This window comes from Xenopus laevis, chromosome 1S, assembly GCF_017654675.1.
Source record: "Xenopus laevis strain J_2021 chromosome 1S, Xenopus_laevis_v10.1, whole genome shotgun sequence".
Classification (NCBI taxonomy): Eukaryota; Metazoa; Chordata; class Amphibia; order Anura; family Pipidae; genus Xenopus; species Xenopus laevis.
The window spans coordinates 84,068,544-84,212,722 of NC_054372.1; the positions used below are offsets into that span (position 1 = coordinate 84,068,544).

At 39.1% G+C, this 144,179-nt stretch overlaps 5 protein-coding genes across 6 annotated transcripts; 1 reads left to right on the forward strand and 4 right to left on the reverse strand.

Annotated features, from left to right (window-relative positions):
- Nucleotides 1–13,979: 13,979 nt before the first annotated feature.
- mpnd.S (MPN domain containing S homeolog) lies at nucleotides 13,980–50,665 on the reverse strand. Of its 2 annotated transcripts, none has more exons than XM_041579847.1 (13): nucleotides 50,341–50,665; nucleotides 37,582–37,811; nucleotides 36,975–37,205; nucleotides 36,744–36,879; nucleotides 27,926–27,998; nucleotides 27,490–27,586; nucleotides 27,161–27,233; nucleotides 26,962–27,038; nucleotides 26,612–26,780; nucleotides 26,437–26,507; nucleotides 26,258–26,347; nucleotides 20,593–20,685; nucleotides 13,980–16,462 (listed from the first exon to the last, which is right to left on the reverse strand). In XM_041579847.1, the coding sequence occupies exons 2-13, from the start codon at nucleotides 37,789–37,791 to the stop codon at nucleotides 16,376–16,378; spliced, it is 1,407 nt and encodes a 468-aa protein (XP_041435781.1). In that variant the 5' UTR covers nucleotides 37,792–37,811; nucleotides 50,341–50,665; the 3' UTR covers nucleotides 13,980–16,375. The 2 variants fall into 2 exon arrangements, with proteins under 2 accessions (XP_041435781.1, XP_018099025.1); XM_018243536.2 differs by having other exon boundaries at nucleotides 36,744–36,882.
- Nucleotides 50,666–62,756: 12,091 nt separating this feature from the next.
- LOC108706811 (signal-transducing adaptor protein 2) lies at nucleotides 62,757–81,391 on the forward strand. Its single transcript, XM_018243537.2, has 12 exons — nucleotides 62,757–62,904; nucleotides 64,387–64,458; nucleotides 65,164–65,277; nucleotides 71,652–71,708; nucleotides 71,972–72,090; nucleotides 72,414–72,545; nucleotides 75,166–75,235; nucleotides 76,568–76,670; nucleotides 76,849–76,911; nucleotides 77,025–77,141; nucleotides 77,416–77,457; nucleotides 79,850–81,391. The coding sequence occupies exons 1-12, from the start codon at nucleotides 62,830–62,832 to the stop codon at nucleotides 79,903–79,905; spliced, it is 1,020 nt and encodes a 339-aa protein (XP_018099026.1). The 5' UTR covers nucleotides 62,757–62,829; the 3' UTR covers nucleotides 79,906–81,391.
- On the reverse strand, nucleotides 81,111–88,714 carry fsd1.S (fibronectin type III and SPRY domain containing 1 S homeolog). The gene is made up of 8 exons (XM_041578241.1): nucleotides 88,699–88,714; nucleotides 88,313–88,411; nucleotides 86,384–86,543; nucleotides 84,486–84,688; nucleotides 83,847–84,006; nucleotides 82,177–82,256; nucleotides 81,824–82,075; nucleotides 81,111–81,187 (listed from the first exon to the last, which is right to left on the reverse strand). The coding sequence occupies exons 1-8, from the start codon at nucleotides 88,712–88,714 to the stop codon at nucleotides 81,111–81,113; spliced, it is 1,047 nt and encodes a 348-aa protein (XP_041434175.1).
- Nucleotides 88,715–88,804: 90 nt separating this feature from the next.
- Nucleotides 88,805–89,440, reverse strand: LOC121398838 (fibronectin type III and SPRY domain-containing protein 1-like). Its single transcript, XM_041578252.1, has 2 exons — nucleotides 89,326–89,440; nucleotides 88,805–89,083 (listed from the first exon to the last, which is right to left on the reverse strand). The coding sequence occupies exons 1-2, from the start codon at nucleotides 89,438–89,440 to the stop codon at nucleotides 88,827–88,829; spliced, it is 372 nt and encodes a 123-aa protein (XP_041434186.1). The 3' UTR covers nucleotides 88,805–88,826.
- A 21,449-nt stretch (nucleotides 89,441–110,889) lies between these two features.
- Nucleotides 110,890–112,068, reverse strand: LOC121398557 (SH2 domain-containing adapter protein F-like). Its single transcript, XM_041577592.1, has 3 exons — nucleotides 111,845–112,068; nucleotides 111,513–111,626; nucleotides 110,890–111,403 (listed from the first exon to the last, which is right to left on the reverse strand). The coding sequence occupies exons 1-3, from the start codon at nucleotides 112,018–112,020 to the stop codon at nucleotides 111,217–111,219; spliced, it is 477 nt and encodes a 158-aa protein (XP_041433526.1). The 5' UTR covers nucleotides 112,021–112,068; the 3' UTR covers nucleotides 110,890–111,216.
- Nucleotides 112,069–144,179: the final 32,111 nt, after the last annotated feature.

Sequence of the window (144,179 nt, forward strand, 5' to 3'; positions counted from 1 at the left end):
ATATGCAATCAAGCAGTAGAGGGTCTTACATTCACATATGAATTGCATGACTCTGAAATACCTTTTTTGGATGTATCCTTTCGAGCCATATGTGAATGTATTCAAACTACTATGTTCCGTAAACCTATCACCAGAAACACACTATTGCATGCCACAAGCAGTCATCCCCTATCATGTACAGACAGATTTATTGAAAGGGGTTATGAGACTGCAGTCATCAAGGAGGCTTTTGATCGGGCAGTGGGGTTAGATAGGGATAGTCTTCTGGAACCTAAGAAACAGAACATAAATAGAGAGGATAACAGGTACAGCCCGAGTGGTGGGAGGAGAGATAGATCTGTACATAAAGTGAATAGAAGGGCAGGACAGACAGACTCAAAGATAAGGTTTTGTACTACATATTCTAACCAGATGTTAAACGCATTATACAGAAACACTGGGCAGTTTTATTACAAGACCCCCTTCTGGCTGGGATTATAGATGAAACTTCCTCCTTTGTGTTCCGTAAAGGTAAGAATATAGCTTCCTGGGTCTCTATGAGTCTGTATCGATCGACTAACGATACACAGAATAAGACTTGGCTTAAATATAAGGGAACATATAAATGTGGGCGAAGGAGGTGTAAAGCTTGTAATGTAATTAAAGTCTCGAAGGAGTTTACCAGTACAAATACGAAAAGGAAGTATAAGATTTCACAATATTTCAATTGCATGTCTAAAGGGGTAGTTTATTTGGCAACATGCAGGTGTGGGACCCAATACGTTGGCCAGACAACACGTCCTGTTGGTGTTAGGATTTTGGAACACCTTTCAGCTTTAGAAAGGGGATGAGAAATCCGCCCTAGCCAAACATGCCAAATTGACACATACTGTACAGATATGGTACATTTCCAATTTCAAGTGATTGATAAACCACGTGTTGATATTAGGAAGAGATTTATCATTTGAAAACCATAGAGGATTTTGGGGGCATGAATCTGGAATGGGAATTATCATGCTATTTTTGAGTTTTATGTTATGTTATAATATTTTGTATGCTTTATCCCCATTTTTTCTCTTTCTTTTTCCTTTTCTTTCTCTTATTTTTCCCCCCCCTTTGATACATTTTCCCTGGTGTTATGATGTGGGGCCCGTTACTACTAAATTTTCTATTTATTTCACCCCCCTGATGCAATGTATTATAATACAGCCATTGCTTTACAGCAAATTGGGTGTTCATTTAAATTATTGTTCTTTGGTGCCTTGTGGGTTAAATGTTTTTAGGGGTGGGGTTTGTTTGTGATTTAAACCGGTGTGTAGATGGATCTTATGTGCTTTTGAGAAAGTGGCTGGATAGCCACGAAACGCGTTAAGCCTATGGTTCCTATCATGATGTGCCGATTTTAATGTATCAATAAATTTTGGTATTTTTATCAATACTTTTGACTTCATTCCTGTGGTGCTCCGCGTTTCTATATACAAACTCTGCCTGTTCTGACCCTGGCCTGTCTGACCTTGCTTGAACTCCACCAGTACCGACCACTGCCTGTATGACCCTGCTTGAACTCTTATGGATGTTAACCATATGCAGTCGCACACCCTGGCCCTCCAGGAAAAACTGGATCCCTGGTGCTCAGCAACTAGGGTATCGGCATCGACAATACAGAGCAAGAAAGTTCACTGGCACTAAAATAAATTTAAAGCAAGGGTTTCACCCTACCAGCTTTACCTGTGTGCCAGTGAACTTTCTTGCCCTGCTTGAACTCTGCCTGTACCCACCCGGCCTGCCTGACCATGCTTATTGTCTACTCCTTGAACTGTTGCTGCCTTCTGTCCAACCATGTTAACATACATTCCCCTTTGCCAGTTCAGAACATCTACTTGGCTCCTCTCAAGTTTAAGACCTGGCGGCATCTAAAGAGCTGAGGGCTCCTCCCGTTGTCAAAGGCCGCTGCTACACGCAGAAGATTGAGCCGTGACCAGGGAGCCTAACACTTGTTATGAATTTTGGGAGCCATACGTGACGCCCACCCTTACGCATTTCATATCCTCCGCTACTTAGTCATAGGTGTATATGTCAGTATCCCATTCATCACTAAAATGAAGGTAGTCAAAACCTCCTCATGAACAACATATCTTTTTAACTATACTTTTCTAGGGTCCTAGTATTAAAGCTTGTAACCTGTATACATAACCTATATGAAATACATGTAAAAACACATAACATGCATTATAATATTAGTAAAAAATATGAGATATATGAATTTTAGGGCATCAACTATGAAAAGGTGTATTCTTTCCTATCTCTAAGAGATAGCAAAAAATAGGAGGGACTACTTTGATTACCTGAGATTACAGTGGGATGCAGTGTTTTCTTTTAAAATATTTCTTTGAATATCTGCACAAAATTTCAATTAAGCAAAATTGTAAAATTTTTATAGCAATTAATGTTCTAATGCTTTCCTACCAGAGGGATGAGCTTATGTTATTGCCATCAGCAGCGCAAGGCCAGGCACCCTAGGCAACTTGGCCAGTTGCAAGACCAAATAGATGCGTGCAAATATGCGTGTGCACCCAAACAGTCCCACACAGCTGGAGAGAGAGGACTGGATAAGAAGCAGAGATGGTACGTACCTACTCTGCCTACCCCTAGTTCTGGCTCTGACCATCAGTATTGATCAGACATAGTATTATATTGTATTCACAAATAAAAAGTAACAAAACTAAATCAACAAATAAACCAGAAAAATAAAGATTACAAAATAGTATATGTCTACTTCTCTGTGTCTTCATTTCTCCAAGTTACATGTTTTCTCCTTAGAAGAACGTTTATATTTGTGTTCCATATTTAGCCTATTTTTGGGATTCAACCCATCAAGTCTGTTTATACAGCTTAAAGGAGAAGGAAAGGTTAAAACGAAGTAAGCCTTATCAGAAAGGTCCACCGAAATATACCAGTAAACTCTTAAAGTAGTGCTGCTCTGAGTCCTCTGTCAAAAGAAACACTTAATTTCTTTCTTTCTGTTGTGTACATATGGGCTTCTGTATCAGACTTCCAGCCTTCAGCTTAAACCTCCTTGCCCTCAGCGTGAGCATGCTCAGTTTGCTCCTCTTCCCCCCTCCCTTCTCTGCTATAATCTGAGCTCAGAGCTATAAGTGAGCAGGGAGAGACTCAGGCAGGAAGTGATGTCACACCAAGCTAATATTGCAGCTGCTATTCTAAACAAACAGAGCTTCTAGAGCTTTTTACTCAGGTATGGTATAACATTCTACAGAATAAATATAGCATTCTAGCTTGCAATTGTCTATTGGCAATAAAATGCCTCCTTTGCTTTCCTTCTCCTTTAAAGGATTCTGTCATGATTTTTATGTAGTATAGTTTTAAATTCTAAATTACACTGTTTACACTGCAAATAATTCATTCTACAGCGTAAAATTGAATTCCTAACCCAACAAGTGTTTTTTTTTTTTTTAGGTGTAATATTTGTGTGTAGGCAGCCATTTCAGATAATTTTGCCTTGTCGTGTGCTTTCAGAAAGAGCCAGTGCTGTACTATGGCAGGCTTTCAGGCAGGCTATTGTTTCTCCTACTCAATGTAACTGAAGGTGTCGCAGTGGGACATGGATTTTTACTATTGATTGCTGTTATTTTATCTAACAGGGAGCGGTCATCAGGTGACATTCCCATTGTTCTGATGATGGGCTGCTGGGGTGGGATTTGGATGGAATGTCCGCATCAGACACAAAATTTGCACTAGCATTTTAAGGCAGACAAAGTGGCCCCCATCATTTAATGACAAAAGCATTGCTGGCTCTCAGCATTTAATGGCACATTGTGGTGCCAGCTTTTCATGACAGACACCCTCTACCCCACCAAGAACACTGCTCAGTAATTGCTCCGCTAATGACTTGTTACATTAGAAGGTATAAAAAAATCTACACTGTTATTATTATTAAACTTTAAATATTGTTTATAAATATCAGAACAGTTTGATTTAACATGATTTATTTAATATAATGTTTCTTCAGAGTATTCCCTCAATCAGTCAATAATAACAGCATCTTCTGCTTCACTGGCAGTCTCGGCTGCAGATTCCTTAGACAGGTTAGTTCGTGCTTTTGAAAATGGAGAATTCCTATCATACTTACCGTAATTCTCTTTTCCTGGAGTTCCTCCATGGCAGCAACTAATGGGTTAATTCCCCTATCCCGAGAATGGACAGGCTTAACAAGCAATAATTACAATCCTTTAAGAACCCACCCCAGCCTCCTGTGCGTTGTCTTTGTTTAAAGTCCTAAGGGTGGGAGCGCGTGCTGCCATGGAGGAACTCCAGGAAAAGAGAATTACGGTAAGTATGATAGGAATTCTCCATTTTCCTGGGTTCCCCATGGCAGCAACTAATGGGAAATAAAAAGCTATGGGGGGGAATAAACACATAACACCATCTGCATTATAAAAGTTTACTATTGAGTATCTAAACCAAGAACAGTTGAGGCAAAGAGAACAGCATCTTCAGTATTAACTTCCAACTTGTAATATCTCAGGAAGGTTCTGGCTGAACGCCAACTGGCTGTCTTACAGATGATGTCAGTAGGAACCTTCTTCTCTGCTGCCCAGGATGTAGACACTGCCCTCACTGAATGCGCTGTGATACCCACAGGAATTTCCAGCTTCTGCTCAACATAGGCTCTCTTAATTACTGAAACTAGCCATCTGGCTAGTGTAGCTTTTGTAGCCGCATGACCCTTCCTTATGCCGGCTGGAATCACAAAGAGATTGTCTGATTTCCTCCAAACAGCAGATCTATCCAAATATATCTTCAAGCTTCTTACTGGATCTAGAAGGTGGATAGAATCTGATTCATTGCCTTCAATATTTGAAAAAGCTGGTAAAACAACCTCTCTCTTGAGATGAAACTGAGAAACCACCTTAGGAAGTACTGAAGGAAGTGGTCTCAAAATAGCTCTTTCTATATCACAAATTGTGAAGGGAGGATTAGCTGCCAAGGCAAATAGATCTGACACCCTGCTAGCCGAGGCCAGAGCCACAAGGAAAACCGTCTTGAGAGTTACAAAATAGTCCGAGACTTGTTCTAAAGGTTCAAATGGAGCCTTTGCTAGCCCCTGCAACACTAAAGGCAGACTCCAAGGGGCGGACAACTTCCTATTTGGAGGTCTTAACTTTAAAACAGCCTTGAGGAATTGAATTATTAATTCATTCTTAGCCCAATGAGTATTTGTAAGGGCTGTAAGAGCAGAAATCTGCACTTTTAGTGCACTTAAGCTCAACCCTTTTTCAAATCCAGTCTGAAGAAAAGATAATATGCTGGTGACTGATGGGGAAAATGGATCCATAGATTCCTTTGCAGAGAATTGAATAAATTTCTCCCAGATACGATGATACGTAGTATTAGTAGAGGATTTCCTGGATTTTAAGAGCATAGAGACCACAGGCGGAGAAATTCCCTCTTTCAATAGTCTTGACCGTTCAATTTCCACGCCATTAAATTCAGGCTCTGAGGGTCTGGATGCAGAATGGCTCCTTGTCTTAACAGACCTATCTGAACTGGGAGTTTCAGGGGAGGACGCATTGCTAAACTTAGAAGGAGAGGAAACCATGGTCTCCTCGGCCAATATGGAATGATGGCAATAACCTTGACCTTCTCCTGACAAACCTTCTTCAATACTGCCTGTATTAAAGGAATTGGTGGAAAGACATAACCCAACTTGAAATCCCATGGTATCGATAGAGCATCCGAACCCATCGCTCTGTGGTGAGGTTTCCAGGAGTAAAAGTGGGGAACCTTGGCATTCCATGGAGAAGCCATGATGTCCACCCCTGGTTTTCCCAGTTTTGAAGTTATCCAACAAAATACTTCCTGGTCCAGTTCCCACTCGTGACGATCCGCAAATCTTCTGCTGAGCCAATCTGCTTGATAATTCTGAACTCCTGGAAGATAGACTGCTGTCAAACTCCTGACATGAGTCTCTGCCCACTGCATGATCAATGCGGTCTCCTCTAATAACTGTTGACTCCTGGTTCCTCCTTGCTTTCTTACATAGGCTACTGCCGTAGAATTGTCTATCCTCAGTTTCACATCCTTGTCCTGCAGGTGATCTTGGAAGGTCAGAAGAGCATTCCTCGCTGCTCTCAGTTCCAGAATATTGGACGAGCTTTCTATCCTGCCCGAGTTCCATCTGCCTTGTATATTGAATTGTAGATAATGCGCACCCCATCCTACCGTGCTTGCATCCGTGGTCAGCAGGCTCCAAACTGGCTCCTTGATGGGTAAACCTATCTCGAGATTGTCTGTCACGAGCCACCACTCTAACTCTTCCTTGAGTCTCCTTGGAATCCTGATCCTTTGGCTCATCGAGCAACGGTTCCAACACTGTAGGAAGTGAAACTGAATGGCTCTGGTATGCCATCGACCCCATTTCACCATCTGAAAGGTTGATGACAGAAGACCTAAAAGGCGAAGCCACTGCCTTGCTGACAAACACCCCTGTGCAAGGGCTTCCTCCACTGTTAGTTGAATCTTCACTAATTTCTCCTTGGGAAGAGAAACTAGATCTCTCTGCGTGCCAGACAGCCAAGCGTAGCCAGTGGAACCAAGAAGGACCAGCAAACATATCTGACACCTTTAGCGTCCTTTTAAACCCTTCTTTGGCGCCAGAAAACCGGAAAACTGGAAGTGACGTCACTTCCTCCTCCTGGAACGCATAGGAGCGCATTTGGAACGCAAACCGCAATATACTACTCCACTTTACCTCTAATGTCTCCCCCATACTGTCGATTGAAGGTGAGGGGTGGGGGGACCCTCTGACAGGCAGAGCGCCAAGCGGTTACCTTTGCAGAGGCTTCACATGTGTGGAAAAGGGCCAACCATGACCCAGGTGAGAGCAAAGAAAAAAAGCCTATCCAAACCAGCGGACAGAAAAAAAAAAGAAAACGCACAGGAGGCTGGGGTGGGTTCTTAAAGGATTGTAATTATTGCTTGTTAAGCCTGTCCATTCTCGGGATAGGGGAATTAACCCATTAGTTGCTGCCATGGGGAACCCAGGAAAAAGTGTTGTTTGCTTGTTTTCTGTGGACACTTATTTGCTTCTTGCTAAATTGAAGTTTAGTTTTTTTAATTTTAGCAGCAGTAGGTGGTTCCTTGCTAGAGACAGCTGAAGGTTTACTAACAGCAGCAGTGGATAGTTCACTGCTAAAGCCAACTGAAGGTTTACTTACTGCACTAATGGATGGGTCTTTGCTAGTGATGGGCGATTTTGCGACATTTCACTTTGACGAAAAATGTGTGATTTTCCAGCGCAATGGTGAAAAATTTGTGAGCCGGCGTCTAGTTTTTGCGACATTTTTTTTGACACGCCTGAATTTTCGCGGCCATTTTGCGAATTTATTTGCAGATGGCGAATCGCACAAATTCGCAGCAAATTTGGGCCTGCCAAATAAATTCACCTATCACTAGTCATTGCTGGATACAGTTGAAGTAACCCTAACAGCAGCAGAGTATGGCTCTCTGCTAGATGTGGATTCTCCAATAGCTGCAGTCACTCCTTCACTGCTAGGCTCAGCTATGCATTCCCTTCTAGCAGCCAATGGATCTGATCTAGATGAAGAGGAAGTCTGTCAACGACTGGACAAACTTTTGCACTTTTTAGCAGACGAGGGGAAGGCTGCCACTGGGGACACTTTGTCTGGGAGAACAGATTAATTTTGGAAGCAAGAATCGCACATAGTGTATTTCTTACAATGGTTGCTTCCTTGTAGACATTTGGTCCAGGCTGTTGGGCTATAGAATTCTTCACCAAGGAACTTCGTCAATTATTATTTTCCTGTGCAAATAACCTCTCACATATAGCATTGCTATGAGGAATATGACTGTACTAAGGCTGGCCAGTCACAGGATCTTGGATAAGGTATAATTTCTGCCATAATTCATCTATTTTCTCATTCTGAAATGCTGGAAGATCACTGGTTTGGTATTTCCTACATTCTTTGATCGACTATGTATGGAAATCTTGATATTAGAGTCTGCAGTTCCTCTATGGTAGAGGACAATTGTGTGAGATTTTGAAGAACCTGGTCCTCCAAAGGCATTGTCTTTTTCATGTAGTCAAGAGCGTTGCAAAAAAAAATTACAGCTTCAGTGACAAATGATTTCAACCTGGAAGTGTTAATCGGATTCTCTCTCCTTTCATAATTCCTGGTTTCAGAACCAAGCATAATTTCATTTACTGGTAGATGTAGTGCTGTATCATGGTAACTGATGTCAGTTATGCCCTCTGCCCCAGCAATTACTGATGGTTTCACAAATATCATTAGTAGCTCCCTATATAATGTCAGCATTGCTGGATGCACCATGTACCATCGGAGCTTCTTGTTGCAGAAGTACATTAAATGTATTGAATACCGGAAATACAGAGTGTAAAAATAAAATGTATAACTTGTAAATGGGATCTTGTATTGTCTGTAGAATCCTTATCTCTCTTGCAGTGAGATAAACCCCTTTTTCTTCCTCAAGTCTGCTGATGAAATATGATTTAACACCCATGTTTCAAAATGACATGTAATCCTGAAAAGTAGCCACTCTTTTTGCACTCTTTAGGAAATGGTAATACACGTCAGTAATAAAGTTTTCTACATTTACCAAAAGCATTTTTGCTGCATATTCAGCCATCAAATGAACTAAATAACATGCGCAGCCAACAGCATATACTTTTTGTGCAGACATTTGGCTTGCCATTATCCTTAAAAGAACACTGATGTGTTTGTCTTGCATATTAGCAGTATTATCCGCTTAATATGTCACACACATGTTCCAATCCACATGATGTTTTTTTAAGCATAGCATTAACAGCCTAAAATAGATTCTGGGCTTTGTTAGATGCACAAGCTACCATATCCAAAAAGTCTGTTGCCAGGGCTGGATTTTCCTCGTCAGCACCCTGAGGCCACTCGGTCCTAGCGCCCGATGACTACATCTCACGCACGCCCCCATGAGCGGTGAATTCCTGATACGGCTGGGCAGCATGTCGTCCCTAAATTTTTGCTGCCCTAGGCCCAGACATTGTTGGTTTCGGCACAAACCCAGACTTGTCTGTTACTATAAGCCCAGTGTCTGGATGTTCATAAGTAACCAGCACTGGAAAATATTTTTCAAACTCTTAAGAGCTTGTATCTAGTGAGAGGCCAAAATATTTATTCTTACTAGAAATTACACCCCTCACATTGGCTAATGCTTCAGGTGCAATTGTACCTTGAATTATGCATGTTGTTTTTGTGGCTGAACGTGCATATTTTTCAGCAATTATAGAGTCTGGGAATATTTTCTTAAATAACTGACTGACGTTATCACTACTGGCTAACAAAATATTGTGTTCAACCAAAAAACCAGCAACTCTCCCGCTTTTGTTAGTTTCTATAGCTCTAGGGTCAGAGAACTTTGATGTTAATCCTTTGGACTCTGTTACAGCTTTTGCAGAGCTAATATCAGTGGCAAAATGTCTAACTACGTCATTGTAGCCATTGTGGCCTACTGAAAATTCAGCCCTACAAAGCTCACAGAAAGCATATGAAGAGCCCTGTCTTGACTTCTGCAGAAATGTGTGCTCTTTTATCTTTAAACAGACAGAGAGCCTTTTATCTTTTCTTTTTTTTTGGGTGGCCCAGAGTAATCACCCATTTCTGTCAGTAAGTGTTTAGTAGTTACTGTAAAAGCTATCACTGAGGGGTGAAAGAAAAACAATACCAGCCATTATAGTCACTGCTAAATAAACACTAAGTGGAACCATTTAAACTGGAAAATATAACCCCAACCTGGTAAAATATGTTTCTCTCTAATATATCTGGGGTGGGAAAGCCAAGTTAGATATCTATGCTCTATGTCAGTTGTGCTGACAAACTTCTGCATAACATAGTGTTACCGTGTGAAACGCCATATTCAAGGCTAAGAATATATGACATTTTTATTGAGCCTAGGCAGGCTGGGTACTTTAATTTTATTTGGGCACCATGTCTGGCCACAGTTCTATAGTGAACAGCCCAACTAATATTATATATAGGGGCCATCGTTACAAAATGCATATAAAAAAAGTATACTTTGATCCAGGTTCAGGTTATAGCAAACCTGATGCTGATACAAACAGTGTCCTGTTTAAAGCAATGTAAACTTCTGCTGAAAGGAAAGATGGCATGCACCCTTACATAACTACACATTTCCTGCAGGACAGACAACAACACAGACATTTATCATTTTGAAACAACTTTATTTAACATGTTAAACATTCCTGCAACAATAAACTCACCAGACTCTGACAAATTATGTCTTTTTCAAGATGGCCAAAAATGCTCCAAATCAGTCACTGTTTAAAGACATATAAAACCACATTATTTATTTACGAGTTTCTTGTTCTTACAACCATAAAGTACAAAACTGACTACCATGTATACAGAAGATAACTAAAATAATCTACAATCTACTCGCGGTAGCGAGTTATGCTAATATACAGTGAAATCACACAATGAGCTGTACTGTGTAAAGGAAACAATATAGCACCCAATATCCATATGTATAAATACAAATACATATAAATTACAGAAGGAATTATTCATACCCTCGTACTGTACTGTTTAAGGGAATCAATATGGCACTTCTTCCCATATGTATTAATACAAATATACAGAAAATATATTATGGGCATACAATAAGCAATATCAGGGGTAGGCTACCGGCGGCTCTGGAGGCTCATATGACTCTTCATCCTACTTGCTGCGGCTCAGTCTTGCGGCTTTGCCTGTCACGTTATCTATACAGCCCTCACACCTGCTGGCGGCTTTTTGAGTGTGCGACCGCGGTAAACTAACGGTCAGCTTACCGCAGTCGGACACTCAGGAAGCCGCCAGCAGGTGTGACGGCTGTATAGACGTCCCAGGAGTGACAGGCAAGACCGAGCTGCAGCAAGATGATTCATCCTGGTCCTAACCACGGTTGCACACTCAAGACAAGAGAGAAGCCTCCAGAGTCCAGCTGCAGCAGGTTCGAGGGCTATAGACTTGGATGTAATGCATATTTTAATGACGTCTATAGCCCTTGCCTGCTGGCACTTGGCACTCTCTCAGTTTCCCTCCCTGAGAGAGTTCAAAGAAAAGAACCATCACATCATAAATTGTGATTATTTACGCTGTGCAATTATGGCAATGCAAGCTGCATTTGGAAAAAGATTCAGCCAGTTCAGAAAGGGAAAAAAACACTCTGTCCTTCCCTGTCACACCGATGGACATCAACCCATCCCTGCTGAACATATCCGCATTCAGGGGGATAAGTCAGCCCCGATCTTGAAATTGAACTGCCCGACATAGCTGATAAAGACTTATGGGTGTCCAAGTCCAAAAGCCTGACAGCGGATCTCGAAGAAATTGCCCGTCAGAAGGCCACTCTCGCTAAAGAGCACAAATGGAATGGTATTGAAATCCTTCCCAAACCCGATAAACTTGTTTTTGAAACATGGAGTGCCAATTCCCAACACGTATATGAACATGAAAAAGTATGCATTTGGAGTCCTGTCCATCTTTGTCTCAACATACTTATGCAAGGAAGTGTTCTCGAACATGAAGTTCATAAAGTCCAAATATCGCTCCAGCCTCACAAATGAGAGCCTACACTCCAGTGTGAAGATCAAAGTCATATCTTACAGCCCCGACAGAGGGAAGATCATGGAGCTTCAGAAATAGAAGTCATATTAAACAGATGAGAACACTAGCATTTAATAGGGCTATTCAGTGTTTAATTAATTTCAAAGTAGACCTACACTTGCACACTGCACTTCTGTTACTTCTGTTTGTTGTATTCTGTTGTTGTAACAGTTAAAATTAAAAAAAGGTTAAAACTTTTAAAAGTTTATAAGCGGTGTTATGTTTTGCGGCTCCAGACTATTTTTCTTTAGTGGAAGAGGGGGCAAAATGGCTCTTTTGATAGTAAAGGTTGCTGACCCCTAAGCTATACCCTCATACTGTACTGTCTATGGGAAATCAATATGGCACCTCCCTCCTCCCATATGTATAAATACAAATATATATGAACCAGATGAACCAGAACTGGCACTTTATAATCAACACATTTTGGACTGCCCCGTTATTGCTGCTGTAGGGTATAATCTCTGGTTGAAATTGCTCTACCCCCCCCACTCCCACCCCGACCCCCACAACTTTACAAACATAAGATATGTAAAGTCAGCTTGCCCCTATTAAAGCAAAATGCAGTCATATTATATGTGTGTGCCAGTTATTGCCTTGTGGAAATTATTATTAATGTTTGAAGGGGAAGGCAGAACTGTTGCTGCTGCTGAGATAAAATTTAAGATTTCCCCTGCTGTATACTGATTCATGTGTCATGTACTGGACACTCACCCAGCAGCAGGGTTAGCAGAACTGCAGAATAGCTATAGCAGCAGATGAGATGTTGCTGAGCAGCAGAACCCAGAAGCAGAACAGCTTACACCACGCAGCAAGTCGAAGAAAACTCTCAACAGAACCACAGATGTGTGTTCAGGTTCAGCTTCTCCTCTTCTGGAACTTGGAATCATGACATCATAGTCTCTTCTCGCGAGACAATGCGAACTTTCGGAAATCGCAGCAGAAAACAACAGGAAGAGCAAAACATGCGAGGGACAGTTAAGTTGCAGCAGGACATTAATTTCACTTTCTGGGACAGCGGGATGGGCTGTTGAAAGCAGGACTGTCCTGAGAAAAGTGTAACAATTGGGGGGTATACAGAATGTGATAAGAGGAAGCAAAAGTTTTTTCCATGAAACTGATATTGTTGGTTTTGCTGCAAAAAGATAAACTGGATCAATTTTCTTTGGTATCTATTTGGGACCTGGATTGGTTTGCTGAGTAACACCTGGGAGGTGTATTTTGGAAGTCTGATCCCCATGATTGTACCGTGCAGCTTCTCTACATTGCCACCAGCTATGCAGGAATGACCCTCTCTCTCTCCACATTTTCTAAAACAAAGCAGGCTATGATTGGGGTAATACTAGTGCAATTTTGTAGGAACCATATACCATGCACATACTACCTTATATAAAGTTTATTGTGCTAAAATGTTAATGAGTTCTTAGCTGATTTGTGTCCACATCACTTGATCTGTTGTAGTTTTCAATTCCCACTGCATAATATAAGTCGGTAGAGAGGGGGTTGCTGAATTTAATATAAGCAATGAATTTTTACGCCTGAACTACATGGAAATTTAAGGCACAAGAATTCCCATGTAGTCATTGACTGTGTATCATTACATCTTTTCAGTAATGTTTTTAGATAATGGTGGACCCTCCAGACAGAGATTCAAGCTTATGGTACATGTTTGAGGCCCACCTGAGGGATTGCCCATCCTTTAATTGTATTAATATTGGTACAATAGCTATCATCAGGCAAGTTTGAAAATCCTATTGGACAAAGATTACATGTGTGTTGAAATGGTCCTCCGCAGACGGATCTCTGCAGGCCTTTTTTATGATCTGATCTTTGGCTCCTAGGCCAACGTTTGGATCATCATGGTTTGGCCAAGCACATGAGTGGTTGGGCAGAGATCCACTCCTTTTGTGACTTTGCCAAATGAGCTAATCTCAGCATGTAAGGCCAATATCTTCAGTCTCCTACACAATAATGTAATCACTTTATAAAATGCTTCTATATAACAAATGAAGCATGAGAGACTTTCTGCAGTTCACTAAGCAATTTTCCATTTACATTAAAGCTAATATCACAAGGGGCTGTGGACCATTCTCTGTTATATATTGCGTTGGTTATGATTTTGTGCTAAAACCCACTCAGACCCACACAGACCAACTTTGTACAAACCCACATGGGAGCTGTTGAGAGCAGATCTGCTTTTTTACTTTGTGCACAAAGCGTGTGTCACATTAGCCCTATCATCCTTTTGATGTTTTTGTTCTACGTTTCTTTTCACCGTATAAAATGCACACGTAAACCACGAACGGCATGCATCAGTTTTTTATTTTTGCAAATCAAACAATTAAAAAAAATGCAAAAAAAAAACTGATTTGGAACTGTGCATTACAAATAAGATGGTACTCAGCAGAACACTGAATAAATCAAATGAGTTGTTATCTTTTTAAAAAAAACGCACAATAACTAACTAATGGAAAACCATTTACATTAATCTTGTGTGTTTGGACACTTGAATGTTTTATTTTGTATTTCTTATCAACTTCAAACACATTTTCCAGTTTCACTCTATTATCATATGGTCAATATGTAAAGACTGTACCAACATGGGATCTACATAGGGCAAGTTATTAATTAGTTTCAATGCAAATGTTTGCTATATCCCTTTTCCAATATAGTCAGGGCCGTATTTATATATAGGGCACCCCTAGGTCGAGACCACTTGTCGCCCCCCCCTTTTCACGTTCCGCCACCCCCTTCATATGCATCCACAAACTCTTATCTCACTAGGGTCCAGAGCATAGTGATTGGTGCACAGGAGATTTGAAGAGCTATATCCACATGTCCTCAGTGCTTCTGAACCCATTGTGATGTGACTGGGTGAAACGTCGCCTCTAAAATTCTACCGCCCTAGGCCCGGGCCTTTGTGTTCTTTCCACAAATCTGGGCCTGAATATAGTAACCTTAAGATGGCCATAGACGCACAGATTCGATCGTATGAATCCTCGATTCGTACAATTTTCAGATCGTGTGTGGAGTGTCCCGAAATTTACCTTGCCATGCCGATTGGTCTTTCAGACGATCGGAGAGGTTAGAAAATTTTTGTCTGCTGCCGATCATACCTCTGCATGCATTGCAGATTGGACGATTTTCAGTGGGAGACTGTCACCAACTTGGTCGGACATAAACTTTTGTACGATTGCTGTAGGATGAGAACATCGGCTGATCTGTTCTTTTACTGCTTTATTTGGTCTGAATGGTTAGTGGCAGGTTGGGAGATGAGGACGTACGTTCGTTCGTTCGTCCGATATTGAGGTAAAATCTTTGCGTCTATGGCCAGCTTTATGCTTTTAAAATAACTATTGGCACCTATTGCTTATCTTCAGGTTATTTGGCAAAAACCCTCAATACAGACAGCCCACTATCAAGGTCAATGCAATGTGCTAATGAGGAAATTGAGCAAATGAGGTGGAGCATGAAAACTAAAAAGGGAAAAGGGGAGTGACTGGTAAAAATATTAGCCCTGTACTAGCCTTGTAATTAACTACAGAGCCTGTCTGAAAACAGTTAAAATATGGCAGGTAAGGCATAAAAATCAAGTGGATATAGTTCAAGAAATAGCAATCCCAATGGTGTAGTATTCGTTATTTTGCAGGACAGATTTAATCTGTATACAGAGCTACTCACAAAGTTTCCGTGTGATCAGCGCGTTATGTATACATAGAAAAAGTCCTGCGCTTGCTTCTGGATATACCTAAGGGAATAAGCTCATATAGTGCAATATTGCAGCTAAAATTGGAAATAGTGGCTTTAGTCCGCACTTACCCCTCAGTAGCGGATTAAGTGTGCCTCACAAGGTCTTGAAGTTAATCGACGAGTGGATTGTTGCAGCGTCTTCCGTCTTGGGTTTGAGCCGTAGCAGGATGGTGCCAGTTGTTTCTCCTCAGTGCCTGGCTTGTGGAGCGCTTTCAGTTGTGGGAAAGACCTTGTAGGGGATGTCAGCAGCAACAGAAAGCATTGGATTGGATTTACATAGGTTAGATTAGTAGCCCAACGCGTTTTGTATAAAATATATATGTGAGTAGCTCTGTATACAGATTAAATCTGTCCTGCAAAATTAACGATACTACACCATTGGGATTGCTTTGTTTCTTGTAGGTTAAGGAAGGAATCTCTGCCTTACAAACGCACCAACACCCCATTTACTTTTAAACTTTATACAAGGACCAGTGGATCCAGTAATTAGAGGTTCTGCTGAATTGACTAATTAAAAAACAAAGCGCGTCTTCTCCCTCCTCTATTATAGGTCAAGAAATGTCATACATCATATTCTTATCAATGTATGTAATTAAAGTTACAGGCAATTAAATATAGAAAATGTCTTAATATAGCAAATAATAGATCATAAAAAGGTAGAATGCTTGGTTACAATTGCTACAATAATGAGGGAATCCCTCAATATTTTAACCTAGACTTTTTATCAAAAGAAATGTTGAAGGTCCCCTTATACAATTGTAATCAAGTTATTGTATGGTTAAAATATTGTGTATATAAAAACACGTTTTGAATTCTATAAACTGATAGATGTATGATTTATTAAGAGTATATATATATCATGTTTAAGCTTCAACTGTGTGCAAGTTGGATTTCCCTTCCTGTACTGAAAGGATCACATGTATTACAAACTTCAGTGTTGAGGCCTCTTAGCCTACATGTTTGAGAAAGGTGTATACTTGGTCTAGAACTGGCCCAAATCCATGGTCCTTTGGTGTTCGGCTAGACAAGGAACCCTGGAAGAGATTTCAATACAAACAAGCATAAATTAGGGACAAAAACAACAAATTGACTAAATTAATTGCTATGACTGCATGTATGTATACATCAAATGTTTTGAAGGGTGAAAAAATAGGATGGATAACATGACTAAAGGACTTTTATTTAACATGATGTGTCATTCTAGGAATTTGGAGGTGAAGTGCATTCTCCTATGCAAGCTGCAAAAATTTGAACATTTAGACATATGTACAAATATCTTTAATCACCAAGGAAACTATGAGTTTGTAAGTTAAAGTAGAACCTTTTAACAAGATTTTTTTTTTTTTTTGAGCCAAACATTTCTTTGAAATTTTTGCTTGCCTCCCTCCTCTTTCAAATCCTCACATGGCAGTACATACTGTACTCAACCTATTCATACAAGAAGGCAGGACAATCATATTTCCTAATCAGTATAAGACTGTCTACTCACAGCTGATATTCATTTGTCATAGCAGGAAACTATACTAATTATCCTTTTTTAGAACATGGAAGAAGGGGACATTACTGATATTAGGAGTGAAATTTCTATTTTATACCTTGCATGCTAATACAAACTGATGATATATAGTGTACCCCATTTAACATGTAGGCCTGTGAAAATATAAACCTAATGACAAAGCAAGAAGGTGAATGTACATGTTTGTCAGAGATGGTGACTCTCATTCAACAAAACATGTTAACATTAGCCAAGTGCCAAGACAGGCTCTTGCAAGCAACAAGACATGAAACATTTTATTTAAGTATACATACTAGGGATGCACCGAATCAACTATTTTGGATTCGGGCAAACCCCCGAACCCTTCATGAAAGATTTGCCCGAATACCGAACCAAATCCAAATTTGCATATGCAAATTAGGGGTGGGAAGGGGAAACATTTTTTACTTTGTTGTTTTGTGAAAAAAAGTCACGCAATTTCCCTCCCCATCCCTAAATAGCATATGCAATTTGCAATGCAAATTAGGATTAGTCTGAATCCTGCTGAAAAAGGCCGAATCCTGGCCGAATCTCAAATCGAATCCTGGATTCGGTGCATCCCTAATACATACATGCACACACCAAATGTAATGTTAGACAAAACAATTCTAAAATCAGTACCTGCCAAATAAGATTCTATCCTGCTATTAAGCCCTGTTGTAAGCACCTGTCTAAGCTTTTTTAAAACATCTTGATGTGTAGTAGTAACATTTTTTTTGTCCATTTGCAAATGGCTTTGCAACCTTGTAAAATATATAGTGAATAAAGTACCCCCTCTTGTAAAATATAAGGATATTATAAGTTACCGAGGAGTTTCATGACCATATAAAAACACGAGGCCGAAGGCCGAGTGTTTTTATACAGGTCATGGAACTCCGAGGTAACTTCTAATATCCTTATATTTTGCAACTGGGGGTACTTTATTTATTATAATACACAAGTTTTAGTTAGTCATGTGACAGAAATGACATCAGAACTCACCGTTTATAACTGATGACATCAGTACTCACCGTTTATAAGGATATAATTTACAGGATATTCATGGCTTTTGTGTATTATAATAGAATTAATAATATAGGTGTTAAGTGTGCTGTTACTCAAGCTAGGAACCTCTAGGTTTCTGGTTGCTCTCCCTAACCACTAGGTCAGGAGAGCAGCTGGCAAGTTGTCTAAAGTTGTCAAATTTCTCACTTGGCTTTCCATCTCAATCCAGGAGCCTAATTGATCAGCCCATCCGAGCTTACTCTGCACTTCTCCCATATCAGTTCCTTGCCTGAGCAGCACAGAAGAATGCAAGCTGCCTTTTCATATTTCTGCTATGGGACACTTTGCAAGTCAGATTCAAGCTCAAGATTTATATAAAAAAACTAAAAAACAAAGATAGAGTAATCATTATCTACTATTATAGCAGTTTGGGAGGGGAATTAAGTATTAAAGAATGTTGGTGTTACTGGTCCTTTAATATAGTTCTCACTTGAATACTGTGGCTTGCCCCTAGCTTTTCCTTGTTCTCGCCCTTCTTTGCTTTAGTTCTGGTCCTGTTCCTGCTCCAGTCTTGTTCCTGCCTCTTCACCTCTTCCTATCAGTTTCAGGCTCTTTGCTCCCACTTATGACTTTTAGTCCTGCCTTGGTTTGGTTCTGGCCCACTACAGTCAGTACATCTTGCTCCCAACACTCCTTTGTCCTAATGACTCACAACCCATCAGATCCCTGCATTGCAGATTTCCACTTAATTCCCTAGTAATAGTTGCATTTGACTCCTAATGAGAATAATAGACCTAGCCATCAAACATGATCCCATTATCATGAATAAAATACTATGTGGCATAAAATGGGTGCTAGCTGAATAAAAAAGCAAAATATTAAATATTTTAAGAAACAAGGCACAGACCCAGTAAAAAATAGCACTTATGTACTACAGAAATGACACTCAAGGCAATTATTACAATTAATTTGTAAATATAAGTTCTGCTATATAACCTGTCTTCGATTTGGCAAAATTCATCCACCTGTGTATGGCCAGCTTCACTCTAAAAGACTACCGTTAATTGAAAAACAAATACAGAAACCGTGCTCTGAATTGATGAAGTTATATTTATCAGTTTCTTCAGTGATCCCCAACCAGTAGCTCGTGAGCAACATGTTGCTCCCCAACTCCTTGGATGTTGCTCTCAGCTGCCTCAAAGCAGGTGATTATTTTTGAATTCCGCGCTTGAAGGAAAGTTTTGGTTGTATAAAAACCAGATGTACTGCCAACCAGAGCGTCTTGTAGGCTGCCAGTCCTCATAGGGGCTACCAATAACCAATCACAGCCCTTATTTGGCACCACCCAGGAACATTTTTCATGCTTGTGTTGCCCCCCAACTCTTTTTACATCTGAATGTTGCTCACGGGTGGAAAAGGTTGGGGATCCCTGAGTTTCTTTATCATTTAGCTGGCCATAGCTTTGACTAAAGCTTCAAAAAGGCATTAAGTGGGGGTGTGCAAAAGGATTGTTTCTTGGCAATTCTAGGAAATATCTAGGTGGCCCATTTGCTAGTTCATACAATGTTATCACTAGATTTCTGTAGCTAAACCAATTGCTTTACAAGTCCAAGAGGATTGATTATTTACAGTACATATTCTCACAAAGTGCTCGTTTCTGAAGTAGAAAACAAAGTACACAGAAAAGTCAGTGATCTAATTTTCAGACAGACTGATTCCCATACAGTAATAATGTATGTTTTTTTCAAGCAGCACTAAATAATATTATGTGCCTTTGCCAATATGAAAGACATACAAAACCATTTTGCTAAAGAAAGTAAAGACAGTCTGTGTATGAAAGGGAGTGTAAATGTGTAATTATTTTAGCCAGAATATTTTAGCTTATCATTACAGAATCCAAATTGTTCAAAGCGATTGTCTAGCAATAAGGGGTGCACATATGGGATTTTTTTCAAATTAATTGTCATGGTCTTCAGATCTTTCTTCTTGCCCATAAAACTCTTATGAGCTTGTGGGTGTGTATAGAACTCTTTTGGCTGTCCAACAAATTCAAGCAAAATTATATGATACAATAATAACCTTAGTTGGTTAAAGTATTGACATTTGGATTTTAAGTTCTTTTTAACAAACACCCATACTACCACTCTTTTCCTATTGAACCTGTAGCTCTGAAACAAAGTATAGTCTTGTCACTGCTCAGCTGTGTAACTCATTCAGCCATGTTTCAGCATTACCAATTACATTATAATTCTCATCCAATGGCACTGGCAACAACTGGTGAGCATCAGCACAATCTTTCTTTTATGGTGGGGGGGTATTTATGAGAGGTGATGGTTTTTTACCTGTCTATGGGTGGAAAGTTCTTATTTTATTTGACCTGCCCTTCTCCCATCCACTTCAACATCCTCTGTGTTCTCCAGAAGTAAGGAAATCACACCTCACAAATCTGAAAACATTCTCCAGAGCATTATAGCTTCTTAAAAAGTTATTTTTATTTTAAACAGCTGACATTTTGGAACAGCTGTGTGTCCCTTTCTCAAAGTATACAGCAATGCTTTAAGAAGCTTTAGTGCCATGCAGAATCAAGTTGGTATTCTTAGTTTCTATCATCTTTACAAGCAAGGGTGTAAGATAAATATGATCTACCTTTAATTTGTCCAGATAGGTCTTGTCTTCTTTCCATATTTCCTGGAATGGTATTAGATCTGGAGACCCTTTATAGAATTCTACCAACATCATCTGGATGGCAGCAGTTACAAGGGGAAACATGTGTTAATTACATAATTGAGTTATTATACAAAGGAAGTGGTATATGACGCATGGATTTACATCTAAAAAATGATACATTTTTACATAAAGCAACTTGAGACAGAGAAGCCCATAAACACTCATCCTTAAGGGCAAGTCAACCCCAAAATAAAAATGTGTCTAATAAAAGAAAACGTATTTCTAAGCAATACACATTTATTAAAAATAAATAGCAAAACAAGGTCCTCAACCCCCCGAAAAATATTTCCTCTAAAGTTACTGCTCAGAATTAGGTTTTCTTTTATCATGCCCTTGTAGATTTATTTTTTGGGGTTGACATTCCCTTTAATTTCTTCATTTATTCAAGCATGCATTCAGATCTTTCCCATCATATCTGGTAAAATAAAAAAGGGGGGTAAGAAATGTAATAACCAATGTGCAACTAAGGCTTAAAATAGTAACTGTATATATACTGTAGTATATATATATATATATATATATTTAGTCCAAAAATAAAAGGAAGCACTCACGGCATAAAGGTTGTTAGAAGTCCTGAATCATATAAACATCTACGCGTTTCGGTACCTCAAGGGACCCTCATCAAGATGTGAATGTTTCAAATGCCAGATGAACCTAAATACCCCCCACCCACATCAGACCCTCCCTACGATCTACTGCACATGCGCCAAACGTCATGAAAAGAAATCAGAAAACTTCGTGACTTTTGGCGCATGCGCAGTAGATCCGTACCGGCGAAATGCTCCTACTGCGCATGTGCCAAAACGCCGGTCAAAGCAGGAAGAAGACCGCGTGGAAGAAGATGGTGCCTGTGAACTCCGTGGACTGGACCTACGCAGAAGGGTAAGTAACAAATTAGGGGCATTTGCCCAGCGGGACGGGTAGGCCAGGGGGGAGGAGGGAGGGTGGGCAACACATGAGAGGGGGGAGGGTTTTTGCGCCGATTAGGTTTCCTTCTGCTTTAAAGCTGCCAACTGGTCAATCCCTCTCACCTTCTCAAAATGCTACAGAATGGACATTGATGCTTTTCAGGAAGCAGGCTTCTTATAATATGCATTATGAAGAGGGGAGCAGGAGTTTTATAATGTTGTTAATTCTCACTCTTTCTATCAGGCAGGAGACAGATTTAACTCCATATGTACTGCTGTATGGATTTGAGACAAAACAAATTATGGTAAGTCAAATTTCATCTGTCCCTATAGGAGGATGAATAACTTCTTGTGGGCCAGATGAGTGAAGTCATTGGTATATTTATTCCTAATGATAATTTTGTAAGTCGTGGAAATATTAGGTTAGTTACATTTTAATACTTTGATTAGATCTCCATTAATATATGTATCACCTATTATAACGGAACATAATAGAACATTTTTAACACAAAACAAAACCAGAGAAGTGCATTTCTGTACTAAAGATATGCCAACGTTCTCCTGAAAATGGCAACATACCAAAATATACCTAAATAGGGCTGCGTAGAGTAAATGGTTTCCAAAGTTCAAGACTTAAAAGGGTTTGTACTAACATTTCATACATTTTAACATGTATTTTTCATTTATATTTCATATGTCTTTTTTAAAGGTTAGTGTTGTCATGTGTATATTTGTTTTAAAGATTCTGGCTATTATCTTACATTCAATGTGCATAATGTGTGCAACATTTATTTTTCAATCCTTAATGCAGTAAATGTATTGTTTTTCCCATGTGTACCATGCAAATATTGGGTAGACAGGATAAATACATTGCAGCCTCATGCTTTTATATGGTCACTCCTCAGTGATTTCTAATATTATTATTATTATTATTATTATTAACATGTATTTATAAAGCGCCAACATATTGCGTAGCACTGTAATGTAAATGTGATTATACAACTAAATCACATGAATTCTATACATAGAACATATGGAGTTACATACATCACAATCAATACAGGTACAAAAGGTGAGGAAGGCCCTATGCAAAAGAGCATACACTCTAAAGGGAAGGGAGTAATACACAAGGTGTGGGAGTGGGCAAGATCGAATTAAGTGGGTGAGAAATGTGGTACTGTATGCGGTGTTGCGTTTGGTAGTTAAGCAGAGTGAGAGTAGGCTTCTCGAAAGAAGTGTGTTTTAAGAGATTTCTTGAAAGCAGAAAGGTTGGGAGAAAGTCGAACAGACCGTGGGAGAGAGTTCCAGAGGAGGGGTGCAGCCCTTGCAAAGTCTTGAATGCGAGCATGTGAGGAAGTAATGAGAGGAGAGTTGAGTAGCAGGTCAGTAGAGGAGCATAGTAAGTGGTTGGGTGAGTATATAGAGATGAGTTCAGAGATGTAGGGTGGGGCAGAGTTATGAAGTGCCTTGAAAGCCAGTGTCATTCATTTGAATTTGATTCTGAAAGGTAACGGAAGCCAGTGCAGGGATTGACAGAATGGCAAGGCCGAGGAGCGGTTGCTGAGGTATATGAGCCTCGCAGCAGTGTTCATTATGGAGAGGTGACAGTCTCTGGAGGGGAAGGCCAATTAAAAGAGAGTTACAGTAGTCTAGACGCGATATGATGAGAGAGTGAATAAGAATTTTGGCAGCATCTCGGGTGATAAATGATCGTATTTTGGATATGTTCCTTAGGTGGAAGTGACATGATATAATAAGTGACTGGATATGAGGAGTGAATGACAGGGCAGAATCTAGGATAATCCCAAGGCACTGGGCCTGGGGAGAGGGGGTGATAGTGGAATCGTTAACTATGATGGATACTACCGGGATGTTACTGGTGTTAGTTGGAGAAAAGAGAACCATTTCAGTTTTAGAGAGGTTTAATTAAAGGTATCGTTGCGACATCCAGGGAGAGATAGCGGACAGGCAGGAGGAGATGTGAGTTAGGAGTTCTGGGTTGAGATCAGGAGATGAGAGATAGATCTGAGTATCGTCAGCATAGAGGTGGTAGTGGAAACCATACGAGTTGATTAATTTGCCAAGGGCGGAAGTATAAAGGGAGAATAGTAATGGTCCCAGGACAGAGCCTTGAGGAACTCCAACAGAAAGAGGTAGGGGAGAAGATGATACTCCATTGTAGGAGACACTGAAGGAACGATTGGTGATGTAAAAAGAGAACCAGGACAGGGCTGTGTCACGAAGGCCAATCGAATGGAGGGACTGGAGGAGGAGAGGGTGATCTATGCGGTGTCAAATGCGGCTGAGAGATCAAGCAGTATTAGTAGTGAGAAATGATTGTTGGCTTTTGCGGTTAAAAGGTCATCAGTTAGTCGAGTCAGGGCAGTTTCTGTGGAGTGTTGTGGCTTAAAACCAGATTGTAGGGGGTCCAGCAGGTTATTGTCAGAGAGGAATGAGGTTAGTCGGTTGTAGACTAGGCGCTCAAGTAGTTTAGAGATGAAAGGTAGCAGAGAGATAGGTCGGAGGTTGTCAAGATTGGAGGGATCAAGAGAGGGTTTTTTCAGAATGGGGGTGACAAGAGCATGTTTTAGTAGAGAAGGAAACAGTCCAGTTGAGAGCGAAAGATTAAATAGGTGAGTTAAGGCTTTGATTAGACAAGGATTGGTATTGCGGAGAAGTTTTGAGGGAATTGGATCAAGCGGGCAGGTGGTAAGGTGAGAAGAGGCCAAAAGCTTTGAGACTTCCTCATCAGTGACAGGGGTGAAGGAGCACAGGAGAGACTCGGGAGTGTGGAGGGAGGGTGGTGGAAGTCTAGAGGGAGGGTGGTGGAAGTCTAGGGGGGTTGAGTAGTGTAATGTCCCTTCTGATAGTGTCAATTTTGTTTTTGAAGTGCTCAGCAATATCTTGAGCAGAGACAGATGTGCATGGAGGGGGTGGAGAAGGGGAAAGGAGAGTGTTAAAGGTGGAGAAAAGTTGTGCTGGTTTTTTAGAAAGGGAGTTAATGAGTGAAGTAAAGTATGTTTGTTTGGCTTGGAAGAGGCTGGTGTTATAGGAGCGCAGGGCAGATTTGTAGCTCCAAAAGTCTGGTTCTGAACGGGATTTGCGCACGTGAGTGTCTTTGGAGCACTTTTGTATGAACAGTATGCCAAAGTTGAAGTGGTTTGGGTCTAAAACATTTAGTTTTTATAGGAGCAACCTCATTTAGGGCAGTGGGGAGAGTACTATAGTAGACAGAGGTAGCCGTATTAGGACATGAGATGGCTGAGATATTAGAGTGAAGAGAGTAAAAGGAAGAAGAGAGATGTGACACGTCTATAGCTTGCAAGTCACAGTAAGTACATGTTTGGGGAACAGCAGGGGGTGAGGAGTTAGTGAGAGTTGAAATGTGAGCATATTGTGATCAGAGAGGGGAAATGGTGAGTTAGTAAAATTGGTGGTTGAACAGAGTCTGGTAAATATGAGATCCAGAGCATTACCATTGGAGTGAGAGGGGGAGTCTGAGCACAAAGATAAGCCTAGTGTGGAGGTTAGTGAAAGAAGTTTAGAGACAGAAGAGTTGTTAATGTTGTTAACAGGTATATTAAAGTCACCTAATATGATGGATGGGATGTTAGATGAAAGAAAGTAAGGAAGCCAGGCAGCAAAGTTGTCCAGAAATTGTGCAGTTGGTCATGGTGGTCAATGCAGAGTGAAACAGAAGAAAAGAGCCTAATGCAGTGAGCCTCAAATGAGGAGAATGATAGAGAGGGAACAGGTGGATAAACTTTAAAAGTACAGCGGGGAGAGAGAAGCAAACCTACCCCACCTCCAGGTCTGTTACCAGGTCTGGGAGTATGAGTAAGGTGTAGGCCCCATAGGACAGGGCAGCAAGTGAGGCAGTGTCGGTAGGAGAAAGCCAGGCAGGGGCAATCCTGGCCTCTCTGCCGCCTGAGGCAGCAGCAGTTGCTGCTGCCCCCTCCCCCGGAAATTCGCTCTTAAAGTACCAGGAACAGCATTTTTGCTGCCCCTGGTGCCTAGTGCGGCCCTGCCGCCTGAGGCGACAGCCTCAACTCGCCTCATTGGCGAAGCACCCCTGAAGCCAGGTTTCAGTAAGTGCGAGTAGGTTAAAGGAATTTGCAATGAAATGGTCGTGTATAGCGGTGAGCTTGTTGCAGACAGATCTGGCATTCCAGAGAGCACAGGAAAGATTAATTGGGTTTTTGGGTATAGGAGTAAGAGTTCTGTACTGTTTGAATTTGCTCCGGAGAGAAGGAGCTCGTGGCCGTGATATAACTGGGATAGGGTAAGGGCCAGGGTTTGGGCAAATGTCCCCAGCTGCCAGCAATAGAAAGGAAAGATAGACTAAGTGAGAGCGGGATTTGTAAGTTCTTAGTTTGTATGGAAAAGATAAGTGGAATAGCTAAACAGAGTACTTTATAAACGTCAAACAGATCTCTATAAATATCTCTATAAATTACAGAAGGGGTGCCTTATGCAACAGGCTTAAATGATAAAACCATAACATTGATTTCAGAAGATTACACTGTTAAATTTGGTGTTGCCGCCTCACTAGCAATGTTACTAATAGAGAAGATAGGTAGGAAGTCTGGCAACCCTGGCAATACGCTAGAAAAAATAATGTGACAAAGAAGGAGACATCTTTAAAATGTGCACATGCGTATAAAAATATTTCTTACCATCTGATGCAAGATGTCATTGGTCAAGAAACTGTCCTGTGTATATGTAACTTCAACATCCATTGGGATACCATAATCATTTGGGCGATGCTATAAATTTTGAGAGAGTGATGGAAAAGCACTACATATTATATTTCACTCCTTTCCAACCAAAAATGACCCCTTTATAAACATCTTACCTCTGCAGGAGGCATGACCCAGAAGGGACATATAGAGGATTCTGCTTCTTCATTCAATTGGAAGTAAGGCCCTGAAACAAGAAATAGTAAATATGTGTGCAAATAAAATACCATAGCACAGTCATAGCACAGATTTTATTATTACAGTGTGGGGAGATTGTAAAATATAACTCACCACAGATCACCCCAATACAGGGCTGGAAACTGTTCTCTGTGCCCTGCAATTTGAGCTGATAATCCATCTGTGTCTCTATGTCCTGCAGGGATGGCAGTGATGGACTCTGGGGATGACTGTGATACCAGCCAACCAGGGAGAGACCCCTTAGGAACAAGCTCTGGTATATCTGGTGGTAAAAATGTGTGGTCTGAAAGAAGGAAAACTTGAAAAAGGAAGCCTGGAGTAAAGTAGGCAGTAGAACTATTTTATTTGTAATTCAATTTTAGCAGTTTAATATGCTATATTATTGCATTTTAAACTTCTAGAGTTCATTTCCTTTCTCATTTCACCTTCAACCCAAGAATTACCTCCTCCTCAATGGCAGCAGCAGATTCCGTGTCTCTCAATCGTGCACGACATGGGAATGCCCGGAGCACACTCAGCACTATTAACAGATCATAAAATTATATCTTGCAAAACCAAATACTTAAAATAGGTACAAATGATGATAACAAATTTAATAGAGCTCCATTCTTACAAATTACAATTAAATCATGTAACTCTTACACTGGCTGTTTGTGTCCCAGCGTCCCCCGAGATATCCTACTACCTCACTGCGTGTTAGGTGACTATGAAAGTCCTACAGGAAGAAGTAAAAGCAAACTCAGACTGAAACTCAATGTGGATGATTGAAAAATTCAACTTTCCCATTACAGAGAAATCATTGTATCTATGCTTGTTTGAGTAGGGCCCTATTTACCTCTTGTATCGGTTATTGTTTAGATTTGTATGCAATTCTGTATGTTCATTATATTTATCTGTGTATTCTACAGCACTGCAGAATACATTGACATGTTATAAATATTCGTTCATTATAACAATAATAATATACTAACCAGCAACAGCAGAGCATTACTTGAGACAGACACATGAAATGGCTGAAATTTGTTCAGTGTCATAAAGGAAGTCAATTCAACCAAGGTGTGAGGATCCCTAAAACAACCACAAACAATAGAGGTAGGTAATTGTTATGTCTTGGTAGCCGAGTATGAATAGAGTATAACAGTGCTTTATTAGCAAGTTCATGCAGCCATTACACTTCAACAGTAGCTTCACTCTAACACCCCAAGCTGTATAGAAAGTACTGTGCATGCACAACACAACTCATGTGCACAGTGACACCTACAGGCCATTGTATAAACACCACAGTAATGTCAAGCTATGTCAAGACTGGCATGCCTGTGTATTACAAGATTACTCAATATTGGGCCAGCAACAGTTCCACTGAATATTAATCATTGGTCCTACATTTGTTAGTTAGTTGTTGTTTACCTTGCAGAATCCCTACTTCCCAGTGTGGAGTATTTCACAGGAACTCTGATTTCCTCCTGTCCACATCGGTGAGCTGTGAAAGTAAATTAGGGATTAAATTATAAGAACAAAGTCATACATATTTTACAGTGGCGTAACTACCGAGGAAGCAGACCCCGCAGCCGCTGGGGGGCCCGGGAGTACAGGGGGCCCGGACGGGGCCTGCTTCCTCAGTAGTATGCGGATACCCGCATACCTCCGTCTCAACCGTCAGATTTACAGCTTTACAGCTCAACCCTCTGTCCCTTATAGGCCGACATCCTGAGCAGCTTGGGGGAAAAAAAAGAGTTTCTAAACTCCACGTCACTCTGGGGGCGGAACCTGCAGAGTGTACAGTGCAGCTGCTTCAATCTGACTGTTCGAGCTGAAACCTGGGGGGCGGGGTGGATTTAGGGAGCAGGTCGGATCGGATGCTATGCAGCCAGGCAAGCTTTACTATGTGTGTCAATTACAGTCTGAGTGTGTGTGTGTTTCTCTGTTTGTGTGTGTGTTTGTTTCTGTGTGTGTGAGTGATTGGTACATTTGCTGCTGTGTGTGTGTGATGCCAGCTGTGCCCACACTCATGCCCCTTTTCCCACTCTATTTACACAGTGCCCAGACAATAAACTCACTCTGTTTTACCATCGGCCTGACATTAAAGTTCCAGGAGCAGGTTCTTTTCTCTCCCCACTAGCCCTGGGCCAAGGTTGTAGCTCTCCGGGTGTTGGTGCTGGGAGTTGTAGTTCAATAACATGTGGAGGGAAGCAAGCCAGACAGGCAGGACAGATGGTCGTTCCCTGCAGATTCCCCCCTCCTCCCCCTTCTACCAGACTATCAGCATAGAAAGAATGTAGGGCGGTAAGGATACAAATCACATTTATTGCACTGCCTTGTGGTCCTTTAACCCCTTTCCTTGCCTTAATGTGCAAATTTGCAATTGTGCCATCTGAGGGTATTTATACATGGAATTGCCATTGTACCATCCTTCTATGAGTTCTGGGGGTATTATACATGAAATTCTCCCACTATTATATATGTGCAGAGGGGGCCCTGAAATTTTTTTTGCAGGGGGGCCCTGGCATCCGAAGTTACGCCACTGATATTTTATAATACATCATCATGCAGCAAAATCCTCTGCTGGAGTAACTACTGTAGTTAATTTCTTGTTACTCATGTACATTGTATCTATATCTTATTCCTATAACTCAAATGTAGCAGTGTTGTCACGTGTAAGGGTCAGGCCTTGGTAGCTACTGGTAAGCATGCTATTGATAAGCAATCATTAATTTCCATTATATTAATACTAATTCAAACTACATCTGTGATTAAAATGATTAGTAACTATTGTCAGCAAATCACATCTTGTGATAAGCACATGATAATAAAAAGACAACTTGCTAATATATAACAATAAAAAGCATAGTTAGCTAAAACTGGAAAGGCTGTGATAAAGTTAACCTAGAGATTGATGATTATGACATACATAATTGTATTTAATTCGCTATTAATGCAATAATATGTAATAATATGACAAATCATAGTGATAAAGCAATTTATAGCCAGTAAAATGATAAAGGAGAAAATGATATGATAATGTTGTTTATTCTGCGCTTGATATAATAATAAACGTCATTCTCTTCTATATAACTTTTAACTGTATTTTGTTACAGATATTTGAACCACATCATTTGAGCCACATTGTTTCTAACATTCTAGGCTATCAAACATTTATTAAATTATGAAGACTAAAAAAAGCAAATGCAGAGAAAACAAAACCAGATTTGTTTTAAAATGTGTAAACAAGGTATCTTGTGTAACAGCAAGTATGAAAAATGTGGGGAGTCAAGCAGATATTATAGTATCCCTTTAAAGGGCAGCCACAATACAAAGAAAGCACTTCAGGGCTAACTAATGTAATACGATTTTGGGCTACTTAGACCAACGGGGTTAACAACCAGCTAGTATACTAGAGCATGGGTTACATTTGACTCTAACACTTGAGACTGGGCCTTCGCAAAGTGGAAGAAATGGAAAAGTGGGGTAGTGCAACTACAACTCCCACAGGCTACTGTGCAGAAACTGAATAAAGAAAAGGGTGGCAGGAGGCAAATCAAATAGAACAGCGTAGTTTATTTGTCAGAGACAATTGATCTACAGGGTTACTTACATTGCATACAAACATTTGCAGAATATATTCACAGGCTAAGACAGTACATAGGGTTGCCACCCGGCCAGTATTTTACCTGCCTAGGTGGTAAAACACCTGCCAAGGTTAGGGCTGGTATTACAAATTTACCGGCAATGTAGTTACCGGTAATTTGTAATACCCTTAAAAAAAGCCCTTGGCCCACCCCCAATTCGCTCATGAATTTACCCTTTTTCAGGCTTCTGGCCATTGCGCTTGTTGCCCCGCCCCTTTTTTTTGCATCACTGTGCATGGCTCCACCTCCTTTTGAATCACAGGATCGCCCCTTTTGTTCCCGCCCACCCCACCATCCGGTAATTTTTTTTTAGAAAAGGTGGCAACCCTAACAGTACATCAGAGCCAACTGTATATGAATCCCCTGAGGATGTAGTCAAGGCAGTACAGATTACCTCCAGGCAGAAATACCTCACATGTGGTCTGAAGCCCATTCAGTGGAGTGGTCAGGGAGGAGAACCTAAAGCCTGACACCCTATCCGTTGTGGTCCCTTCACTGTAGGCAAATTTTACAGCCTAGGAAAGCTACTCCCTGCTACACCTGCTTGTTGGAGCACAAAGCTGCTCTTTTTATCTTCTCTCACTACCTTACTTTCCTAGAGAGTCTATAACAGATAGTAACCCTGTCACTAACTAGTCTCATCCACAGGGTCCCTGCTCCCCGATTTCTCTCTCTCTAGAGGTACTGGTTCCTCTAGGGCAACTTGGCTTTACTGGGCCTTGGTATACCTTGGCTCACTGAAAACATCCAGCAACCAGAAGCCAGAGGAAAATCCACCCCTTCTTACTCACTATACCAGGGGTAGACAACCCGCGGCTCTTCATCCTGCTTGCTGCGGCTCAGTCTTGTGGCTTTGCCTGTCATGTTGTCTATACAGCACTCTCACTTGATGGAGGCTTCTTGAGTGTGCGATCGTGGTAAAAAAAAAAATCACAAATATTTCTTGATTTTTGCATTCAGAGTTTAGTAAATAACCCCCTTGTTGTTCATGCCCCGTGGCTGTTATGTATTGGAAGGATATGTTCCAGATGACAAGATGTTTTCAATAAACCTATCACTCTTGATATCCACTTTGCATTACTAGCCCTCCCCACTAAAGAGCTAACTAAGACTCAAAATAAACTTTTAGCTGTGGCAAGAATTAATTTGGCTAAGTAATAGCTACAAACTTCTATCACCACCCATGGAGTAGTTGAAAGAATTAATATGACACAACATCTTTATTGAGACATGGGTTTCTGACCCCAATACACTTGGCAACGTTTCAGACCGCCATCGGTCTTTTATCAAGCTTGATAAAAGACCGATGGCGGTCTGAAACGTTGCCAAGTGTATTGGGGTCAGAAACCCATGTCTCAATAAAGGCATTTTAAACAAAGCGATCTATGGCTGGTGCTGTCGATATCTGCAAATTGTGAGTAAACGGACACATGGTGGAAACCGTTGGACCTGCATCAGATCCTAAGAATTGGGAGGCATAGGTGCTGACTGAGAAATCTAATTGACAACATCTTTATTGGCAGATAAAGTAAATAAACATATGGAAATCTGAACACCCTAGAAGATATATTTTAAATCGAATTGACAACCGTCAAAATATCTGGATTCATATGAGAAAGTATTGGCAGAAATTTTTTTTTCTTTTACCTCCCATGCTAACATTTCTCACCCCCTTGATTGTCTAGTAGTGCTTAAAAATGATACAACATTTTATGTTTGTTTTCTTTTTTGGCTGGAAAATAAATAAAATAGATTATAAAAAGTAAAGTTTGGAAAAATCAAATTACAGAAGTTGGAGATATATCAAGAGAACTATCGAGAGCTAGGTCTTGTTTTTACTATCTAGGAAGAATGGCAGGACACCAAGGGCTGTGGTCTCATTAATTACCTTCCCTAATACTCAAGAGAGAGCTATTTAACCAATAAAACCATAAACTCAAGGTACCTTGGAAACAAAGGTAGAAAAAATGAAAACGTAAGGTTTGGACAATATTCACTACATAAGGCTGCTAAATAATTTTTAGAATAAAACACAAGCATCTACAGGACCTCTGTTTTTTACCTCAGCGCTTGATAATTATATCAAGTTTGTATAAAAACCATACCAATAATAGCATGCGCGCTTCGCTTTCTGACCAAGACCACTCGCCCTTTGAGACCATTTGATTTCTGAAAGATGCCACCTCATGAACTTAAAGGACCAGTAACATAAATTTTTTTTTTTAAAAAAAATTAGTTTCTACTTAACGAAAAAAAAAACACCATGGCAGTTTTAACTTTCAATTCGCAAAGTCTTTATTAAGAAATTACTTACCGATTCTCTGCTAGTGCCCCTCTTCAGAAACAGCAGGAGGACGACGATCCATCGTGCGGCGCTCAATCTCTCCTCCCTGGCTATCTCCTATAGAAGGCAGGGAGGAGAAATCAAGCACCGCACGATGGTTCGTCGCCCTGTCTCCGTTTCTGAAGAGGAGCTCAAGCAGAGAATCGGTAAGTAATTTCTTAATAAAGACTTTGCAAATTGAAAGTTAAAACTGCCTTGGGGTTTTTTTTTTCGTTAAGTGAAACAAATTTAAAAAAAAAAAAAAATTCTGTTACTGGTCTTTTAATTGTCCTTGTTAAAGGTTTTAGTTTGCCTTTTCTCTATTCTTTTGGGCACATTTTCAATGCTAAACTGTACTAGTAGTTACCCACAGCAACCAATTAACAAATTACTATTACTGAGCTTTATTTATATAATGTATTACACAATAGTCCCAACCATGCACACATTTACAAACATGCAATAGGGTCAACATACTATTAAAGTGATTCTGGGTTTTTTCCAAAACAAATCTGACATGGGGCTAGACATATTACTTTCCCATGTGCCCTCAGTCATGCAATTTATGCTCTGATAGACTTCAGTCACTCTTTATTGTTGGACTGCAAATTGAAGTGATATCAGACCCTCCAGAACAATGGGACTTTAACAAGATAACAGTTCCCTGACACCTGCATTGCTCAAAAATACTCACATGCTACCTAGTGGTACATATAAGAATTGAACTCAAAAACAGTTGAATTGAGCATGAGAAACATCTGAAAGCAGCTTCATTGTGAAGTGCTGGTTCTTTCTGAAAGCACAGGATCAGGCACTATGACCTGAGATGGCTGCCTACACACCAATACTACATCTTAAAAAATTAATTTGTCAGTTTAGGAATAACCTGAATTAGTAGAGTGAATTAGTTGTAATGTAAATGGTATAATTTAGAAATAAAAACTACACAAGAAAAAATCATGACAGAATTCCTTTAATCTGCCTGTATGCTCTTGGAGAAAATCACAATATCTGTTGGAAACTGAAAATGATATGGCAAAAGTATATAAATTCCATACCAAAATCTGAACCCAGGACCCCAGGACTCCAGCAATAAAAGGCAGTAATGCTAGTTTGGGTAAAGTAATGATAATGGGGGATTTTAATTACCCAGAAATTGACTGGAGCAACAGTACTGCAGATCAGTTAATGGGAACAAATTTAGAAACTTGTTGGATGACAATTTTATGGCACAGGTTGTTGAGGAGCCAACCAGAAAAAATGCTATTCTGGATTTAGTGATCTCAAATGACCCATAACTTATAGCAAATGTGCAAGTCACTGAACCCCTGGGTAATAGTGACCATAATGTTATATAATTTAATGTCTGGTGCAAAAAACAAATATTGACTGGGACAACCAAAACCATGAATTTTGCAAAAGCTAATTTTAGTGCCTTAAGGGCTGCCCTACAGATTATTGATTGGGGCATTACGTTTTCAGCTAAAAACACAGAACAGAAATGGTTGTCATTTAAAATGATATTAAATCATTACTGTTCTCAATTTGTTCCCTTAAGGAGTAAATATAGAAGCTCTAAAAATCATCCTATGTGGCTTAATACAGAAGTAAAGAAGTTAATAGGAAAGAAGAGAAAGGCATTTAAAAACTACAAATCTGTTGGGACAGAAGCTGTATTTAATGAATATAAACACTGTAATAAATGTTGTAAATCAGCAATCCGGAAAGGCAAAGAAAGGAAATGAAGAGTTAATTGCGATGGAGGTGAAAACTAACCCTAAAAAGTTTTTTAAATATATTAATAGTAAAAAGATGCAGGTTGAGAGTGTTGCTCCACCAAATAATGGTACCAGTATGGTTGTAACAGATACAGAAAAGGCAAATGTGTTAAATCAGTCCTTTTCTTCAGTATATACAATAGAGGAGTCTGAGTTCCCAGGCTCACTTTATAGCTGCACTAATGTCTCAGCTCTAGGGATGGGCGAATTTTTTCGCCTCGTTTCGCCGAAAAAATGACGCCCCTAGACTCGTATGGCAGCGTGCGTCAAAAAAAAAAAAGACGCGCGTCAAAACAGTATTTTTTTGACGCCCATAGACTTTAATGGGCGTCTGCGACATTTCGCCGGTGGCGAATTTTTGGCGAAGCGAAACGGGTCAAATTCGCCCATCCCTGCTCAGCTCAATCTAGTCAGTGGCTGACTCAGGATATGATTCATAAAGCTTTAATAAAAATTAATGTAAACAAGGCTCCAGGGCCTGATGGCATACACCCCCGAGTTCTAAGAGAGCTTAGTTCAGTTTTAGACCAGCCCCTATTTCTGATTTTCTCAGTCACTCATCTGGTATGGTGCCTATGGATTGGAGAAAAGCTGATGTTATTCCAATATTTAAAAAGGGATTACGATCTCAGCCTGGCAATTATAGGCCAGTAAGCTTGACATCTGTGGTGGGCAAATTATTTGAAGGCTTGTTAAGGGATATTATTAAAAAAATTTTCTTAGTGAATGGCATTATGAGCAGCAATCAGCATGGCTTTATGAAGGATAGGTCATGTCAGACAAATTTGATTGCTTTTTATGATGAGGTAAGTAAGATGCTGGACAGTTGGGGGGCAGTAGATGTGATCTATTTGGATTTTGCCAAAGCGTTTGATACTGTGCCCCACAAACGACTGCTTTCTAAACTAAGGTCTGTTGGGCTTAATGAAGTCATTTGCACATGGATAGGAAACTGGCTACAGGATCAGGTACAGAGGGTGGTTGTTAATGGTACATTCTCTACTTGGAGTAGGGTTCTTAGTGGGGTCCCCCAGGGCTCGGTATTAGGTCCAATTTTATTTAACTTGTTCATGAATGACTTAGGGGAGGGTATTGTAAGTAATGTATCAGTGTTTGCAGATGACACAAAACTATCCAGCCCAATTAATTCCATCCAGGATGTGGCATCCTTGCAACACGATCTTGACAAACTGGCAATCTGGGCAGCTAAGTGGCAAATGAGATTCAATGTTGATAAATGTAAAGTCATGCACCTGGGATGTAAAAATATCCAAGCCACTTATACCCTTAATGGGACTGCATTAGGCAAATCCATTATGGAAAAGGACCTTGGAGTCCTTGTAGAAGATAAACTTGGCTGTAGCAAGCAATGCCAGTCAGCAGCATCAAGGGCAAATAAGGTCTTGAGCTGTATTAAAAGGGGCATAGAGTCACGGGAGGAGGGGGTCAGTCTTCCACTGTATAGAGCACTTGTAAGGCCCCATCTAGAATATGCTCTTCAGTTTTGGTCTCCATCACTCAAACAGGACATTATTGTATTAGAGAGGGTACAGAGAAGGGCAACTAAGCTGGTGAAAGGTATGGAAAATCTTAGCTATGAGGAAAGACTGGCCAAATTGGGGATGTTCACGCTGCAGAAGAGACGTTTAAGGGGTGATATGATAACTATGTATAAATATATAAGGGGATCATATAATAATCTTGAATGCTTTATTTACCAGTAGGTCTTTCCAGCTGACACGGGGTCACACATTCCGATTAGAAGAAAAGAGGTTCCGCCTAAATATTCGCAAGGGTTTTTTTTACAGTGAGAGCTGTGAAGATGTGGAATTCCCTCCCTGAATCAGTAGTACTGGCTGATACATTATATAGCTTTAAGAAGGAGTTGAGTGGCTTTATAGCAAGTGAGAGAATACAGGGTTATGGTAGATAGCTCATAGTACAAGTTGATCCAGGGACTAGTCTGATTGCCATTTTGGAGTCAGGAAGGAATTTTTTCCCCCTCTGAGGCAAATTGGTGAGGCTTCAGATGGGTTTTTTTGCCTTCCTCTGGATCAACTGGCAGTTAGGCAGATATATATATATATATATATATATATATATATATATATATATATATATATATATATATATATATATATAAAGGTTGAACTTGATGGACGTGTGTCTTTTTTCAACCTTACTTACTATGTTATTATGTTACTATGTAAACCATTATCTGGAGCATTCTACTACTAAGTAACAAAATTAAAATCATTAGTTAATATGGGTAACTGCACTGGTGCCATCTAGTGAAAAGACAGGGCAATGTGGAATTTCTTCTTATTCAAATGTAAGACCAGTAAAATTATAGATATAACCACACATTTGACAACTTTCAATTTCAGTACCATTATATCACAACTTTGAGTACTTTTTGTACTACATTTAATTATGTGTTTACTTTATTAGTCTCTATTGTTATATCTAATCTATACAGAGATTAGGGTTGCACCTACCTTTATCTGTTCCTTCCTTGCACTGGATTTTGTTATATTCTGCTTGCTCCAGGTTACTTGACTTTCCGTCTCTAGCTTCTTCCTCTTCCTCCTCATCCTCAATAAGATCCTCCTCCTCTCCTTCACTTAGTGGGCTCTGCTGTTTAATAGGTGTATCATTTATAAAAAAATAAAAAATAAAAAAAAAGGACACAGAGGCAAGGGTTTTTAAAGTCTGAAAATTGAACTCACTGCTTCGGCAGCTGGTCCATGAGCTTGGTTCTGGCGCAGCCATGCTGTTTTGTATTGGTCTAGTTTTTGCCCTTTGTACCTGACTGATGCCCATCCGCAGCCTGACTTTTTAGCAGGATTCACAAGCCTTTTGCAGTGTGTTGCCCAAGCACTAGGAGAGTTAAAGGTCTGCCCATTCTCCTGCCATCTAATTTTTCCATCCACTAACAGGTCACCCTGGAACTTTCTTCCCTGGGAAAAGAGGATATGTTTTGGTATCATTGCCTATGGAATATGCAACATTTTACCTCCATTTCCATCAACCAGAAAATATCAGCAGCAAAAATGCCCACCTTCTCATAACCACTAAGGATATTGAATAAGCAGCACCATGTGTAAAACAATAAAGAAATGAAAGGCAGACCTTCACACAGACAGACCTCTGCTCATTTTAGAGTGGAAAGAGATGTTTTGACTGATAGTTTTCTCTGTCAGAGGACAGCAGTGGTCAAAACACCTGTGTGGTCTGCCATGTCATATACTTTGTGCAGAACATGCATTGATAGTCTTTGCCATATTATAAATAATATGGATCATTGTTTTATTTAAACAGTATTTCATTCTTTACCAGATAGTGTATAGAAAGAACACCCTGCCCAGCCTCTATCAGGCCATCTTTTAGCAGGACTCTCAGTGTGATCCCCCTCTTTGTTAGAAAGTTGCCAGAATTTCCTGTTGAAGGCAGCTTCCCAGAACACTCTGCTTCAGTATCCTCCAGTTCCTCTTCATCCTCATCATGTACTTCATCCGCCCAAGGCAACTGAGCATCCATGTTCATAAATTAGGAATAGTGAAAACCTTAAAAGAGAATATTTAGAATAAGTACAAAGTTTGCAGCAGTGTAATCTAAAATATCTAAAACCTTTATTACGTGAACATTCAGATTGAGATGATCTGAAACACAGATAGACAGCTGCAGTGCAATGTGCAAATGCAATCATCATACTTTTCAAAGGTTGCTAAACATCTGAACTTGTACAATACATTAATATACAATGCTCAATAGGGGATATATACTGTCTGCAATTGAGTACTGTGCAATAGGTCCATTATCATACAGCAATTAATCAATATAAGACATTTATTGGTGCAAAGTCATCACAGCATATAGTATCAAACCAAGTGACTCACAATAAAACAGTGCATCGTAACACGCCACAAGGCAGTGTCCTCCCTCTGTCTGCATTTCTCATGCCAGCCACTCCATCCTGATGCATTTTGCACCATTGGTCACTTTTTTAGAGGAGGTGAAATGCGTCAGGAGGGAGTTGTTGACATAAGGAATGCACTTGGTTTGTTATTATATGCTGTGATGACTTTGCACCAATTAATGTTTAAACTGAGTTACTCTGCATGTCTTATATTGATTAATTGATATAGATACAACAGTTTTAGTATTTAGTTTTTTTTTAGGTTTTAATTCCCCTTTAGGATTTAACCCAGGGATGGCGCATTTTTAAATATAAGGAGCTGACACTCTTTTCTCTTAATTTATTTACGTGCTCTCTGGCTTTAAATCATATAAGCTTAAATAATAATAGTGCTGCATACATAAGTAGTGCTATAAAAATAAAAATAGGCATGCATACATACAAAGGGGGAAATGTAATAAAATTTGCAAAGAGCAAAACTTTGCAAATAAAAATTTGCATGTCATAATATAATATTCTTCATTAGGCTTTAATTGCATTGCGAATTTTAAAGGCGTGGTTCACCTTTTAATTAACTTTTAGTATGTTATAGACTGGCCAGTTCTAAGCAACTTTTCAATTGGTCTTCATTATTTAGTTTTTTAATGATTTTCCTTCTTCTTCAGGCTCTTTCCAGCTTTCAAATATAGGTCACTGACCCCATCTAAAAACAATTTTATTGTTATTGCTACTTTTTATTACTCCTCTTTCTATTCAGACCCTCTCCTATTCATATCCCATTTTTTTATTTTATCAATGCATGGTTGCTAGGATAATATGCACCCTAGCAACACAATTGCTGAAATTGTAAACTGGAGAGCTGTTGAATAAATATCTAAATAACTCAAAACCCACAAATAATAAAACATTAAAATCAATGTAAATTGTCTCTGGATATCAATCTCTCCATCCAGAGTCGGACTGGGGGCCTGAGGCCCACCGTGGCTGCTGTCTCCAGGCCCCCCTCCTTGGCCCTTGCAGGGGTGCGACACACGTGTAGTTGCTTCTCTCGCTTATACTTGGTGGTGTCCCTATATAGAAACCAGCGTGTCCAGGTATCACTAAAGCTAGAGTGCTGTTTTCCTGTGAATGTGGACAGCTATTCGAATTTAGCTATCTCATTGACTTTCTCTATCCAGTACTTAGGGGCTGGAGGAGTAGAACATTCCCATAATCCAGGAATGAGTAATTTAGCAGCGTTGAGTAAGTGTTGTTCTATTGTGAAATCGGGAGTTCCTTCTGTATTTTCGCATCCCAGAACAATAGGGATCGAGTAGGCAAAGCTGGTATGTTTCTTCCTAAAATCTGGAAGCAGGCTTGTAAAATTAATGGCCAGTAACCTGTGAGATTAGGACATTCTCAAAATATGTGGAGTAGCGTACCCACTCCTGCTTTGCACCTCCAACAAGTGATGCTTGTTGCTGGGTAAATTTTGTTTAGCCTAAAGGGTGTGTAATACCATCTACTTAAGATTTTGTAATTAAGTTTTGGATCTTGCAGCACCTGGAGCTGAACATAATATTAGCAATTCGTTTCTTATAGGAATCTGGGATTTCAATATTTAGATCGGGTTCCCAAGCTCTTAAGAAGGGCAGCCTAGGATAATATGCACCCTAGCAACACAATTGCTGAAATTGTAAACTGGAGAGCTGTTGAATAAATATCTAAATAACTCAAAACCCACAAATAATAAAACATTAAAATTAATGTAAATTGTCTCTGGATATCAATCTCTCCATCCAGAGTCGGACTGGGGGCCTGAGGCCCACCGTGGCTGCTGTCTCCAGGCCCCCGTCCCGGGCCCTTGCAGGGGTGCGACGCAATTGCGCATGCACACGTGTAGTTGCTTCTCTCGCTTATACTCGGTGGTTTCCCTATATAGAAACCAGCGTGTCCAGGTATCTCTAAAGCTAGAGTGCTGTTTTCCTGTGAATGTGGACAGCTATTCGAATTTAGCTATCTCATTGACTTTCTCTTTCTAGTTCTTAGGGGCTGGAGGAGTAGAACATTTCCATAATCCAAGAATGAGTAATTTAGCAGCGTTGAGTAAGTGTCGTTCTATAGTGAAATCGGGAGTTCCTTCTGTATTTTCGCATCCCAGAACAATAGGGATCGAGTAGGCAAAGCTGGTATGTTTCTTCCTAATATCTGGAAGCAGGCTTGTAAAATTAATGGCCAGTAACCTGTGAGATTAGGGCATTCTCAAAATATGTGGAGTAGCGTACCCACTCCTGCTTTGCACCTCCAACAAGTATTGCTTGTTGCTGGGTAAATTTTGTTTAGCCTAAAGGGTGTGTAATACCGTCTACTTAAGATTTTGTAATTAAGTTTTGGATTTTGCAGCACCTAGAGCTGAACATAATATTAGCAATTAGTTTCTTATAGGAATCTGGGATTTCAATATTTAGATCGGGTTCCCAAGCTCTTAAGAAGGGCAGTCGATTTCTCTCGCTCTTATTGTCGAGCATATCATATATATGGGATATTATGTGTTTTGGTGGATTGATGCTACTGCACATCTTTTCAAAGGGAACAAGTGGTCTTCCTAACTTACTGGTACCACCCAAGTATCCATAGAAATGCTTAAACTGGCAATATTGGTAATCATGCAAAGCTGCCGATGGTCTGGCTTGTCTGAGAAGTGGTAGATCAGCCAGTTGACCTTTCTCCATTATGTGGATAAACTGCAAGTGTCCGTCAACCAGCCAATTCTTGTAGGTATTAGGTCGGAGTGCGGAAGGAAATGCGGGATTATTTGTGATAGGTATAAGTGGAGAGGGAAAGGCTGATATTTGAGGGTTTCCGTTAATCTGATCCCAGCATTGTGTTCTTAAGTAGTGGATGAGAGTTGTGGATGATCCTGCGATGGATTTTGTCTACCCATGGCAAGCGAATCAGGTGTGTAGCAGTGGACTGTTGCTCTATCTCTACCCATTCTTTACTGTCTAAGTGGTGGGACCAGTCTATTATCCTGGAGAGGAGCGTGGCTCTTAGATATCTAGTGCAGTCTGGAAGAGCCAGATCTCCGTCTGTCTTTCTCCTATATAATAGTAGTTTTTATTTGCGGAGGGCGATCATTCCAGATAAATTTAATTATGCTAGATTGAAATGCTTTTATCCAGGCAGTGTGGTACTTAAGAGGGACACATTGGAATAGATAGAGAAGACAGGCATAACGTTCATCTTAATTACGTTAATTCTTCCTATCCAGGATACTGGTTGTTTGCTCAGTTTAGTTTCTTTGCTTATTTTGGCATGTAGGGATTTTGCAGTTTGTTTCTGTCCAATCATCATAGTGTTTGGTAATAGCTATTCCCAGGTAGGTGAATTGCCTGTTGGCCCAGCTATTTGGAGAACTATTAGAAAGTCTTTGGATCACTGGAGGAGGTAGAGAAACATTCATGGCTTGGGATTTGGAAAAATTGATTTTGAAATTGCTGAGTTGTCCATAAACCTCAAAAAGGTTATTGAGATTTGGAATTGTAACTTTTGGATTTGTTAGAAGGGTAAATCATCTGCGTATGCTGCAACTTTGTATTGTCTATCTCTGATCGTGATCCCAGAAATATTCGGATCTAAGCGTATTTGCATAAGAAGGGGCTCCAGAGCTAGGGCGAATAACGTAGGTGAAAGAGGGCGCACTTGGCGAGTGCCATTTTTAATCGTCATATATTCAGATAAGACTCCATTCACCCTAACCTTTGCAACTGGGCCATTATAGAGTGATCTAATCCATTGGCATAGGCGATTCCCAAATCCAAATTTAGCAAGGCAGGAGAACATATATGTCCATCTGACCCTGTCTAAGGCCTTTTCGGTATCTGTTGACAAAAGCATGAAAGGGGTTTTCTTATGTTTCGCACAATGCATGACATTGATAAGTTTATTAGTATTATCTCTTCTCTTCCAGGAATGAAACATGCTTGGTCCACTCCTATCAATTGACTTAGAGTTGTTTGTATTCTGGTAGCCACTATCTTAGCTAATATTTTCACATCCGTATTTATCAGTGAAATTGGCCTGTAACTACTCAAGTCATCCGGATTCTTGTTTGTTTTTAAAAGGAGAGTAATGTTTGCTTCTAGAGAGTTATGTGAGAATTCAGCATTGCCTTATAATGCGTTAAATGCTTTAGTCATATCAGGTATAATCAAATCAGAACACTCTTTGTAATAGCCAATAGAGTAGTTATCCAGCCCAGGGCTTTTACCTGTTGGGGAGGAGGTGATCGCCTGGGAAACTTCCTCTGCAGTGATGTCTGTTTCCATTGATAACTTCTGCACCGCAGAGAGTTGTGGGATAGGTAGTTTATTGAGGAATGCTTCAAATGCCTCTGTAGGAGAAGAACCATCTATTGTAGGGGTTTAGTTCAGTATAATACTTATGAAATTCTTGTGCTATCTGAGGGCTGTGGTGAAGTTTGTCACACTTTTTGTTTTGTATGCTGTGGATATGGTTTCTCACAGTTCATGCTTTTAATAAGCGAGCTAATAGCTTGCCGCATTTGTCCCTGTGTTCATAGTGTCGGTGTCTCATTCTTGTGAGGACTTTTTCAGTAAACAGTTTATGATGATCTGTTAGTTCAGCCTGTAGGGTGGTAAGCTTAGTGAACTTCTCTGGGTTGGGATTGCGTTTGTGAGTAGTTTCAAGGTTTCGGATTCAGATAGAAGAGTCTCATGCTTAGCTGTATGAGCTTGTTTTCTTCTGGAGCATAATTGAATCAGTGTCCCCCTAATGCAGCACTTGTGAGCTTCCCAGACTGTTACTGGGTAGAGGTCATCTGTCACATTTTCTTTAAAGTAATTTCTGATGGTGGATTTAACTTCATTCAGAATAGTGTTATCTTTTAAAACTGATTCATTTAATCTCCAATTTAGGGATATTGTCATAGATATGGGAGCGTGATCTGACCAGGATCGGCCAGTGAGTTGAGATGGTGCTGAGATATGAAGAGATAGTCAATCCTAGTGTACAGACTGTGTCTCGCTGAGTAAAATGTATAGTCCTTTTTTGTAGGTTTTATCAGCCTCAAAGCGTCCACCACTTATATTACTAATGATTCGGTGGGTAATACTGGATTTTCCAGTAGAGCAATCAATTTGGGGATCCATGGGAGTGTTGAAATCCCCTCCAAGGATTAATAAGCCTTCTGAAAAGTTCTGTAGGTTCTCTGTTATGGTATGGAATATTTCATCTTGTCACTCATTTGGTAAGTAAATAGATGCAAAGATAATCTTCTGGGTTTCTAGGGTGTCCTTTACGAAGACAAAGGGTCCAGCGGGGTCTTTCTTTGTGGACAAGACCTTAAAGTTTTTTCCAAATAGGATGGCTGTTCCTTTAGTTTCGTTTTTTTTGGGTACACTGTCATACATTTCTGGGAAATATCTGTTGGACCATTGGGGAGTTGAGAAGCCTTTAAAATAGGTTTCTTGTATGAAGGCCACTTGCGCCTTCAGGCGTCTTAATTCTGAGTTTAGCAGAATCTGTTTCTTAGCCGAATTAAGGCCGTTAGCTTTAATACTAACTACGTTTATCATCATGTTAGTCCCTTTAGTAACTGACTGGTTTGGTGTTGGCATCTTGTTATGTACTAGATGTAAGTAGTTAAGAGGGGGAGGGGTGAGATAGAGGTAAGTGAAATAGAGTAGAGAGGATAATAGAGAGAGAGTGAGTGAGATGTGGTGTTAGGGGGTTAATGCAGAGAGAACTGGGAGGAAGAGGAAGGATGAGAACGAAAGGAGAAAAAGAAAAGAAAAAAAGGGGGAGGAGGGAGAGGTAGCGGGGAAGTGAAGGGGTGAGTTGTGAAGAAAGAAAGGAAAGGGGGAGAAAATTAGACAAGGGTAGGGAGCTAAGGAATTGAGGTGTAGGAAGTAAGGGAGTCCCTTACACAAGAAGGTGTACTAGTGTGCTCTTACTCACTGAGAGTACGTTAAACCATTACCTCCGTATGGTTGTAATATACAAAGAGCTTATAGGGGGGAACTTATAGGGGGGAACCGACATTAACGGTTCTCCGGTGTGCCTCAGAGATGTTTGCAAATCCCATTGTTCAGTATATGAAGAGAGATGGTGCAGTTTAGGGTTACTATCTAAGGTTTAGCTGATGGACCCGGGCATATAATCTACATGAACCAATACAGGGAGTGAATAAAGCACAGAATATTTGCAGATTGTTAACTGTTATCAACAGAATCTTATAACATATTGCATCAACATAAGCATAAACATTAACCTTTCCTCATTTAGAAGGTAGTCTAAGAGGAATTCAGGTATATTTGAAAAGTACATTTGGAAAGACCATGAAGTTTGAAGTCCGTGTGGGTAGTGAGTCGTTCGTTGGTGAAGCACCTTTGCAGTGCGCGTCATTAAGAAAGAAAAAAAAATTATTTCAAAAAGGAGCCCTGGAAACTCAGCTGTAGTAGCGGGTCTTAGTAGAGTATTGGATAAGGGGGCAAATTCTATCTTAGGTAGATTGGTGGGATGGGGTGGGATGGGGCTTCCTGTTTCGTGTGTGATCACCTCCTATTTTTTAACAAGCCCTTAATGTGGCATGGGCCTTTGCGTAAGGATTACAGTGATGCTCTTATCCGAGTAATCCTCCTGACCAGTGCCTATGTGCATTCTGTATTGAGCCCATATTGTATAATAAATAGCCCCAAACATTCCTATATATGAATGGGATGGCTGGAATGGGTAGGGGGGGAGCCCCTCAAAGCCCTAATATTAGCGTGATTGCTTCTGACCCGGCTAATGCATAGTTATAGTTATAAGATGATCAATGCAAAATATTGGTGTGAGATTGGTAAAAGGTACCCAATGTCAAAGTGGTCACATGGTTAAAGATCTGCCTCGAATATGCAAGAATTAGAGGAGAAATGGAAAAGGAAAAATGCTTAATATAGCTGTGTAACTCAGATGGGTTCCTGATGTCTCGGAGCAGAGAGTGTGGTATTCCTCGGTCCCCTGCTGTCTGTTGCTGAATCTGTGTTGCTTCCATATGCATATTGGGACCATTCTGTGAGATCTGATGTTGCAATATTGAAAGATCTGAAAAGCGGGATGCCTCCGATTGTTCACATAGCTGAACCCAAGATCCGTTGTGTCGGGCCGCTAATGGGAAGGGGAAGGCCCATTGGTAGATGATTTGATGGGATTTCAATGTGTCTACTATAACCTTCAGGAATCTGCGTTTTAAGGTAGTTGAATACGCCAGGTCCTGGTATAGTTTGATCTCGTCACCTTCGATCTTCAATACTTTGGCCTCTCTCGCCTTACGAAGGATCTCTTCTTTTTGAGTGAAGTGGTGTTGACAGCAGAGAATGTCTCTGGGTTTCCCTTGCCTGTTCGACATTACTCTGTGGACTCTTTCTATGCGCAGCGGTAGATCTTTATCGAGGCCTAGGAGCTACTTGAAGAGATCCTGTATCAGTTGGAGGGCTTCAGGTAGGCCGACCTCCTCTGTTACTCCCCTGATTCTAATGTTACAGCGTCTGCTCCGGTTTTCGGCGTCGGTTTTTAGCGTCGGTTTTCAGCGTCGGAGTCTTCCATCGCTCTTAGAAAGTTTAGATAGTTCAGTTTGTAAGACCGTGATATCTTGTTTGATTGAGGTTTTGATCTCTATCAATAGTTGCTCTAGGTCAGATTTGTTTGGTAGTTCTGCCAGTAAAGCATGGAGAGCCGTTGGATCAAGCAAGCCATAGTTTGGGGAAGTGGCGGGGCCTTGGGTCTCTTCGTCCACAATATTGGAGTCTTCAGATCCCTCTGCCTCATCCTTTTGTTTTTTGAAGAATTTCTCTATATCGCGGTTGTGTTTCACTCCTGATGGTTTCGGAGTGGAACCCGAGGGTAATATTTTTTGGTTTCTCCTCATTTTAGTGGGGTGCAGGGTGTTTTAGTAAGCTTTTTGAGTAGACACACCAGAGCTCCTGATAATGCGTCTTTGTCAGTACACCATTAGGACACGCCCCTTGAATAATTTTTTGGGTGACGGGTCCCTTTTAATATACTTTTTTATATAGCATCAATGTACTGATGCTCTCCTCCATTCTCAATTTGTGTGATTACATTATAGGGATTATTTATTAAGCTCTGAATTTTTCTGGTCAGACTTTTAAAGGGGGAAAATACAATTTTTTGAGGGTTTATTAAAGTCCGACGGTGTTAATAGTCCAGTGAAAAACGTACCCTAACTCAGACCTTTCGAGAACATGTAACATTCAATGGCAGATGCCTCGTTAACAAATGGAAGATTTTCGGAGTTTCAAAAAAAAATCATTGCTTTCAGGCAATATTACGAAAAAAATTTAGGTTTCGAGCACAAAATCAAAAATAAACTTATGATTTATATTTTTTTATGATTTTATCGTGACTTTTCCTGCACAAAATTTTTTTGTGAAAATGTATTGATAATAGGGGAGGGGGAGTCAGATTTGGTCAGAGTCGTTTTCAGAAAATAGCAGGAACTTTTTGGATTTTGATAAATAACCCCTTAAGTATTTGTATTTCTGTTCCTCTAGCTGGTTAGTAAGGGTTATTCACGGGTATTTAAATGTATGCTTAGCAAATATATAGGGAATTCAATAATAACATACTAACATATTAGTGGATTAACATTTTTGGTAAAAACTTCTATTGTAAGCACTGTGAGGTGGAAATTTTCAGTGCCAGTAACTGTTAAAAGTTTATTTAAAACTGCTAATTTCCCTCAATTCTAGCATTTCATATTTGCCATTTATTTTATTTTGAAGGGCAAAAGCTGAGGAAAGCCCATCTTCCACCATCCATCCTCACCATATTTTACAGAGGGACTATTGAAAGCATTCTCAGCAGCTGCATCACTACCTGGTATGGTAATTGTACTTTATTGGATCGCAAGATCCTGCAGCAGGTGGTGAGGACAGCGGAAAAGATCATCGGGGTCTCTCTCCCAACCAGTATAGACATTTACTACACTTGCTGTATCTGGAAAGGCACCATTGTGGCACACCCTTCACACAAACTCTTTACCCTCCTGCCATACGGAAAGAAATAACGCAATATTTTGGGCACTGACTGCCAGAATGTGCAACAGTTTTTTCCACAAGGCATTAGGCTTCTCAGGTCTCAAGGATTGAACTGAATACACACATTGAAGGACACTGCATTAACCTCTGAAATATTTACAAAAATGTATGTCTACTACCACTTATTGGTTACATTGCCTTACATTTTTGCACAATTCACTATCTGCACCTTATTGTCCAGCAGGACCGTGTACCTGTCAGGGTTGCACAGTATATTGCCTCTCATATTGCACTGCCCAAAATGTTGCATATGTACCTTATATGTCCTGTGTTTTTATGCTGCACATGTGCACTTTTTGTAGATTGTAATTTTGTATCCCACAGTCTTATATGTAGCAACATGGGTTCTGGAGGAACATTATTTGTTTCCTTTATGTATCGTATTACTTGTATATGGCTGAAATGACCATAAAATCCACTTTTACACAAAATAGTAATTTAAAATCCACAATTTAGCGCCTTATGAAATATTGTTAAGAGTTCCTTTCAAATTCTAAATTTAAAGGTACAGATACAGGTGTGTACATATGTATATATGAGATGCAGTAACATATCAGCAGTTTAAAATGCACAAAGCCTACTATAAAGGGGTAGTTAAGTTAAGTATATTACAGAATGTATAAGCAGCTTTACAATTGGACCTAGTTTGTTATTTTAATAGTTTCTGATTAATTTGCCTGCCTTTTCTGCCTCTTTCCAGTTTGCTCTTTAAAATATGTCTGGATTTTCATTATTGCTCTGTGAGGTTACAATTTTATTGTGTTTTTTTGCTTATTATTCTGCTAGGCCCTCTCCTATTCATTTCCAATTCTGTCATTCACACAGCATAGCCAGTGGCATAACAAGAGTTCAACAGCCCCCGTCCCCCTAAAAAAATCTTCAGAGGGGCCCAGGCGCACAGGAGCCCCTATAGTTAAACCACTGCACATAGCTTCTGAAATGCCAAACTGCATAGCTGTGATAAAAAAAAACTAGTAAACACAAAATATATAAATTGAGTAGTTATAGAGCAATGGTTTGGCACTGGCAGTTTAAAGGGGTTGTTCACCTTTAAATTGTTTTTTAGCATGATGTAGATATACCGGGACAATTTGCAATTCATTACCTGTTTTAATTATTTGTGGGTTTTGAGTTATTGAGCTTTTTATTCAGCATCTCTCCAGTTTGCAATTTTTAGCTATCAATTTGCTAGATTTAAAATAACCCTAGCATCCATACACTGATTTGAATAAGAGACTATAATATGAATAGGAGAGGGCCTGAATACAAAGATAAGTAATAATAATACGTAGCAATAAAGATACATTTATACCCTTATGGAGCATTTTTTATGGTGTCAATGACCCCCAAAGTGTCAGAAGAAGGCAAAGAATTCAAAAACTATAACAAATAAAAAAGTCTGATTGAAAAGTTGCTTAAAAATAGCCATTCTATAACATACTAAAAGTTAACTAAAAGGTGAGCCACCCCTTTAAGCAAAAATTCGGAAAAAATAAATAAATATGGGTAGACCTATAGCCATTTTGGCCTAATCTCAAAAATTTCTCTTTCATAATTGGCTACTGAATTACCCTAGTTTGTGTCTGCACATCTGTGTAGCAATTGGCAAATTAGATTATGAACTCCTTCAGTAATTCAGGAAAGGGCATGGTGGGGTTCTAACTTTGACACCTAGGAGTCTATTTATTATGCTGTGTAAAATAAAATTTGCTGGAAAAAAAATGGTGTAAAAAGCTGTGTAAAATAAATGGTGAACGCCATATTTTTCACCTTTATTTTACACTGCTTCAGACCTTTATAAATAAGTTCTGGTGGAACTTGCTGGATGAATAAGCAAGTAAAGATATTATGCCATTTTTTTAACCCTATGGCGATGTCTGGTGATATGTTGTGGATTATTCTGCCATAATAAACATACCCCGATTGTATTGCACTTTGTACACATCCCTGCCCTTAGTAAATTACCCCTACTGTGCTATTGCATTTTGCATAGTATTTTTTTTGTTGTTGAATTATTTACAATTTTGTTTGTGACAAGTGGTTGCTAGTGGTTAATTACTCTAGCATACATGAAACAACTTTGAAATCAATATGGAAGATTATTAGTAGGGGATCTAAAAAATAAAAGAAACAAACAATGAAATAAATGAATGAAAGAAATGAAATAAAAGAAATGAATGAAAGAAATAAATAAATTAGAAAGTTAAATTGAAGCTGCCAATAACCAAATAGCATTTTTAAGCTGCAGGCTGAAAAACCAACAATATCAAAGGCTAATAATAAAAAAAAATATATATAACACACATAATATAAATAATGAAGACCAATAGATACATTACTTAGAATAGGTCTATCTATAATATATTAAAGTTAATGTACAGTAGAACAGTGGCGTAGCTAGCTATGGCGGAGCCCAGGTGCAACCAACTTGCACACAGATACATTTCCAGCTGCCTTGTGGCTCTGGCAGGCACCAAAGGTGCCCCAAGATCGCACCCGGGCCAGCAACCCTGGTAGTTACGCCACTGTTCAATGCATAATAACGAGTCAATGGTGCCATCAATTTACCATCAATCTTTTATTTCTTTCTCTATGTTGAAATTGCATCTTTATAACACACTGGCATCCCACTTTCTGTATCATGTAATGTCTGGTGCATATGTATTTTGTCACATTACATTTACTGTCGTATTTACATATCAGGATACAGTACATAATATACATAACATGTCATGAGACATCCTTTCGTATACTATGTAAACTGCTAAAATACTGATCCTATGGCTCGCCTTATATCCTAATTGCACAGTGGTTTTTCCTTTACTACCAGCAGTTTTTTTAACTGTATATTGGTTACTTTCATATTTATGATCTTATTGCTTTGTAATATTTGCCCTACTGAGTACATAAAGGGCATCCTGTACTAATAAAAAATGTATTCATCGTGTCTCTCTTATGCTTACTGCACATTTTATTTAATAGCTGTGCTTTGTCTCTTTGTCTCCCCTTGTCAAAGCCTAAACTCCCTAATCTTTTTTTCTATTTCCCACCCCCACCCAAGTGTCAGAAACTGACCTGTCCAGGCCTCTGTGGTCTCAATTTCTGAAGGAACTGGTGTTAAATGAAGAATAGTATCCCTGGCATCCCCTCCTGGCATGCACGCTCCTGAGTCATTACATTTTAGTTCATGTCTCAGTAGGTGCTGGCGCTTTGTTTCATTGTAATCAGGCAGGACCACAGCAGACACATTTCCTGCACGGTGCTGTGATGGCTTCTTAAAATGCTGGTCCCCAAATTATTTTACCAAAGAACAGGAGTTGACCACAATAATTCATTGCTTGCAGAGGGAGACAGAAGGCGTGCATTTGCCACAATAAGCTGCAAAGCTGCTGTGTATGAGGTTGTAGCTGTCTCTCAGAGACAGGGATGGCAGTGGCAGGTTTGATTTAAAAAAACAGCCAAATTGAAAAATGTATGGGGATACAACATCTATGATGACAAACATTTTAAAGCAACCATATAACAAAACACATTTCAAATTAAGTCAGCAAACAGCATCTATTATGCTTTAAGACTCTCCATCCCCCACTTCTACCCCCCTCACCTCAAGCAGCAGAACAAAGGATGAGGAAGCTAAGGGTTTACAGAGGACAAATTAACGGCAGCTCAGAGGTGAGCTTAGGGGGGAGAAATGCCACCTTTTCTGGAAAGAAAATATGAACCTTCCTACAGTTTTATCTCTTTTCCGTATTAATAGCATTGGCATCAAAAATATTTTTTACAGAATAACATTATTATCTGCACCTGTGTCAAAAGAGTGTGTGGTGTAACACTATGTAAGCCTCAAAAATACCCATGTCATATTTAAGATTCACATCTCTTTATCAAACACTTAACATGGGTTAACACTTTTGAGCCTTCCCTCTTTACTACTGGTTCTAAATTAGCCCAACATTTAGCAAAATATATATATAAACCATAATAATCATAATCACAAATCTTTTCGGATTTAAAGTCTCTAAAATGAGTGTATCCACTTCAGATCCCAGAAACATGAAGCAGTGGGGTCACTTGGGATCCATGTGCTCTCAACCCCCTCCACTGCAGGTCCCACCCTCAGAATCAATACTCAGGGCTGGATTTACATAATGGGGGCCCCTAGGCCCACTTCCGTTCATCGCCCCTGTCCCCTCCAGTGGGACAGGAGCAATGGGGATTGTCGCACGGGAAATTTAAAAAATTATTATAATACCAGCACATCCCCAGTGTTTTTGAACCAATGTGGGTGTGGTTCGGCAGCATGCCGCCCCCCTAAAATCCTAAAATCCTAAAAGGTGGCCTTTCCACAAATCCGGCCTGTCAATACTAGACATAAGTGCAAAGGGTGAGCCAAAAAAGGTATTGGGTTAGGGTCTGATGGGCTCTGCCAGCCTAAAGCCCCTGTGAGCCAGAGGTAGACTATTATGGTTTCCTCACAATTATTTCTGTTATTAAAGTCTGATTAAAAATTGCTGAGATATTTGTTAGCGATGTCCTTCAGTTCAAACATACAGATTATATTCAAATATTCAAAATGAATCATTACAGTAGGAAAAGAAGCCTCTGCTCAATAGAACGTACAGTTTACAAAGAGAAGCAAGACACAAAGCATAGGGATGGGGAAAAGTTCAGGAGAAACCAAATGTGTATACTCAAGGAAAGATAGGCTATATGGGGTAAGCTTCTATAAAAAAAAGTGTGTTTTAAGAGATTGCTGGATGCAGAGAGATGCTGGCAGAAATCAGATGGAATCTTTTGAATGTTAGGGTAATTAGTATGAATCTTGTCCTGAAAAGTAGCAAAAGCCACTTTGGAGATTGGCAGAGTAGCATGGCAGAGGAAGAGTGGTTGCTAAAGTATAGGTGTATGGTGGCACTGTATATATAATAATAATAATAATAATAATAGGCAAGCCATTTTCTACCACCTAGTCTTCCCTAGACCACCTTAACTGTGCATGGACTACTGTCTTTTTTGTTTTTTTGCTTGCTGTTTGAATATTGTCAAAACACTACAGAAGGTGTAATGTATCTTGGCCAAACTACCCCCCCCCCAACTTTGAATGTCTCAATTAAAAATATATCACACAAAACAGCCAATAATGAAACACTGTAAACATATTTATTAACATAATGCAATGATAGTATTGGTTAATCCCATATTAAATATTGAAATAGTGACAATTCAAATGCTAAAGTCCCTCTGGCTGACACACAAATAAAACTGGCCATAGACTTGTTTTAGCCTTGTTTAAGCCTTGTTTTAGCCTTGTATCCGACGAATGATCGGATCTCACAATCTTCTGACCTGCCACCAACCTTTCCGATTAAATAAAGTAATAAAAGAACTAATCAGACAATGTTCTGCCTGTGACAGAAATTGTATGAAAGTTATGTCAGACAAATAGTAGTGACAATCACCATGGTACGAAAAATGTCGGTAAGATCCACACATGGTCCAAAAATTATACGGCCCTTCGATTCATGCGACTTTATCTTTGCATCTATGACCAGCTTAAGCACGTACATGCTAGGTACACCAGCCATTGCATGGCCTTTTGCCTTCATTTTTATTTTTTCTTGACAGGTAAATGACAATTTTTATACTATATATGGTCATATATACTCCCAATTCACCCCAGCCATACACCTTTACAGCCATATGACCTGAATCTGTCTCCAGGACCTCCACACATCCAGTTGCAAGTCCCAATCCTTTTGGGGTCTGCAAATCTAGACTATTGGGAGATATGTAAAAATGTCCTGTATTTTAGTGATTCTGGGAACGTTGTTGTTGTTGTTCTTCAAAAACCCAAGGAAACTCCAGGTTTACCCACAAGTCCGGTGGGTTTGGATAGGTTGAGGGTTGCGCTTCCCTGCTTGTGCCGATATCATCTTTTTTATCCTCAGATGATTGAAATGTACCTGTATGCTTTGCCTCTTGTATTACCTCTTGTATTTGATTGGTCGATTTTGTATGTATTCTTGTATATTAATTTATACACCTATTTATTGTAAAACACTGTGGAATACGTTGGTATTTTCTAAATACAAGTTATAATAATCATAATAATAATAATAATATGCTGCTCTAACATCATTAGAATGGGGAGAGGCTACACAAGCAAACACAGTAGTAGTTCTATTAAGTTTGGAAAAAACATGACCCCACATTAATATTGTATTTCATCACATGGATAGAAAATGGATCATTTGGGCAAGTTATTAATACTATAAATGTGTGAAACCATCTTAAAACATACCATACATTAAGGGGCATATTTATTAAGGGTTGAATTTCGAGTTTATGGGAGTTTCTAAAAATTACCATCAACTCCCATAAACTCAAAATTCGAAGAAAAAAACGACCAATCGAAATTTATTAAAAAAAAAAAGAATTTTTATATTCGGGTGAATAGGATCGAAAATCAAAAAAATTTGATTTTCAAAAGTCCACCAAATGACTCCAAATTGGTTGTAGGAGGCCCCCATAGGCTAAAACACCAATTTGGCAGGTTTTAGAATTGAATTCTTAAAAGGACAGTACAATTTCAAAATTCAAATTTTGATTTTTTTTTTTTAAACTCAAATCGAATTTGGAGTATTCCCTAGTCGAATTACACTAAAATAAACTCAAAATTCAAATTTAAAAATCTGAATTTTCAATTCGACCCTTGATAAATCTGCCTCTAAATGTGAATTGGTAATGCATACAGAGTGTCTAGTTTATTTGCGATGGTAAATACTTTACATAAGGTTGTATTTTTTCCAAATCACTCCTTTATTAGTAAAGTAGTTGGCAAGTTTGGCAGGAAAGAAGAGATGTGTGATTTTTTAAAAATGGGTGTAGAGCTGCTCCTGCCCTTAAACATGTGGTATGACACACTGTATGATCATTCTAGAACAGGGATCCCCAACCTTTTTCACCTGTGAGCAACATTCAGATGTAAAAAGAGTTGGGGAGCAACACAAGCATGAAACATGTTCCTGGGTGGAGCTAAATAAGGGCTGTGATTGACTATTGACAGCCCCTATGTGGACTGGCAGCCTACAGGAGATTGTTTGGTAGGACACCTAGTTTTTATGCAACCAAAACTTGCCTCCAAGCCTGGAATTCAAAAATAAGCACCTGCTTTGAGGCCACTGGGAGCAACATCCAAGGGGTTGGTGAGCAACATGTTGCTCACGAGCCACTGGTTGGGGATCACTGTTCTAGAACCATATGGTTTGCTACTGTCTTACTACTGTCTTACTACTGTCCTACTCACTTGTTACCTGTTTATTAACTCTATGTGTAAATATGGAAACAAATCGCAAAAAAACAGGCTCACCCCTCCCGGTACCACCATGACTTTGTGTACATTGTGAGCCAACCATTAACCCACCTCTCTCTCTCTCTCTCTCTCTCTCTCTAATTTCCCAGGGACCCCCCCATCCGTGTTTTAAAGGGACAATTTGGTGTAAAAATAATAGCTGGGTAAATACAGTAGATAGGCATAATATAAAATGTTTCTAATATAGTTAGCTCAAAATGTAATCTATAAAGTGTGAGGTTACCTGGTGGTCTAGTGGGGACTAGGGGCCCGGTGGGGACTAGGGGCCGGGAGGGGACACCCGCCGCACTCCATGCCCGCAGCCCTAATTCTTCCTTTCCTCTAGTGCAATCTGCTGTGGCAGCCGCGGCACTCACTTCTGGGTTTTATGCACCGAGCATCATGACGTCATCGAATTCTGGTGCAAAGTTTGAATATTTAAAGGGGCCAAAACTCATTGCCCTTTGTTAGGTCTACTTTGTTAGTTCCTCTGGCGCTTATTCTGTTTGATGTCTCCTGGTTTTGATCCCTGCTTGTCTGACTTTGCTTGAACTCTGCCTGAACCAACCACTGCCTGTCTGACCTTGCTTGAACTCTAACTGAACCAACCCTTGTCTGCCTGGCCTCACTATATTCTCGTTTGTCCCTTGGAAAGCTGGTGTTTCCTTCCATTGTAAACTCAGTAACGATCAGGCCCCTTTGCTTGTGCAGAACTTCTGCTTTGCTCCTCTTATTATAAACCTGGTGGCTACTGAGGACTCCTCCCGAAGCCAAAGGCGATTGCTAAAGGTGGAAGACTGAGCCGTAACCAGGAGCCTAGCACTAGTTCTGGGTTCTCCAGATTGAAAGTTCTTCCATAGGGCATGTGGTCCAAGAGGCCTCAGCCACATTTCAAAGAATGATGGACCACATTCTTAGGCCTAATCAGCACTATGCCTCCTCCTATCTGGATTATATGGTGATTTTTAGTAGGGATTGGCAGTCACTTCCCCAGAGTACAAGCCAGTGCCGGGCCAACTTAGTCGGGCGCCCAAGGCAACCCGACCGACTACATTGCCCCCTTCTGAAGTGCGCGCACGTACAGGCGCGCGCACGGGCGATCAAGCACAGAAGACGATCGTGCGCACGAGCAGGCGCAGAAGAGTGCGCGTCTAGGAAGGATGCGCGTCTGTGCGCGCCTAGGATTACATCGATTGCTGCTACAGGTATGGAAAGAAGTGGCCGAACTAGGGGCAAGGCGCAGAAGAGGTGCGGTGCCTGGCGCCCCTCCACATTTGCGCCCTAGGTATGTGCCTCTTCTGCCTACCCCTAGTTCCGGCCCTGGTACAAGCTGTTCTAAATTCCACTAGAGAGGCAGGACTGATCGTGAACCCCAAGAAATGTTCCATAAGCCTGTTATCTTGATTATACTAAAGGGTGGTATTAAAGCCTCAAGTAAACAAAGTATATTCAATTAAAAATTGTCCCAAACCTCTCACTAAAAACCAGGTCCACACTTTTCTTGGTATGGTGGGCTATTATTGCAGGTTCACTCCAAATTTTGCTACCATGGCTACCCAGAGAAGGCCTTCCAGGGGTTGAAAACAACTTTGTATGAGCATCCAGTGTTGGTCGCACCGGATTTCAAAAATAAATTTGTTGTATAAACCGATGCATCAGGTGTGGCGTGGTTTTGTCACAACTGGTGGGTGGAGAAGAACACCAAGGTAATTGTGAGCAGAAAGTTGACCCTGGCTGAAAAAAAATATAGTATTGTAGAGCCTTGCAATTAAATGGGCACTGGAAGCTTTGCAATATTATTTACTGGGCGGCCAGTTTATGCTCATGTGGACCACTTTCCCCTAACCTGGATGTCACAGGTAAAAGAAAGGAATGAAAGGGTAACATGCTGGTTCCTTTCTTTGCAGAACTTCAACTTTACAATGAAACCCTGAGCAGGCAAACTGCAGGGAAACACAGATGCATTGTCAAGGTATGGTTGCGAGTTGTGCCCAAAACCCCAGATTGAACAGAGGGGAAAGTATTTGACAAAGAGGTTTGTTCCAGTAGGAATTTTGTATATGATGGCAGATATATAATACCCAGTCTAAGGTACTGACTCCTTTAAATTTTCAGGGTACAGTGTCGGACTGGGATGCCAAGGGCCCACCAGAAAACCTTAGACCATGGGCCCACTTTTCAAACTAATTCTCTTCTTCCTTACTCAACCTCTATTCTCCAAGTCTCTTTTCTTTCTATTCAATAATCTATAATTCTATCTATTTAGCCTCTTTGTTCCCATACAGAAGTAGGTAATGACAACGAAACAGGCCAAATGGTTAGAAGCAGGAGGGCACTCTGACACTTAGGCCCACCAGGAGTTTTCCTGGTATCCCAGTGGGCTAGTCTGACACTGCCAGGGTAAGACAAACCAGGACACTGGAGCATTGTTGGAAATTACTCTGGCCAATTAGTTCACAGATGGGAATGCTTAAGGGGAGCCTGGGTATGCTGAGGTTTAGAGTAAGTTGGCAGAAGCTGTGAGAAAAGGCTGCCTGGGTAACAAACTGCCACTGATATTGGGACTCCTGAGAAAGACTGCATTGTGACTGCAGAAAGTGTACTTTGAAACCGACAAACTGGTGAGACTTTTGCTTTATTGCTTTTTTTATACACGTAGGTTATGCCTGTTTACGTTTCTATACTGTGAAAATAAACCACAGGCAGAAGCCTAAAAATGTTGTGTTGCCAACCTGAGCCTTCTGTCTCGTCTGTGTCTGTGGATCTGTTTGGCCTGACCCTTATCCGCTGCTATGAGCAGTTTCCCCACACTATCTATCTATCTATCTATCTATCTATCTATCTATCTATCTATCTATCTATCTATCTATCTATCTATCTAAATCCTGGTAAACTCCAGCACTCTTATGCCACCATGCAGCTATGCAAAAATCCAAATCATATAGATGCATTAGACATGCATACCAGGAAAATGTTTTCAATAATATGAAAATATTAAGCTGGTGTGCACCTATTTGATTGGGATTTTTTTATATGTAAGCACGAGGAACACTCAAGGCACTCAGCTGTCACACACATATCTTTATGAATATAGGGTCAGTGACATACATACATACAGTTATATAACTCTTGTAACCTAGTTACAAGGAAGTAAATTTTAGTTTATTTAAATAGCACAGAGAAAGAGAGAAATTTGTTCTACTTTCTGTATTTCTATTTCCTTCCACGACAGCATTCACCAACATGAGTATTCCTCACCTGGTCACGGGACAGGAACGGTTTAATCACAGGTTATGAGTACATGCTCCTCTTTGATCCCCTTTGTCTTAGTATCCAAGCCCTAGAAGGGTGGGAGGTTGGTGGATGCTGCCATGGAAGGTGATTTTAAAATGACAGCAAGTAGGACAAATTTCTCTATTTCTTAAAGGATCAGTAACACCAAAAAAATAAAAGCATTGTAAAGTAACTCAAATATAATGTACTGTGGCCTTGCATTGGTAAAAGTTACATGTTTGCTTTAAAAAGACTACTATGGTTTATATAAAGAAGTTGCTGTATAGCCATGGGGGCAACCATTAAAGCTGAAAAGGAGAAAAGGCAGAGGTTACACAGCAGATAACAGATAAGCTCTGTAATAGAATACAATGGGACTCTACAGACTGCATCTGCTCTGTAACCTGTGTCTTGAATGGCTGCCCCCTTGGTTACACATACATTTTCTTATACAATCCATTATAGTCTTTCTGACGCAAACACACCAGTTGTACCAGTGCAGGACAACACAGTTCATTGTATTTTCAGTAACATAAACACTTTAATTTTTTGGTGTTACTGTTCCTTTAAGACAACATGACTACCTTCTCCAAAAGAACAGAGGAACAACAATGGATGCTTATCTATATTTATTATGAATGAACAAAAGGCTTGCAAGACATTTCACCCAAATTGAGCCAAACATTGAACATTAATTAATTAACGAAAGTGTGTAATGAAGTCCATCCAGTGGCCTTACATATCACTGATCACCTATAACAGATAAGCTCTCTAGAACACCATTATATTCTACAGAGTTTATCTGCTATGTAACAGACTCCTTTGAATGTCTGCCCCCATAGAAAAGGCTGCTAGTTTAGGTAAAGTAATGATAATGGGGGATTTTAATTACCCAGATATTGACTGGAGCAACGGTACTGCTAGATCAGTTAATGGGAAGTTTATAAACTTATTGCACAACAGTTTTTTAGCACAGGTTGTTGAGGAGCCTACCAGAAAAAATGCTATTCTTGATTTAGTGATCTCAAATGACCCAGAACTTATAGCAAATGTGCAAGTCATTGAACCCCTGGGTAATAGTGACCATAATGTTATATCATTTAATGTCTGGTGCAAAAAACAAAAATATACTGGGGCAACAAAAACCATGAATTTTGCAAAAGCTAATTTTAGTGCCTTGAGGGCTGCCCTACAGAGCATTAATTGGGGCATTAGGTTTTCAGCTAAAAACACAGAACAGAAATGGTTGTCCTTTAAAATGATATTAAATCATTACTGTTCTCAATTTATTCCCTTAAGGACTAAACGTAGAAGCTCTAAGAATCATCCTGTGTGGCTTAATACAGAAGTAAAGAAGTTAATGGGAAAGAAGAGAAAGGCATTTAAAAACTACAAATCTGTAGGGACAGAAGCTGCATTTAATGAATATAAACACTGTAATAAATGTTGTAAATCAGCAATCCGGAAGGCTAAGAAAATAAATGAAGAGTTAATTGCGGTGGAGGTGAAAACTAACCCTAAAAAGTTTTTTAAATATATTAATAGTAAAAAGATGCAGGTTGAGAGTGTTGCTCCATTAAATAATGGTACCAGTATGGTTGTAACAGATACAGATAAGGCAAATGTGTTAAATCAGTTCTTTTCTTCAGTGTATACAATAGAGGAGTCTGGGTTCACAGGCTCACTTAATAACTGCACGAATGGTTCAGCTCAATCTAGTCTGTGGCTGACTCAGGATATGATTCAAAAAGCTTTAATACAAATTAATGTAAACAAGGCTCCAGGGCCTTAGTTCAGTTTTAGACCAGCCCTTGTTTCTGATTTTCTCAGATTCACTGTCATCTGGTATGGTGCCTATGGATTGGAGAAAAGCTGATGTTATTCCAATATTTAAAAAGGGATTACGATCTCAGCCTGGCAATTATAGGCCAGTAAGCTTGACATCTGTGGTGGGCAAATTATTTGAAGGCTTGTTAAGGGATCACATTCAAAATTTTGTCCTAATGAATGGCATTATGAGCAACAATCAGCATGGCTTTATGAAGAATAGGTCATGTCAGATGAATTTGATTGCATTTTATGATGTGGTAAGTAAGATTCTGGATAGTGGGGGGGCAGTAGATGTGATCTATTTGGATTTTGCCAAAGCGTTTGATACTGTGCCCCACAAACGACTGCTTTCTAAACTAAGGTCTGTTGGGCTTAATGAAGTCGTTTGCACGTGGATAGGAAACTGGCTACAGGATCGGGTACAGAGGGTGGTTGTTAATGGGACATTCTCTACTTGGAGTAAGGTTCTTAGTGGGGTCCCCCAGGGCTCAGTATTGGGTCCACTTTTATTTAACTTGTTCATTAATGACTTAGGGGAGGGTGTTGTAAGTAATGTATCAGTGTTTGCAGATGACACAAAATTATCCAGCCCAATTAATTCCATCCAGGATGTGGCATCCTTGCAACATGATCTTGACAAACTGGCAATCTGGGCAGCTAAGTGGCAAATGAGATTCAATGTTGATAAATGTAAAGTCATGCACCTGGGATGTAAAAATATCCAAGCCACTTATACCCTTAATGGGACTGCACTAGGCAAATCCATTATGGAAAAGGACCTTGGAGTCCTTGTAGATGATAAACTTGGCTGTAGCAAGCAATGCCAGTCAGCAGCATCAAGGGCAAATAAGGTCTTGAGCTGTATTAAAAGGGGCATAGAGTCAAGGGAGGAGGGGGTCATTCTTCCACTGTATAGAGCACTTGTAAGGCCCCATCTAGAATATGCCGTACAGTTTTGGTCTCCATCACTCAAACAGGACATTATTGTATTAGAGAGGGTACAGAGAAGGGCAACTAAGCAGGTAAAAGGTATTGAAAATCTTAGCTATGAGGAAAGACTGGCCAAATTGGAGATGTTCACGCTGGAGAAGAGGCGCTTAAGGGGTGATATGATGACTATGTATAAATATATAAGGGGATCATATAATAATCTCTCTAATGCTTTATTTACCAGTAGGTCCTTCCAGCTGACACGAGGTCACCCATTCCGATTAGAAGAAAAGAGGTTCCGCCTAAATATTCGGAAGGGGTTTTTTACAGTGAGAGCTGTGAAGATGTGGAATTCTCTCCCTGAATCAGTTGTACAGGCTGATACATTAGATAGCTTTAAGAAGGGGTTGGATAGCTTTTTAGCAAGTAAGGGAATACAGGGTTATGGGAAATAGCTCATAGTCCAAGTTGATCCAGGGACTAGTCCGATTGCCATTTTGGAGTCAGGAAGGAATTTTTCCCCCTCTAAGGCAAATTGGAGAGGCTTCAGATGGGTTTTTTTGCCTTCCTCTGGATCAACTGGCAGATAGGTAGTTAATAAAAAAAAAAAAAAAAAGGTTGAACTCGATGGACATGTGTCTTTTTTCAACCTTACTTACTATGTTACTTACTATGTAACTGAATGCAGTACACCTAGTGACAAAGGAATCCTTGAGTTACTACCACCTCTGTAACTCCAGGGTTCCTACAGTGGCCTGTGTTAATCGCTGCAGCACACTTGTTCCTAAAGAATTTTGCACATGTCATTTTCACATCATTTTATTTTAGCAGCACCTCTTGATACTCTGTTTTGCAAATGGTGCCACATAACTGCTTTTCAATAACCTTATATGTTACAGGGATATATTATTGTATTGAAATTAAGTTTGAACAGTATGTGTACTATTTAACTGAGCAAACATTGGCACCTATTTGAAAATCTTAACCTTGCTCAAGAACTTTGCCAGCTCTATATACTCTATATACAGTATCCTGTTAGTTATAATTTATCTACAAGCATGCAGGAAGTACAGTGTGTTTTTTCTCTCTCTGGGGAATTCTCAAGTCTAAAGGTTGTCTTTTTTTATTATACCTAGTACAGTTTTTTCCCACATGCTAATTAACTCTTAATTGCACAAGAGAGAGATTGGTATGCGGCATCTAGACAAATTAATATACTGGGAAACCAAATCACTGTATTGGGCTGATAATAACTGTTACAATCAGCTCCTAACAGTACATGAACTGTAGCCCTAGATCCTAATGTAGCTGTGAATTAGGAGGTAATGCGTGCAATGATTATGAAATGTATTGATGTAAAGGTCTGATGAATCACACTGGTTGGACCTCAATGGATCTGTGCCATTTTAATCATTAACAATTTTTGTCAATCATTTTTATTAGTAATATCATATAGAGTAGTAAATAAGTGCTGGTCATAACAATCTAATAAATACTTTACTGCAGTACAGGGAGTCAAAATATGACCACTATCAAATTACAGTAATACAGGATGACTACAAAAGCAGAATTTAATATCACTGAGGACCTTTATGTGTTTTAGGCACATAAAATATATTTTTCACCACAGAGAACAATAAATGAGAAGTGAGAACGGACCAAAAATGTTGTTAGAGTATGCCTGTTTAAGCACCAGGAAAGGTGGGAGGGGGTATAATGACATTTTTTTAATTACTTTAATGAGTTTTGCATGGGATTTGCAGACCCATAATTGCATTACAGTTAGATACACTTTAAGCACAACACAAAGTGATTTTCTGTCTGTCTTCAATTTTGTATTGAGAGGAGATATAGCCAATCTGTAGCCAGTGAAAATTCTGTGATTTCAACAAAATGCAGTTCTGTATACATAGTACATATATCGCTTTATGTGAATTATGCAATGTTAAGCATAAAAATGACTTGTATTGTACTTTAATGTTTATCTAAATCAAAAATATTTTTTTTACAATATACATTCTGGCATTAAGGTAGTTAAACTTCCTGTTGTTTCACCTCCCTCTTTAGAAAAATTACTGGAATGTAAGACAACACCCAGCTTCCTGTAAAGCAGATAGTACCTGAGTGCAGTTGTTACAGTCAAGAAATTTTACCTGCAACCTGTTCATCTGTTACCAGCCATGTCCCGAGCAAAGACACCTGCTCCAGAACATTACTATGAAGAATATCTTTCTAAAAAAGACAAAAATGACAAGGTAAGTAAAATGTTTTAGTAACGTTTACTATCATGCATCTAAAAAGCATTTACTGATTTCTCAATCAAACTTAAAATGAAACTATTACACTTATAATGATTGCTCCATAAATCATATTCCTTTAAATGACACTCAAAGAGCCAGGCAACATTTAAAACGAAGAATTTTGCTCTCTTAACTTATTCTGTCCAATGTCAAATTATGTTTGCAGTGATCACTTTTCTTAGTATGTTGAGGGCAGTAATCTGTTGTGCTTAACTTTTCAGTTCTTTACCTTGGCTACTCTTATTGTTCTCCCTCAAAACTGTATGACACTAATTTTCTTTAAAGGAGAACCAAACCTTAAAAAATAAAATAATGCACATTTTGCACCAGCCTAAAGTTCCAGCTTCTCAATAGCAGCAATGATCACAGGGAGTCACCATCTTCTGCGACACTCACATGCTCAGTGGACTCTGAGCAGCTGTTGAGAAACTAAGCTTAGGGGTTGTTGCAAATTATCAAGCAGAAAATGATGTTTGTCTGTAATATAACCTGATGCTACATGGCTGATTATTAAATTCTAGTGCTAGTTGCATTGGTCTCTGTGCTGCCATATAGTATTTATCTGTATTAATTATTAATCACCCTTATATTGTAATATTTATATTCTATGCATACTATATATTTTGAGTGGGTCCCTAAACTCTGTAACTGACAGCAGCACAGAGCATGTGCACTGAATCAGCAGAGAATAAGATGGGGAGCTACTGGGGCATCTTCAGTGACACATATCTTCCCGGCTGTGGTTGCCTTGGGCTGCTGCAAAAGCTCAAAACATAATGTGCAACATTTATACCCTCATTCTTTAGTTAAGCTTTAATTCTCCTTTAGTCTATTATGGTACTTTCAGTTTTCATTCAGTGCGGTATTAAGGTTTACACAGTCTTAACATTGGATTGAACATTGAATTAAAACTCATTCAAGCACATCTGTAAGGCTCATGTTCTATTTGCAGGGTCGGACTGGACATTAGGTGCCCACCGGGTAACAAACCTCCGGGGCCCAAGGCGCATAGTGCGAATGCCGGTGCACGGCACAGCAAATTGTTATTTTTGGGGGCCGACAGATCGGGGGAGGGGTCTGGTCCGAGCCCATGAGAGCCGGGACTCACCAGGTTTTTCCCTGTGTCCGGGCTGAGAATTGGCCCCCTAAGCTGCTATCTCCTCCCTTCCTAATCTTCGCCCGAATTGTGTCGCCCCGGGTGCAGACACGGATTTTATTGTTGAAATGCAAACTCTCACGTTTCAGACACATGTGGTGGATTTTGGTGTTGAAATGCAAACGTGTATTTTTCGGCACCAAAATCCTCCATGTGTGTCTGCACCCAAGCCGATGCAATGGATCCGAGTGCAGCATGGGGCTAATGCCTCATTTTCCTCAAATTACATTTATCTGACCAAATCTCAGTATTTTAACCCATTTACCATGCATTCGTTTCAGGTATTTACGAAGGTTTGGGCTGGAATTCTAGGAAACTCTCTTTGCTTCTACTCCAATCACAAGGATTTGCGGGTACATGTACTCTTTATTTTACAAATACAGAGGATGAATAGGAAACTATTATTGTCCATGTTCATTGTGAATAGTAGGCTGAGAGAGGGTAGGGATGCACTATCCAGCTACAGAGATACTATGAAAGTCCATCCAGCCTTTGCAAAACCCTTTCAGTGGTAAATCAAAAGAGATTAAGCATAAGAACCCCGAAGACAAGAAATCTTTTATATCTTAATAAATCAGTTACTTAATTCATTTTTTAATAATTCAATTTCATAAATACAAATATTCTTGCCTTCTAAAAAAACATCCACATTTTTGCCACTAACTAAATCAACTAATCTGACACACATTGACATTGTACCTAATTGCGGATCATCTGAACCTTTAGGTGTTGCAAAATACACATTCCTATTTTACCCTTGTGATTCCAAATCATTTTAAAACCCAGACTATCAGACTGTCTCACTTAGCAGGAGAAATGCATTAATTTAATTAGTAAAGAATAATTTGTGTTGACAAAAACTTTTTGCTTAGGTTTTAGGTCTGTGTAAACCTAGCTAATGCAGTTCTGGGCTTAGTGTACAGAAATGGCTGCCTTGTAATAGATTTATACTAACACTGGCACTTGTCTAAACATTTTAGCCTATTGTATAGTAATCAGTCCTGTACTGGATGGAACAAACTTGCACTTGTAATATCTGATATTTTTGATGTTTTCAGAGTGTTGATGTCATCAGTTTGGAAAACTATATATCTCTGAAGGAGTCTGGTGGCAAGTCTTCATCAGAAAACCAGTTCACCTTGTGCCTGAAAGGAAGAGTAGTACAGCTAAAGGTGAGTGTTTTTCATGCAAACACTAAGCTACTACTTGGATATTAACCATCAATGAAAGAGGAATAGAGATATGAAAACAGTCCAGGAAATGTACAGTGTACAGATTGTTACAGGGTACAATATTCACATGACTAAATGATGCCCTTAGGGCAGTGATCCTCAACTAGTGGCTCGTGAGCAATATGTTGCTCACCAACCCACTGGATGTTGCTCCCAGTGGCCTCAGAGCATGCACTTATTTTTTAATTTCTGGCTTGTGAATAAGTTTTGGTTGTATAAAAAGTACTTCCAAACAGAACCTCCTGTAGGCTGCCTGTCCAAAAAGAGTCCTTCAGCCAATCACATACTGTATTTAGCATCCCCAGGAACTTTGTTCATGCTTGTGTTGCTTCCCAACTCATTTTACATTTGAATGTGGCTCGTGGATATAAAAGGTTGGGGGCCGCTGCCTTATGGGAACTGCAGCCACAGCATATCAGTGATATAGTACATCAACAAGCAATATTAGTGAATGAATTACAAACATACTGGGAACTTTTCTTCATTTTTATAGTATAATTAAATCTTTGATTTATAACAAATGAAATTCAGAACAATAACTTATCTTTACTATGACAGGGAATACCTTTATAGTGTATTCCAATTACAATAATTATAATAATACACAAAATATTGATAATACACTCCAGCAATGTAAGCATTAAGTCACCTGTTGCAGTGGCTCCTGGGGGTGATCTTCTTACTTATTGCATTTTATATGGATTTGTGATTTTAGGTTTCGCTACCTTCTATTACCATTGTATTATGTCGCAATGATGTCATAGCACATAGTATGCTGGATAGGACTGATGGAGATTTATGTTGGAGATTATGTTGGAGATATTGTTGATATCTATGTGAAGTTCTTTGTTCTTTATTGTTTCCAGCCAATCCATATGAAAGTTTCCTTTCACCAGCTCTATGGCTGGTATGGAGTCTTTTTTATAATGGTTTGAATCTATGCAAAAGGAAACACATAAAATTGTGAAGTTTCTGCAGAAGCTGATTTTAAAGCAGATATCAATTAAGGTCTTGTGCAGTTCTCCAAATTATATGCAGGAAAATGTAACTACAGTTTAAGTATGAAATAAGATCTGAAGACAAATGTTTTCTTCTATTGAAATAAAGAATGAGTTGTGAGTGAAATTGCCTGCTTTTCCAATCATGGCATTACACCAAAGTTGCTGTTTGCTGCAATAATAATGCAAAACTGCTACTGTGGACATATTTCTCCAAATTCTGCCAAAAAATTGGTAAAAATGAAAATTAATATTTAATGCTATTTGTAAAAAGATGTAAACATTATTTGCACAAGGTATACGTGGTGATGTATTTCCTAAATCATAGCATATGATAAACCACAAAATATTAATTGACTCTTTTTCTTTTATATGAATGACCAATGTGCCCTAATCTTTTGCCTTTGTCTCCTTTAGCAATAAGGAAAAAACTTTGAAAATTCAGTTGCAAAGGAAAATGTCAGTTACGCATTTAACATATTTCCCATCATCGCTGATGAAAAGTACAGTGTTTTCCAAAGCATAACTTGTCATTCTGGTTTCAGCAGGCATTGCTTGTCTGTGACTAAAACAGAACAATAGATCATGCTAAGTGTTCAAAGGGGAACTAAAGATCCATAGATAACTGAGTAATAAATAATTTACTTAATATATGAAGCTGCTCAATGTGTATGGATTTACAGCAGGCCCATGATATGAAAGATATGCTACTCCAAGCTTATCTGCACCAATAAAGGGCCATTATTAGTGCTTTGAAAATGTGTTCTGATCTACTTTTTATGAGTCTGTCACAATTTATTTTTTAAATGGTTTTTATGAAGCTGCTGAATGTGTCTGGATTTACAGCAGGCCCATGATATGAAAGATATGCTACTCCAAGCTTATCTGCACCAATAAAGGTGCATTATTAGTGCTTTGAAAAGGTGTTCTGATCTCCTTTTTATGAGTTTGTCACAATTTATTTTTAAAATGGTTTTTATTTTTGCTTTTCAAACACAACAAAACATGCACATAAGCATGCATGTCCGTGACCACATGCAATTAAGATTTTATATTACACCATATTACAATAATTTGCGAGGAGCAATAATCAAATTGTGACATATTAAAGAGAGTCAATGGGAGGATCAATAGGGATTGGCATCTAATGCAGTATTTGGTGCTGCCAGATTTAGTGAACTGCTTCTGGATTGACCTCCAGCCAGGGGTCCCAGCCCTTCTCAAATTTTTGAGGGCACCATCTGGCTATATAGGTTAATTTGATGTCAGTTTGCTATTTATTAACTGCACCCAATTCTGAAGTTTTTGTGGTTGGAGGCTCATCCATTTCATAGCAACATGCTTTTTGGCATAAAAGTATAGTGTTTTTAGTAGCGTTGTTTTGTTCAAGGGGACCGCATCATCCACTAGGCCCAGTAAGCACACTTCTGGAGGTAATAAAACTTGTTTGTTGAGATACTTAACTACTTCCGTCCAGTAATTATGTACAATTGGGCATTTCCACAATAAGTGAAAAAATCCAGCATCTGGAAATTTGGGGCACGCTGCATTGGGGTTTCTACCCATCACTTTTAATCTTGTAGGGGTAATATATGTCCTGTGCATAATCTTGTATTGCACCATTTTGTCTCTGGTGGAGATTAAGTGCTCATTAACACCTTCTATTGCCTCTGCCCACATTTAGTCATCGAGATGGGGCATGTCCCTTATCCATTTACTTTTAACTTTGTCAAAAAGTTTGCCTATGCTGGAAATGAGGGATTTGTATAAATCGGAGATTAACTTTTTTATGGGGTTGGGTCCCAAACCTAGTAAGGTGGGGTCATAGTGTTAGGGACCCAAATTGGGATATAAATGCATGGCGCTATTGAAGATATCGGTACATCTGAACTGTGGGTTGATTTCATTTTATCCTGAGCTGGGACAGGGTGGGAAAGGTGTCGTCCATTAATAAGTCTTTTAAATCCTGGACTCCCACACCAGGCCAGTAGTGGAAATCTGCTAGTTTTAGAAAGTTTTCCAGGTTGGAGTTTCTCCATAATGGAGTGTTTGGTGAGGAGTAGATTTGGCAGTTATTTTGAGGGCTAGTGCCCATATTTTTTGTGGGATTGCCAGTATGGGCGGTAGTTCAGGGGTGTTCTTTTGTTTTCCTACTTGGGACATTCCTTAGTGCTTCCAGAGAGCCTGTCACAGTGGCATGTATTGTGGTGAGAGTGTTTTCGGGGTCCGGGTTGAACCAATTATGCACATTGTCCTGGGGGGGGGCCATTAGCCTCTGTCTGCTAACCCTAGGAGTCTTTTGGGCCCATATAAATAGGAACAGTATAGCATCTATTTGTGGTGAAAGCCATATAGGAGAATGCTGCATTACATACATAAATTTGGGTAAGTAAATAATTTTGAATAAATCTATTCTACCACAAAGGGAAAGTGGAAGTTGCTCCCATTTTGGTTTTAAACATTTGGTTCAACATTTTTATTAACATATTCATCAGTTATTCCTAAGTACTTAAACCTTGTCATCCATTTTAGCCCTTGAATATCCCCTTCCGAGAGCGGTGCCTCAAGATAAAAGAGAGTGGATTTATTTTTATTTATTATAAGCCCACTAAACCTGCCCATTTGGCCTGTCAAGTGTAGCACATGGTGTAGGGCAGGGGTAGGCAACCTGAGGCTCCAGAGCCTCATGCGGCTCTTCATCCCGCTTGCTGTGGCTCGGTCTTGCAGCTTTGCCTATCAGGTCGGCTATACAGCCCTCTCACCTGATGGCGGCTGCTTGAGTGTGTGACCGGGGTAAGTTAACAGTTAGCTAACCGCAGTCGCACACTCAGAAAGCCGCCAGCACATGCGAGGGCTGTATAGACGTCCCAGGAGTGACAGGCAAGACCGAGCCGCAGCAAGACGATTCATCATGGTCCTTACCTCAGTCACAAACTCAAAACAATAGAGGGAAGATCAGCAATGAACTTCAGAAACAGAATTTACATTACACAGATGAGAACATTAGCATTTAATAGGGCTATTCGGTGTTTAATTTATTTCAAAGTAGGCCTACACATACACACTGCACTTCTGTTTGTTGTATTCTGTTGTTGTAACAGTTAAAATTGAAAAAAGGTTAAAACTTTTAAAAGTTTATAATCTGTTTTATATTTTGCGGCTCCAGACTATTTTTCTTTAGTGGAAGAGGGGCCAAAATGGCTCTTTTGATAGTAAAGGTTGCTGACCCCCCTATCTTCTCCTCCAGCCTTCCATATTTAAGCCCTACAACCCTGGGAGATTGGCAAATCATCAATGCCAGTGGCTCTATTGCCAGAGCAAATAGCAAGGGGGAGAGGGGGCAACCCTGTCTGGTTCCACGAGAAAGGGGGAACGCCCTGGAAAGGGAGTTATTAGCCTGTATGTGGGCAATTGGGGATTGGTATAACAATTAGACCCACGTTTTAAAATTAATGCCTATTCCAAAATCCTCCAAAACTTTTCACAAATATGGCCACTCAACAGAATCAAATGCTTTGGTCGCATCTAGAGATGCCATGGTTCTGGTGCCAATATTTGTGTTATCGATTTGCATGTGGCAGTATAATTTTCTACAGGGTTAATTGCCGTACTGGATGTATTATTGTGGTTATCACTTCATTCAATTGATGGGCCAGGATTTTTGCCTAGATTTTAACATCTGTATTGATCAAGGATATGGGTTGGTTTGAAAGACTCTGGGTCTTTCCCATCCTTGAGTATTAAGTATTAAGTATTATCGTAGCAGAATAAAGGGATTATGGGAGTGAGCCCGTTTCTTTTGCCTCTAACAGCATAGCATGTAATTTGGAAGCCAGTCCATCACTAAGGTGCTTGTACCAAGATGCCGGTAGTCCATCTGGTCCCGGAGTTTTCCCGGGACAGAGACTACCGATAGCGTCCCTTACTTCCCCTAGGGTTATGGAACCATCTAGATAAGAGGTTTCATCTGGGCTTAAATTAGGGAATTTAATGTACTTTAGGAATTGCTCTAACTCTGCTTGCGTGTAGGAGATGCGGGTGGTATAGAGGTCCTCATTAGGGTTGCCTCCTTTTCTGGAAAAAAATACCGGCCTTCCTATATATTTATCTTTTTCCCTATTAATAACATTGGGATCAACCATCATTTTACCGGCCAGGCCAGTATAATACTGGCTAGGTGGCAACCCTGGTCCTCTTGGTACTTAGCAAAGACCTCTGCAATATTTTCTACATCTGTTGCAAATTTGCCCTGTGCAACTTTTATTCTAGCAATCATTGTTGGGGGGTTATTTATTTTGGCCAGATAGGCAAGGGTCCTCCCATTTTTATGCCCTTTGACCAACATATATTAATTTCTTACGGGTAGTGATAGTTTATGCTGGTTCTAGGTCTCTTGGAGCAAGGGTCAGAGGCTGATGAGTGGTTTCATCCCTTTTATTAGGGATTACTCCCGGTGCGAGTGGCCATGTCATTCGGAGCACATGTGCTTCTGACGTTATTCATGTTCTCATTATGAGCAAGTTGCGCCATTTACTCATTATGCACATTTGCCCCAACATGTGCAAGGGTATGTGTGGCCTAGCGGTGGTGGCAGGCAATTCAATTCCAACTGGAGTGCAGGCTCTATTAGCCCACACCTTTGGTTGGGGATAATATATTTAGTCAACAGATGCCCTGTTATCAACAACAATTTTGAGTCACTGTCCTTAATTTGATATATGGTTACCTGTATTTAGCAGCACTGATTAGTTCTTTAATTACTTTAGGCAGAATTGCTATGCCAAGCCATGAATGGTTATTTTGGGTGCACCTGTGGAAAAGCTAAGAAACTTATTTCTTGCTAGATTCTGTACAAAGAAACACTGCTGATCTCCCTTTGTGACATAAGCATTTTTATAGATACTAGCTTAGATGAAGTATTTTTTTTTTTTTTTATATTATACAGTATTTTAGTCTATCTGTATCATCATTGTACCAAAGGTGGCCAAAATGTAACAGATTCTTTATATCTGATTCTTTGGACAGAATTTAGATATATATGTAAATTGTTAAATACTATTGATCTGCTCAAAACTGAATAGTGGGGTACCCCACTACTTCTGACCCTTCTGAATTCACTTTTTAGGCTGGTAATAGTTTCAGGTGTTTTCAGATTATTTTTTTTTTTAAAACATATCATACAACCATGTCTTATGAAAGTCATTTTACCATTTAATGAGTTGTCTTATCCAACAGTTTGAAATACGCTAAATCAGTATAAGATAAGCCTATCTGACATATTTATAATTACGTATAAATCTTCTACTCTGGTTACAGGCGGAGTCATTAGAGAGCCGGGAAATGTGGCGCGCATTTATTATCACCATAGCAGAGGTACAAATACCATTACAAAAAAATATTTTATATCAACCCCTTTCATTATTTAGATATTTATATCTAACAAGCCTCGCCTAACACAAACATATCTTATCTCTAATTTTCAAATCTTCATTGCTGTTAAACCATCTAACAGCCAATCTATTAATTCCCCCTCTTTCATTGGATATTTTTGGTTGCCCTGTATAATGGACACATTGAAGCTCTCCTTGTCCCACTCTTAAGATAAATTTACTGACATAACTGTGTTTTTCCTGCAGTTAAGGATCCCAGGATCGCTATGCCTGCTTCCTGGTCCTCTTCTTACTTTAAAGGAAGCATTGGAGAAAGAAATGGAGAGAAAAAAGAAAAAAGAGGCAGAAGCAAATGAAACTCCCAGGTGAGTTAAATGTTCACAGGGGGGTAACTTAGACCAAACTCCCATCCACATTTTTACCTTATTTATCAATAAAATAACTCGAAATCTGGTGCAGGAAAAGACAATTATATCGTGAAAAAATCCGAAATCATAGGTTTGAGATGGAGCCTCTGGGTTTAATAGATCTTGAGAAATTTGAGGGTTTTTTCTACAAAAAAATTGTTTTTCCCTTAAAACTCCAACCAGAAAAAGTTTGTAAATAACCCCCTTAGTGTAGCAGATGATCCACTAATCAGCTCTATTTCCCTACTCATGCTTGAACCTTTGCTCTGCATTTACTGCAGCTGTTTCTATAATGTGTCCCGGATGGAAGCAGAGAGTTTACTGATGCAAAACCCTGAATGTGGCAACCTTTTACTGCGACCTGGAGTAAACCAGAAGAGTCTGTCTGTAAGCACCTGTCAGAAATATCACAGGTAATACTAACATACTGGTCATACTGTAGTCACATTTTTTCAGGAAACGTTACATAAATGCAATAGTGAGAAACTTAAAGGGGTTGTTCACCTTCAAACAACTAATTGTTTTCAGATAGATCACCAGAAATAACGACTTTTTCCAATGACTTTCTATTTTCTATGTGTGACGGTTTTTCTAATATTGAAGTGTAAAGTGTCATTTCTCTCCTTCTGAAGCAGCTCTGGCAGGGTGGGGTGTGGTCGCCAATCCCGTAAACTGTTCTAAATGGATACATTTAGTTGATACATTTCTTATCTTTGTCCCTGCTGAGCAGAATCTCTTGGTTTCATTACAGGCAGCTGTTAGAATTGAAACAATTGCTGCTGAGAAATGTATCAACTCAATGTTGCAAAATTGTAACAGTTTAGAGCAGTGATCCCCAACCAGTAGCTCATGAGCAACATGTTGCTCTCCAACCCCTTGGATGTTGCTCCCAGTGGCCTCAATGCAGGTACTTATTTTTGAATTCCAGGCTTGGAGGCAAGTTTTGGTTGTTTAAAAACCAGGTGCACTGCTAAACAGAGCCTTATGGTAGGTTTATAATCTACATAGGGGCTACCAAATGGCCAATCTTAGTACTTATTTGGCACCCGAAGAACATTTATCATGCTTGTGTTGCTCCCCAACTCCTTTTACTTCTGAATGTTGCTCACAGGTTCAAAAGGTTGGGGATCCCTGGTTTAGAGTCTGCGCTGAATTACTGAGCTGCCAGACTCAAACACCAGAGACACACACCTTTAAACTTAGATTTTGGAATAAACTTAAAAAATAAATATTGGAAAGTAATTGAAAAAAGTCTTTATTTCTGGGGAACAATCTAAAAACAACTGAATTGAAAAAAGTGTTTGGAAGGTGAACAACCCCTTTAAAGAATGAAAAATGCAATGGAGTATAGTGTCTTGAACACGAGCAACTTATATATCCTGGATATCTTGGAAGTTTTTGTATTTAGAGATTTGGTATTTTTTGCATCCTTACAGTATTTTATTTTTGATGATCCTTGCTACATTGTATCTTGCTTTGTATCTACATTGTATCATGCTACTTTATTCAATAACAGGTTAAAGAAACCTTTTGAAATGCATTATAATGTGGGATGTACACATAAAGATTTTATGTATGTACTCTGTATTATGTACTCTGTACATGTGTGATGTAGAATGGTGGACAGATGAAAATTATGAGTCGATAAAAGCTGATAGATGTGGTGTCCCATAGCCTGTTAAAGAGGTGGTTCACCTTTAAGTTAACTTTTACTATGGTCAGTTCTAAGCAACCTTTCAATTTCTCTTCATTATTTATTTTTTTATAGTTTCATTATTTCTTACAACCTTCTGACTCTATCCAGCTTTTAAAGGTAGATAACTGAATCCCACCTTAAAGGAGAAGAAAAGTTGTCTTGCACTTAGGGGTATCAAATGTTAGGCACCCCAAGTGATTGTATTTACTTACCTGAAACCCGGGGCCAGTGCTCCTATCAGCAGAAAACTGCACCAGCCCAAGGTTCTTCCAGTGAGCACCACAGATTGATCCTCTTCCATGTTCCTCTTTCTTCGTGTGGCTGCGCATGCGCAGTCGATCGAAGAGCCAAACTTTAACTAAAAAGTCGGCTATTTTGTTCTACTGCGCATTCATCTGCCATGGAAAATCTGAAGAAAGAAGAAGCCGGAATAGAAGCACTCCGTGGTGCTCGCTGGAATAATCCGGGATGGTGCCGTTTTCTGCTGATAGGAACACCGGCCCGGGGTTTCAGGTAAGTAAATACAATCACTTGGGGCTGCCTAACATTTGGCCCCCCAAGTGCGAGATGATACTTTTCTCCTTTAAAGCAAAAGCTTTGTGAGGCTACAGATTTATTGTTATTGCTCTTCTATTTCTCTTCTTTTTATTTAGGCCATCTCCTATTTATATTCCACTCTTTTATTCAAATACATACAGAATTGCTAAAATAATATGTACCCTAGCAACCAGATTGCTGAAATTGCAAACTGGAGAGCTGCTAAATAAAAAGCTAAAGAACTCAAAAACCACAAATGATAAAAAATGACAACCAATTGTATCTCAATCTCTTACCAAAAGTTATATCAAATATGAACAACCCCTTTTAATAGTGGAGATAGTAGTTTATGTAGTTTAGTAGCACTAACTTTAGCATAATGTTCACAACATGCTCTAAACCAAAAAAAGGAGTTGACTAAAACTTACTCAGTGCTCTTACATGAGCACATTTGTATACAGTACATACATTTCTATTTTTAGTGGTTTCTAAGATATCTGCATTTTTAAACTGCTAATACTAGACTTTTGGATCAACTGAGAGTCAGCAACCCAAGGGAAAACTGTAAAGAAAGAGCACAGGCAGGTATGGGTTGCTGATACTCTGGGCATTCAAAGAATGCTGTGGAGCTGAAAACATGCATAGCAGCATATGATCCAAAGTTGCTACTATATCATAAACCACTAAAAAGAGAAAATGAATGCACAGTAAATAGTAAGTGCTTAGAGGACCACTCCAAGTATATATTTAACTAATATGAAGTTGTTGGAGTTGATAATAAAACTGTTGCTTTGTTACAGCAAGGATGTATTTAAGCATTATCGTGTGATACAGGAGCAAGAGGCATATGTTATTCAGGTGGATCCCAAGGTAAGCAACATTTCTATATTCTAATTCTATGATAGTACTAGCAGGAAAAGTGAAGAAAAATATTGAACAAATGACACAAGAAAATATAGCAGTCAGTTATTGGCAAGTGTAAATAGAAGTTAGATTGATTTGCTTTACATATATTCTGCATTGTATCAAAGAGAAAAGAATGACACCAGTGGTGAAATACTTATGTATCTGTACCACCAAACATCTCTTAAAATGAAAATATTAAGGTGGCCATACACGGAGAGATCCGCTCGTTTGGCGATGTCGGCAAACAAGCGGATCTCTCTCCGATATGCCCACCTTGAGGTGGGCAATATCGGGCTGATCCAATCATGGGCCCTAGGGCCCAACAATCGGATCCTAGCGAACGGGAACAGGCGGTCGGATCGTTTTTATTTACATGAGCTCAGGTTTTAAAAATATTGATTTAGCGGTCTTTTATCATTTAGAGGCAGATTTATCAAAACGTGAGAGAGTTTGCCAAAGAAAAGCTCATCCACTTTCTATTCATTCCTATGGGATTTTTAAAAGTGTATTTATCAATGGAGTTCACAATTTGATAAATACACTCTTACAAATCCCTTAGGAATGAATAGAAAGTGGGTGAGTTTTTCTTGGCAAACTCTACTCTCACATTTTGATAAATCAGCCCCTTAATGTACAGGTATGGGATCCCTCATCCAGAAATACATTATTTAGAAAACTCTGAATTACGGGAAGGCCATTTCCCATACTGTCCATTTTAAGAGTATTCAAATCTTACAAAATATTTATTTTTTTCTCTTTAAAACTTAAGCAGTACCTCAATCCATGTTGGTGGCAAAACAATTCTATTGGGGTTATTAAATGTTTAAATGATTTTTAGCAGACGTAAGATATGGTCATCCAAGTTACAGAAAGATCTTTTATCTGGAAAACCCAAGGTCCCAAACGCTCTGATCTTATACCTGTACCAATTAACAGTGATAATACTTTACTACAGGTATTGGATCCGTTATCCGAGAAACCCGTTATCCAGAAAGCTCCAAATTACGTATAGGCTGTCTCCCATAGACCCATTTTTTAAAATAATTTTCTTTTTCTCTGTAATAACAAAGCTATGATATAATTAATCCTTGTTGGAAGCAAAACCAGCCTATTGGGTTTATTTAAAGTTTATATGATATTCTAGTAGACTTCAGGTATGAAGATCCAAATTACAAAAAGATCCATTATTCAGAAAACCCCAGCATTTTGGATAACAGGGCCCATACCTGTATGTACATGCACACTTTCTCGGTTATTAATAAAAAATAAATTAATATTTGATATCTCTTGATCTAGGTCGTTTGCTCGTCGATCGTGCATGTTATAAGTCATTTTGTGAATAGCTCGAACAAAACCCTGAAACCCTTTGTAAAGATCTGTGAATACGAGAAAAAAATTGGTAGGTTCATTGTAATTTTTTTTTAACACATTATTATTACAGAACTTATTAACTGGATATTGATTACTGTCAAAATGGTGGCCCATATTGAAATTAAGTTTCAAATAATGTAACCCTTAACTACAAATAATGTAACCCTTGATACAGGTATATCTTTTTTTTTTCATTTTATGTGCAGCAATTTTTGAACAGAACAATGAAGATGGAGTGGTTACCATGCGATATGCCCAAGACTCCCCAGGTTAGATCTCCCTTTCAACTACCATTACACTATATCACTTTATCATTGATGTCACCTACCTTTGTACTCTGCACAAACAACACAGATAGTTACTAACATTTATCCACTCACAGGAAGCACAAAAACCTCCTCCTTACATAATTCACCTCCTCCTCTTCCACGAGATCCTCTACCAGAAGATGAATATGAGAACCCAGATCAAGGAGAAAAACAATGGATTTCAATCAGAGGTGACATCATCTTAACAGTTTTAGCCTGCATAGTGTATTACAAATGCAAAACAACAACATTTTGCCCCAAACCATAGTTTCACTACCCACAAAAACGCCACTATGACATCAGCTGCCATAATCTTTTACTAAAGTCACTACTCAGCTGCAGTACTTCTCAATCCATGTTGATTTTAAAATGGCAAGCTCCCTGCTGTGTACAGATGCTCTGAGACAACTGGCAGCCAGGCATTTTCTGCATTTTATAAATTAACCTTGTTTTCTTCCTTCTCAGTACCTAATGGGCCAAGAAATCCCAGACCAGTCACAAGCTCAGGTATTGTATCTCATTCTCTTCCCTTACTCACATACTAGCTCAGCCACACGTTCTTTTCTCTGCCATCCATGTGCTGCTGTGTTATATCACTGGAACCCCATAATTCTTTTGTGTCTAATCAAATAACTCTCAAAGAGCAGTTCAGAACACATAGGGACCTGAGGGCAGTTACAGAGTTCTCTTGTTACATCTCTCAATATTCTTGTGCCCAAATGCTTACATATGACTCTAATATCTTTATATATTAACATAGTAAGTTAGGTTGAAAAAGTCACACATCCATCAAGTTTAAAGGGATAATGTCATGGGAAACTGTTATCCATTTCTCATAAGAGCAAACAGATTTTTTTATATTCAATTTTAAAATCTGACATGGGGCTAGACATATTGTCAATTTCCCAGCTGCCACAAGTCAGTGACTTGTGCTCTGATAAACTTCAATCACTCTTTACTGCTGTACTGCAAGTTGGAGTGATATCAACCCCCCTCCCTTTTCCCCCCAGCAGCCAAACAAAAGAACAATGGGAAGGTAACCAGATAGCAGCTCCCTAACACAAGATAACAGCTGCCTGGTAGATCTAAGAACAACACTCAATAGTAAAAACCCATGTCCCACTGAGACACATTCAGTTACATTGAGAAGGAAAAACAGCAGCCTGCCAGAAAGCATTTCTCTCCTTAAGTGCAGGCACAAGTCACATGACCAGGGGCAGCTGGGAAATTGACAAAATGTCTAGCCCCATGTCAGATTTCTTAATTGAATATATCAAAATCTGTTTGCTCTTTTGAGAAATGGAGTTCAGTGCAGAATTCTGCTGGAGTAGCACAATTAACTGATGTGTTTCGAAAAAAACATGTTTTCTGATGACAGGATCCCTTTAACCTTTTAGATCTATGTAAAGCAGTCAATGGCATTGTGATTGTAGTGTACACATCTGCCACTGGCTAGACTAGTAATCCCCAACCTGTGGCTTGTGAGCAACATATTGCTCACCAAGCCTTTGCACCCAGTGGCCCAGTATGTGCTTATTTTTGAATTCTGGACTTGGAGGCAAGATTTGATTGCATAAAACCAGATGTACTGCTAAACAGAGCTTCCTGTAGGCTGTCAGTCCACATAGGGACTACCAAATAGCCAATCACAGCCCCAGGAACTTTTTATTATGTTTGTGTTGCTCCCCAACTTTTTTTTTACAACTGATTATGGCTCCCAAGTAAAATAGGATGGGGACCTCTGTGCTAGACTAGAGAAGAACCAATAATATATTGGGTGGATTTAAATTGCAGGCTTTTACATATAAAACAATAACAGACTATGTCAGAAGAGACAGTGTGTAGATGATTTGCTTTTCAATAGTAAAGCTGCATATGTGAGCAAGGCTGCATCATTAGTTAAAATATGACCTTGCATTTTTCAGTGGAAAAAAAAGACATAAGTATATTTTACCTAAGAATACTGATATCTCGATCATACTAAAAGTATGAATTTAAATTAGATAAACAATAAAACTAAAGTCTTGATCTGTTTTTTGTTGCAAGGGTCAGAGTTAACATTCAGGTGCAGGCTATAAATAGACATATTAATAAGACCAAATTCAAATGAATTTTGCATGGCTTTTAAGACAAATTAAAAAGCTTCTTACAATGGGTCTATCTATAACATTCAACCAATATCTTTCACAATACCCTGTTGTACAAAATGTAGTTCACCTTTGATTTGATAGAATATCAATAAAATCTTTACAGTCAGTGATATTCTAAGGGGTGGTTCACATTTATTACAGTTTTGAAATATAAACACTAACACTTAAATCATATTTATTTTGAAAAAAATCGATCTTTTTCAAAATAGCTCCCTGCAAAGGTAGTGCTGCATGGATCTGCCGAAGCCAGTGGGATCGCCAACACCCTAGGTGTATAAGGTCCTGTCCACATCAGAATGATGTTACAAAACTGCAGTAAGAGTGAAGGAAGTATAGGCATAGATCACTACTTAGTATGTTCAATTTATTGTCTGTGATCTGACTGGGGCAATTCAGCCAATAGGATCAACGAATAGCAGAAATGGCCTGAGAAGGGGCGTGTCCAGTAGCGATTGCTGCATGCACTTCCCTCCAATGTGAGTATCCTTCCTTTAACAGAGAAGAGGCTTTGTGCAGCACTACACTTGCAGGTAGCAATTTTGAAAACTATTGATTTTTTTTTTATCAAAGTAAATTGCAAATATGATTTAAATCTATTTGTGTCTAAACTGTAATAAGGTGAACCACCACTTTAAATATAGTATAATGCCTTCAGAATTTTAATTCTTTCTACCTTGTACCTGTATTTGTCCTTGAAAAGTCTTATTTATAGACTGTCCTGTCATCTCATACCATATCCTTCATTTCAGGTCTGGGTGAGGAACTAAAAAGAAAATTGCAAATACGAAGACAGCAAATTGATTGATTGCTATTGGATTCATAGAAAAGGACTAATTGTAACTGGACTACTAAAGTTGACAGCTGAGCACTCAGCTCAGCCTTATTGGCTCTAAAAACAGCTCCTCTTTTAACTGTAATTGTTTTTTGACTAACAGCGATCCAGAACAGACTTTACCAAGCTGGAAGGCTCATCTTTGGACATTATTAGCTGCATAATGTGGTTAAATAATGCAAAAGCACCATGGAAAATGGGGTACAGATTACCTTAAACTTGAAAAACAGAGTGGTAGAAGAGTAAAGAGTGTCTGTAGTATATCAGTAGTGAGAAGCAGGACCATCATCAGGGGCAAATGCAAAAGGTACTGCAGGTCTGGGCCCCATGGCAGAGTGGGGTCCCAAGATGTAAAAGCATGATTGAGAGTTGCAAAAAGGACAGCGATTGTGCAGGATTGAGTGGGGTTTGTGTGAGTTATAGACTGAGTTTTAGCATAATTGGGGATCGCTGGGATGGATCAGGGGTTGTGCATACAAGGGTCTTTTTTTCCCATAGTTGCCCATTTTTCTCTCCTTGCAATTTTATTTAATGCAATGTGGCACATTGCATTAAATAAAATTGCAAGGGCTTGCCCTGCTAAATGCATCTCTTGTGTGCCGGTGAAATTCTTCATATATTTTTCTTGATAGCATGGCCCACCAACATAGGTTAATAATAGTAGGACACTGCTAATGTAGTAGTATGGGGCCCCATAATTACTGATGAACAATTAATACAAGTACACACACAAACAACAGCAAAATAACTTCAACTGAGTAAATAGAAGTTTTGGCACCTTGAGGCTAATGGCATTAGCCTAAAATGGATCACGTTAGTTTTTGGGCATGAGATTATAAATGTTGAGAAATAACACATAGAGTTTATACAAAGAAGCAATCTAACATTATAGACATACTGCATGTAATTAGTATTTATTTTAAGGCATTATGAGCAGAATGCCACAACTAGCGCATTGTCCATCCATCCCCTATAGGAGCAGAAGATATTATGAAATATCTGTTGTAAAAGCCAACATAGTTTTTAGTTGATATAGTCATTTTTAATAGGCCCCTTATAATACTGGATGGGGTTTAAGCCTTGTTAAGTAAACTACCAGGAAAGATCTAGGTGGGGAATGAAGGATGCAGGTAGAAAGATGAAATCAGGTGAGGCTTGTGCTTGAGCTGCTGGTGGCACTATTCCTTTTCTGAAGGCTTTTCACACAGCTGGGAACCTGGAGTCCAGTATTTACTGAAAAATTTCCACACCATACCTGTTGGTTGATAGAAAGGAATTAACAACAATACAACTACTAGTGAATCTACTCTACTGAAGCTATCATCTCCCTAAGGAAAATCTCACCTAGTTCTGTTAATGTTGAGATCTCATATTTTATGATTCCATTTCTGGTTTATGTTTCTTCTAACTGTAAATATTAATCAGTTTCTCCTAATAAAACTAAAATGTAATCACACTACTGTAATTTCTAAAAGCCTTACCATAAATGCAGGCAAAACTGGTTGTGTAAACTTCATCCGGAAAGTGTGCAGAAGTTGCTTGTTGGTTGCATTGTAGAAAGACAGGAAACCTAATCATGAATCATTTATGATTAAGATTGTGAATCCCCAGATTTCTCTTTACAAAGTCATAAGGGTGATATATCAAAGTGTGAGAAAGTCATAGGGGTGATATTTCAAAGTGTGAGATTAGAACTCACCACAGAAAAAACATATTTATCAAATGGTGATTGATAAATACAATTCTAAACATAAAATAGGATTGAATAGATAAATTTCACATTTTGATAAATTTGCCCCATAATTTTTAAGGCTTAGTACATTTTGCTTTACACTTTGTAAAGTTGAATGCAGTTCCAAAACAACAAATCCTCCACAAAGAGGCAAAGTACCTTCATCATAATTGCAGTGTAACCCAATCCTATTTGGTATAGCAGCATCCAAAATTCTGGCCTTGTTTCCATGTTTAGCGGCAAATGTCACCTGCAGCCAGTTGTTAAGATGGAGACACCAAGATGCCGAAGTCTTCCCTAATTGGTCAAACTTGCCCAGACTACGGTAAGTCACCCCAACTGCAAAGGCTTTGCTGTCCTTGTCAAAGCGCACCTCCCAATAACACTCTCCTCCATCAATTAGAGTATCTCCTGCCAAAAGATAGAAAGGCAAAATGAAATAAGCAAACTCTTGGATAAACTCTCACAAAACATCAGGATTTGAATGTAAATAATATTCTTCAGAGTATTACCAAGTACAGTATAGGACTCTGCAGTGAACCTGTCTCTTCCAACTCGTGCTGAAGGCATTCTCTTCGGTGACTGAACAGACCTGTCAAGATAGTGAGGAAGATAAAGATTTAAAAAGAAATTTTTGTTTTGCATGTATGCAAAAAAAAAAAAAAGAAAAGAAAGTAATAGGTCTAAGGACCAGTAATGTTGTAAAGTGATTTTTTTTTAGATTTTTTTTTTAAAAATGTACATGCTAACGCTGCATTATATTAAAATAATACAGTGTTAGCATATTAAAACAATAGCCCTTTTCTGGGCATAGCTACAACAAATACATCAATCAATACAATAAAAATACGATTATCGAAAACCTTTTTTCCATATACAAAGATACTGCTGTCTAGATACTGTCTAGATACCTTCCCTTAGTCTCCTGCAATGCTGCATGATTTCTGTTTTGAGACTGTGTTGCATGCTGTTGATACTCTGAATACTTATTGTCAGGGCAGCCATCAGGGGGGGACAGGGGGGAGAATTGTAGGGGGCCCCGAGGGTAAGGGGGGCCCGGCCACGCCACACTTACTTGATTAGCCGGACCCCCCATCTTTCTGAGAGCTGCTGACTTAGTGAAGGCATGGACATTTAAGGGGCCCTGGCCACCAATTTTCTTATAATGTGGGGGGCCTGACCACCAATTTTTTTTTCTCATGTGGGGTCCTAGCCACCAATATTTTTTAATGGGGGGGGCCCTGGCCACAAATGTTTTTTTTTTTTAAGGGGGGCCCTGACCACCAATATCTTTTTATTTTTTATTAACATGTGGGAACCCTAGCCACCTATATTTTTTTTGTTTTTTTACTGTGTGGTGGGGAGGGCGGACCTGTAGGTGGGGCTTGCGGTGGGTGCAGCCCAGGGGGCCCAGGAAATTTTTTGGATTCTGATTTTTAGCAGCTTTGGAATATAATAAATCTCAAAAAATTCAAGTTTTTTTACTCTAAAAGTTAGAGTTTTTCTCCTTTAAAAAACTCGACCTGAAAAAAATCGAAATAGGCCCCTTAATGTAATTTCCTGTGGACTTTGTCTGCTTTTATGCATAATCTTATGTAAGTTATTACTCTGCATTGTACACTGTAAAACAACCATGTAAGCTTCTATTTGCATTGTGAACTCTTTACCTAGCTGAAAGACAAAGTTCACTTCAATTTGTCAGGTGTATATTCACAACACATCTCATATTAACTATAAATACATTAAGTTTTCTCTGCATATATTATTTGTAAAAGTATCTTTTCAGCCTATTATACAACTGTAGTTGAGTTCTCCATGATATATGCCATAATAAAGGATGTACAGTATGTGGGATACTAGTATGAAGGAAGTGGCAAAGATAATGCCACAGGTGTTGGGTTTATAGTAGGTTATGGTGACATTGCCAAAGGTAGATTTCCATGCTTTGGCACTTATGGCTTTTTGTAGCTCAAGAAGCAACCACAAAATGCTAGAATTCACCCCTAAGGTGATTGCTTAAAAAGCAGACTGCCTCAGACAGAATTTCCCGACAAGTGCCTAAACAGTGGCTTTCAGAAGTACTGTTGTAGAAATAGGAGCCTGACATCCCCATGTGTAAAATTGCCATAAATATGTGTTTAATGTATTATAGTAATGAGACTGTGAATATATAAACCCGTACCTTGCAGGAGAATTGCAGGGAGAAGCCCCTCTGCCCCTTCCATCCTTCTCTCTGATTTTCATATCCTGCACTTTGCCACCTGTAGCATCCCATTCTACATTACTCTCTTCCACTCGCAAGTTCTGGTGAGCGCTCCCAGCATCAAGCTGGAAGCAAAAAGCTAGCAGGAAACGAGAATGTCATAATAAAAAAATTTCGATCTTTTTCAGCCTATCAGCCATCATGTAGAAAACACGCCAGCGTTTTTTGGGACTTAGAAAAAAAATTGACTTTTTTTTAAACAATCCCTATCTACTCTATTGCGCTTCGCCAGGTCTGAGGTGGCGAAGGAAGTCTAGCGTAAAAGGTAGCGTTCAGTACACTGCACAAGTTAGTGAATTTGCGTAGTTTCGTCGCTAGCGAAAATCCGCCTGGCGTAAGGTTGCGAAGTAACACTAGCGAAACTACGCCAGCGTTCGTTAGTGAATTTGCGCAGTAGCGAAAATGCCCAACGCTATCGAATTAACACTAGCGTTCGGCGCTTCGCGGCTTAGTGAATTTGCCCCATTGTGTAAAGTGCAGGCCGGGAAAATAGTAAATGGGGTACACATTGCTCCTAGGTTTCTCACTTACACACATAGTGAAGGGCTCCAGGCTAACCATAATTAGAATCAGCTGGCTCGTGTTTTGGGGAAGTCTGGTGCCTCAGTCTGGATACTGGCTGGATAGAGAAAGGAGACTCTCTGAAGAGCTGATGCAGGGTAAAAGGAGCTGTGAGCTCTAAGGTACTGTGCTTTACTTTCTTTGTGTTAGAGGAGACCCTTATGTAGACCGACAGGATTGAAGGTCCTTTTTGTGTTAAACTGGTGAATCAGAGCATACTTTTATTTGTCACACTGTTTGAATTCTGCTTTGCGGATAAAAAGCAGAGAAAATCCTGTTCAGCTTCCCTGTCACGTGCCTAAATTCTACCATTATTTAGCAATACCTATGACTTAGGAATCAATAACATAGATGGGACCTTTACATTAAAAACTATTTTGTATAATGAAAGCAAGCTAAGCAAGTTATACATTCATTAAACTTTTTCAGTAGTTTTATAGTTTTTATAGTAAATTGCATTGCTATTAAAAGCATTATGTATATATTTTCTGCACTTCTGGCTATAACTCCTGCAGCAGGTGCCTGCTGAACTTTGCTGGGACCTGTTGTTTTCGAGATAAGGAGTCATTTTGTAATTTTAACATTAAATGAACCAAACAGGATTGTTTTGCCACCAAAATGGATTAATACAGCGATGTTAGTATCAAGTACAAGTATTACATTTCTTGGGGTATAGCCCACTTTAAAAAAATTTCTGATGTTTTGCTACTACTATACTATACTTTATTATTTAAGAAAACATTGGAAAGTTGCAGGTACTAGGGTTAATATTCATGGACTGGGGTATGTGTCTGGGTGCCCTTGACAATCTGGGTACACTTGATAAAGAGCTGATATGCTCGAAACATGTTGTGCAAACAATTACCAAACCCAAATGCCTTTAATTTACCAATAAATTAGAATGGAAAAAAGCACATGTGGGAAAAAGTCACAACAAAATAGTGTGTCAAATCGAATTGTGCAACTTTTTCGATTTGAAGCCCAAAAAACATAACCTTTTAGGATTATTGAACTTTTGAAAACTGGCTCAAAAGATCATGAAGGCAAGAAATATTTTCAAATTGCTAAAGGGGCATCTGCCATCGACTTATACGTGATTCAAACAGGTTTTATACCAGGAGTATTTTTTTTTTTTTTGGATTCTGATTTTTAGCAGCTTTGGAATATAATAAATCTCAAAAAATTCTAGTTTTTTTACTCTAAAAGTTAGAGTTTTTCTCCTTTAAAAAACTCGACCTGAAAAAAATCGAAATAGGCCCCTTAATGTAATTTCCTGTGGACTTTGTCTGCTTTTATGCATAATCTTATGTAAGTTATTACTCTGCATTGTACACTGTAAAACAACCATGTAAGCTTCTATTTGCATTGTGAACTATTTACCTAGCTGAAAGACAAAGTTCACTTCAATTTGTCAGGTGTATATTCACAACACATCTCATATTAACTATAAATACATTAAGTTTTCTCTGCATATATTATTTGTAAAAGTATCTTTTCAGCCTATTATACAACTGTAGTTGAGTTCTCCATGATATATGCCATAATAAAGGATGTACAGTATGTGGGATACTAGTATGAAGGAAGTGGCAAAGATAATGCCACAGGTGTTGGGTTTATAGTAGGTTATGGTGACATTGCCAAAGGTAGATTTCCATGCTTTGGCACTTATGGCTTTTTGTAGCTCAAGAAGCAACCACAAAATGCTAGAATTCACCCCTAAGGTGATTGCTTAAAAAGCAGACTGCCTCAGACAGAATTTCCCGACAAGTGCCTAAACAGTGGCTTTCAGAAGAACTGTTGTAGAAATAGGAGCCTGACATCCCCATGTGTAAAATTGCCATAAATATGTGTTTAATGTATTATAGTAATGAGACTGTGAATATATAAACCCGTACCTTGCAGGAGAATTGCAGGGAGAAGCCCCTCTGCCCCTTCCATCCTTCTCTCTGATTTTCATATCCTGCACTTTGCCACCTGTAGCATCCCATTCTACATTACTCTCTTCCACTCGCAAGTTCTGGTGAGCGCTCCCAGCATCAAGCTGGAAGCAAAAAGCTAGCAGGAAACAAGAATGTCATAATAAATGGAGGTTAGAGATGCAGAATAAAAGAATGTATAATGCTAACAAATTGTTAACATTCAATATAGGTTTTGTAGTAGTTTTAAAATGATAAATGTAATTGAAGTGGAAATCAGTATGTTTGTACATTTTGACACTGCTGAAAGCTAGCTATATAATTTCATTGCATGGTTTTTCAGAGATATGTGAATCAGTTAATTTTAAAAGTGGAGTTTTACTTTAATAAACAAAAGGAGACACAACTAAATAAAGACACAAGCCTCAGCTGAAGAGTGGTTCACTTATTCTCATATTTAATACCAAGCATGTCATAATGCATTCCCTACATACTATATCTGACCCAACCATAGTAGCACTGGGTCTACTACTGGGGAAGTCATCCTTATTGGGGCTTCGATCCTCCAGAGATATTATTTTCCTAATTGACATTATATCGAAGGTAGAAGAGTACTTCTACCTCCACTTCTTAACTTTATAATGGCGTGCATTGATTGATTGCATTGCATGCATTTAAAGACAATAAGCAATTTTATATTTTGTAATTATATGGCTTATCATTCTGCCTCTATACAACCTGTAACTGAAATGATAAAAGACAGTGGGCATCAGTGATCCCTGTGACTGGAAATTACATTATGGGCCTAGATTTATATTACAATTGTTTATTTTTAGGGTCTGTTTACTAATCTTTCAAACTGCCATTAAAACCTATTTCCTAGTTATTATAGTCAGCAACCAGAGAGTCGTTTAAGTTTCAATCTAAAGAGCTGAAGAACAAATAAATTAGATAAATATGGATGTGTAGGCAGCCATTTCATTTTGCCTGAGTCATGTGCTTTCAGAAAGAGCCAGCACTTTAGGATGGAACTACTTTCTGGCAGGCTGTTGTATATACTAAATGTGTCTCAGTGGGACTTGGCTTTTTACTAGGTGCTGTTCTTAGATCTACCAGGGAGCTGTTATCTGGTTACCTTCTCATTGTTCTGTTGTCAGGCTGCTGGGGTGGGGGGGAAGGGAGGGGGTGATATCACTCCAACTTGCAGTACAGCAGTAAAAAGCGACTGAAGTTTATCAGAGCACAAGTCACATGACTGGGAGCAGCTGGGAAACTGACAATATGTCTAGCCCCATGTAAGATTTCAAAATTAAACATAAAAAAATCTGTTTGCTCTTTTGAAACATGGATTTCAGTGCAGAATTCTGCTGGAGCAGCACTATTAACTGATGCATGTTTTCCCATGACAGTATCCCTTTAAGGGTTACAATATTCATACTAATATGTTTATTATATATAATAAACGTATCTGTGATTTCCGTGGCTACACAATTAATAGGAAGAGAAAGATATTTTAAAACTACAAGTCTGTTGGGACAGAAACTGCATTTAATGAATATAAATACTATAATAAATGTTGTAAAACAGCAATCTCGAAGGCAAAGAAAGGAAATGAAGACTGCATTGCGGCTGAGGCTAAGACTAACGCCAAAAAGCTGGGAAACTGACAATATGTCTAGCCCCATGTCAGATTTCAGAATTAAATATTACAAAAATCTGTTTGCTCTTTTGAGAAACAGATTTTAGTGCAGAATTCTGCTGGAGCAGCATTGTTAACTAATGTGTTTTGAAAAAACATGACAGTATCCCTTTAATAAAGATTGGATCGCTTTAGCATATAACATTTCCACAGGGCCCGCTAGTGATCATAAAACCACACCACCCAAATCATCATGTAGCAATAAATACCTGGCGTCTCCAGTGTGACAGGTTCTGAGAAATCTCCACTAACTGCTTTATTACAGGCTTTGACACGGAAGTTCATGTACTTCATGTCAAATCGCTGACCTGGAAGAAAGAGGAACAAAGTTTGAGAAAATAAGACAAACATGCTTAGAATCACTAGATTCTAAATAAATTTTTGTCTCTAATTTCACATCCACAAAAAACAGCCCGGTTGCATTGACCGTAATTATAATGTAATACTTATCTAACTAAGGATTTATATGTCCTGATTAACTCCAAGAGACTAACAAAAATTACATTAACTTAATATGCGCAGAGATTATAATAATCATATAAATTTGTTTGTCTGTCTCAAGAGTCCAGTTATAAATTACCTTAAAGCTAATTACATTTTAGGGTTATCATCTTTTTCCCTTTTATTCTATGCAATGCTGTGCATTTTAATTAAATTACACTTCTACAGCATTGTACCAATCTGCTTTCCATTAACTTTTCTTTACAACCAACCCCCAACCCACTAGTTGTTTCCATTATCTTGTCGAGAAAATCTGTTTCTCTTACTGGTCAGTGTGTGCTCAGTGCCCTGTATTCCCTCAACTACCATCCATGGCTGTTCTTCCTTAGCACGAGGTGGTCCAGGAAAGTTGTTTTTTCGATGCTCGAGTACATAGTGCTGGATTCCACTGTCCTCGCCGTCTGGCATGCTCCATACAAGGGATATGCTGTTATTAACCACACAGCAGTCTGGGACTATTATTTCTGGTGTGCTAGGGACTAAGCATAACAAACGAACACAATTTGTGAGCATAGAGAAAATGATTAGGACAAAAAGAGAATGAAAATATTAACTGTGTAAGTTATCCCTGTCTATCTGTATCGAAGAAACATTATATTATAACCAGTAATGGGGCATGAACTCATGTGAATGTTTAACAATCTCTCTGAAGCTCTATGTGATATATAAACACTACATGAAATAGAATAAAAACAAAATGCATATTACAAGTGTCTGTTACCAGGCAGAAAGTGCAGGTTCTGCAACAGGCTTCTCTCCTGGGTGAAATCCACCATTAAGTGACTCATGTTGTCTGTCACTTTGGCTTTAAGAGACAAGCGGAATGCAGGTGCCATTGTAATGCTGAAGATTAGAGAAGGGAACATTGTAAATATATCACATGTAATTGAGGAAGGGTAAATAATTTAGTTCAAAGATGACAGTCTAGAAGAAGGAAGATGATATGACGAAGAAGAAGCATGCATAAGGAAAAACAAAGTAAAATAAAGAAACTACAGGAAGCAAAAGATGTAGCGTAAAGAATGTCAAAGTCATAAAAGTATGAAGGGAATAAATGGAAAATAAAAGCCAGAGGGTCACATCAATTAGGCAAAAAAAGTATGTGTATGGTGGTGAGGCAAATGGGAGATCGGAAGATCGAGAAAATGCAAAGCAGCAATTGCAATATGAAAGTAAAAGACCCTATGGGTAAAGTAAGTAGAACTAATATGAACAAAACAAATACAAATATTACATTGATAATAGGATTCAACTAGAGTAGGGGAGAAAATGAAAAATAAAGAGGCAAAGAAACTGAGGAAAAGAAAAAAGAGAATCAACACAGAAATACGGTTTGTTACTGAACGCAAGAGAGCCCCCCTTGTTTTCCGTACTCTATGTTAGTGCTGGATTGTTTAGGTTACTGTACCTATCCTTTATTTGCTTGGCAGCCTTGGAAGCAAGAGAGGGACAGAGAAAGAGAAGGAAATTATGGAGGAAGAAGTTATTGCATTCAGTGCATCAAACAACCTATTTCAAATCTCACTTTACACCCAGACAGCTCATGCACTTTCATGCTCTCTGTCTGTAATACTTCTTTCTTTTAATTTGGTTTTCCATTCTGGACTTGTATACTAACACTCTATGAAACTATACTAAAGTGTTCTTCAAATTTATTAAGGAATGTATTAGTAACTCAAAGAAAATGTGCCTGTCATTTAGTGGGGTGTAGGAGGCATTCGTTACAGAAGTAGTACACAAACTATGTGGCTGCCACCAGAAGGACCAGATCTATACTAAGGGGACTCAGCTTAAATTTCAGATAGGGACAGACTTGAGGAGAGTTCTCTCTTGCTCTCCTATATCTACCTGAAAGCCAAGCTTGATGGTCAATTAAGATGCTGTTAGTGGTGAACATTTTTTTTGTTTTGTTTAGATATTTTTGGAACACAATGTTTTGCAACCTTGTTTTGAACTAAGGGGGATATTTAACAAACATTACAACTTTAAAGCATGGTTCAACTATAAATGCCTGCAGTAACTGAAAATCAAATAAAATGGATGAAGGCAGTGTACTCTGAGTTAAGCCTGTTCCAGTTATTTCATTTTGAAGCCTGTATAATTTTACTCAACCTCTGTATGGCAATTTGCCATTATAGACAATTTAGAAGTTACTCTGAACACTACTTAATTAAATGGTAGAGCTGGAGGTGCTGGTGCTGGAGGGAAAATATTATGTGATTGTTGTGGCCGAAACATGGCTAAATGACTGGGCAGTTAATATCAGCGGCTATTATTTGTTTCAGAGGGACAGAGGCAATAGAAAAGGAGGAGGGGTATGTCTGTTTGTTAGGCAGGATTTAAAAGCTTATATAAAGGAGGAGTTTATGTATTAAGAAAATGAGGGGGTAGAAGTCTTATGGGTAGAGTTCTTCACCAATTGTAAAGAGTCCAGAAAATGAATTGTAGGAGTATGCTATAGACCCCCTAAATTAAGTGACAAGGAGGAGGCTAAGCTCCTGATGCAAATAGAAAAGGCTGCTAGTTTTGGTAACTAGTAATGATAATGGGGGATTTTAATTACCGAGATATTGACTGGAGCAACAGTACTGCCAGATCAGTTAATGGGAACAAGTTTATAAACTTGATGCATGACAATTTTATCGCACGGGTTTGTTGAGGAGCCAACCAGAAAAAATTCTATTCTGGATCTAGTGATCTCAAACCTTATAGCAAATGTAGCTTTCAGCAAATTCGTTCAGTCACCTTCACCTGTGTATCGTGCTCACGCTCCAGTCAGGTCACACCAGAAGACCCACAGACAATTTCTGCAAACATAGGTATGGATGGAGCACATAAGACGCAGTCTCTGCCGCAAATAATTATTTATTGAATCACAACTTGTTTCGGATCACAAGGATCCTTTATTATGGATGGAGCACATAAGATGATTCAATAAATAATTATTTGCGACAGAGACTGCGTCTTATGTGCTCCATCCATACCTATGTTTGCTGAACTTATAGCAAATGTGCAAGTCACATACCCTTGGGTAATAGTGACCATAATGTTATATCATTTAATGTCTGGTGCAAAAAACAAATATACACTGGCGCAACTAAAACCATGAATTTTAGAAAAGCTAATTATAGTGCCTTGAGGGCTGCCCTTCAGAGCATCAATTGGGGCATAAAGTTTACAACTTGTTTCGGATCACAAGGATCCTTTATTATGGATGGAGCACATAAGATGATTCAATAAATAATTATTTGCGACAGAGACTGCGTCTTATGTGCTCCATCCATACCTATGTTTGCTGAACTTATAGCAAATGTGCAAGTCACATACCCTTGGGTAATAGTGACCATAATGTTATATCATTTAATGTCTGGTGCAAAAAACAAATATACACTGGCGCAACTAAAACCATGAATTTTAGAAAAGCTAATTATAGTGCCTTGAGGGCTGCCCTTCAGAGCATCAATTGGGGCATAAAGTTTACAGCTAAAAACACAGAACAGAAATGGTTGTCATTTAAAATTATATTAAATCATTACGGTTCTCAATTTATTCCCTTAAGGAGTAAATGTAGAAGCTCTAAGAATCACCCTATGTGGCTTAATATAAAAGTAAAGAAGTTAATAGGAAAGAAGAGAAAGGCATTTAAAAACTACAAGTCTGTTGGGACAGAAGCTGCATTTGATGAATATAAACACTATAATGTAAATCAGCAATCCGGAAGGCAAAGAAAGGAAATGAAGAGTGCATTCCGGTGGAGAAAAGGCAAATGTGCTAAATCAGTTCTTTTCTTCAGTGTATACAATAGAGGAGTTTCTAGGCTCACTTCATAACGGCACTAATGGCTCAGCTCAATCTAGTCAATGGCTGACTCAGGATATGATCCATAAAGCTTTAATAAAAATGTATGTAAACAAGGCTCCAGGCCCTGATGGCATACACCCCCGGGTTCTAAGAAAGCTTAGTTCCGTTTTAGACCAGCCCCTATTTCTGATTTTCTCAGATTCACTTTCATCTGATATGGAACCTATGGATTGGAGAAAAGCTGATGTCATTCCAAAATTTAAAAAGGGAATACGATCTGAGCCTGGCAATTATAGGCCAGTAAGTTTGACATCTGTGGTGGGCAAATTATTTGAAGGCTTGTTAAGGGATCACATTCAAAATTTTGTCCTAGTGAATGGCATTATGAGCAGTAATCAGCATGGCTTTATGAAGGATATGTCATGTCAGACAAATTTGATTGCTTTTTATGATGAGGTAAGTAAGATGCTGAACAGTGGGGGGGCAGTAGATGTGATCTATTTGGATTTTGCCAAAGCATTTGATACCGTGCCCCACAAACGACTGCTTTCTAAACTAAGGTCTGTTGGGCTTAATGAAGTAGTTTCCACATGGATAGGAAACTGGCTATAGGATCAGGTACAGAGGGTGGTTGTTAATGGTACATTCTCTACTTGGAGTAATGTTCTAAGTGGGGTCCCTCAGTATTGGGTCCACTTTTATTTAACTTGTTTATTAATGACTTAGAGGAGGGTTTTGTAAGTAATGTCAAAACTATCCAGCCCAACAAATTCCATCCAGAATCTGGCATCCTTGCAACAGGATCTTGATAAACTGGCAATCTGGGCAGCTAAGTGGCAAATTAGATTCAATGTAAAGTCATGCATCTGGGATGTAAAAATATCCAAGCCACTTTTACCCTTAATGGGACTGCACTAGGCAAATCCATTATGGAAAAGGACCTTGGAGTCCTTGTAGATAATAAACTTGGCTGTAGCAAGCAATGCCAGTCAGTAGCATCAAGGCCAAATAAGGTCTTGAGCTGTATTAAAAGGGGCATTGATTCACGGCAGGAAGCGGTCATTCTTCCACTTTATAGAGCAATGGTAAGGCCCCATGTAGAATATGCAGTAGAGTTTTGGTCTCCATCACTCAAACAGGACATTATTGTATTAGAGAGGGTACAGAGAAGGGCAACTAAGCTGGTAAAAGGTATGGAAAATCTTAGCTATGAAGAAAGACTGGCCAGATTGGAAATGTTCACACTGGAGAAGAGGCATTTAAGGGGTGATATGATAACTATGTATAAATATATAAGGGGATCATATAATAATCTCTCTAATGCTTTATGTACAAATAGGTCTTTCCAGCTTACACAAGGTCACCCATTCCGTTTAGAAGAAAAGATGTTCCGCTGAATCAGTTTTACTGGCTGATACATTAGATAGCTTTAAGAAGGGGTTGGATGGCTTTTTAGCAAGTGAGGGAATACAGGGTTATAGAAGATAGCTCATAGTACAAGTCGATCCAGGGACTAGTCCGATTGACATTTTGGAGTCAGGAAGGAATATTCCCCCCTCTGAGGCAAATTGGAGAGGCTTCAGATGGGGTGATTTGCCTTCCTCTGGATCAACTGGCAGTTAGGCAGGGTAAAAACAGTAAAAAGGTTGAACTTGATGGACATGTGCCTTTTTTCAACCTAACTTACTATGTTCCTATGTAATACAAATGCATAGGTATGCAAAAAAATGGTTTAATATGAGATACAGTATAAGCCCAAAAGTACATAGATACATGGTCATCTGAAAGCATAAATTAATACATACTGCTACTGTTTATATTGGGACACTCTGTGTGGCATGTATTCATTTACACCTTCAGTTGACCATACAACTAAGTACTTTTGGACATAAATATCATATAAAAGCATTACTTTTTGCATACCCTAAGTCCAAAAGTACATAGTTTCATGGTCATCTGAAGGCATAGATTAATACACTTGAGTTTTACCACCAGCAATTCACTCAGGTGGGAAGGCATTTACATGAAATTTGTCGCTCGCAGAAGAGGAGATGTATCCTGGTGTGCCATTGCCCTAAGTGAATCTGTTCCTGTGTGGTTGAATTAGTCCAAGGCTGTGATTGGGATTTCCTAAACAGAGGCTTCTGACTTGACGGATGTGGATTCTATATTTTAAAACATTTCCATCTTCAGTAAATGTAAAAGGGACACATTCATATTTCAGGAACCTGTATGAATTGAGTAAGAGACCAGAAACTATGTACAGGTACCCCTTGATACTGCTTAAAGGAAAACTATACCCCCAAAATGAACACTTAAGCAACAGATAGTTTACATCATATTAAGTGGCATATTATAGAATCTTATTAAACTGGAATATATATTTAAGTAAATCTTGCCCTTTTACATCTCTTGCCTTGAGCCACCATTTTGTTATGGTCTCTGTGCTGCCTCAGAGATCACCTGACCAGAAATACTACAACTCTAACTGTAACAGGAATAAGCGTTGAAGCAAAAGACACAACTCTGTCTGTTAATTGGCTCCTGTGACCTAACAAGTATGGTTTGTTGGTTTGTTTGTGTGCACAGTATGATCCCAGGGGTCGACACTTATATTTTAAAGTGGCAATTTTCTATTTATGATTACCCAATGACACATACTACTAGAAAAGTATATTAATATGTAAATGGTTTATTTACATAAAGCAGGGTTTTACATATGAGCTGTTTTATGCAATATCTTTTTATAGAGACCTACGCTGTTTGGGGGGTATAGTTTTCCTTTAAGGACACGTCCATATTTCTGGAACCTGTATGAGTAAAGGGCCAGACATATGTGCAACCACCTCCAGGATCCCACTCAGAATGAGTTGGGATCCAGTTAGGGTAAGATCTTGCTGGCTCTCCTAGATACTGTACACCTGAAAGCCCAGCTTGTCAGATAGGGTGAGTTAGGTTAGTTCATTAGAATGAAAGCGTATTTGCTTTACTTCACATTTTGCAACTGTGGCTGAATTACAGGTGTTTTCCTATATATATGTAACCTTGGTATAAGCTAAAGGGGGGGGTCTCATCCAAGGTTGGACCTCCAAGGGTGTTCTGAACTCAAAATCTCTGACATCCACTGGGTTAAAGAAGCCATACATTGGCCAACAGTGTTTGCTATCTGGCCTATCGGCCCACAAGGACGTATAGTGTACCAGGCATGGGCCATACATGGTACGACTGCGCTTCTATTCTGCCTGTGGCTCTTTACTTCCTCATCTGCTGATGCACTATACACTGACAGAGGGTACCTTGGCAGTTAAAATTTTCCACCAACCTACTCACTACCCGCATTTTGTTTTACTCAAGGGGGCCTGATCAGATGCACGATTCTACACTTAAGAACTCTTCCTGGGAATATACCAGGATCACACAATTTGCTAATGAATAATCTGTATTGTTGTAGCAATATGCATGAGAAAGTGTCCAGTGTCATAATGTTTAAAGGGGTTGTTCACCTTTGAGTCAACTTTTAGTATGATGTACAGAGTGAAATTCTGAGATAATTTGCAATTAGTTTTCAATTTTGTATTATTTGTGGTTTTTACATTATTTAGCTTTATATTCAGCAGCTCTATAATGTGCAATGTCTGCCATCTGGTTGCTTGGGTCCAAACTAACCTAGCAACCATGCATTGATTTGAATAAGAGACTGGAGTAGGAATAGGGGAGGGTATGAATAGACAGATTATAAAAAGTAGCAATAACAATATATTTGTAGCATTTGTTTTTTTGGATGGGGTCAGTGACCCCCATTTGAAAGCTGGAAAAAGAAGAAGGCAGATAATTTGAAAACTATATAAAAAAAATAATGAAGACCAATAGAAAAGTTGGTTAGAATTGGCAATTCTATAACATACTAAAAGTTAACTTAAAGTTGAACCACCCCTTTAAGAAAGGCAAAAATAACAGTTTATGCAAATATACTAAACCATGAGGTACCTGTGAAAAGCCATCTGTCTCAGATGCTACAATTGTGTGGTTGGCAGTTTCCAGAAGTTCCTCAGAGCTCTCCAGTGCTTTGGTGCAGGCAGTTAGTTGGTTCTAAAATAGCGATACAACTGAATTTTAATGAAAAAATATAGCATAACTATTGAGTAATAGTGATATTTTTATGAAATTACATGAAAGCAATAAGACAGTACATTTGCTGCAAAGAACACTGTCAAAATATACTCAGCTAACCCTGGAATTCCTAATGTGAAAGTTTATTAAATGTTACTTTTAATTAACAAAACCTTCAGATAAGATCATGTTTCACTCTGTTATGGCTGTCACACATGTGTAGACATGCAAAGTAATCTCATCATTATGGGGCCCATTTATTAAAGGTTTGAATATATATTCATGTTATGTTTTAATGGCTGCCCCCACGGCTTCACAGCAGCTTTTTTATATAAACTATAGTAATGTTTCTGAAGCAAACACACCAGTTTTACTAGTACAGGGCAACACTGCATTATATTTTTATAATTTTAAAACAATTTCATTTTTTGATATTACTGGTCCTTTAAGTATTCACACAACCACTTGCACTTATCCTTGATAAAGGTCCTAATGTGGGGCGAAACGTTGGACACGTGAGTGATGATTCAATAAAATTCACTTTGATTGAACTATTTGGAGTGCGGATCCATTTTGAAGATCGTATGTCATAAACTTGACCCAGCACCCACCACGAACTAGAAGGGATTGAGTGCAGGTACTTTCTGAACATTTTTATATATATATATATATATATATATATATATATATATATATATATATATATATATATATAGTTGCCATTGTTCTATTGTTAGGGTGATGGAGGGAAAAGGGAGAGGGTGATATCACTCCAACTTGCAGTGCGGCAGTAAAGTGTGACTGAAGTTTATCAGTGCACAAGTCACATGACTGGGGGCCCCTGGGAAATGAACAAGATGTTTAGCCCCAAGTCAGATTTCAAAATGAATTATAAAAAAGTCTGTTTGCTATTTTGGAAAACTGATTTCAGTGCATTAACTGATCCCTTTAAAATATCTGTATATAAAAAGTATGAAAGTAAAAAAAAATGATGTGCTAAAAATAAGCAAATAAAGTTAGGGTTAAGTTTTTTGGAATAAAACACTGGAAAATCTCTAAAAGTCTTAAAAAAGGTTCAATAGGATCAGTGCTACTCCCATTGACTTAAAGTTAAAGTTTGGTAAAGTTTTGTTTGCATTTTTTCGTGGTTTTTATACTTAATAAATCTCAAATTTTTAGAGTTTTAGAAAAATAAAAAACCTTAATTTTTAGAGAAAAAATATGATTAATGAAAAAAATCCAAATGTTAGTAAATAGACCCCTTAAGGTGGCCATAGACGCACAGATAATATTATATGAAATTAATTTTCATACTATATTCGTTGTGTGTATGGTGGGAAACGAGCCAACCGATATTGGCAGAAGCCTTGGATATTGGTTGGCTCGTCGATCGGGCTGGATGGAAAATTTTGATTGGGTGCCTCTGAAGGCACCCAAACATCACCCATTGTTAGTGCTGAATTGTCAGATACAGGTAGAATTCTATTGTTTCTACTGTATATCTGCCGATTCAGCTCTACACGTGTGTATTGAAACAATGATCTTTCTTGGAAAGATCTTTTCCAAGAAAGATCGTAATTGTTACGTCTATGGCCACCTTTAGTGTAGGGGTCAAAAGATTGAATCATGCCCAATTTGACCACAAATCGCAAACAAAATAGTTCTATTCTTTTGGGTCCACTGAGAACTTTACTTTTATCCACAAAAGCCGGAAACCAACCAGATGGTGTGATAAACTATGATGTCATTTTAATCAAAAAAAGTTGTTACAGAGAATGCGCAGTTGAAGCCAGGTATGGATCAGCTTCAGTTGTGCATGCACCTATGGTGATCTCCAACAGAAGGTGACCTAAAGAAATGTACAATGGCACAATGCAACCCTGCAGGAGGTATGCATAAAGAAACAGTTTTGAGACTAACTGATGGCATGGTAATAGAGAAGTTTAATGTTTCATCAAGTGGTTGGTAACATTTACAAAACAGCTTTTGTAATTTAAAACAAATATGCAAATATATGTTCAACACAAGCACGGAATTCTTGTTGAAAAATGGGTATTGTTCTTTAAATTTTGTATGGAATAATACTCTGTTTTTAAACATCTGTGCATATAGTTCAATTTTACTTTTTATTAGACTGACCAAACACAAAATGTAAAGGGGTTTGTATTAGGCCACATTGGGTGGTCTAATTTTACTGTAGTCACTAAAGTTACTTGAAAAAAAGGGCTATATAAAACTTCATTACCTGTAGTTCATATATCCGACTAGCACGTTCTTGTTTGATCTTCATTAACATACCCTCCTTCAGATCATCCAGCAGACTGTACAGAGACTGAAACTCTCCTTCAAGTTCCCCTTGAACACGGGTAGAGTTCTCCTGGACAAATCAACAGGAAAGAGTCAGGTATCAAGTGTAATTAAAAGGGCATAATAGGAAAAATGGCACCACATACCTCCACATTCTCTGTCATCTGTTTAAGATTGTAAATAAAGTTCTGAATCTCCTCATTCTTTAGCGCTAGAATAGTAATCATTTTCCGAAGGTCATCCTTACATAGGAAAAAAAAGAGAAATGAATGTACAGGTATGGGATCCGTTATCTGGAAACCTGTTATCCAGAAAGCTCCGAATTATGGAATGGCCGTCTCCGATAGACTCCATTATAATGAAATAATCCAAATACTCAAAACTTATTTTCTATTTCTCTCTAATAATAACACAGTACCTTATACTTGATCCACAGAATATATAATTAATCCTTATTGGAAGCAAAACCAGCTTTTTAGGTTTATTTAATATTTACATAATTTTCTAGTATACTTAAGGTATGAAGATCCAAATTACGGAAAGATCTGTTATCCAGAAAACCCCAGGTCCTGAGCAATAGGTCCCATACCTGTATTAATTAGAGTATATATGTGACAATTTAAGCTAATTTGAGTTTGCAAGTCATCACTTTGGGCATTCTTTGGCCTGAGCCCTCTTTGATTATCAGCATTAAGTTATGTCTCCCTAGGCCTCTACCTTCTCCCCACACGTGGCCTATCAGTGTTGGCATAGCACTATTAGGAACAGGAACTCAGGGTCAGCGCATTATTTGGCCAAGAGAAACACTGGCCTGGGCTATGTTCCTAATAGAACCATATTGTATTTTTTCCAAGTAGTTCCCTCAGCTGGTTGGCCACAGAGCACATGCAATAACTCCTGTCATTTCCGAGCAGGTGTCTTTGGCATTGGTAACCATCTGAATGCGCAGTAATGTGACAATAATCTTTAACCTCCTAACCACATTAATCTTTAAAAACACACTGGGGCTGCATACTGTACTTTCACAAAGAGTGCAAATAGCCAAGCGCTACCCTGGCCTTGCACTCAACTTCAACTAACATTACAAGGGTACCTTGGAGCAATGAAGATTTCAGTATTCATTCAGCATGAAGGTCCCCTAGGCTGTCGTGTTTTTAAAAGAGAAAAGCCTGTGATAGGAAGTTAGAGATAACAGCACTAGGGAGTACCTCACAAATTGGTACCCCTCAATGATTACCATACCCTTGCAGGTACCTGGTGCCTAGGTTAAAAACTGTGGTTAAAAACCTTGTAATCTTGTGTTTATAATTAAAATAACACGTTCCATTTGATAACTTCTGGAGTCTTCCTTATTCTAAAATGTACCTTTTGTGTACTTTTCAACAAAAGAAATCAAGCACAATGAGGGCATAATTTAATTATTGTTTACAGCAATACTTTGTATGTAAGTCAATCCCAATCATTTAGATAAGCAGCACTGAAACTGCACTGTTTCTTCCACTGTGTGAAGGCAGTAGTGACAAGCTATCCATATATTACTGTGTCTCCGGAGAAGAACCTCTAAGAAACTTATTGCTCATTTGTAACAGACAGGATCTATATGGGAGGCTTCAATAAAAGCACAATTTTTAAACACAACAATGCTTTTTAGTCTGAATTTAAATTAGGCACCACATATTATTTATCCTTGTCAACACGAAGAGGGTATATGTCCCTCTTTAAGCATATGTTTAGATACCCCACTTTATGACAACACCATCACCATACATAAAAGGTGGTTCACCTTTAAGTTAACTTTTAGGGCTCTTACAGATGAGCGTTTATTAAATTTTTTCCAATGGGGCTGTACTCACACAGGCGCGTGTAGGCGCCAAACGCAGGTTGAGACGCAACATGCTGCATTTTTCCTGCGTTCGGCGCTTACACGCGCCTGTGTGGGTACAGCCCCATTGGAAAAAATGTAATGCGTCTATCCCTGCGCTCCCCTGCGGCTGAACGCAGAAAAACGGAACACGGGAGCGCAGGTAAAAACGCTCGTCTGTAAGAGCCCTTAGTATATTATAGAATGGACAGTATTTAGCAACTTTTTAATTCCTCAATGGTCATCATTATTTATTTTTTATATATTTATTTATTTAATTATTTGCCTTCTTCTTTTGACTCTTTCAAGTTTTCAGATAGGGGTCACTGGCCTTTCTTAAAAACAAATGCTCTATAAAGGTACACATGTATTGTTCTTGCTGCTTTTACTACTCATCTTTCTATTCATGCCCTCTCCTATTCATATTCCAGTCTCTTATTCCAATCAAGGCATGTGCTAGGCTAGGGTAATTTGACCCTAGCGACCAGATGGTTGAAATTGCAAACTGGAGAGCTGCTGAATAAAACGTTAAATAACTCAAAAACCACGAATAATAAAAAAAAAAAAAAAAAAGAAAGTTAATTGCAAAAGGTCTCAGAATATCATTCTGTACATCGTACTAAAAGTTAATTCAAAGGTGAACAACCCCTTTAACACACACAAAAATATATTATTTTGTATTGCTGCAAAAAAAGAAAGCTCAATAAAATATTCAAGTGTGTGGCTTTAATACTTATGCTAATGTTTTATATATTTATGATTTATTTTCAAACATAAAACAATGAGACATTAAAAAAATCTAGTTCTCTGTTTCCGTGCTTTGAAATAAAAATATAGGGGTAGGATTGTTATTCAGAATAGGTCTGAATATGTTTACAAGGCCCTGCATTTGCCCATATGTTAAAGGGGTTGTTCATCTTTGAGTTAACTGTTAGTATGATGTAGAGAGTGATATTCTGAGACAATTTGCAATTGGGTTTTATTTTTTTATTATTTATGGTCTTTCGTTATCTAGCTCTTTGTTCAGCAGCTCTCCTGTTTGTAGTGTCAGCAATTGGATTGCTAGGGTCCGAAATAGAAGTATATCCATCGACAGCACTCCAATTTTTCATTAAGACCGCCTTTATTATTTGCAAAGCATTGCATAGCAGCATAGCAACATAGTGCAACGTTTCGAGTGGCACTCCACTCTTTGTCAAGCATAAAATTCAATAATCACCTGGCTTTAAATAGCCTAAAATACACCGCCACCTAGTGTTAGACCATATTATAACATAGTATCCACAAAAGCCACATTATAACAAAGTATCATTAAAATATTTAACAGTGTTTCATTCTACACATATTGTTTTAGTACAAATATATCCATCATAGACTTATACTTTATATTTTTTTTTACAAGCTCTGTATGGTATAAACAATTGGCTTATCTGTCATATGGTACTGTCCATTCAAGATAATAACACACTCCCGAGTAGAAAGAAGAAGTGAATGAAACCTGCAAAAGATAAAATATTTTCTTTACAATTATTGTTTAAATAAAAATGGACTCAGATCATATTCCTGATTTAAACCCTGTGGGGACATGGTGCCCAGTTTCTTTATCCAATGGGCCTCTTTGCGCAGCAACTCATCGCCACGATCTCCCCCACGTCTCCTCTTTGACACTGAGTCCAATATTTGAAAACGCAACTGACTGATTGTGTGGCCATTTTCGTTAAAGTGTTTGGCTACCGGCTGGTTCAATTTATTCCTGATGGCTGACTTGTGTTCTGTTAATCTATCCTTGAAGCAACGTATGGTTTTCCCAACATATATTTTTTTCCACAGGGGCATTTTAAACTATACACTACATAGGTAGAGGCACAGGTATAAAAACCTTTAATTGGGATGCGGGTCCCTTTTAGAGGATGATGTATCCATTCACCTTTAACCACATTGCTGCAATGGTTACATCCACAGCATGGGAAGGTTCCATTTTTTTGTTTTTTCAAAAAGGTTTGTTTATAACCCGTAGAAGGCCCCAAATCCGCCTTCACCAATTTTGCCCCAATTGTGTCTGACCGTGTATATGACATGACTGGTAAGGATTTAAAAATATCCTTATCGGTGATGTTATTGGCCAGTAAGCTCCAATCTTTCTTTATAATTTTCGAGATTTCACCGCTTAAGGTATTAAATTGGTTAACAAACGGAATTCTCCGCCTCTTTTGGTGTACGACCCTATCACTACTCTGTCCCAGCTGTCTATTCTCACTCTCCATCCTTTCTAACACCCTCTCAGGGTACCCTCTTGATTTAAATTTTTCTTTCATTTCAGTTATCCTTATGTAACGTTGTTGTCGATGTTTTACTATACGTTCTACTCGAAGAAATTGCGACTTGGGAAGAGACTTCTTGACATGGGAAGGGTGAAAAGAATCATATCTAAGCAGTGTATTTCTGTCTGTATTTTTAACAAATAAATCTGTATCCAAATAGCCTTCTGTGGTCTTTTTAACCATTACATCCAAGAATGGGATACTTACTGCATCACAATGTATGGTAAATTTGATATATGTGGTGTAACCATTTAATCTTTCCACAAACTCCATGAGCTCTGAATGTTGCCCCGTCCAAACTGCAAAGACATCATCTATGTAGCGAAACCAGCATTTACAGTGACATCTATATCCATTATCGTTATACACAAATTTTTGTTCAAATAAATCCATAAACAAATTTGCATAGGACGGGGCAACATTCGATCCCATGGCGGTACCCCTGATTTGTAGATAGTAATCATCCTGAAAAAGGAAGTAATTTTTACATAGTACAAATTGTAACAAAGTCACTAGAAATCTTCTTTGGGCTCCATCCAGGGTGCCATCCTGGCTTAAGTGATGAGTGATAGCCTCAACACCCCCCTCGTGTGGGATGGAGGTGTAGAGGCTCTCAACATCTAATGTCACAAGGATAGCATGTGTTGGTAAATCTCTCATCTTGTTAATTCTATCAATGAAGTCGTTGGTATCCCTGATATAGGATTTAGTATTAAATACATACTCCCGAAGTATTTTATCCAAAAATTTTGCCAACGGGCAAAATACAGAGTTCACACCTGCCACGATAGGCCTCCCTGGTGGTTTATCAACATTTTTGTGGATCTTCGGGAGTATGTATAGAACTGGTGTAATAGGATTAGATTGTATCAGATACATTGCCAATTTATTATCTATCACCTCCAGATGTAATGCATGATCGACACATTCCTTAATATTTCTCTGTATAGAAAAGAGGGGATTAGTGGTTAGTCGTTGATATGTACTTGTATCATTTAGCATTTCTCTAATTGTATCCACATAAAATTTTTTATCCATGACGACCACTGCTCCCCCCTTATCTGCAGGTTTAATCACCAAATCCTTGCGGTTTTGTAAGGACAAAAGGGCCTGTCTTTCATCATTAGAAATATTTTCTCTCGGTATTCGAATTTCATTCCTTTTGAATCTATCCTCAAGTTTCATTATCTCTGTTTTAACACCATGAATATATGTTTCCACAATATGGTTATTTTTAGATGGCATATATGTACTCGAATTATATAAACCCCAATCCTGTAAACAAAAGGTGTTACTATAGTTATTGGACAAATGGTCAACATTAACCCCAAAGTCACCCAATTCAGCTGATAGGCGTATTCTCCTATAGAATGCCTCCAAATCTATCTCTAGTTGAAAAAAATCAGGAAAAGTGGTGACAGCAAAGCCCAACCCTTTCGAAAGTACCTTATTTCCGAAATACCCTAGAAACCATGCACTGATTTCTATAAGAGACAGGAATATGAATAGGAGAGGCGAGTAATATAAAGTAGCAACAACAATACATTTGTAGCCTTACAGAATATTTGTTTTATATGGGATCAGTGACCCCCATTTGAAAGCTGGTAAGAGTCAGAAGAAAAAGACAAATAATTAAAACACTATAAAAAATAATGAAGACCAATTGAAAAGTTGCTTAGAATTGGTCATTCTATAACATACTAAAAGCTAGCTAAAACGTGACCCACCCCTTTCAATAAGCCAGCAAGCACAGACGAGAAGTAACCAGAGAGCACATTCCCTCACACATCAAGGACCACTGTGAGTGAATACTTGTACAGGCAATAGATGGATGCCTGGTAGACAGATTATAATAGATGCATCCATAGCTAGTTAGCTCGATAGATGGATGCATAAGAAATGCAAGATGGACAAGTATACACATAGAGAGAAATACATCATGTACCAATGTTACAAATTACAGTCAGTGCTATGAAAGTAAAAATGCACACATTCCGAAAGAACATTTACTGACAATACATGGGCACTATACCTTATGTTCCCCCATTTTGCTTCTTTTTTTATTTTTTTTAAGCTTAGATGACAAAGATGCCAATGTACCGCACAGCTGACTATTACAAAGCGACACATTCAATCAGTGAAGTAGGCGCAGTGCATTATCAGCGCATGCGCAGGACGGGGCATGACGGGATAAGTGGTTCTTAGAAATCTATGTTGGCGACGCTGCTTGCCGGAAGCGAGAAAAGGAAAGCGAGATTAGAAGACGTAACTCAAGATCATGCGCACGCTATAGCTAAAGAGATAGATGTTAAGGTGCAGCGTAAGAAAACAATGTTCACAAACCTGTGTTATTGACTTTAGTTTTCTATTCGTTAAAATATAATAGCGAACAAGGAGAATGTCCACGCTCATTGGAGGCACCGTGTCAAGAAATGTGGTTACCTTGGCTCTTTGCATAATGTCATGGAGAGCTTTATAAATATGAGAGAGAACATAGGTAACCAATTAATTTCATATTCATGTCACATTACCCATGTGATTGGGAGACCATATATTTATGTCAGGGGCCATTTATCAACACGACAATTTTGGAACTGAACAGCAAATCCTGGTAATCAGTGCTTGTGTTTTTAAGCTTTGTGCACAACAGTGAAAGCATGGGATTTATATCAGCCATTTCCAATATTATGAATGAAGTTAGAACAAAAATGAATTCAAAAGTTCATGTGAATGGTGAAACTACCGGTGGTGCAGGGGATATGATCACATCCAGGCCCCCTGCCCCATGGGACCCACCAGAGTCGTTATAAAGACAGGAGTTTTTTAGGGTGGTGGGCACAAATCTGGAGGAGTGGGGCACCCGTCTAGGTACTACACAGTTTTATAATATGCCTGTGGGAGGTGAACCTGGTGGGGGTTTGTTAGCATTTGGAAGGGGCCCGCAAGGTGTTCAATCATTAAATATGACATTAACTTTTTTCACATATGAGTGATATCCCATTAGTGTGCACCAACCATTTGGCTAGAAAACGTAGGCAACAAAAATTGCAGCCCTCTGTACCATAGAAGTTGGACAGCACTAAATCAGAGGAATGATATCATCCATTAGCCAAATACCGAACTGCCAAACTGCCCCTCCCAGTTAAAAAATAGCTTGCCAAAACCCTCCCGGGGACTGGTTGGAAAAATCTTTACCCTCCTATATACATATTCTTGTTCTTTAGGTGGAAGGGAAATATTTGGGTTAAGGAATAACAACTGTCCAGAAGTGAGGACACAATTATAGTTAAAATAGTTATTGTGCATTGGTGCAGATGTCCAGAGGAGGATTTTGAGCACAGGATTACTGCCAGATTATGATGCAGTAGTAGTCAAGCAAAGTGACATAGATCGGAACATGGATTGCTAGTGTTTTAGATCACAAATGTTTGTGAGCCAAGGTTGGGCATTTTTATTCTGATCTCTCAGACGTTACAATTTTATCAACACAGGTAGCGCCATTGCCTTTTTTACCTTGGTGTTCAGCACTGATAATGCTACTGGAGCTGCCTGAGGCCCTGTTTGTAATGGCACCCTGCACTCGAGAAACTGGTGTGTTTGCTTCAGAAAAACAACTATAGTTTATATAAACAAGCTGCTGTGTAGCCCTGGGGTCAGCCATTCAAGCACAGGACACATATTAGAAAACAAATAAATTCTGAAGAATCCCACTGTATGCTGAAGAGATATCTGTTATCTACCGTGTATCCTGTGCCTTTTCTCCTTTTTCAGCTTTGAATGGCTGCCCCCATGGTAGCTTGTTTATATAAACTATAGTAGTCTTTCTGAAGCAAACACACCAGGTTTACCATTACACCGCTCTCTTCAGAAAGATTACTGATGAGAAGAAGATTGCGCCAGTGAGCTCCACTGCGCTCATTCTGCATGTGCGGTCATTCTGCCCTTTCAGAAACACACTATACAGCTAAAAGAATCTCCAACATCCAAACTTATTTCAAAATGAAGGGTATTAATATGAAATTGAGCACCACTTTGCTCCTATACAGTGGTGTGAAAAACTATTTGCCCCCTTCCTGATTTCTTATTCTTTTGCATGTTTGTCACACTTAAATGTTTCTGCTCATCAAAAACCGTTAACTATTAGTCAAAGATAACATAATTGAACACAAAATGCAGTTTTTAAATGAAGGTTTACGTTATTAAGGGAGAAAAAAAACTCCATATCTACATGGGCCTGTGTGAAAAAGTGATTGCCCCCCTTGTTAAAAAATAACTTAACTGTGGTTTATCACACCTGAGTTAAATTTCAAAGGTTATAAAGCCATTTCTAAAGCTTTGGGACTCCAGCGAACCACAGTGAGAGCCATTATCCACAAATGGCAAAAACATGGAACAGTGGTGAACCTTCCCAGGAGTGGCCGGCCGACCAAAATTACCCCAAGAGCGCAGAGACAACTCATCCAAGAGGCCACAAAAGACCCCAGGACAACATCTAAAGAACTGCAGGCCTCACTTGCCTCAATTAAGGTCAGTGTTCACGACTCCACCATAAGAAAGAGACTGGGCAAAAATGGCCTGCATGGCAGATTTCCAAGGCGCAAACCACTTTTAAGCAAAAAGAACATTAAGGCTCGTCTCAATTTTGCTAAAAAACATCTCAATGATTGCCAAGACTTTTGGGAAAATACCTTGTGGACCGACGAGACAAAAGTTGAACTTTTTGGAAGGTGCGCGTCCCGTTACATCTGGCGTAAAAGTAACACAGCATTTCAGAAAAAGAACATCATACCAACAGTAAAATATGGTGGTGGTAGTGTGATGGTCTGGGGTTGTTTTGCTGCTTCAGGACCTGGAAGACTTGCTGTGATAGATGGAACCATGAATTCTACTGTCTACCAAAAAATCCTGAAGGAGAATGTCCGGCATCTGTTCGTCAACTCAAGCTGAAGCGATCTTGGGTGCTGCAGCAGGACAATGACCCAAAACACACCAGCAAATCCACCTCTGAATGGCTGAAGAAAAACAAAATGAAGACTTTGGAGTGGCCTAGTCAAAGTCCTGACCTGAATCCTATTGAGATGTTGTGGCATGACCTTAAAAAGGCGGTTCATGCTAGAAAACTCTCAAATAAAGCTGAATTACAACAATTCTGCAAAGATGAGTGGGCCAAAATTCCTCCAGAGCGCTGTAAAAGACTCGTTGCAAGTTATCGCAAACGCTTGATTGCAGTTATTGCTGCTAAGGGTGGCCCAACCAGTTATTAGGTTCAAGGGGCAATTAATTTTTCACACGGGATTGGATTTCTTTTCTCCCTAAATAATAAAAACCCTCATTTAAAAACTGCATTTTGTGTTTACTTGTGTTATCTTTGACTAATAGTTAAATGTGTTTGATGATCAGAAACATTTTGTGTGACAAACATGCAAAAGAATAAGAAATCAGGAAGGGGGCAAATTGTTTTTCACACCACTGTATGTGTTTCAGTGACATTATTTACAATATATATATATATATATATATATATATATATATATATATATATATATATATATATATATATATATATGTATAGTGTATAGTGTGTCTGAAAGGGTCCTGTTTTCTCGGCAACATATTTTTACTTGTCAAAAGCAAACCACCCTATCACTATTATTACCATGCTATTCTATACATTCTACAAATGATTAAATACTAAATAAGATTGAAAACTAGACACATGTCCATCAAGTTTAATCCTATTTTGTAACCTTCATAACTCCTATTTGATTCATGTCACATATTAAAATTATCATATGTGTCATGGGTAGTTAATAGAAGCAGAAAATAAAGTCAAAATAAAAATATTTTTTCACTCTCAAAAGAAAGTGAAAACAGTTCTTCTCAGACTTCATCTTGCCATGGGTAGTTGCAAAGAACTTTGAAAATATGAAGAGTTTAATCCCTAGAGCATTGTAAGATTAGGGTGCCAACTGGAAGACAGCCAGGATGGAAATGAGACACTTGAAATGGCCACCAGCTATTGCTATTATACTGTGGGTATAGGGAGTACTGCATTCAGGAGCCCCATGGCCTAGTTGGTCCAAGATAAATTGTAATTATTATTATTATTTTTTTTACATTGGGGCCCCATTTTACTTGTTCATAGGACCCACCACCCAGGTCACCAGTGGACTAATATAGGATCCTCCTAACTGGTATGGGGCCCATGATTACAGATTCCAACCAAAACAGGGACTGACACAGTAATCAGAGGGCCTCTGTGTAAAAGGTGTTAAGGGTACCCTATCAATGGGAAAATGGGAGAGGGGTCTGGACAGAGTTAGCGAACAGATTATTCGCTGGGGCACATCATTGTAATTATTTTATGTTAAATTACACCACCAGAACTGTACCTGGCTGTGCCAGCAGGAAGCTTCACACTTTACAGTAATAGAAAGAATGTCTTCAGTTCTGTGCAACTGTGCAAGGCTGAGAGCAGCAAGCGCAAGCCACACCAAGCAGGCCGCCAGTTCTCTGCCTCTCTGTGTCATCAAACACATTAGTGACGGCTATTACTTGCCAGCAAGAGGGGGAAGGAGATGGATTCCACTCAACTGGGTGACCATGATTACTGAAACAAATTATTAAATAAACGCTTGAAAAAAACGAAAAAAAATCCCCTTAAAAGTGCACCCCTCAATGATGGAGCCCTAGACAGCTACCTACTCTGCCTACTTCTAGTTCCGGCCCTGATCACTGTAGTGAGCACCGACCATTTGGTTTTTTGGTGTGCTATTAATGTGGACATGATCTTGCGGTAACATGGGTGTGGTTTAAAGTGGGTGTGGTCTAAAAACAGGGCGTGGCAAACACTGGCTTCCGTTATCGGCCCTCCACCATGTATATTAGAAAAATTCAAGCCCTCGGTACCATAGAAGTTGGACAGCACTGGCCTATGTAAATAATTGTTTAAAGAAGAAACAGGATTTATTTGGGGCACTTAAGGCATCTGTGAAGACACACTGGTTGCACATATGTCCTGGACTTAAGATTTGCATAAGAATGGTGCCCAGCACACCATCAATTAATGTTATGATAAGACGCCACTTAAGGGCAGTGGTCAAAAGAGATATATGCATGACTGTGGGCAATCTCTTGAAAATGCCACTCCATTCCAAATAACTAAAATCAATGGCAGGTAAACCTACATCCTAAATCCTCCTGAGGCAGCTCCGGAAGAACAAAGTGATGCATTGATTGGACCACCGTCAATTTCAGTTATTTCTAATGGAGAGTAATTTTTGGGATATTTGTTGCCAGCAGTCGTGCATTTTTATCACCGACGATAAATTTCCCTGTCAGCCATTGCCCTAAGGGAAATCAAGCATGAGGAGAGTAGTCGCCCGCAAAAAAGCTCTTCTTCTGTGGATGACTAATCTCAGCCAAATACTTTTCCACCAGCAGTTGGAATAATGAAGTGACGCATGTTTTGCCACCAGTGATTCACTTTATCACTGATGGTAAAGCAGTTGGAGGTATTTTCAGTGATTGTGTACTAATTGGTGTTATTTTTCCTCACTAATTTTTTTTTTTTTTTTGCTGCTCAGTATGTGAAACAGTAATCAGTGACTGCACATATATTTTAAAGGAACAGTTAAATTCCTATGAGCATACAGAATTATCTGGTATAGTGAATCACTCTAAATGAAGTATTGTAGCTGCCCATGTGCTGGCTCTTGAAATAAAGAATAGTGAGCAAAATGTCAGGGAGCTTTAAAATTTTAAAATTATTTGCTTACAATATGTGGAGTAAGATAGATCTTTTAAAAAAGAAGGCACAAACTGAAAAACCAGAAGGAATAGTTATCTTTTACATTCTTCTATCCCTTAGTATTGGGGAGAAAATGCATTTTCAATTTCTCTCTATGTAGGCAGGACAATCCAAATAGCATAAAGAGACCAGTGTTTTGGATAGACCGCCGTAACCCAGAGCTTATTTTATTGTTGACTAAATTCTCCCCTTTATTTAGTCTTACGATGTTGGAAAGTATATAATTGTATGTATAAAAGTTGTGAAGTTACTGTATATGCAATGCCTTTATGTATTATATACAGTATAAATATATATATCATTAGAACTGAGTCAATCGTAGTACTGTATATATTTCAGAGAAATAGTTGCATCTTCTTATGTGGTCTTCAATTCTCTTCCATAAATATTTTGTCCATTTGGTCATTGTGTTACTGTGAACATTTTATATTGCAGAAACAGGTGTTCCTCATTCTGGAGAAGCAGTGGGTGCTTCATATAATGCTCAACAAGCTCAAGGATGCATGTAAATGATGGACCACTCTCTCCAAGCATGAAGCTCCCATTTTCTATGCATATCACTTGAAGGTGTAGTGTGCTGTTGCTCCCACTGACAAAGAAAAATCAATTGGTATCATGGAACTAATGTGTAATTATTTATAGTAAGACAATTACTGTTCTATGCTTTATTGCATAATATGTACATTTTGTGCACTTACCGGACTGACATAAAATACTCAATATCGTGCTCTGTTCGAATTACAAAACTGCCAAGCCTACAGTTTTGTAGATATTTCTCTGCCTCCAGTCTGTTCAGTGTTCCATGGTACCATCTGGATTAAGGGAAGATGTGCACAATTTGAAAATGTATTTAAAGTAAATTTTCCCCGGTTACCCAAGATCGATAGTAATAAGCTGAGCAGATTTCTTCTAATTGCACACTTTCATTATAAAAAACAATTTGCAGTAACACACTATTTTGGTTACTCTGCATAATTTGCACATTGTTGCTTTATTATGCTGTTTGCATTCCCATTGCACTGATACTTACACCTGTGTTTGCAGTGGAGGATTTAGGGATCCATTTTCTGCTGAGTAGGCCATGCATTCATCTGGTAAAACACCACACTGTTTTGAGGAAGTTGAAATCTCAGGACTAGAGGATGGGCTGTTTTTCTGAAGTTGTCCGAAACCCTTTGCACTTGGCTGTAAAAGCCTCTCTCTCATGTTGAGAGAACTATGGTGCCAATCTGAGCCCTCAAACTGAACTACAAATAAAAGACAGGTGTCAAACAAGACTTCATGTAAAGTACATTTTTTCATATATAATAATCATTGTCCACTTGTCCTTATTAGTGTTACACAGATGACTTTCTGTGACCTCAGTACATTGTTGCTTTAAGGTGAATAATCAAAACTTAAAGTGATACTGACACTAAAAAACAACTCTTCAAAATATTAATGTACATTAAAAGTTACCTATAGGTCATGTTGATCATTTTTCAATGATAGGGCTGCTTTTGTAAGTAATTGCTTGAAGTTCCTGACTGTTTTGCCAACCTGACTGTTAAGAGTTTCTAAAGCTAACAGACTTCTGCTGCACAAATATGGCAGCCCCTCATCGAGGAACATAGGTAATGAATAGGTAATGTGAAGCATCAGGCAAATACTTTTATGGCAAAATTATAAGTATCATGCAAAGACAATAATATTATAGATGTAAAAAAGGTTTAATTTCTGGTGTCAGCATCTTTAAAGAGGCAGTGTAAGCTTTTTAAATACAAGATCAGTGAATAGGTGTTAAACATTCTTTGACTTTTTTAATTAAGACTTTTCAATGTTTTTAGTTATTTTTGGCACTAAAGAAAATGAAACCAATTTATCTTTAGCACTTCCTGTCCCCGTGTCGCCAAACAGAACCTGGTAAAACAAATTACTATAAACGGGCCACTGAGAGGCTTCTGATAATGATCTTGCAGCTTAAAGGGATGCTGTCATGGGAAAAAAAAAAATTTTCAAAATGAATCCGTTAGTAGTGCTGCTCCAGCAGAATTCTGCACTGAAATCCATTTCTCAAAAGAGCAAACAGATGTTTTTATATTCAGTTTTGAAATCTGACATGGGGCTAGACATATTGTCAATTTCCCAGCTGCCCCAAGTCATGCGACTTAAGCTCTGATAAACTTCAATCACTCTTTACTGCTGTACTGCAAGTTAGAGTGATAGCACCCCCCTCCCTTTCCCCCCCAGCAGCCAAACAAAAGAACAATTGGAAGGTAACCAGATAGCAGCTCCCTAACACAAGATAACAGCTGCCTGGTAGATCTAAGAGTAGCACTCAATAGTAAAAACCCATGTCCCACTGAGACACATTCAGTTACATTGAGAAGGAAAAACAGCAGCCTGCCAGAAAGCATTTCTCTCCTAAAGTGCCCTATGTCAGATTTCAAAATTGAATACAAAAAAATCTGTTTGCTCTTTTGAAAAATGGATTTCAGTGCATAATTCTGCTGGAGTAGCACTATTATCTGATGCGTTTTGAAAAAAAACATGTTTTCCGATGACAGGATCCCTTTAAGGGCAGATTCAGAGAGATTTAGTCCCCGAACTTCCTTCCGCCTGCTATAATGAAAAAAAAAACCGCCTGCGGCAATGCACTCGCGGCATTCAATTTCCGAAGTTGCCTCACAAGGAAATATCGGGCGTCTTCGGAAATCGAAGCACCGCAAGTGCATTGCCGCAGGCGTTTTCTCCTTTTAGCATGGGGAAGGCAGTTCGGGGAGATTGTCACCCTGAAGAAGAGGCGATTAGTCGCCTGGTGACTAAATCTGCCTGTGTGCTAAAGCCCTTAGGCTAATGTCACAGGGAGGGTGGGATTTACAGTTAGGTCCATAAATCTTTGGACAGAGACAACTTTTTTTCTAATTTTGGTTCTGTACATTACCACAATTAATTTTAAATGAAACAACTCCGATGCAGTTGAACTGCAGACTTTCAGCTTTAATTCAGTGGGTTGAACAAAAAGATTGCATAAAAATGTGAGGAACTAAATCCTTTTTTAACACAATCACTTCATAGGCTGGTGGGAGGAGGGAGGGAGGTCTACCCAGGGTAGGGGGAGGGTTTTTTTTTTATTACAGGTTGAATTCTCCTTTAAGTGGAAAATGCTGGCATCTTTTCCTTTTTTCAGGGTTATATCCTGCAAAAGTCCTTATAATTTTTTTTTTTGGGTAGCCAGGTTCCCCCATACATTTTCTAACATATGGAACATAAACTATACAGTGGGCTCATGTGTAGGGCATTATAACAACTATATTTTCTTTATTAAGGTTCCCTGGACTTTCTCTATTAATGTTCCCTGGTGTGATGTAATGTATTTGCTGCAACATATACGTCTATTAAACTTTATAATTTCCTGCGTATGCAAGTTAGCCTGATCGAAGTTGCACTAGGCATAATTGAATGTTAGTGCATCTTCGCTTTGATTGCTGACGTAACGCTATAGAAAATTCGCCACTGTTCAGTGTTCTGAAATCAACTTTGCATTTTAGTAAATTAGCATTGTCCTAGCAAATTTCCGCCTGGCGAAGTGTTGCACTGGTTGCGAAGCCATTGCTGGCGAATTTTCACTGCTTGGTAAATTTAACCCCATGTTTGTTCTTAAAACACAAGTAATTTACCATACCCTGAGGTGCAAGTGCACGAAAGGGCTCAAGTGTGCACCAAGTGCCTTTCATCACCCCCCCCCCTGGACTGGGAATTGCAAGGGGCCTGCCAGAGGTCACCGTCTCTGCGCTCCAAAAAGGATTGCACACTTTGCTCACTGCATGGGACATTGTAAAAGACCATTACTGTGTTATGGAAATCCCAGATAAATTTATATTAAAGCTGTTCTTTAAAAATATATAACCTCTTTGTGTTCCTGTTCTAAAATCCTTGTCAGCTATGCCTGTTGCAAAAATAAATTATGGTGCAATGGAAATTCATGGCAGTTTAGTGCTGTCTCATGTAAAATGACGTCCACAAACATCCACAAATAAAATTACAATTATAACATTACCATTTAAACAAAAATCTAATGATATACCACAACTGTACCAGGCTATCAAATACTTCCCATCCTATAGCATGGTGGGTAGCATTGGTTACTAGAGCCGGGCCAGGTGCCCTAGGCAACCTGGCCGGCCGCAGCTCCGGCTGAGCGCGCACATGTGTGTTGGAGCTAGAGAGCTTTGACGCTGGCGTGTGCATGCATCGGATGCCTGTGCGAGTTGATGCTGACGGGTGCGCATGCACAGGACACAAAAAAGACAACTATATAGCGCACACAGTTGGGGAGAGGGGCCCGGATATGGGGTAGGCGATGAACAGGTACGTGCCTGGCTCCCCCCCATTTTTGCGCCCTAGGCACGTGCCTATTCTGCCTACCCCTAGTTCCGACCCTGTTGGTTACACCCTTGCTGTACTCAGTCTTACCATGTCCCGCTCTAGAGTAGTAAAATCACATATTCCAAACAAAACTGCCCATGTGTTGTTTTCAGTGGACTACGAATGAGTTCCATTGCCAGGCACCCACCACAGTGCATAAGCGTAACTACCTCAATCCTGCATGCTCCAAATTTCATTGCTTTTTATGATGGGGTAAGTAAGATGCTGGACAGTGGGGGAGTAGTGGATGTGATCTATTTGGATTTTGCCAAATCTTTTCATATCGTGCCCCACAAATGACTGCTTTCTGAACTAAGGTCTGTTGGGCTTAATGAAGTTGTTTGCACATGGATAGGAAACTGGCTACAGGATCGGGTACAGAGGGTTGTTGTTAATGGTACATTCTCTATTTGGAGTTCTTAGTGGGGTCCCTCCAGGGCCGGATTTACATAGTGTGCGCCCCTAGGCCCACTGCTGTTTGTTGCCCCTGTCCCCTCCCCTTTATTCGTGCAAATTTTCATGGAGATTGTATCTCCTGCGCATCCCCAGTGTTTTTGCACCAATGTGGGTGTGGTTGGGCAGCATGCCACCCCCCTAAAATCCTGCCGCCCTGGGCCCGAACCTAGGTGGCCTTCCCACAAGTCCAGGCCTGGGTCCCTCAGGGCTCGGTATTGGGTCCACTTTTATTTAACTTGTTCATTAATGACTTAGCGGAGGATATTGTAAGCAATGTATCTCCTGATGGGTCTGGGGATGGGGTCACAAGACTGGGGGCAAGAAAGTAAGAAAATATCTAACCTCATGTCAAATTTCAAGTTAATGTTAATTTAAGTTAAATATAAAAAAAGTTTTGGTGCACAATTCTGCTTGAATTCTATTAAATGATATGCAAGGATCTTGTGTAATGTTGTAACTTTGGTGTCAGACTCCAACTTCAATGTTGTAACTTTCGGTTTCAGCATTTAAGCTTCATTCGAATTTCTTTTCTGCCTGTGCAACACTCCTACTCCTACAAGAAGGACAATGTAATTAAAACTAATATATATATATTTGTTTTAATTACAATGTCCTTCTTGTGTATAACTTTATAATTACATTGTCCTTCTTGTGTATAACTGACAATCCTCTGGGGTTTATCATATACATGTCAGGTAACAGCACAGTATTTCAGACCCAGCACCTTGTGACATCCCTGTGGAGATAGTGTACCATATGGATAGATGCACCCTCAGGATCTCTGTACAGTAACCTGTATCCCCATGCTTTGGATCATGGAAGGCACTAAACCTACATCCCTTTCATACTGTGATCCCTACACTACAGTCTTACCTATAGTGTAGTGAGTTGTAGTTGCACTATTCCTTCACCCTTTCAAGTAGCAAAAGCTCATCCTGTGGAGAGAGGGTCAAATCTAACCAGTGCTCTGCCTGTTTCTTAGCCGGACAAGGTCTAGCCTAGCCTAGATGTGGTTACTGGTTACATAAAATATGTAGATGACTCCCTACCAGAAATCAAGGGGCTCCATATGACAAAAATGTCAGGGCCCCGCACACCGCGGTGGCCAGGCTGCCCCTTACAAGTTAAAAAAAATTGGCGGTCTGGGGCCCCCTATAAAATTTAAAAACATATTGGTGGCCTAGGTCCCACCCACAAGGGAAAAAAAAACAGTGGCGAGGGGCCTATAGAGTATTAAAATATTCCATTGGTGGCCAGTGGAACTCACCTCAGGTTATTCTTCCTTGTTTTCTTCGGCTCCTTTCGGGTTTTTGGGACTTTATGTCTTCGGGTTTTCGGGACTTTTTATCTTTGGAACAAGAGGGGCCCGGCTAATTCGGAAAGAGCAGCACAGTAGGCCCCCTTTTAGGACTGGGTCCGGTACAACTGTACCCCCCTGATGGTGGCTCTACTCCCTACACAACCTAAAAGGGGCATATCTAGTGCAAAGGAACCTTTCTAGTGTGTGCAGCAAGCTTCTCTGTAGGGAAACCAGAATTATTATTACCATAGAATCTAAAGACATATTTTTGCTGGCAAAGATGCATTAAGATAAACTAGAAATGTAATTTGTCCAATATATTGGTGTACTGAAGACTTTTACAACCCTATTAGTGACTGTAAAAATGAACAAGTGTGTGATCTTTTGTGTGGAAAGCCTTTATACAGAAAGCTCTGAAATATGGCAGTGCCGATTCTTACAATGTTGTTCATCTTTTCATTTTCAACTACTTTACCTTTTCTGTATAGTAATAATAATAATAATGATTCATTTTCAACTACTTTACCTTTTCTGTATAGTAATAATAATAATAATGATTCAGTAGGGGAAATTTACAAATGGTTGGACAGGGTGCAAAGTGCAAAGCAAGTATAAGCTCCAGAATGAAGGGCAAGGACCTGACCCTACTCAATAAATGATGCACTGCCTGCATTTGGCAGAGCTGTATTCAAGAGGAGTGGGCTGGGAGTAGCACATCATTTAGTCATGCAAGTTAGTGAGCACCAAGGTGCAGAGTACATTGTTGGAAAGACCCATGTATGTGATACTAAATTAAATACTAGTTAAATGAACAATGCATAAATCAAATGCTAAATCATAATGAGAGGCTTCAAATGGGTTTCTTGCCTTCCTCTGGATCAACTAGCAGATAGGCAGGTTAAAATAGAGTTAAAAGGTTGAACTTGATGAACCTAACTTACTATGTTTCTATAGAAAATAATCTGGTCACTGCATGCATCCATTGGTTATGTTTAATACTCACAGTCAAACTACAGAATAAAGCCCTAAGGCCAGTAGCATTTGTAACGCTAATCTGGGCTATCCACACCACAGCTATTCACTGTCCAGTTAGTGAGAAGAGCATGGTTACATTTAGACTCACACTTCAGGATCAGGGCCTTTGCTAAGTGGAAGCGTTCCCTCTAAGGTGTAGTGCAACCTGTGCATACAAAATATAAAAATGATTGGGTGCCTGGAGGTTCTTATTATGCAAACAAGAAAATGTTTATTAGTCCAAAGACAATATCCCCAGGTTTACTCACGTACACAAATGAGGTATTAGCACATGACACACAGTCAAATCAGGTAATAGGTATTACAGCTGAGGAAGGACTCCATAAGCATTTGCAGTATGACATTCCCATCCAGTGCACAGGAAGTTGTAAGGTAACCTAACACCCTCTTCACTGAGGTCCCTGCACTTGAGGCATTCATAACGCCTCTGGGAAGCTACTCCCTGCTGCAAATCCTTTTTGGAGCTTCAACTGCTCTTTCTCTTTACACTATCTACCTTTCTCTCCTAGAGAGACTATTACAAATCTACCCTGTTCTCGCTAACACTCATTCACAGGGTTTCCTGGTCCCTGACTTAGGCACTAGAGGACCCGGTCCCTCTAAGCACATGGCTCTCTGGGCCTTGCTGTACCCAGACTCCCCTGGGCACTCCCAGCCGGATCAGCATCCAACAGCCAAAGAGGAAGAGGCCACTCCTTTCCAATACTATATTGCAGTGTGGCAGGAAGTGGTCATGAAACCTTTTGGCCAATAACACTAATGTTAAACTTAAATGGATACATACTGTAGGCTTTTGCTTAGTAACTAAGGAAAAGGGTAGGGCCTTAAAGCCATAGGGACATATATTACCTATGGGTCCCTACACATTTTTGCACCAATCTGCCACATGTGCATGCTGATGACTGACACCTTGCCTGTTAGCGTGAACACAAGGCATGACAGAAACAGATGAGAAACAAATAAGCCAGAGATAAAAAAAAGCACTGTGGGGCAGATTTACTAAAGGGCAAGTTGTCGGCAGCGACTGCTTCTCATCCATCGCTACACGTCGCCAGGCGCAAATGCACTCAGACTACACTAACTCACTAAAATGCTGAGTTTCGTGGTGGGCGCGGAATGCTATAGAATTTTCACTAGTGTTACTTCGGCAATGCGAGCATTTGATAGTGAAGATGCGCTACCGTTCATTTCTGCCTAGTGAAACTTTGCTAGAGATCCTGCACTCAGGGCAATTTGCATAGGGCAGGAAACTTAAAGTTGTATGGACGTCTTTATGTTAAATGTTGGTGCGTATACTTACAAATTACACTTTTTAAAGCACATGTCCAGGAAACCTTAATAAAGACAATAGAGTTATTCTAATGCCGTACACATGTGGACACTGTAAAATGAATGTTTCATATGTTTGCAAATGTATGGGGAAAACCAGTTACCCAAAAATAAGTTAGGTCTTTTGCAGGCAATCAGGCTGAAAAAAGGAAAAGACCCCAGCGTTTTTTGGACTTTGATGCATTTTCGGCTCGCAGAATATAATGTAAGTGACAGAAGATTGAGTAAGATCTAGCTACTTTAATGCACTTGGCCTGGTCTAAAGTGGTGAAGGCAACTCTGGCGAAAGAGGTAACGTTCAGTAAAATCTGCACTTTAGTGAATTTGCGAGTAACGACCATTCGCCAATGCAAAAAGTCGTCTGGCGATAAGAGTGCAAATGACCACTAGCGACAGTCTCTTTCTCTAGCGAATTGGTGCCTGCCAGTAAATAGGTGATGTCCCTACAGGCGTTAATGCTAGCTAATTGTCGCTAGCGTTGGCCACTATTCTCATAGTGTAAAACACAATCAATATATTCTGCAGCTAGATCTATGTAAGATAGAATAATGGCATATGTTGCCATTTGGTAATGAAGGTGGATAATTGGTATGTTATATTACCTTAACTTCATATGAGCCTTTCTTTTAGACAGAGAATAAACTGCACATAGACACCATGCTTCTCTTCCTTCACCAAGTCTTAACTTTTTAAACTCTTCTGCATTAGCAGTTGGAGACCATTTCACACAGTATTACTTAGTTTTGAGATGTTGTACATGTTAGCCATTGAAAAAATACAGAAAATGTAAAGTTTGGTGATACCTTTTATTGGCTAACTGAATAAGTAACAATTGCTAGCTTTCAGAGCACACAGGACCCTTTTTCAGGCAAAATACAAATGGAAGGCTGAAAAAGCACATCATATATATACTGTTAGATCATTGAAAAAGGGTTTATGGGCAATAAATCAGAAAGTTACACATATGGCTTAAGGTGGCCATAGACCCCAAGATCCGCTCGTTTGGTGACATCGCCAAACAAGCGGATCTTTCCCCGATATGCCACTAAACTGCATGGCTATATAGGGGGTAATTCGAACATTCGGCCGTATGGCCGAACGATCGAATTACGATGCGCCAAGCGGCTCCGACGGGTCGGTCGGGTAAAAATCCAACCTTCCCGATCGATATCGTGGCCAGATATCGATCGGGAAGACCCGTCGGAAGCCCCCATACACGGGCAGATAAGCTGTCAAATCGGTCCAAACGACCGATATCGGCAGCTTTATCTGCCCTTGTATGGCCACCATTACTCATAACGTGCTAACATTTTGGAACCGTATTCAAGGGTTATCTTACCCTTATTTACCCTAATTTAGCACAGATTTATCATTCAACATGTTTGCACCTTTGTTGGCAAACTGAGTTATTTGTGAGAGCTATTGTACCTTGATTATATTTCACAATTATTACTGGCTCATATTGCCATTCATTGTCCATTTCTTTGAGCAACACTCTCCTCTGTGGTGGAGGCCAATGCTGTATAACATCACAGGAAAACAGTGCAACTGTGGGTTGTTTCTTTGACTTCCAAGAAATAAGTGTACCATTCTTGGTCAGACTTAAACAATATCATATTTTGCTTCTTCTATCTGTAGGGCCCTATAGGGATACGGGCCCTATAGAGTTAATCTTTTCACCATTTTGATGACACTGCTCTGACACACTCCTATATAGTGTGTGCAGGGAGTGGCCACTTCCTCTTTTGCCTCTGGATGTGATTCCAGCTGGATGTGCTCAGAGGGACCGAGTACAGAAGGCCCAGAAGAAGGCATATGTCCAAGTCGGGAACCAGGCAACCCCTGTGAATGAGGAACAGATATACTAGGGCAGACTTGTCATAGTCTCTCTAGGAGAGAAAGGCAGATAGGATAGAGAGAAAGAGCAGCTGAGCTCCAACAAGGATTTTCAGAAAGGGAGTAGCTTCCCAGAGGCTCTGTGTGTTGCCTCCAATCAGGGACCTCAGTGAGGGGGACTATGAGGGTAGAAGCTGCTTTCCTGACAACTTCCAGGAGGGAAAGGTTGTACTGCATTTGCCTGTGTACTCTCTGTGTGAGCCTGCCTTTGATCTGTGTGAACTCTCAATATGCTGTTTTCCTCAACTCCTGCGTGAGTACTGAAACCTGTGGTCATTTGCCCTTTTTGGCATAATAAACCGTTCCTGATTGTTAAGAACCTCCTGGCTCCCAATTTTTTTTTTTTTGTGTGCACAGTAGCCTGGGGGGATGTAGTTGCACAACACCATAGAGGGAACACTTCCAATTAGCGAAGGCCCTGCCCTGGGTGTAAGTCGCGTGTAACCCATGCTCTAGTGTTCTAGCTGGTGGGTCAACCCGAGTGGCCCAAATAGATGTTACATATCTTATAGGTCTGAGGCCCAACTAGCATCACTATATGCCTCAAGTTTTAAATTCTGCTTACATTTTATGTTACATATCTCAAACTCAATGGAACCTTTCAAGTATCTCATCACATGTTTAGCAATAGTGCAATGTTGTTCATTGGAATCTAAGAAGTGTTGTGACCCAGTTTAAATCTGCTCTACTACCTATTATTACTGCAATTAAACTGCCTACTCCTTCCTGAATTCTTTTAACATCTGTGGGATCACTTTAGTCATTAAACTCCAGTTTTTCCCCCAAGATCTTTCATTTACACTTTGTGGTGACTATTTCTTTCACATCATTGAGTTGTGTTCCGTTATTGGCAGCAATAATAACATCATCACACTATATGAATGTTATTATTCTCTCACTTGCAGGCTGTTTGATGTCAATGGTCTACTGAATTCCGTACAAATCCATTTGTGTATAGGTAGTTATGTAGCATTTTATTCTACATTCTATGTGATTCAGACCATTCTGTTTCAGACCATACAATGATTTATACAGTTAGAGAAACAAACCTGTCACTTGTTTTAATTTCAACCTCAAGGACCTCAGATTGGTTCATATACAGTAAACCTCACAATCAGTTGAGCATGTAAATTAGCTCACATCCATTTGATGGAGGACAAAATCCTCTGTACAGCCATTTGCATCAATTTGTTTATATTTTGTAATGTTTACAGGTGGAGAAATGGTTACCTTGTAAAAGATTCTCTTAACTTTAGCAACATCAAAATCCTGTGTTTGGCCACTATCTTTGCCCACTGCAATCTCAACTTGAGAAACGGGTGCCTCCTATGAATTTGACACTCCTTTCCATATAAATGTTATCATTACCATTTAACAGATAATTTTGGGTTTGTCTTTCAGTTACACACTTTGTGAAACATTTTACTAGCCTGTGTTTAAAAACCTTTCCAGTTTTTGGGTGATACACCAAGTACGAGGGACTGTTTTTGTCATATCCTACAAAAATTCCTTTTTTACATGCTGAGTCTAGCTTCTTCTTGTTTTATTGGTATTCAAAATATTCTGACCCAATAACTTTCATCTTTGACAGATTAGGTTGTATACCTAGCTTTACAACCAAATAGTAGTTCACAATAAGGGTAGTCAAAACCTCAGTGAGCTGAGACCGGGACCTTGTGGTTTGCTCCAGGTTTTGGGATACCATACGTTACATCAGCATCATAAGGATGGCGAAGGAGTATAACAAAAAAAAAATATAATTATAAATGCAGGCATCTGTATCTGAATAAACTATGACAAATGTGTTTAAGAGAGAATTAAGAAGAAAGTTAGAATGTGTAACAATAGCAATTTGTCACAATAAGGAAGTTAGTAAGGGAGAGGGACACATAGCTTAAAAGCTGGGCAAGAGACAGAGTGGAACCACGCCTCTGAGGAAGCTGATTGGCAGCAAATGCGTCAGACGAGAACGTCACTTGAATCACTGCAAGTGGAACATTATACTGCCCAGCATTTAACTGTGAAGTGATAATTTTTCAGCACATTTATAAGTGCATTCATTTTATACCTTTTAGCAAATAAAAGGTTTTACATAATGGGTAATGTGCCCCTCTCCTCTTAACTTTGTTATTGTCACGTTCGGCACCCTATATCAAGAACCAGTGCTAGGCTCCCTGGCCTTGGCTTTTGCTTCTGCCTAAAACAGCCACCTTTCACTTCGGGAGCAGCCCTCCGCTAATTGGATGCCTCCAGGTCTTAAGAGAGGAGCAAAGCTAATGGTTCTGGGTGAGCAAAGGGGCACAATCATTTCACCAAGGATATTGGATGGAAGATAGGCGAGACAGACAAGCATGGACAGACAGACCAGGCCAGCACAAGCAGATTACAAGAATAGTCAAACAGGTCGAGTCGGTGCAGGCAGAGTTCAAGGAATAGTCAGAAAGGCTAGGATCAGGATTGGAGAGCGTATAATAGTCAACAGGCAGGCAAGGGTCAGATTGGAGAGTTCAGAATAGTCAGCAGGCAGACAAGGGTCAATATCAATTGATCAAGCAGGGTTCACAAGGAATAAACACCCAGGATACTAATGAATAGAACCTAACAACGGGCAAATTCCTCAATGCGACAATCCCTTTAAATAGCATTTGAATTTCGCGCCATTGCGCCGTGACGGTGTCACGCCGGCGTATAAACCCGGAAGAGTGCAGCCTCGCATGCCATAGGAGAACCCGTGCAGAACCGGTGCAACAACCATACAGTGGGAGTCCCCGCCGGCCAATAGACCACCAGGGTTAGCGGCAGTCCTTACAGTTACTTTCACTGGGAGAAAATACAAGTCTATGAGTAGACACTACTACTGTACAAATTGGGAAAAAAGTACGTTGTGGAAACAAAACTTTAATCCTTAAACACCAATGTTCATGGATTGTGTGTTTAAAGGTCAACTAAACCCAAAAGTCTGAATTGCCAAAAGTGTGGAACACTTCACTATAAGTCACACAAGTGGTCATTAGGTTTAAACATAAATACTACATTATTTATTATTTGCTATTATTTCCCTTTTTTGTTGTAATCCTTCTCCAGCCAGGGTGCTGATCATTATTGGATAATAGGATTTCTACCTGTAAGCATGTAGTATAGCGTTTGCCTTAAATAAATGTTAAAGCACCTATTGTGAATCATAGCAGCAGTGATTACAGCATATATCCATAAATGTTTTGGTAATTTACTCTCAATTAACAGATATCTCATAATCTCAAATATCATTCCCCAATTTCTTTTTTGATGGGGTGAATAAGGCGCTGAGTTCTTTCTTTTGCCTTATACCCTTCTTACAGAGCAGTGACTGAAAATTGTGCCATGAATTATGTACCTTTATCAGACTTTATATATTTGAGTCCCAAAGGGGCATTATCAGCAATACATTTTTCTGTGTCTAATACTGTATAATACTAATAATTACTCGGATTGCTTCGTTTTCGGAAGTTGCAGTAGTTGCCACACGAAGAGACTTCGGGCAACTTCAGAAAACGAAGTGATCCTAGTGCCATCCTGCCGGAGATATTCACTTTCTACCCAGTGGGAAGGCATTTCGGGGAGATTAATTGCCCGAAGAAGAGGAGATTTTTCACTTGGCGACTAATCTCCCTGGAACGCATCATGTGTCACCACCCTATGGGCCTGCTAAATCAGTGTGTACTAGATCAAGTGATTGTCTCTGTTTCTGTTCTGAACAAATTTTCCCTCGGCACAAATTTCACAATTTAGGTTAGACTTATCACCTTACCCTTAATCTTCATTCCATCAACTACACTTTGTAGTTTTAAAAGATCATCATAATTACAGTGACCAAAGATTTCATGCCAGGTTTGAATATCATAACAATCATGACAACTGTCAACAGTCTCAATCAAAAGTGTTCAGATAATAAAGTCGTTTATATTTCTTGATGGTGAATTTTGTACCGTTCTTATGGATCAGTTCACTCCCATCTTGCCAAAATGTAACAGATGCGCCATTGCTTGTTGCTGCTTCAACAGAGAAAATGTCCTGTGGAGATATATACAGTTCATTTAGTAACTTCTCTGTTCCCCTTGCTGTCAGTCAGGCGCACTTCTGCTTCACCTTTCCTCAGCACTACACCAGAAGTCTTTTTACCATCTGCTAACTCCATGTAGTGGTTCTCCAGCTTGAATGTCTCATCAAATCTTTTAAACTTTTTAATGTTTGTAATTATATGTGATGTTGCTGTTGTAGCCACCAATAGTCCCTTTGGTATTAAACTGTTTGACTGCCTCTCACTTATTTTGAAGGCAAATGTTTGCTCTGTGTCATCAGCTGCTTGCTTTACATTGTCCCGCCCCTTGCATCTGCAAAATGTCTCTTTATGTGTTGGGCTCTTGCAATAGTTACACCACTGTGACCTTCTTTTATTTAGTTTTCTTGGGAATGCGTTAGCTTTGTGGCCCTTTTGGACGCTGTTGTAGCAGACGGTTAATATTGCCTCTCTCCCTTACTGTTGTAACAGGGGTACTGACCTGCATCACATTATCAGTGTTTGGGCTGACATGGTATTTCTCAGTGTCCTCAAAACATCTTAACTGCGTTTTAAAATAAGTAAAAGTAACTTTTCCATCACTTTATGTGATATAGATATCAAAGGGTTTAAATGATTCAGGTATGCCCTTAAGAATTATTGCAATCAACAATCACTTAATGTCTATTCAGCATTTCTCAGTGCTATATGGCTGTTTCTGCACGTATTATATAGTCTGTGACACTTTCATTTACAGCTTTCTGATGTTAACTCTGTCTAACACATTGGACGATTTGTCGCCAACGTTTTTTAAAAAGCAAATCGCGGCGACATATCGCTCGTTTTGTCTCTGAACAAAAACAAATGAAAGACGCCAGCTCCTGTGCCCACAGCGCGTTTGTGAATCGCCTGTAGCTCCAAAACGCACTGAGACCCTTTTCCGAGCGATTTATCAGAAATAGCATGTACTTAGAAAAGCACTGAAATCTCCTAGACACGCACACACATACAGATAAGTAGCAGCAATTGTATTCAAATTACAATGCGAACGCAATGACGCAAGAACGTAAAGACGCCAGGTTACAGCGGGAAGCACAAACCGTTTCTGGTTTGGGTGGAGCACGTACCGCACAGAGTAATGGGATACAAATCGCTCTGTGCCAATAGTCGCTGTGAATCGTCTGTTCAAAAAAGACGATCGTCTTGTCGCCGCGATATACTTTTTTAAAACGTTGGCGACAAATCGTCCAGTGTGTCCCTACCCTAAGTATTCGTGGCTTACCTTTGTCAGCATAGTGGTTTCTCAGGATTTGAAGCGCTTTCCTTACATCATAAGCCCATAATCAGAGACAGGCTTTTATCATTTCAAATATTTAATTAACTCAGCATAAGCCATTTCTTTCTTACTTCTTACTTACTCCTCATGCAAGTCTGTGTCCTCTGTGGGTTCATGCAGGATTTAAGGTTCACCAGGTGTATGTGGCTTCGATACTTTGTCTCCCATAGTTTATAATTCTTTTCATCTCTATCAAATATCAACCTGCTCCATCGGTTTCCTCCCTCTCTCCTGCGCCCATGACCTGTTGCCATACTTCTTAAGAGATGGGATAACTGGTAGCTCAATCTCACGTGAGCATGCAGCTTTCTTTTAGACAGAGGAGAAACTGCACATAGACACCATGCTTCTCTTGCGTCAAGAAGACATAACTTTAACACTTTTACATTAGCAGGCAAAGACCATTGCAATAAATCATTAAATCATTGCAATCAACAGATCCTCATTATTAAAATTAAAATTTGCGAGATTTTAGAAGTTTTTTCTGCCACAAATATTTTTCAAAAAACACAAATGTCTAAAAATTTTTTATAAGATCTTGCTGACCTTGCCAGCTTTTATATGGTTGATTTGTATTAGAGTTTTCATGTTTTATACTTTATAAGTAAAATTTTTTGTGATTTGGCGTAGTTAGTCTAATACACCTTTTTTTGTGATTTTTGGCTCATCTTTGCCAACATAGTGGTTTCTAGGGATATGAAGTGCTTTATCAGCTGCTTCTCTCACAATCAGAAACAGAGACTTTTATCATCCAAAAACTGTGCCTAAGCTTCATCTTTACTTCCTTATACCTAACTTTTTTTCCCACTAGGCAGTAACCAATTAATGACTTGAGGGGGGGGCACATGGGTCATAACGGTTTGTTTTTAAATCTGAGCTGCAAGCTAAGGACCAATTGCAAACTCAATGAACAGTTACAGTATGTCCCATGTGGCCCCTTAAAGTAGCCCTCTAACTCAGAGTTAGAGAGCTAAAAAGTAGGAGGTTGTGTTCTGTTCTGTTAGACATTCACTCACTCCAGTCCACAATCCGATCCAGGACTTTGACATCACAGGGGGGGCAGGTCAGTGATGCAACAGGGCGGGCCAATGACATTGCAGGTGTGGCGAGGTATGGATGCCAATCACTGATCACCATGTTAGTCCTTATTTGGGAAACAGAGCAGATTGGCTTGACCTGGTCAGCCCTTCTGAAAACCTGGCTGTCAGGTCAAAACAGAACAGGTGGCAAACCTAACTACAGCACATTTTTATTCTTCCATATTTAACATTAACGATAAATATATTTTTAGAATGACCTGTTTTTACTAACTTTTTAGATGTACTTCATTTTTTATTCTTTATATTTTTTTTAATGATTTGACTTCCTCTGTTGACATTTTCCAGCTTGTAGTTTAAAATGCTATCAAGTTGTAGGGGATCACTTACTTCAGCTGCCAAAAAATATTCTCTACAATTGTATTGTTATACATAGGGTACTTTGTGCGGCAGAAGTACCCTATTCTGGTGCAATTTTTAGCTAACAGGAGCACCACCGGGTATCAGGTAATCAGTTATAATCTCTGGGGGTGCCTAACATTTGTGATCCCCCAGTGATTATAGCTTTCCTTCACTTTTAAAAGTGTTTTTAAGTGCCTAAACGTGTTTTATTAGACTTTAGGCATGATGTTCCAAACAATTGAAAAACTCAAGCACAAACATAGCAGTTAATAGATGCCAGACATGTATATGTAGTTCTGTGAGCTGTGTTAATGTTAAAAGAAAAAAGGAACTTTCAGGACTGCAGTCCCTAACTGTTCTGCAGGGAAACAATCATACTTTAAACCTCAAGCAGCTTTGTTGTTTCCCTGTAAAACAGCCGGCGACTGTGTAGAGATTTGTATTCGCAGACCCATTGCAGTCTGAATGTTCAGTCTTGCTGTATTGGCTTCTATGGCAGATATTATTTGACTTTTGCTGTTTTGATAAATTATGACGATCCCTACGTTTAACTTCCCAACTGTTGCACAGACCACACTGAGCATGTGCGCGGTTTTTGTCTTATATATATGTTTAACACAGTTATAAGATAACAGCCCCCTGCGGCCAACTTTTAAAACATAAATCATTTGTTTAATTAGGCTTCTGGCGCAGTAAGTTCATGTTTATATTTATTTTGATAGTTTATATCAAAATAAGTCGCATATCAAAGAATCTTATCAAACTGGAATATATATTTAAGTAAATATTGCCCTTTTACATATTTTGTCTTGAACTACCATTTCATGATGGTCTCTGTGCTGCCTCAGATATCACCTGTACTCTAACTGTAACAGGAAGAAGTGTGGAAGCAAAAGACAGAACTCTGTTTGTTAATTGGCTCATGTGACCTAACATGTATGGTTCGCCTGGTTTGTTTGTGTGCACAGTGAATCATACGATCCCATGGGGCTGCCCTTACCTTTTAAAATGGCAATTTTCTATTTATGATTACCCAATGGCACATACTACTAAAAAAGTATAGTATTATGAAAATGGTTTATTTACATAAAGCAGGGTTTTACATATGAGCTGTTTCATGCAATATCTATTTATAGAGACCTACATTGTGTGAGGGGTATAGTTTTACTATAAATATAGTTGGCTAGCATATATGTCTGTTAAATTTTTATAGACTGTGCTGAAGGGGAATTATTTCTCCACACAAGCTATGTAGCAGTACCCATTTTATTAAGTACAGTACATTACCATTTTATTGAGCTGTACTTTGCCACAAAAGAACTATGTTTCCTTTGGAGCTACAGTATGTCACTAAATGTTTTACATTTCAAGATGCTGAGTGTCTATTCAAATATACAACTGATGGTACTCTTCCTTATCTGTTCTGGACTGCTATGGCAAGTTGCAATAAACCAATTATTATCCTAGAACACCCTTACATGGAGCTTTATGGGCCATTTACAAATTGTATGGCAGGGTACAGCAAGTAAAATACAGGTATGTTGTTAGCGTGTTTGCAACCTGACCATCACTTTGCAACACAGGTGCCGGTCTTTGTGCTTTAGGATGGAGCATAAGAATTGTCCCCCCCCCATCGAAACAGTTTTGCCAGCACTGTAGAGAGAGCATGTAGATGTCTTTGTGGTTTGTCCATTATATTGTTGGTGAAAAGCAAATGACAAGGTAGCTTTAATTGGAAGAGCTTTGCACAGAGATTTCCAGAACTAATCTGAACATCTATTTCACCCTGAATGCCATGTAATGAAATCAACTCTTTGATAAATACACCAGCTGGTCTGACCTTTAGAAGTTGGCAACTCCGAAATGAAATATACTAAAACATATCCCCATGGTCGAGAGGGTACAGGAAAAGGTTGAAACAACCCCATAGGCTTAGAGTGTAAGTCTTTGGATAAATAGAAGAAGAAATAATTCCAAATCCTTTTCTATCATGTTAGTTCAGCAAAATAACTTTACTTACACTACATATACAGGCCCGGACTGGCAATCTGTGGGTTCTGGCAAATGCCAGAGGGGCTGCTATAAGGTCCCATAGAAAGTCAGTATTTAGTGGGCTGGTGGGGACTGTTTGGGCCTCTATGTGGGCTGATTGGGCCTCTCTGTACCTAAAATGCCAGGGCCTATTTTAATTCTCAGTCCGGACCTGTACATATATATATATATATCTCTTTCAATAGGGCAGCACACCGCTTCTTTGTATCCACGGGTACAAGGTAAAATCATTCCATATGCAATAAATCAGACCAGCAACACCGGGTTTTCTTATCCAAGATAACCGTATTAAAAGGTGCACGTACAGCCGATGTGACGTTTCGGTCCCATCAGTTATATATATATATATATATATATATATATATATATATATATATATATATATATATATATATATATATATATATATATATATTATTTAGATTTTGTTTCCATCAGTCTTGGAATTATGCAATCACATCAACCAGGCAGGTGCCATTTTGTGGATACTGTTTTTAAAGCAAGTTGTGTATCACCACAAAATCTTATGTATGTGCCAGAATGGGGAACCTAATGTCCATGCGCAGCACCCTACACAACTATAGAACATGAGGAGGGGGGGAGGGAAATTGATTGAATTTAGAAAGTTTCTTATTCAGTATGCTGAAGCTTATTTACATTTTCATTTTCACAATAGTTCCCCTTTAATTTGCAAAGTACTTTCATTATACAGCTTTTTATGTGTGGGTGACAGGTCTGCTTTAAGTTTACACTGTTTTAGTCTCTCTTCAGATAAAAGAGTTGGTCTAATGGCTTTGATCTGCATAGGTTCAGGATCTGAGTGTTTGGATTACTATGGATAGAAAGTGGAGATTAAGGTGTAAACCAAATGGGTGAAGTTCTTCTTCCTTCCAGTTCCTTTCATCATGCTTATGGAATTCTACAGCATCCTCCACTGGCCAATTGCTATGATTGAAAGAACATAGGGCAGCTATAGGGTCTGTAGTGCAATGCAGGTCATCATATAAAGTAGCCATGGCTTTGAAAAATGTTTTAACAGATAGAAGAGCAGGATTTTGTTGGTCCACAACAGCATGGATGCACAAACGTGCAACTGTCATCACATATGCTCAGCTATGATCCGCGCACAATCATCAGTAAGTTGCCTTACAGTATATGCACTAATTTTGTCTGTTATTAATAACATCTGAAGCTCTGTTAAGCAAAATAATACTAAATCCTGAATGTCTTTAAAAATATCACAATCCTAGTAAATTTTATCTTTTTGTCCAAAAGAATCGCAATTGCTAAATCTTGCGTAGTAATTTTTGCTATCTATTCACTATTGTTAACTTAACTTAGGGGTTGTTCATCTTTGAGATAACTTTTAGTATGATGTAGAGTGTGATATACTGAGACAATTTTTTAATTTGTTTTCATTTTTTGTTATTGAAGATTTTTTGAGTTTTTAGCTTAGCTTTAGGTTAGCTTTGCATTCAGCAGCTCTTCAATTTGCATCTTAACCAATCTGGTAATTAGGGTCCAAGTTATCCTAGCAACCATGCATTGATTTAAATAAGAGACTGGAATATGAATAGGAGAGGGCCTGAATAGAAGGATCAGTAATAAAAAGTAACAATAACAATACATTTGTAGCCTTACAGAACATTTGTTTTTTAGAAGGGAGTCAGTGACGACCATTTGAAAGCTGCAAAGAAGAAAGAGGCAAATAACTATAAAATCATAAAAAATAAATAATGAAAACCAACTGAAAAGTTGCTTAGAATTGGCCATTCTATACCATAATAAAAGGTACCTTAAAGGTCAACCACCCGTTTAATTTAAATTGGAGCAGTGTTAATGAAAAAACTATTAAGCATCACCTGTGTATACCAATGTGAATGTGCCCACACATCTTACTACAGGAATTTAGCTGTTTGCATGAAATGCGAGTCATTTCTGCATAATCATAGATTAAACACAAAGGGGGGAATGTAATTAAAGTCACAAAAAGAACAACAATTCGCACCAATAAGAATAAAAATCTACATCTCGCAATGTAATATTGTTCCTTAAACTGTTATTGCATTGCAAATTTTATTTGCGCATTGCGAATTTTAATTGCTCTAAAGAAGTGCTTGAAAGTCTTGTAATCTTTTGGAGCAAACATAACGACTTTTTCAGTGAGAAGTTTTATTACATTGGCGTAAACTATAAAGTTCGCAAACGGTCTTCCACTGACGGAAGTGGTCGCTAAACAGTTTCCGGTTTCGCAAAAGTTATTAAATTGGCGCAAAGTAAAATTTGTTCTCATTGCGAATAGTTTTTCCGTTACCATCTTTTATGACATTCCCCCCAAAGACTAAGGAAATGTAGGAACATAAGGCAAACAGTATAATTTAGTAAAAGACCTTGTTCTGGTCTGTCTGACAACAAAACAAGCCCTTTACAGGCATTATAATGATACATATCATTAACTTCCTTGTAATATTATGACAATGTGTCATAGGTTAACATTATTATTTATGGACAGTTTTTACATACTTCCAGGCACGTTTCAGGGGCTGCTGCTGCCTGAGGCTAACTTTCAGCATCGGAGCGGGTGGAGGAGGGGCCGCATCGCTAGTGCAGTGAGCGCTATTGCGCTCGCTGAACTAGAAGAGACGAATTTCCTTTTTTAAAAACGGAAATTCGTCTCTTAAAGTTACCAAAGGCGGCTTTTTGCCGCCTTTGGTAACTGGCCGCTCCGTGCCGCCTAAGGGAAGATTCTCACCTTGCTTCATGGCCGGAACGGCCCTGCATACTAAATACTAATACAAAATTTTTTTTGTTCTTGATATTGCAACCACAGGCATTGAATTGTTCACAATTAGTAAATGAGGTTGAAAGAAGGAACATGTACATCAAGTTCAAGTTTTTGTCTAAGTGAAGCTTGCCTAGTTGCTAGTCGATCCAGAGAAAGGTGAAAAAAACCTCATATGAAGCATCTCTAATTTGCTTTAAAGGAGAAAAAAATCCTTCCTGACTCAAATATGGCAATTGGAGCTGTCCTTTAGTATATTCATTCTCTAAAGGAGGATTAATAACATAGAGTATACTGTACCCCATTTTGTCACGTATAGTTGCCATATAGTTGCACTCCATCTATGGAACCCAGACACATCCATTTTACTTGGATATCCTCACATATAACCTATCCCACATATCAAGTGCAATTTCTGCATAATCTACCCCCACACTAACCTAACCTTACCACCCATAACTTCCAGAAATTACTTAAAAATATATAATATATATAAAATATATATAATAATTTTTATAATTTTTGCTACTTTTTTCAGGAAACACTGATCATAAACACATAACTGCATTCTGTTCTAAGGAGAATGGTTAGATTGAACTGCACTGTACCCCCTATTGTTAAGTATAGTTGCTGTGACCATATAATGGCATGAAGCCATAGACGAGTGCGTTTAAACGGGTTAAGGAACTTTGAGTTCACTTCTAATATCTCTTCAATTTGAATCCTTTCCAATTTGTCTCAGATACATTGGCCGACATTAACCTGAAAGGTTAACATATCAGTCTATGTATTGCCATATTTAGTAACAACATTGTCTGAGTATACAATGTTCATTCAGTGAAAACCTTCAGCTAGTTTGACAACCAAACTAACCAGTGACGTAACTCTAGAGGAAGCAGACCCCATAGTCAAAGTCGAAATGGGAAAGACGGTGGAGGCAATAATGGCTTCCTATGCATACTAGGCCCATCCATAGAATTTTTTTGTAAAGGGCTGGGCACATATATGCCGCTAAAATAACACTACTACCCCACAACTTTTACATCTCATATACTACTTCTCGTTCCACATTTCAAACTAATGTTAATATTTTATTGTGCCAAGGTAGTATGAAGAACAACAGGAGTTGTTGCAGGAGTTATGCAAGTATTTAACTCATATATTATGAGGAGCCTATTGCAAATAACATGTGAGTGATGCGTGTGACTTACTAACACATTATATTATGGACCAGACAGGCTGGTGTACTGTTTGAGTTTGTGGAGCTATTCATTTAGGGGGCAATTATTGGACAGTGAAGAATAAAACAATTACATATTAATAAGGAAATTGAATCTCTTATCCAGAAACCCAGTATCCAGTTTTTGTTCCCTTCAGTTTTTCCCCTTTAAAAACTCAACCAGAAAAATTTGAGGTTTAGGTTTCTGCTTAGAGGAGCACCAACCTATGGTATCAGGTAGGTGGTTACTATCCTTGGGGAGTGCCCTAACATTTGACACCCCCATGGATTGGACCTTTCCTTCTCCTTTTAAAGTATACAAAAGTTAGTTAAAAGTTATGCAACATAGTATAGTGTATAAAATTAAATATTCTCAGTATATAAAAAAATGCCCAACCTGCAGATATAAATAAAATATACCACATGTATTGTAAAATTGTTTTTCTTTTAGGTATGTCACCATGTAAAGTCTGAAGGCCAAATTTAAGAGGAGTGATGTAAGACTAACCAGTTTATTACTAATCTATTATGACTATTGCCAGAGTTATTTTCGTAATATTTGTATGGCCGCATTTGGCATAACATAGAAAGGGGATGCTGGACTGATTATGTTACTACTTTATATATTCTTGTAATGTACAAAATATAGTAGTAAACATGATATTATTTTAAATCAGCCTTTGCATATGTACTGGATGGAAATTATATTCTATTTTTGAATATTGTATGCATGCTTGTTTTCTAATTATTGACCTTTGCTCTTTTTTTTTCACACAAGTTACCATTTATCCTACATATTTCCATCAAGTCTGTTTCTTTTAATATACCATATATACAGGTTACCACAGAGGCTGCGCACCATGTAAAAACCATGCAGTAAAAAGAAAGCCTACTTTTGGGTATTAAAAGTATTCATTCTGGTGCAGGGTCTGCGTTTACATGGGACCTTGACACTCATGCAGGCCTCCTAATTTCCCCACTGCATTTCTTGGATGTATATTTTCTCTTCACCACAAGTGAGTTCCTGTCTGACTGACCTAATCTTATATATAGTGCTGCAAGTGCACGCCTACATTACACACATAGGCGAAGGGTGAATTCATAATTTGGGGAGGCTAAAGATAGGCCATTCATAGAGTGACCTAAAGCTAATGTGAGGCTTAGTGGATGCTCCATTGGAATAAAAATAAACCCCTCCAACTACCTCTAGTGGTTCTGTGGGTTCCAAATAAGGTCATATTATATGGGTTCTCCATCCATTTGTGTTCACAAAGGTCCCCCTTAATCTTAGCAAAGGGGGGATATATTTGTGAAGTGTTAAAAAGTGTTTAGCTTAGTGAGACGCAGTCTTTATTTACAAAACAACAAAACAAGCACATTATATGCAATGAGATGCAGTGGGTACTGCCCCCCGGGACAAATGCAGTTAGGGTTTCCCATCTGCCCATTATTTTACCAGCCTGGCTGGTAAAAATGATCTCTGATACCAATATATTAAAAGGGCAAAAGGTTAAAAAAACAGGAAGGCTGGTATTTTTTTTCCAGAAAAGGAGGCAACCCTATATAACGTCAGATGTAGTCTATATTAAAAAAAAAACCAAGCACATTCCATGCAGGGAGTTGCAGTGGATACTGCCCATCTTGTGTGATGCAGTGGGTACTGATGGCAGATATGCAGATATTCATGCCCACACACTGTAACACTGCCACTGAAATATAACACTGGTTATAACACCTTAAGGGATGGTTCACCTTCAATTGGCCTTCATTTTTTCTTTTTTTATAGTTTTTTAATTATTCACCTTCTGCTTCTGACTCTTTCCAGCTTTCAAATGGGGGTCACTGACCCCTTCTATAAAAACAAATGATCTGTAAGGCCACAATTTTATTGTTATTGCTTCTTTTTATTACTCATATTTCTGTTCAGGGCTCTCCTATTCATATTGTATTCCCTTATTCAGAACTATGTATGGTTGCTAGGGTGATCTGGACCCTAACAAACAGCTGAAATTGCAAACTGGAGAGCTGTTGGCTGTTGAATAAAAAGCTAAATAAAAGAAACACAAATAATAAAATAAATGAAAACCAATTGCAAATTGTCTCAGAATATCTAACTTACTAACTATCTAACTTAACTAACAATAACCAAAACTATGACAAAGTAAGAAAAAAAACATAGTAAGCACAATTTGCTTTCCATGGGGAAAGATTTAATTCAGGACTGGAGCAAGGCTGATAGTGATAGATGCCAGGTGACAAAAAATTTTTTTTAATTCCAGATAGTGAGTAAACCTTTAGAGCTTTTACAGTATAGTACCTGTGGGAGTAAGATGAAATCTGCAGCAAATGTTCATATTCACTGAGGTTCCTTTTGGCCACAGTCCTCATTTCTGCAGTGCCTTCAGTTCCTAGCCTCTCCCAACCCCACCAATATCTGTGAATTGATCGGCTTATTCAACTGTCTGTCAAAAGAGCTGCACACAAGGAATAAGATCCAATCAGAGTGCAGCTGTTTTCAACAAACCCAGAGCTTGCAGAATTGCAAGAAGATTTTCACGAACCTCCCCTAGCCTTAATGAAAATCCGGCTATGATTACACAATCGTCCTGAAGCATCTACTAGTGTTTTGGGATATATATTAACCCTTTAAGTGCCACAGAACGTAGATTCTACGTTCTGCAGTACTTCCGGGTTCTGGAGCGGAGGAGCGGCTGTTAGAGCCGCTCGCTCCGTTCCTCTTTGATCCCCTGCCCCTAGACAACGAGCAGAGCAGGGGATCGAGTGGCCCCTGGGGCGCGATCGCCCAGGGGCCCCAAAGCAGCAGCAGGCACGTGTTACTTACGTGTCCTGCTGCTGCAGACTACACTGCGCCATCCAGCTCCGCCCCCACAGCACAGGGACACAGATGACGACGCAGATCTTTTCCTGGGGCTCTTCCAGATTGCCTGCAACAGTCTCCAGCGACTTTTTCAGGTTAGTGCAACAATTACACACACAAACACAACAACACACACTTATTACAGTAATACACGCTTAGATTCACACTTACACACACTTACACATACATTTTTGGGGATTGGGGGGGTCACTTACACTCACTGCACTCACACACGCGCACATAACATGTAATTTACCAATTGTACACATGCACACGCACATACATGGCATTGTGGCTTTTTTTTCTTTTCTTATCGCATCGTCTCTTTTTTTTGGCTGAAAAAATTTTTTATTGCCATTATGAATAGCGTATTCGCTAACCGTACTGTGCAATACCTTTTGTATGTTATTTCGCTGATTATATTGCAATTTTGGGTATTTTGGTGCATTTTTAGCCATTTTATAGAATTTTTTGCCATTTTATTGCATTTTCAGCTCTGCATATGTTGTGTTCACTTGTTTCTAGCCGTATAACCTGTTTGGCCCAGCTAAAATATTCAAACTGTGATTCTGACGGCCGATAACACTAGTCTGGAAAAAAACCATTGATTTTTGTGGTTTTATTGGATTTTTTTGCATTTCACTCTTTACTGCCTTATTTTGTTTTGCCTTGTAAATTTTATCTACTATATATCCATTTGGGGGTCTCTGTGCGCCACATATTGGATTCGTCAGAATGTGTACTTTCTGAAAATATATGGTTTTTTGGGGTCTCTGTACTGCTAGGGGGGTGTAATGTCGCATAATACACACACCAGGTGCTTATATTGCAGCAGCCATCACGTCAGCTGTGAAAATGTATATACACTATTGTCATTTGGTTGTCTCTGTGCGCCAAATAGTTTGGTATATCTATGCATATTGGGCATCAAAGTGTTCAGTAGACCCCTGGCGTTCATATTTAGGATGTTTTATGCTGATACGTAACGAAATGTGGGGCATATAATGGGGTAAAATTCAAGCTTTGTGACAATTTTCAGAAATTTGATAAAAAACGTTATGTTCAGCATTGCTTTGCAGTTTGGCAGTTTGCAGTAGAAACACATATTTACCCATATTGGATTCGTCAGAATGTGTACTTTCTGAAAATATATGGTTTTCTGGGGTCTCTGAACTGTTAGGGGGGTCTAATGTTGCATAATACACACACCAGGTGCTTATATTGCAGCAGCCCGCGCGTCAGCCGTGAAAATGTATATACACTATTTTCATTTGGGGGTCTCTGTGCGCCACATAGTTTGGTATATCTATGCATATTGGGCATCAAAGTGTTCAGTAGACCCCTGGCGTTCATATTTAGGATGTTTTATGCTGATACGTTACGAAATGTGGGGCATATAATGGGGTAAAATTCAAGCTTTGTGACAATTTTCTGAAATTTGATAAAAACCGTTATGTTCAGCATTGCTTTGCAGTTTGGCAGTTTGCAGTAGAAACACATATTTACCCATATTGGATTCGTCAGAATGTGTACTTTCTGAAAATATATGGTTTTCTGGGGTCTCTGAACTGTTAGGGGGGTCTAATGTTGCATAATACACACACCAGGTGCTTATATTGCAGCAGCCAGCGCGTCAGCCGAGAAAATGTATATACACTATTTTCATTTAGGGGTCTCTGTGCGCCACATAGTTTGGTATTTCTATGCATATTGGGCATCAAAGTGTTCAGTAGACCCCTGGCGTTCATATTTAGGATGTTTTATGCTGATAAGTTACGAAATGTGGGGCATATAATGGGGTAAAATTCAAGCTTTGTGACGATTTTCAGAAATTTGATAAAAACCGTTACGTTCAGCATTGATTTGCAGCTTGGCAGTTTGCAGTAGAAACACTCATTTACCCATATTGGATTCGTTAGAATGTGTGCTTTCTGAAAATATATGGTTTTCTGGGGTCTCTGTACTGTTAGGGTGGTCTAATGTCGCATAATACACACACCAGGTGCTTATATTGCAGCAGCCAGCGCGTCAGCCGTGAAAATATATATACACTATTGTCATTTGGGGGTCTCTGTGCGCCACATAGTTTGGTATATCTATGCATATTGGGCATCAAAGTGTTCAGTAGACCCCATGCGTTCATATTTAGGATGTTTTATGCTGATAAGTTATGAAATGTGGGGCATATAATGGGGTAAAATTCAAGCTTTGTGACGATTTTCAGAAATTTGATAAAAACCGTTATGTTCAGCATTGCTTTGCAGTTTGGCAGTTTGCAGTAGAAACACTTATTTACCCATATTGGATTCGTCAGAATGTGTACTTTCTGAAAATATATGGTTTTCTGGGGTCTCTGTACTGTTAGGGGGTCTAATATTGCATAATACACACACCAGGTGCTTATATTGCAGCAGCCAGCGCCTCAGCCGTGAAAATGTATATACACTATTGTCATTTGGGGGTCTCTGTGCACCACATAGTTTGGTATATCTATGCATATTGGGCATCAAAGTGTTTAGTAGACCCCTGGCGTTCATATTTATAATGTTTTATGCTGATAAGTTACGAAATGTGGGGCATATAATGGGGTAAAATTCAAGCTTTGTGACGATTTTCAGAAATTTGATAAAAACTGTTACCTTCAGCATTGCTTTGCAGTTTGGCAGTTTGCAGTAGGAACACATATTTACCCATATTGGATTTGTCAGAATGTGTACTTTCTTAAAATATATGGTTTTCTGGGGTCTCTGTACTGTTAGGGGGGTCTAATGTTGCATAATACACACACCAGGTGCTTATATTGCAGCAACCAGCGCGTTAGCCGTGAAAATGTCTATACATATTGTCATTTGGGGGTCTCTGTGCGCCACATAGTTTGGTATATCTATGCACATTGGGCATCAAACTGTTTAGTAGACCCTTATGTTTATATTTAGGATGCTTTATGCTGGTAATGATACATGGACAATACGATGCTGGAAAGTTGAAGCTTTGAGGCAATTTTCAGATATTTCACCAAAACCGCCAAATTTGGCAAAGCCTTGCGACTCAGTAGTTTGGAGCAGAAAGGCATGGGTACCCATTTTAGATTCTGTAGAATGTGTACTTTCCAAAAATATATGGGGTTGGGGGGTAAACATATATTTCTGTGTTTTTACCCCACAAAAATGCAGTCAATGTGTTGATTTTTCATTAGCTGAAGTTATCCACAGGACAATTTGTATGTGCTAACTTCATTTTGGGGCCTCTAAATGCCATATACTTTGGTAAACCTATGCACAGTGGGCACCAAACTGTTTGGAGGACCCCTGGCAATCACAATTTGGGTGCTAACTTCATATTGGTGTCTCTAAATGCCAGATACTTTGGTAGACCTATGCATAATGGGTATCAAACTGTTCCGTGGACCCCTGGCAATCATATTTCAGGTGCTTTTTCTTGTTACATAATATAGTTTGGCATATGCGGAGCAGCAAAATAAAACCTTTGAAATGATTTTTCAGAATTTTTAATTTTTTTTTGAAAAACCGCTATGTTCAGACAAGTTTTTATGTTTGGTAGGTGGGAGTAGAGAGACATAGTTACCCATTTTGTAATCGGCAGAATGTTTACTTTTCAAAAATGTATGGTTTCCTGGGGTAAACCTACGGTTTCAGGATTTTTTGCCTTGGAATCTAAAGCATGCCGTTTTCTGCCTTAGTGCTTTCAAAATTCGGTAATATACTGCCGGGAGTTTTTGCTGTACAGAAGTCCTAAATCTCCCTAAAACGATACATATCTGGTATTGGCACGTTCGAGAGACATAAGGCTTTCCAAATAATTGGATTTTCATCCGTAAAATGAAATATTTTTCTGGTATAAATTGATATACGATGAAAAATGGTAATTTTTCATTTTTTTTTGGTATTTAGCACTATAAATTTTTTTGCACAGGTGGAAATACATGAAAACTCAGGCAGATTTAGAAAGCTCAGTTTCTACCGAAAAAAACAATGTATAGTTTTCCTAGGTAAACTATAGGTTTCCCCTCAGAAAATGCCCCTAAAGTGAGAGAGCACAAAATGTTTCGAAAACGGCTGGCATTTCGCGTACCAAAATGTGAAATTCTGCTGGCACTTAAAGGGTTAAATTAAATAAGGCAGAAAATAATTACATTTTGTTATGTAAACACTATGAACATAAGCCCTCTTTCATGCACTGTCTACATTTTTTACAAGGAGTGCACTATAAGCACAGTCAAGTTTACCTCTGTGATTATTCTGACAATGACCATAGCCATGGTACCATGGTACCATGGTACCATGGACCTATCAAGCCAGAGGTCCCTACCATATATTCCACTTCCCTTAACCTTTTCAATGTCTCTGATCTGTATTCTTCCTCACGTTTTACCTACTGGCCCTGGTTTTTCTTAATTTCCCCTGCACTACTATACATAACCTCCAGTCTCTTCCCTAATACTTTGGACCTCTACATGATAGTTTCAAATTCCCTGCCTTTAGTTTTGTAGGCACTTTTTCACTCTTTCTATGGCATTCCTTCTATAGAACCAGACACATACATTTCACTTGGATATCCTCACATATAACCTATCTCTACATATCAAGTGCAATTTCAGCATAATCTCCCCAACCACTAAAATAATCTTACCACCTATAACATCCAGAAATTACTTTCAAAAATGTTATAATTTTTACTACTTTTTTCCGGAAATACTGATCATAAACACATAACTGCATTCTGTTCTAATGAGAAAGGTTAGAATGAAATGGTCTGAAAGTCTGAATTATATTTTTAGATTTCTGAGTGGGGTCATCTGGATGACAAGTTGATGTCTGCTGTGACCTGTAATGAGTTAGACAAAGTGGAATCCCTGCTCACAAAGAAGAGGCTAATGCCCCACAAACTTGGCCCATCAGTTAGATAAGTATACGTTTTAGCCTGCATTATTCCAAAGTCAGAACTAAAGAGACAAATATGTTTGACTTGACTCTTTAATTCATATACAAGCAGTAGTTTGTCTCATTCAGCTTCACCTTCCTCACATGAGAAAATTTCAGGAGAGCCATAAACAATGAATGTATATTTACTTGTATACTTACCTGGACCATTTGGGTATAGATGTTTGGTGATTATTCCTCTCTGTTTTAGCCTTCACACAGCTGCAGCTCTTGGGCATGTGGAATGTCTAGGTGTCATTTTGGCTCACCAAACCCAATTACTGGTTCCAGACCAGGAAGGTAAATAATGAGTCCTTTATTCATTTTTTATGCGCTATGGCCGTTACACTTGCCCAGTGAAGAATGCATTGATAAATGTTGTTATTAAATGTTATTTTATTCAATGATATTTCGAAAAATGTTTAGTTTGTGATTTCTGCAAACCACCTAGAAACTAAACGTGCTGAAGGTTTGGACACCTCATGGCATAGTTTAATGACATGTTTACTAACATTGGAGATAAATATCTGAGGAGATTTCTTGAGATGAGCAATGAGAGTTAAATATAAGTTAGAAAACAAAAGCATCAGTCTGATTGGTTGCTATGAGTAACATATCCACAAATCTCTCCAGATATTTATCTCCAATGTTAGTAAACATGTCCCATAGGAGCAAATTTGCACCAGTCTATTAAAGGGGTTGTTTATCTTTGAGCTAACTTCTAGTATGAAGTAGAGTTATATTCTGAGACAATTTGCAGTTGGTTTTCATTGTCTAATATTTGTGGTTTTTGGGTTGCTTTTTATTCAGTAGTTCTCCAGTTGACAATTCTAGCAATCTTGTTGCTAGGGTCTAAATTACCCTAGCAACCATTGATTAAATCGAATTAAGAGACAGAAATATGAATAGGAGAGCACCTGAATAGAAAGATGAGTATTAAAAAGTAGCAATAACAATATGTTTATAGCCTTACAGAGCATTTGTTTTAGATGGAGATCAGTGACTCCCATTTGAAAGCAATATCTAAAACAACAGCATTTTATTATTATTTTCATTCTGAGAGGTAGTGTACATTCCCAATCCACCCAGGCAACAGTTACACATAACTAACACAAGGTGTCACTGTGTAAAAGCCAAAAAACATTTCTTGCATTCTATAGCATGACTGTGACCTTTGAGTTCCTACTTGGGTTAGAACTCAAAACTTTATTTATTGGAGAACACTTCCCCAACCTTCACAATCTACTCCCTTTAATCAGTTTAATCTCCCTTGAATCAGTATTGTTGCATGTCTCTGCACTCTGTCAGCTAATTAATACCCTTCTTTAGTACCGGAGCCCAAAACTCCACTGCATACTCAAGGTGAGGCCTTACCAGGGACCTATAAAGAGGCAAAATTATGTTTTCATCCCTTGAGTTAATGCCTTTTATTTTTAGTAGCCACCAGTGTCAGACTGGGACACCAGGGGCCCACCCAAAAACCTTTGACCAGGGGCCCATCAATTAATCTTAGACCAGGGGCCCACTCTTAGTACTATTTTTCTTCCTCTCCTCTCCTTGTCTCTTTTCTTTACATACTATACTCTATTTTTCCATCTATTTAGCCTCTTTGTTCTCATAGAAATAGGGAATGGCCATCAAATAGGTCAAATGTTAAGCAGCATGAGGGCCCACTGACACCTTGGCCCACCGGGAATTTTCCTGGTATCCCGGTGGGCCAGTCTAACACTGGTAGCCACAGAATGATACTGCCCGAAAATAGACAATTTGTTATCTACAAAAATACACAGATCCTTCTCAATTAATGAAAACACAATACACTGCAATTTGGTATATAACTCACATTTATAATATTTCTGGCGATGTACATTTTACAGTTTGCTGCCCAGTTTTCCAATTTAGTCAAATCACTTTGCAAAGAAGCAACATCCTTACATGGAGCTTGTTTACTCCTTACATGGAGTCACATGTTTCATCCCACCAGGTATCAGTTATACCAGTTATAAATGCAGGAGGGTAAAGGTTTTGCTAACTTTTAGGTCCTTAGGTCCATAGGGTTTGTGTTAGCCACTAGGCTGGGTCCTTCTTTCCAGGGGGAGTAGGCCCACATGTGTTCTGCCTCTTTATGTGTACCCACTAGCTGGAGGAAATGGAGTGTTGCTGTTAGGGCCTGAGATGGAGGTAGACCTCAGTATAGGAGAAGAAGTATCAGGTCCAGGCACGTTTCAGGGACTGCTGCCGCCTGAGGCAGCAGCCCCAA

Bases quoted from the DNA above. Each gene is read 5' to 3' on its own strand.
- mpnd.S (XM_018243536.2), bottom strand. From the start codon at position 37,791: ATGAACATGGATGCTCAGTTGCCTTGGGCGGATGAAGTACATGATGAG. The intron at 26,348-26,436 runs GTAAGATGTTTA...CAAAATTTATAG, and splicing joins GGGTCATGCCTCCTGCAGAG to CATCGCCCAAATGATTATGG. The intron at 16,463-20,592 runs GTAGATCATATT...AATCTCTTCCAG, and splicing joins CCTATCTGGACAAATTAAAG to GGTTCCTTGTCTAGCCGAAC.
- LOC108706811 (XM_018243537.2), top strand. From the start codon at position 62,830: ATGTCCCGAGCAAAGACACCTGCTCCAGAACATTACTATGAAGAATAT. The intron at 62,905-64,386 runs GTAAGTAAAATG...CATTCGTTTCAG, and splicing joins AAAAAGACAAAAATGACAAG to GTATTTACGAAGGTTTGGGC. The intron at 64,459-65,163 runs GTACATGTACTC...TGATGTTTTCAG, and splicing joins CCAATCACAAGGATTTGCGG to AGTGTTGATGTCATCAGTTT.
- fsd1.S (XM_041578241.1), bottom strand. The intron at 84,007-84,485 runs GTTAGCCTGGAG...GTTTCCTGCTAG, and splicing joins GCCAGCTGATTCTAATTATG to CTTTTTGCTTCCAGCTTGAT. The intron at 82,257-83,846 runs GTACGGGTTTAT...CTATCTTGACAG, and splicing joins CCCTGCAATTCTCCTGCAAG to GTCTGTTCAGTCACCGAAGA.
- LOC121398838 (XM_041578252.1), bottom strand. From the start codon at position 89,440: ATGGCACCTGCATTCCGCTTGTCTCTTAAAGCCAAAGTGACAGACAAC. The intron at 89,084-89,325 runs GTAACAGACACT...TGTTATGCTTAG, and splicing joins GAACCTGCACTTTCTGCCTG to TCCCTAGCACACCAGAAATA.
- LOC121398557 (XM_041577592.1), bottom strand. From the start codon at position 112,020: ATGAGAGAGAGGCTTTTACAGCCAAGTGCAAAGGGTTTCGGACAACTT. The intron at 111,627-111,844 runs GTAAGTATCAGT...CCCTTAATCCAG, and splicing joins CCTCCACTGCAAACACAGGT to ATGGTACCATGGAACACTGA. The intron at 111,404-111,512 runs GTAAGTGCACAA...TTTCTTTGTCAG, and splicing joins GAGTATTTTATGTCAGTCCG to TGGGAGCAACAGCACACTAC.